A 144,179-nucleotide genomic window follows, 5' to 3' on the forward strand; every position below is an offset into this window, starting at 1 on the left:
AAATAACTAAAATATGATAATGATCTCACATATCTGTGAAACAATACCAGAAACAGGTAAAAGATTAATATTGCCAAATACATTTTCAATGAGGGTTGCTGGATGATTGATTATTCCAGTAAGTTTGGTTATTAGCGGTAGAAAAAATGTGGACATCGTAATAGCAAATGAGAATAGCGATAGTGAGAACGAAGCATATCATCAAGCGTCATGGAATCACTTATTACTTATATGCTGTACCAAATTATGTTTCCAATTGATGTCATGTTATTTGAATATCACGTCATGTATGATTGTGTGTGTGTTTGATAAACTCAGGAATAAAACAAACAAATGATTAAATATGCCTCGAACAGAAGAACTTTCACTTACCTCCTCATTGACAGACTTCTTTATCTTCAATGTGATATAATCGACGATTGAACCATAACCGAACCAGTTCGTGTTGTAGAAATTGCTGTGAAAAGCAGTAATAGATAGAAACATCTCAGTTAAGGCTTTTTTTGACATTGTACGTGCTGTGGTTGTAAGTGACATGTTCACACAGTTCCACCGATTCCCCCAACAAAATTAGTGCGTTCTTCTCGACGCAACTATCTCGGCGACTATTTTGGATTATACAGCTTTTAGGAACTCGATACCATCACTATTGACTATAGCTTGCATCATTAGGAGTCTCTACAGGTGATCCAATCTATATGTTAATATAATAAATTGTCTATCTATTCTACAAAATATGTGATTAGTCAATTGCTATCACAAAAACTATACCCCTTGATTCCGTACTGGGAATCCTTTGTAGGACAAATAGTACGTTATAAATCAACGTTATAAATTCATTTTTTTTTTTAAACGTAATAAGGTGAAATATTCTTTCATGCATTATTCCTGCCCATACCACACTGCGAATGCATACTCCTCGTGGATTCTGTTTCACCCCGGCCTTCGAACTCGGTGAAATAAAGCTGTTCTTCTGCTGGTTATAAAGCTTTTATGTCGTACATAATCCGGTATAGCGCTTTCAAAATTGCCGCATGCATTAACTATCCATGATATTTATAATAGACTGTTATAGTTATTTTGGAATCAGTTACAAGATGGCTATGTATTCAAATTCAAACAAAATAAACCATTTTCGTCTCCACATCTGATGAAAGTGTTGCCAGAAAATATCAAGTATAGGTTTGAATTTTCTGCAAGTTGTCTCCTTCTAACAAATGAAATTTGTAAAATCGCAACTGCTGATCTGTAATTTAACAAACATGTCTGCAAAATAGAAACACGGGACTCGAACCTGCTTTCCGGTCAGCGATAATACCACCAGGATATCGCTGGTTGTCGGCAGTGACACGATGAACTTCGAACAAATACCCAAACTCCAAGATTCCGACACTGTAATGCTAAGTAGTCCAAAGCGGACAAGGTATTAATAAATGCAAGTGAAGGTGTTGTTTACAAACCTTGCCCATCCATGAAGATCGACTTTCATCCTCTCGATGTGAAAGGAACAGGTCGTTGAAGAAATTGTAGGACTGCCATCAGTGTCCACTCCTATATAGATAGTGATATGGGAGAAATTCAGATGGGATTATCTACTTATCCTAATCATTTTCCTGAATGCATTTTCATTTCATTCAGTGTCATCGCTAATAACATCATTTACATCACCATTATCAAACCATGATCATTATCTTTTGTAGCGATCATTATCCTTTGTAGCGATCATTACAGTTCACAACAATAATGATACACAGAAAAAAAAATGATATATTTCTTATCATTAAATTCTGGATGTCACGATATGAAGCCTCAGAAGACAAAGAAATTGTGTGTTTGTGTGTGTATGTATGTGTGTGTGTGAGGAAGAGACGAGGGAACATAGAGTTAGAGGTGCATTAGATCACAGTAGCTGTTAAAGCACAGTGCATGCAAGACATATAAATATTATGTTATTATACATATTTTCAACTTCAATTCAAATACATTCATTCCATTCAGATCAGATCGATCATAAAGATACATTTACATTGAATACAAAAGTTATACAGTGATCTAATGAGGACGTGTCCCAAGAAGTTACACAAAAATGTATAACTTGTGTTGGGATTGATTAATACAAGATTATTATACGTACATACACACGAAAACACAAAAGGAAGGTGCAAGTTAACAGACTCTCCCCCCCCCCCCCCCGGGAGGGAGGGGGGTAGTGTACATGTAACTTTTTAACTACTCTGGATCAACAATTCTGATATATCTTACTTTTTACAGTGCGTTGATAACAGGCATTTCTTAAATCTGCTTTTAAATGCATCAGTTGATGAGACACTGCTAACATGCTTGGGATAGTGATTTCCACAGATTTTTCAAGTAAAACAAATATTACCTTCTGGTATGAAATTGTTCTGTGACTTGCAAGATGTAGACAAACCGATGATCGTGTGCTGTGATTATGAAAATTCTTGTTGAGATGAAAAAAAGGTCTCTAAAATAGCACGGTATGGTTTTGTTTATTGTTTGTACACAAAAACACCTTGTTGAAAAAGCAGTATATAGAGTATTAAGTGTCAGCAGCCTCATTTTATGATCGCATTGTTCGGCATTACTTCTGAGGGATCCACCAACTATTATTTGAACAATATTATTCACACCAGATGTAGTAAGCATGTCAAGTTTATTTCTAAAAACATTATCCAACAGAGTGGCAGAAGAAACTAGTAATCCTGGTTGGTTTTAGAAACAAGAGCACAGTCACTGAGGAAAGAATCAAAAAGATTATGTGCATCCCTTGCTTCATCATATTGCAATCAGGGGCCCGTTTCATAAAACTTGTCATTAGTGACAGCTGCCACATTTCTATTACAAATTTGCTCTCATCCAATCAAATGCAAGGATGTCAGTAGCTTGTCACATCTATGACAACTTGTCACTAATGACAAGTTTTATGAAACGGGCCCCAGATCTACATTAAACACCCCCATATGAAATTAATTAATCTATTTTCAGGCATTAGACCACATAATAGGGAATCAATGACATCCACAAAATCAGAGAAAATCACAGATGGAGGTTCGTAAACAACACCAAAAAAAAATTTCCCTCTTTTTTCAATTTTTAACATCAACAAAAATTGAGTCACGCCCATTTCCATCAAGCTGTAAATCTGGTCTAGAAAAACACTTTGATGTATTTCGTATGAAAATTCTTTAACCACTACCTGGTTCTTCCTGCTCGATGTTCACTTTATAATGAATAGTTGGGTACACTTATATGAATTTGATCATTATCATTATTCTGCACCCAGGTTTTTGAAAGCTCAGTGCATCAAATTCACAGTTTATTGAGGTTCAAAAAGATCGATATAACCTCAATCTTTTTCAGAAACACTCCTAGAATTAAAATGTATACGCAACAAACTAGAACTATCAGCAGAGTCTTTGAATTTACCAGCAAAATCCTCACTTGAATAATAATGAGAATCAGTGTTGTGGTTATTCCAAAAATTGATATCTGGGTCTAACTCTTCATTGTCAGTACTAGCTGCACTGAGAAATATCACAGTAGAGAGCATGAAGCCTCTCCTGGTTACTATCAGTATGTCATCTCAGGCGTAAACTAAGCATTATTATGCATGTCATGCATACAGAAGGAGCTAAACACAAAACCAAATGGATCTGCATGTTGACAGCCTGTGTACGGCACAGGGTTATACATGTAATGGCATGTACATGTATTCCTGGAAGTAAGCAAACATTTGCTAAAGACAACGCATGCTCCAAATGAAAGACAGAGTGTGTAAGTGACATACTGACAGACAATATTTCATAACGTTAATGGCAAGAGAACAGCCACAACTCGTGAAAAAAAAAATACCCGTACGAGGTATGCCCCTATATAAAGAATAACATTTATAACCAACCTGAACAACACAAGTGAAAAACAACATTACGAATTTCAGCGCTCTGCGTGTTGGAGCAGAGTACTGACACACAGTGTACTACGGTTAATGTGTCCTCGATCGCAGTTTTTGCAAGTAGTAATAAGTTTTATAGCAATTGATGTCTACATCAGCACATCTAAAAAGTTTTGATGACATTTTATCCTATGACAAATTTCTGATGAGAATCAATATGAAATTAGAATCTCAGGTACCATGACCGGATGATATTCGCGTCACTTACTGTAGGCCTAGGAACATAATACAAACAAAACTAGAATAACGGCAAGGATTACATGACATACAGTGGTAATGACAAAAATCACATAGATAATTAAGTAAAAGCGAAGCAAGTTTTATAACCATAAATGCCAAATGATGAGTTCTGTTTTCAAATTAGCCATAAATATAAAGGTAAAAATCCACTCCTTAAAGGACAAGTTCACCTTCATATACATGTGGATTGAGTGAAGGCAACATAGTAGAACACATCAGTGAAAGTTTGGGGAAAATCCGACAATCCGTTCAAAAGTTATGAATTTTTAAGATATCTGTACAATCACTGCTGGATGAGAAGACTACTACAGTGTATGATGTCACATGCGTACAACGATATAAGGAGAATAAAAAGAGAATTTCACAAAACTTGACTTTTTGAATAAAGTGCACATTTCCTCGACTTGTTACTGACTTATGTTAGGGGTAATATCATTCCCCCTGACTTCTGAAAGAGAGAAGTCGAGTGTTCTCTTACTATGTGAGAAAAGTGAGAATATCTTGAATTTTCTTTGTACTTTCTTTATGTAGTTGTACTCACATGACATCACAAGCTATAGTATTCTTCTCATCCAGCCGTGACTGAGCAGAAACTTCAAAAATTCATAACTTTTGAACGGATTGTCCGATTTTCCTCAAACTCTCATTGATGTGTTCTACTAATATTGCTGCATTTACTCAACCCACATGTCTATGAAGGTGAACCTGTCCTTTAAAGATGATTTTGATAAAAAGAGAAAACATAAGACATGTTCTATACAGATCTTTATTTTTTGAATGAAGTATATGTGATTGGTGATTTCATAGAAATATCATGTTTTCACTGAAAGGAGACAACTTTCGTGATTGTGAAAACGACATAGATTCTATATAGAGTATCAAAAATATCATTTAAATGAAATCGATATGATTGCATTCAATAAAGCAAGTAAAGTTGATTACAAAGTTTAATTCTGTGTACGAGACGTGAAGTTTCAACAATAAAAGTCCTCTGCACGTGAAAGGTACTGTTTACTATTGGGAGCAGTGATTTAAAAACTGTTCGAGATATCACATTTGATGTATATATCTAATTCAGTTGTATTACAAACATCCTACCACATAAACAATTCGCAATAAAGCCTAAAATATAAGGAGATATCACTATTTTTCTCACTAAACCATAACTGTAGACGGTTTTGTCTACATTTTTATTATAACAATTGTTCACATTTTGTATTCTTACCAATACTTAATATTCAATTCAATTCAAAGGTTTTATTTTCACTTCTTTTAACAGAATGTACAAAAAGTATAAATTCGACATGCGTTTGAACATTGATTATATTGATTAAAATTTTCACACTGGTTGTTTTTATCCCTAACTCACATTTTAGAACTATTTTGAAGCACTAAAGCTGGGTTTTTGTTTCATCAGCAAATGGTGAATAATACCTTTTATTAAGGTGATTGACGCCTTAAAAGAGTGACATGGTAATAACAGGTTTTACGTCCATTATGAACACTAATGCGTTTACAAATCATAAAGCGCTATTTTCGACAAGAATTGGATTATCCTGTATTGAAAGTTCCTCTTTTGTCCTTTATGATACTAAACATGCAAGGCGGTCTGCACAACTTCCATTTCATCTACATGGATAAAATTTTCAGACTCATACATTGGTAACAAAGAGTTCATTCGCCAAAAAGTGATCTAGATTTTGAGTCCAGCCGATATGAAATACATTGCATCAATCCGTTGAATTGCCACAAAGTTTCGAGTCAAAACTATGTGTTTGTTCAATCCATGTCAACTAGGTTTTCTTACATTATAGATTGTAACAATAGTAAGGGAACCGACTGTCCGTAACTCATAAGTTTCATTTGATGTCATTTTATTGGACTATTATCATTCTCCATTTATTCTTATGACTGATTTGCAGCTTATTTTTCTATTACGAATGATTTGCATTTTTAAGTAAGTTACTTCATACTAGAAGATGACACTAGCTTGTTTATTTTTTGTCAGGTAATGATGTGAATTTTTGGTTCAACTTTTAATAATGAACTTTGTTTAGTTAACAATTTTTTAAATCTTCAAACAAATGTATTGTACATGAAGTTGATAAATGTGTAAATAATTGTTAGATTTGTTAAAGGTGTAGTAATTGATGAAAGAATAAACGCGGAAAGAATATGGCGTGTGTGAAAATAAGGAAAATAGTTGGTGTTATGAATAGGCTACAGCGTTTTAACTTTTCAATATAGACATTATCAAATCTTGATCTTTCCACTCCTTGTATACCTACTGCAATATTTACTATTTTTAGGAACAGTGCATTATGTCATTTGAATAGAATTTTAAATCTTCGGATGTGTGCAATAAGATTTATAGCAAACTCGAAACCACATTTACAGTCTAGTTATCTGTTCGGAAAGTATTATTTGTAATATTTGATATAGATAATCCTTTTTGTTTTATGTATTTGTTTGGAAGTAATATGTGGCAATGTTCTTTTAATTTTGATTTTGAAAAAAAAAATGAGGTAAATAAACATTGTACAAGACAAGTGGAAGATTATGAATTACTCAATTTACAGCATGAGTGTTCACGTTCAACAATAAGATATTTCGGCCCTAAGATGTGGAATAGTCTTCCAGATGATGTGTGTTTCAGTGTTTCTCATTCAAGAGAAAACATAAAAAGCGCTTCGTAAAATCATATATATGCAATAGTGCATTCTTGCAATCGACCCCTTATCATTGATGCTATATGATTATAAGGATAATTTTTGTTTTGCTTTGTTCTGTTTTGTATTGTTCTGTCTTAGTATTAAACATAATTGTTACCTTTTACTACGGAGAAGCCTAACTAGTCAATGGCCTTTGCTTCTTCCTCCACACTTTGTATTGCACACGATTGCCATGTTGTTCTATTGTGTTCGTTCTTTTTTTTTAACTAGTTGTGCAAGTTGTGGAGATAAAATGAATTGAAATCAAATCATATTGAATTACTATAATTTTTTTTTGTTTACAATTGGACCTTCATTAGCTTACCAGCCTCATCTCCTGCAGAAATCAATGGAGTTATTATCTGTTAAGAACAGTAATGCAGTGATCACGATAATAATTATAGTATTGACCAATATCAATGGATCCTTTTGAAAACCAGCTGCAAGTACTCACACTATTTCAACAAAATACAAGAAATCAACAACATATTAACTGAACTAAACAAAATAGAAGACACAAAGCAGCACAAAACAGACGAAAGCAATAACTTAAAACTTTATGTGATCATTAAGCAACTATAATATATTCCCTAATTATATGACTTCTTGAGTTTTCTTGCTTGCATTCCACAATCCTGGTGTAGTCTGACAAAATAATAAGCGATTTTAATAGAAGTACATTGTAAACCTTATACATAGAGAATTTCCTTAATCCTTCAAAGCACTTCATTTAGTATAAACCTGTGTCGTGCTTGTGATGATTGGTTTCGCTTACCGAATCTAAGAGAGAGTTTCAAACTGGTGGATGAGACGTGAGCATCAAAGTATCCGGAATCAGAAAAGAGTTTGCTTGAGAGTAAGAAATATATGAAAAGAAAAATATGATACACATAGCAACAGTGATTCAAAAGCTTTACACAAGGACGAAGAGAGAAACAACTCACGTTACATCTGGTTTATGTCTGTGTATTTTGTTCCATCACTGCATAATCATAATACGTTGTAAAGTTCTAATGGTAAGGTAAGGAGACGAGAAAGAAGCTGATGTTGTCTATTCAGTATTTATTGTTCAATCTTCATACACATTTGCCAGTGAGCATAGTACGCACACATTGTGCATTCATCACGATCGAATCTAGTGATAGAAATATACATTACAGTACACAGAAACCAAAATGCTTATATGCTTGAACTGCGCATCGTTTTGATAATCATCACGGTGACATCATCACATGCTCTCCACTAACATGAATTGACATTTTATCATCTTTTCATCATCTTCTTTATCACAAGGGAAAGTTTTTATCATGTTAGGCCTTCAAGTATTAATGTCCTACAAACGGTTGACAAAACTACTAGTAGTTACGAATCACTATATCTATAACGGAGTGTAACTTACAAGTAAAACGAGTACTTATAACGCCAGTCTCCGTATACGGAGAGGGAGATTCCACTGGTCGTTAGGCGGAGCCCTCCGGCTGATGGGTTGGTTGTCAAGGAGGCGGTCGGTATGCTGTATGACGTAATTCGTACACTGAGATGTGCACGGAAAATGAGGGAAGACCATTTCGATTTAGTATGTAATAAAGTCAGTCATATAAATAAAAGAAAAGCGATACTGAAATCATCATGATAATAATTTGACAGTGTGCAAAAGGCCGGCCTCTGACCGGCCTCGGGCCGGCGAAGGTTCTTTGATCAAAATGGGTACCAAAAGCCAAGCTTGATATACCTCAAAACCATCTACAACACGATTCAACAAACATCCTCCCACTTAACAACTTTTCATCGTCATATACATAGTATATGGTACCAAATACTAGACTGTCTATATATCTACAAATTAGCTCATAATGCTAACTTGCATGTTTAAGACACTTACATCATTTCAAACTGGGAAATGTTGCTATCAATAGATTCCCCATCATAAAAAAAAACCCATGAATAGTTGTAGTGTCTATATGTTTTCTGACTTCTTGGTTTAAAATTAGAAATTTATTACATACATGTATTGTACATATGCTAACGATAAGATTATGCTAATTAGGCTAATAAAAAAAAAACCACACACACACACACACACACACACACACACACACACACCTTGTACATAACAAACTCTTCCGGGTCTGAAATAATGTCTACCCGAGTAATAGAAGCGCACAAACGCACGAACGTAGGGACGGGCCCGCCACTATAACAGGGTTCAATAAATTACGCGTATTTACTTTTCATCTGCAATTTCCTTTCCCAGTCCAAAATTATTCTTTTTCAAACTCAACATAAACGATCTTCTCATCCTTCCCCTATTCCTTGTTGTACTAAGGCGACCTTGTAAAGGGCTTTGTAAGGATTTTGTTTAGTTTAGTGGGGGTGCTGTGGCATAGTGAATAAGACTCCCATTTTCAATCTGAGGACTTTGAGTTCGGTTCCCGCTCAAGTGCTTTATACGTCCTTGGACAAGATGCTTCTACCCACCATGTCCCTCTCGACCCAGGTGTATCAATGGGTACCTGGCAACGCTAGGGTAATGATAATGGCAGGGCCTTCCGGTAGAGCAGTGGCAATACTGAAGAGGCAACACTGGGTAAATAAGACCATAAATTATTATTATTATCATTATTATCATTATCATTATTATGGTATAATGATGATGATTATCATTATTATCATTATCATTATTCATATCAAAGTGTATGTTCATACTTCCCCTTTTGATATACGCGTTTGGTTCAAAACACGGTCGCGTCCTTTCTCATTTTGATATAAACGGCGGTTTAAAACGTCGTTTCAAAACGCATAGAAATGTGCGTTTACGATCGGCGTTTCTGACTAATCACGTTTCACGGGGAAGCATAAATAAAACGAAAATCACAAACGCGTTTAGATGACGTCTTATCCCCTTTCCGGTTCACGTGAAAATGCGCGCGCCAGGCCAGCCGACCCCGATTTAATTACTGTATACTGCGCAATGGACAATCTGCAGGTCCTTGTTTGTACATGTTGTATGTACTGCGTACACAGACACGTTAATGCATGAAGATACTAATACTATACCAAAAACTTTCTTTTAAAAAATTTACGCTGAATTTTCATAAATGGTCACAATAAAGTTAAAAAAAAGTTATTTCACTGTATTGACGATACTGCTTTTATCATGATTAATCAACTATCAAATTATTGAATAATTTCTCTGCATGATTTCGCCATCTTCACCAAGCAATGTCTCTTTGGTCGTGACATAAAAAAACTGAATCCATTTAACCTGGTATTCCAGGTTCCCGCGGAGTCAACTGATCATATACGGGAATCTAGTATACCAGGTTCCCAAAATGTAGACAGTAGTGTCTGCATTCATGGGCTACATTCATGTTTATTTGTGTTATGCTGGCCAGAAAAATGGTTTTGATATAAAGATTACAGTTTTTGTATCATTATCTAATCTCATTATGAAAACCATAAATACAGTATCACGGTATCTATTTGCCTTATTTACCCTTTTTTATGGCTCTAAAACTCGAAGATGTACACAGCTATCAAGGCTGATCCCCGTATACTGTATAGCAGTGCATATCAAAAGACTTTACGAGCCCATCAGGACACGCTCTATTCACACCTGGCGCCCGATCTATATTTTCAGTGTTTGATGGCACATTGACCGTTTAAAGGGGATACATGTACCACCTGACTGCTCTAGCACGGGTGGATTGCCAACCTGTCCGTTCTCTGTCGACCTCCAAAAGGAATCTCGTTTGACATTGGGGGGGGGGGGGGGGGGGGGATTGAAGGCTCTCGGAGAATTGCGGGGAGGAACAGGTGGTTAAGTACGTTTGAGTGTTTCCAGAAATATTTCTTAAGCGCTTATTTTCGAGAATTTTCAAAAAGTGGGCATTGAAAGAACTCACAAATTCTTTCACTTCTTGGATTATTGTTTGAGTACCGTCCCATTACCACAAGTAACTTATTATTCCGTATCCTTTTCAAGCATCCCATTATTTTTTTTCGATATAATTCTGTCGAGGATCACTGGATCTGTTTTGCCTTTCTGCCCGTTGTATTGTCTTCCTGTTATGTTAGTCTTGTCTCGTTCTGTCTTGTATTTTAGTACCCCTTTATTAGTTTTGTCGTCCCAGTCTCGTTTAATGTTTATTCGCCTGTGTATGTGTGTCTGTCTGTTACTCTGTGTTCTTAGTGTTAGTGGGCTTCCAGACTTTTTTTCTGACTTTCTTCCCAGCCTTCTTACCCCTTTTTGTATCAGCTCATTTTCTATTGACATTCTGTACCTGAGGGGCCCACATTCTACAAGTATTGTCTTTTTAGTTGGTCCCTCAATTTTTTCGATGTTTTGCGTAATGTTATATCGTCTTTATCACTTCAGTCAGTCAATTTTCAATACAACGTATTTGTCACCCCGAGGTTCCACAATTATATTTTTCTCAATATATATACTTTGTTTTGAAAATGCAACCTTATTCTCTGTTACCAAAGAAAATGAAATGTTTATGTTCTTTTCGAAAAATGAAATAAAGTTTGAATGGATTGAATTGAATAATTCTCAAATTCAACTTCATATTTCAATATTCTATATGACAGTACATCGTGTGTTGGAATACATTTCATCTTGCCATTCTTGTTTCTTTCATCAACATCTCAGTCACAGGTGACTTAAATTTTGACAGTGTCGTTTCCCAGAGTGAAACCCAAGCTATCAAGCAGTCCTTTAATCTTTTGCATCCACGGTATACTATGAGTGTCATTCACAAACAATGTATAGTTAAAAGAATACAATGAGCAGGATAATTCACCCTCCATGGACGAGTCTGAACCAAAATAACAACTTACGATTTACAATGTGATAATCTAATTTACAAACCCCTATAGTTCCTTATAAAACTTACAATTTTGATTACTCTTATAAGTGCCCAATATGTTTCTGCAAAATTTCAAATAAAAAGACTGAAATAGAGATAGTTTTTCGAATCCCTATACCTCACACCCATACAACAAATTCAGTAATATATTTTGGTCAAACAACTTTAGTTGTATCGACAGGAAGGGATAAATGATCAAAATTCATTTTCATAGAATAAAAGTCAAATCTGTTACCTGAAAAAGCGTATTTATCAATGGCCTTTTTAGAAATAATTAAACGTTATTTACAAGTATTGATAATCATGATATACACACACTCAGTTTATCCTCTCCAAAGATGAAAGTTGGACGTTTCCTTACTTTACCCTTTAAAACAAAAAATAACTGCTTTTGTCTTAAAGGTGTTTACGGTAAGATACCATGAATGGCAATAACTACAAACATAATCTAAAGCTGTTGTAGTTTCTATGGGCTTTCATCCGAAACAATGGGAAGCTGATATGATGAGGTTGTAGGTAAACTCAAGACTTCTTCATTTGGAAATGGGCGATATTCAGCATGCGTGTGTGGATGGAAATAAGCTGCTTGGTGGAGGTCTGCGCTCTCCTATAGTGCTTTTCCTACCTAATGATGGATTTGAGGGGCTGGAATTTACAAGCTCTGCATTTAAGATTCCCCTCCATTTTCAACATTTTCAACATTATTTTTTAGTAAAAATTGTTGATATCATATTTCAATATATCATAAATTATGCAGAATACTTATGCAGAATAAAAAATTATTTATTTTTTTTTTTTTTTTTGGGGGGGGGGGGGCATGGTATGTTTTGTACATTATAAAAATGAGAATGAATTAATGAAATGAAAATGAAAGATATGCACACGAACGTTTCGAATCATAATACTCCCTCCCCCTTTCTCTCTTTACACACACGCACACACACACACACACACACACACACACATATATATATATATATATATATATATATATATATGTGTGTGTGTGTGTGTGTGTGTGTGTGTGTTGAGATTTCACGTGTTGACTCCACGAAGAAAGGAACAAACAAACTCCTAATGCATTTTGGGTCAAAAAAGCATGAGTTTAATCGACTACAATTTTCGGCGTCCTATCATACGCCTTCTTCAGATTCCTGAAGAAGACTAACCAAAATAAAAGAACTTGGTGTCATTTTATTTGAAAAAGAATAGCCTTTCCAATAATATGCAAAATAATGATATACTTGAAATATTTCTGAAATTAAAGATCATAGGTGTTCCGTTTTTTTCTGGGTCACCTTATATATACATATATCTATATATACATATATATATATATATATATATATATATATATATATATAAACAGTCACTGACTTACGTACTTTCTGACATCATAGCTGAATTCGTCGAAATACAAGGGGCTGTAACTGCCTTTGAAATCGGGAACGGTCCAGTCTTGGATCTTGTACAGCACTCTCTCCAGTCCCGAATGCTTGACTGCGAACAGGAAAAGACAAGGACAAAGATCAAATACAGTAGTCTACTGGGAATTTGTTTATTTTAGACTAACCAAGTGGTTTGTGAACCATTGCAAAATGAAGGATAGCATAGCTTGTAATAGAAATCACTGTTGTGTTTTCTGCGTGATTCCATGCCTGAATAGCTATTTTTGACCCCCACAAATGAACAGGAAGTGGTGAATGTAATAAAACAATTGAAAATAAAAGTAGTTGTGGTTTTGATAATATTTCGAATAATTTATCAAAAGATGTTGCTTTGCAAATAAACCATCCTTTGGTATATATTTTCAGTTTGTTAATAGATAGTGGTATCGTACCTTCAATGATGATAATAGCCAAGGTTATACCGATTTTTGAAAAGCAGGATCCTTTAATTTTCTCTAAGTATAGGCCAATATCTTTACTCACATCATTTTCTACAATGCTTGAAAAAAATATTTATAAAAAACAGTAGATTTTATTAAAAACGAAATATATTTTTTAAAACGCGATTTGGTTTCGGTGAAAAACACTGAACTTCACATGCAATATCATCTTTCATTAAAAAAAAATGCTTCTGCAAAGGATAATCATTGACATACCGTAGGCGTGCTTCTCGACTTCTCCAAGGCCATCGACACGATTGACTACGAAATTCTTCTCTACAAACAGAATCATTATGGTATACGTATGGGGGGGGGGGCTTTGGGTGGTTCAGAAGTTAACTGTCTGGTAGGCAGCAATATGTTTGTCAAAATAATAATGAGTCTTTAAAAATATTTCATGCGATGTTAATCAAAGATCTTTTTAATCAAGGACCCCTTTTTTCCTTTGTTATATTAATGATATAACATATTCTTTTAAACTTTTGACTTATTTCATTTGCTAATGATTCAACTATTTTGTTTTCTCATAAAGACACCAAAATACTTTTTGAAGCTGTTAATAAAGAATTACTTTTTAAACAATTGTATTCAAGCAAACAAATTATCGTTGAACATACAAAAAACACATTACATGTTATTCAGTAATTCTTCGCAATTTTTTTTTTCTGGACAAATAGCTTTTAATCAAGCACTTCTACGATGTGTAAATTCAACAAAATTCTTTGGGCTTTTTATTGACGATCAATTTTGCATTTGAACACTCATCTTGTTTATTTATATAAACTGATTTCAAGAAATGCAAGGGTTATCTAGAGAATAAAGCAGTTTTTTTCAATTAAGATACTCTTGATGTTATATCTAACTATGATTTTGCTATATTTGAATTATGAAATATTGGAATGGGGAAGCTCGGCTAAGATTATTATTGATAAGTTATTGGTTACTTAAAGGAGAGTTTCAAGGTGTATTTATGCATGCAATTAATATGCAAATACTGATCCACTTTTCTTAAACAGTAAAATTTTGAAAATAGATGGTTTGTATGCAATGAATTAAGGAATTTTGATGTATACTTTGAAGAATTGTGTTTTGGCTGACATTTTGGAATTTTTATTTATGAAAAAAGAAAGAAATACATGGATATCCAACACGACCACAGCGTGATATGTTCCATATACCTAAAACTACATTACGAATACTGTAGAATTCTTTTAGTTACAATGGCCCCACATTTTTGAATTCTGTACATCTCATGAACTACGGAATCCAAGTATCATTTTGTATGTTTTGCATGCATTACTTTATCTAATACCCCCATCTCACTAGACGGCACGGCGGATCGTGGCTTGATGGCTTTAAATCTTCTATCGTATCTTTAGAGGTTCAGAAGCGCGGAGGGTCGCCACCTTCGCCATGGTCGGCAACCTCGCTACAGAAATTTTGAACATGTCCAAAACTTCCGTAGCGAGGTTGCCGTGGTTTTAGAGCGTATCACAATCGCCTCACGAGCGCAATAAAAGCGCCACATTCGTAACTCTGACGGGGTAGCAACGCGTTAGGCGTAACTCAAGCGCATCGAAAGCGGCCCCCATCGCCCATGAAAATTACCGCTTTTACAGTATTACGTAACAGGAACCAACCATGAACGATAGAAGTGATGCACAGACCAGGAAGGTGAACATAGAGAAAACGTATAAAATTCATTTTTCTACGTATACTCAGTACGAATCTACACTGTTTATTAATTTGTTTGTTTGTCATATACCATTCCAAGTCAATGAAAGTGATTAAGTTGTAATCTTTTCAAATATATCTTCATAAAATTGTCTCATTGTAGGATACGATTTTTAGTTTGCTCGGAAGCCGGTTCTTTAATATTATACCCCGATCGCTTAAGATCGTAGCATGAGCTCAGCGTAAACGTATATCACTGTCGCTCCGATCGTATCACTGATGTGGCGAGGTCTTGATAAAGCGCATGATTACCGCAACACAGTCGGTTCGATCGCTGAAATGCCGAAACAACGTGGCAGAGTCGTATTATCATCGTGGCGCTATCGCCTACAGCGCAGGTTGAGAGTGGAGAAACCTTGAATAGTGTAATCGCCTCGGAGGCCAAAAATGGAGACGGACGGCGATCGCGCCACGATTTGTTAAATCGTCTCAGATCGCCATGGTCGCCTTCCTAGTGAGATGGGGGCCTAAGACTTAACCCTAACTAGGCCGGGCTATTTAGGTACTAGTAGTTGATAGAGCCGGGGGGGGGGGGGGGGGGCCTCCCAGGTCCCCCCCTCCAGATCTCGGCCGTCGACCGCGCGATCGCGACAAAAATTGGCACACACATTGCCTATGATGTAATCTAGAATATGTTGAAGTTAATTTTTCAAAAAATTATCATTTATGCTAAATTATGCTAATTTATGCATAATGATGCATGAAATCAGACTATTTGGTATAAATCACAAAATAAAGCTCAAAACAGGCACATTTTTTTGTAAATATTCCTTTTAGTGTTCTTAGCAAATGTAATAAAAAAGAATTGTGATATCAGAAAAAATTCTTAAGTATTTATTGTTTTTTGAATTTCTTATGTATTTCTTTGTTTTTTCGACTTTATGTTTTTCATTGTTTTTTTCGATGAAATTTGTCCGCGACATCGCTCCGAACATGAAAATATGTTATTCATTGATTTTAATCAATAAAACACCAAAATAATCATGCTTTTATAAAATTTGCCTGTAAGCACAGTTTGCATTGAAATCGTACACGAATTCACGTTTTTGATCAATTTTTGGTCTGACATGCATGTACATATTTATGCGTAACTTCGGAACCGCGCGCCCGGGCGTCGCAAATTTGGTGTCCAAAGATGCGCGAGACTCGAAAGAAAAGTCATGAAACGCAGCGGAGATAGCTTTTTGCGATTGCGATACATCGCGCGGAACGTCGAGGGGGGGGGGGGGGGGCCTCGGAGGGCCCCCCCCCCCCCGGCCTAGTTAGGGTTAACTCTCTTAACTGTTTCGGGGACGGCTGAACAGCTGTAAAAGGTTACAAGGAATTTCTTATAAGATTTGCATTTCATTTACTCATGTGCACGTCGCAACTAAATATGAACGTGAGCTATCCTAAAAGGAAAGTTCCCGAAAGAAATATTCAGCGAAAGCAGACAAACCCGTGAAATAATCATTTTTTTCCCCCACCTCCCTGGTGGAAGTCTCAGAAGCATCATGTACGCTTAGAACAACAGCATTCGCTTTGACATGGTGCATGTTTTACATGGGGACGTGGGGGTGGGCACGTCCAATGTAATGTATGCGAGCGCGTGAGCGTTTGAGAAAGTTTTGTATACAAATTCTAAAAGATAAAATACTGTTAAGCTCTGTTTAGCTATGCGGGCGTGCGATAGAACAACATGCAGTATGCCGAAATCAACATCATCACATTTCTTTTACCATTTTTTTTTAAAGGGGGGGGGGGGGGGAGAGGAGGGGGTGTGTTCGTAGGGGGAGGGGGATGCACCTTCCATCCCCCATATCTCGTATAGGCCTATGTGTAATTATAGTATCAAAATTCAACTTTATATTTTCATTTAAATTCTAGCATAATGAGAGAGCACTTTACTTAAATACCTCTTTCAGAAAGCACGGGGAGTGACAACTTCGTCAACGATGATGCTTATTTCAGCTATCGCCATACTCACGAAAATTGATTCCATCTTGAGTTGTGAGAGCTTTGAACTCGGTCACTACTGCAGCGACCCTCAGGAAGCCACTGACCTGGAAGATCGCGAGGGACAACATCAAGACACATCCGACCGGCAACATGTTGAATTATACCAACACTTTTCGATCAACATGAAAATGTAGAAAAGAAAATAATATTTAAGAGGTTCCTTCTCACACACATTGTACGCATACACAGCTAGCAATACGGAATTCCGACTGCGGTATTATATAACGCGGTGTGTGTTGTGTGTGATGATTGTACTGAAATGAGTTTAGAGCACTGCGGGACGTAGGTGTCTCTGGTACGTCTATTCCTGCCATGTTCTTTTTTGTGTTACTCTTCTTTCACGGGAATTCCCAGTTCTCCGTCGTCCGTAATTTCACAATGTAGATAAGATAAACCCCCCCCTTTTTTTTTGGGGGGGGGGGGGGAAGCACATCATTGTCATTGTGCATTCCACGGTTTTTCTTGATCGTTTTCATCATGCAATATCATCACCGTTTTCTCAACCTTTATGATTTACTGTACGCTACTATGTACGTTGTGAGTTTGACATTACAATAATGATAGTTTTTATCATTATTCTCGATCATTTGCATTAAGCGCAGTATATTGAAGAAAAGTTTCAGCTATGTCTGTGGTAGTGTTTGCTTTTCTTTTTTTCTCTACTCTTTTGTCACGGGAATTCCCTATTCTATAAGTCGTTTCTTTTTTCACAATGTAGATAAGATAAAACCATTTTTTTTTTGGGGGGGGGGTGCACTTTATTCTTTTCGGTTCTGTTTGGGCTGCTTGCGATTTAATTGCTTTTATTCTGAATATTCACTCTCTTCAATCTTTTCCAAAACCATCAAAAATCCATTTCACCTAGAAAAAGAGAGAGAAAAAAATTACCGGGTACGGAAATTGATGAGTGATATACTGCTACAATCATGTTCATGCATGGGTCTGTAGGCTTATCCTAGGATGGGACGGAAATGTTAAGAATAAAAATACCGAAGGCAATTTCATGGAAGATGATACATGCATGTGCTCAAACTACAGCTTCTAAAACTGTATCATGGGCTGCGACTCAATTTGTACACATTACCACATTTGTTGCTGTGTAGTTCGAATGTAGGTAAAGCCTCACAGTGTGGCTTGCCATGTGTGACCTTTGAACCTTCAAGTACGATGGCTTTAGGACAAACCAGTCTTTCAAGCAGAAGGGAAACAGGCATCATTGTGGAATCAACTCCAGTTTTTTCTTTCTCTTTCTCTCTCTCTCTCTCTCTCTCTCTTTCCCCGAAGAGCTTAAAGGGACTGTACAGTACTGGTTGAGGTAGGGATTCAGGTTTTGAACATTTCTAAGTGAGATAATGAAAAGCCTCTTATAAAATATGAAAGAGCATGTAATTCTAAGAAGGATTCAACGTTTATTTGATGAAAATTGGTTTTCAAATGGCTGAGATATCCATAAAAGGCGACATGCCACAACTTTATTAGGATCTCTTTGTTTCACTGTAGTGTTTTTGGATATCTCAGCCATTTCAAAACCGATTTTCATCGAATAAACTTTTGATACCCTTTAGAATTGCATGCTCTTTGACATCTCCTGGAGTGGTTTCTGAATATATCAAAACGTTAAAAGCTAAATCTTCACCTCGACCAGAACTGTACACACCCTTTAAAAAAGTGTGTATATGTATTCTATATAAGGACCAAAAGTTGTCTGTGCATGTGGACCACTTATTCTCATCAAAAACTTCTGAGAAGGCCATCATTTATTTTTGTCATGTTTATACGATATCCCATAAAATAGTGACGATTTTGTTTGTCTCTTTCTCCTGAAATTGCACTTTTAGAAATTGCAGATTATTTCAAGCGCAAGGAATGTGTGCATAAAAGCGAACCAGTGTAAGTAAGAACATTATCAATGACCTCGAACTCCGAATTCAGAGATCGCAGTAGAATACCATTGTGGCTTTACAGGTAGGCAAACATCCCATTAAAGTAATCCAGGATATTATTATGTATGATTATAATCGATACTGATCATAACTATGGAGGAACATTATATCTATACAGTCAGGGGCTGAGAGGGACTGAGGTTGTCCCCTATTGAAAAAAAAAAAGTTTTCCTTTTTTAAATCTCAAAATAACGTTTCAGTTGTATTGAAACATGTTGTTAACATACCTGGGCCCCGTTTTATCAAAAGGTAAAGTCGATTATAAATTTCCTTAACACACAGGCTGCATAGACTTAACAGTTGAAATCAACTATATAATCAATTTTAACTCTCATAAAACGGGGCCCAGGATTTATGTCAATGAATAAGACATGCAGACATACGTAACATACAGAGAGAGACATACGCATATATATTGTATATATGTATATATATATATATATATATATATATATATATGTGTGTGTATATGTATATATATATATATGTATATATATATATATACATATACATATATATATATAATATATATATATATATATATAGCGCGAGAGATTGTTCCCTTCCCAAATGTACGCGGTGCCCAATATTGTGGGTAGCATAGTGAAAGGAATTAAGACTTGAGGCGGACGTTGCTCTCGATCTTGTTCTCCCTTTTAATCCCTTAATAATATGTGTTCTGTCGCCGAAAGCTCGATTGAAAGTGAAACAAAATAGTAACGCCAGCCTCAAGTCTAATTTCTTTCACTAATATATATATATATATATATATATATATATATATATATGTAATACATATATATATATATATATATATATATATATATATATAACGACACCTGCGTATTCAACAAAACAATCAAAAGTGTATAGTTATGTTCAAAAAGCATTTTAATCCAGCGATAGACTACAAACGTAAATCAATCTTTACAAGCTACTCGACCGTATAGACTTTGTTGTGAAAGAGTACAGGTGAAGTTGTCACTATTATCATCATTTTCAAAGTTTATATATTATACATTTGCGCAAAGAATGCATTCCATAATTTTCTAGGATTTTGATAAATACGTATACATTAAAGATCAGCTATACGTTTATGATATGATTCCGATCTTACAGATAATTAAATAGCCCTTTGATTCTGATCTTTTGTAGGAAAACATCAAAAATTGAAAACAAGACGGTGTACGGGTAACACCTGCAGTCAGACAAACCAGAGGATGTGAATTCTGTCGAACATCCTACTTCTTATCACTACTCCTTATTTCGTTTTGATGGAATGTCTGAAACGAAACAAGTCGAAGAAGTCGGCATGAACAATTTTGTTTTCAGCCAAGCCCCCAAACACCCTGATTTCTATACCCTGTCAGTTCAGTCTGTCTAAATGCCGTCTGAATTCAGAGGTATATAGGCATACATAATATTATATCAGCATGATGGACCATACAAAAATACAAAAATCTAGCTGCATACTGTAAATTTAGAAAAATACGTGTACATGTGTATTATAACTATCATCAGTGATCTACATAAAGAGTATACACACACCCTCAGCCAAACAGATGCTTTACACGTCTTTATAACGCAGTCAGTCATCATCTCCATCTTATGTTTATACCTTTATATTTGTGAAAGACGGTAAAAAAAGTACAAAACGTCAGCCTAATCTATCTCAAAGGAGCGACATAAACATAATATTATCTACAACGTGAACAGTGCATTTTCCCTTATCAATATATTTTGGTTTAGAAGAGCGCAGAAAGTTATTTTTGTGAGTTGATGATAAAGGCACACTGAGACCAACTTAACTGCATAGAAGACAACAGTAACAGTGGATAACGAGAATTCGCACACACCACCTCAACCTCAACCCTCCAGAGTCATTGACTGAAGTGTCACAAACGGTCTTTTATTCCTAGCACATGGATGCCGTGAATGATCCTACATTTCTGATTGTTTTTAGATCAGTAAGAAACAAACAACAAAACTCTCTCAATTTGGAGAGATTTGCTTTCTTCTTTTTAGCACGAAGTGTGTACCTACGAAAGCTTTGTCGAATGAAACCCTGATCAATAGATTACAATAAAAAAGAAAAGCCTAGTGGTGGAAGCAATGCGGAAAATGATGCAAAGCTTTTTTTTTCGTTGTTGTTCAAGCTGTATAGTTGTGCTCTCTGTGTCATTTATAGTCGTCATCCTCTCTGGGAAGTGGGTCACTCCTTAAAGATCAGATCGGTCCCAATCTTGATGAAATTCTAGAGTAAAGAAAAAAAAGAAGAAGAAGGTATATGATATTATGATGCAAACATAATTATACATGTGATTGTAGAAATATTGGGATGGTTACGTTTTTAAGTATATGGGTCGTTTGTCATTTCTTGTGCGAGAAAATTGCAAGTGTCACACAAAACAATAAATAGCATGAAATGAAATCACAGAATCATAGAAAATGGTGTGTAGGTGTATGTTGTTGTCAAGCCGGCAATATATCATAATGTACAAAATGTACGTGTGTTATACACTCGCAATGTGGTCTTATATCATTTAGGCCTCTCATGTTTCCAGAAAACAGATGCATTAATTCAGTTATTCAAAAAAAAAAAAGTTGTCATTGAAACTCAGACCAACCAATGAAAGTCGAGCCAATCGTGTTATCGCGTGCAATGATTTTAAGAGGTCGCAAACAAACATTCACAGAAGACGCAATCAGATTGAAAAAAAAACCTCAAAGCGAGGCTATCTCATTACTCTGTGAAATACTGGTGATAAAAATGTTAAGATCTACCGTCACGAAGGTTGAGAGACTGATTAGAGAGGTTGAGAAGAGTAAAGCTTATAAACCCAATTCAAATGAATTTGTTGTATTGGATTTTGAAAAGCGAAGAGAAAAAAAAAACAACTTTCTGAATTACATTTCTTCCTGTGTTTGTTGTCGTTGTCGTTGTTGTTGGTGTTGTTACATTTTTTACCCACGCCGATGAAAATCGGCAGGGGGTTATGTAAAGGGTTCCGTATGTTTGTTTGTTTGTTTGTTTGTTTGTTTGTTTGTTTGTTTGTTTGTATGTTTGTTTGTTTGTTTGTTTGTTTGTTTGTTTGTTTGTGTACAAGATAACAAGAGAACGGGTAAACGGATTTGCACGAAATGTTCAGGGAATGTTTGGATAATGACAGGAAAGAATCGATTAGATTTTGGTGATAATCGGTTGACCCTTGCAAATTCTGTGTGACCTTGAAGTTTTGACCCCATGGTATAGTGACCATTCCGAAAATTTCCCGTTTCTCACTTTGCGATTTTCCGCTACCATACCAAAACATAAACTCCCCAACGATCCGACTTCGCTGCTCAAATGTTCGTAAGAATTCCGAAATTTACGTTTAGGCCTATTTGAGGGACTATGTCCTTCTAGATTTATGAAAGTTCGTTCTCCGTCATCACAAACTGGCCCGTATTTTGATGATTTTTCAAATTAACATTGATTGTTTTTTTCGTTGGAGGAGCATTTTGCTCGGTCGCAGTCACACTGCACGATATGCGTGCTCAATGTCAATGCGTGTGCAAGGCCGCTGAAAATGCATCGCGCTCTACACTGTTGGTGCAAAATTGCACCGGGGACGTTGCGGCGCTCGTTGGTGGCCGAATACTGGTGCAGTAGACATTTGCATTCAACCCTTGCATTGAATAATTCCCGTAGACACTAATCATAGGGGTAATTGCCTAGGGGGTACGTAAATTTTGTTTTTCTTTTTTGCTTTTGTGGATACCATCAAAGATCGTACACTCATACGACCTTTGATATTTGATGATTTTTCAAATTAACATTGATTGTTTTTTTCGTTGGAGGAGCATTTTGCTCGGTCGCAGTCACACTGCACGATATGCGTGCTCAATGTCAATGCGTGTGCAAGGCCGCTGAAAATGCATCGCGCTCTACACTGTTGGTGCAAAATTGCACCGGGGACGTTGCGGCGCTCGTTGGTGGCCGAATACTGGTGCAGTAGACATTTGCATTCAACCTAGGGGTAATTGCCTAGGGGGTACGTAAATTTTGTTTTTCTTTTTTGCTTTTGTGGATACCATCAAAGATCGTACACTCATACGACCTTTGATATCATCACACTCTCGGATTGCTATAATCAAAATATCCCGCAAGAAAACGGCGTATTTCTCGATTTTTAGCGCTTTTTCCGCGACCCGTCGCGTAGACAATACTCTTAAAACTGGACTTAATTCGCGCGCGCTTGGAAAAGTTCCGATTCTGCACTTTTGACGGTGGAATTTGGGATTTTCGATGGATTTTTGGAGGAGACTTAAGGACTTTCCTGTACGTGAATGAGTGTTAATACCGTATGTGTAATGATGTGATTTGCGTGTGATGTGACTGTAGAACCAAAGATCGTACACTTCAGTGTACGATCTTTGGTAGAACTCACTGGCTGGTGATAAAGCACACTGGCAATTAAGTGGCCGAATTCTGGTAGATGACCGAATGCACATTATGTTTACCCCGACTTTGTACTTAGGCGTGGGTCTGCCGCCTTTGACGGCCCCTCTCTAGTTCTACATCAAAAGGGTAACCACATGCTATGGTAGAGAAAAAAAGCTGAGGAAAACAACCGCACTGAAGAACACGAATGATTCCTTACCTGACCATGGGTCACAACCGGGTTGCTGAAATCAAGATCATCTATCTGTGGCAACGGCACTCCAACTCCGCCAATTTCTGCACAGAGGAAGGAGTACATACAAGCATACCATGAAGTGTTTAAAAAAAAACATATTTATGTTGATAATTCGGCACCTTCTGAGAAGCCATCGTTTGGTTATTACACCACTACATTAATGAATGATTATGCAATTTCATGATAAAGTATAATCTCTGTTTTGCTATATTTATTTGAATAAGAAGATAATAAAAAATTGTGTACAATCCAATGTGAGACTTGAAAGACGATACATCTCGTTAGTGCAGCTGAGGCACCATGTAATAGAATTTGAGAGTTACAATGTCGCATCTTTCTAAAATTACGTCTTCAACGTTACTGAAAGTTCTGTCATTGTATTTATGTCTATCCTATATTCCTCTATTCATCAAAGTCATGGAGTACCGTTGCACATTACGGCCTATATTAGAGGTAGCCACGTCTTTCAAAAAAGTTTGATAACTTTTAGTAATAATTCGGGGTTTATATATTATACAGTAAAACACGTGTTAAGAAGGGACATGCACTTCAAAAGATACACTGTTACGCAATTCTTATAGAGTCTCACTATTTAGCGTTATTTTTCTTTTAGGTAATACACCTATTTTCTTTTTAGAATGTCTCTCAAAGCAGCGCTAAATGAAAGTGAATGGACAATATTACGCTATACAATAATAGGGATACGCAGAAAAGGCTTCTCTTTTTTGGTTATACGAACGGCGTGGGCGACTTACGGTTCATGAGAGGCAGGAAGTAGCGTGAGATGGCCAAATTGACTGCAACCTCAAGTAGGGTACTCTGTCGCAATCATTAATATATAAATAGACATAAACAAAAGGTTAAAATGATGAATATACAGCTTTACGTGATTACGAATATATAAATAGGCAGTCAGTCGATAACAAACTAAAATATGAATAGACGAATATAGCCTAATTATATGATCAATAAATCTATGGATGAAAAATAATTTTCTTCCACACAAGATTAGCTCCAGTGTTGGTTTGATATGTTTATTTGGTCCCGGAAACCTCGTATACCATCTGTTTATTTGGTCCCGAGTACAACATTCTCAGGTATTATGTTTCATATACAAAATATCAGAATGACTTAAGTCTATGCATGATCCCGATACCAAACGAAGAAAATATGTGCATTAAAGGCAATTACACACATCCAGATGGAAGCAGGGCGTGAGTGATCGCTTGTAATGCTATTTCTTTTGAGGAATCCTCATTTTGCGAGCATTGCTTTCTAGTTGCCGCTCCCTCCCTCCATTTTATTTTCCCGCAGAACACAATTAGTTTGTCATCAGATTTGCAAAACAAATGGCATGAAACTTGATTCATAAATATCATTAAGATTTTAAGTTTTGCGAAAATACTGTTTTCATGAGCGTTGCACTATATCATTTAGATGTCGTGTTTAAAATGAAATTCTTAGTTGAAGTAAATATTTTGTTTCCCTTACAGTTTTTGGCTGCAAGTGAAATGAGTAATCTCGTTCAAACCTTAAGTTTGCGAATAGACACGATAGACAATGCATACAAATTTGATGTATTCACCTTAACATACGTTGTTTCCGTGATAACTGGAAAGCTTGCCTGACATAGCAACTCATGCGTGCAAACTAGATTCTAAGCACAGAAATACATATTGTGCATTGAACGGGTAAAAGTAAATGGGACGGTCGTTACTTGGTTCTTGCAGGTAGAAAAAAAAACCCCAACAAGATCCATAAGCTTGAATACGATGGGGCATAAAGGTTTATTGCAGTATTTTTGATTATGAAGAACGAAATAGCCAACATTTTATTTCGGTACTTATCAAAGCCATATGTTTCAGCTCGATCAACATATATGCCACGTTTGCGTTTTATTAACCGTCATTATCAATTTTATATGCAAAGGGCAAAACGGTTTCATCCCTAAAAGGATTTCATTATTTTCATAAAAATGGGACAATAATATGCATTAGCTGAAGCGGCAACTTTGTATGCCGTGCGAAGAACAGCATAACAAAGATTTAGAGGCTCATCATTCATGGGCTTGAACAATAAGACAACTTGCCGTTAATGTTTTCAATTGTGTCGATCTTGCTTGATTTATCAAGCCCAACAACACTAACCAAAACAGGCTTTTCATTCTTCCTATCATACAAAATGCGTGATACACTTCACTCTATTCAGTCATTCTTCAAAAATTAGTCAATCGGATGTTGTTACAGGAACTCATAAAATCGAGTCAATATTACAATCTGAGCTGTTTTAACTTCAAAAATTCTATAAAAAATCAATACACATCATTGTGAAATGTTCATTCAAAAAAAAATACACAACCAAGTTCACTTTTTAAAGGGACTGTTTATAGTATTGTGTGAGGTGAGAATTTAGCGTTGAACATTTTGCTAGATATTTAGAAACCACTCTATGAAATGTTTAAAGAACATACAATTCTGAGGGGAACTGAAATTTTATCTGATGATTTTTTTTTCTTCAAATGACTGAGATATCCCAAAATAGGGTAAAACAAAGAGATCCTAATAAAAATCGTGGTCTGTCGCATTTTACTATGAATGCTGGTTTGGATATCTCAACCATTTCCACACCAATTTTTATCAAATAAACTGTTATTTTCCTCTTATTGCATGTTCTTTCAAATCTAATAAGAGGTTTCTCACAAACACACACACACAAAACACAGTTGGAAACCTGCATCCCTGTCTGAACCAAAACTATGTTACCAAGCCTTTAACCTAGAGAACAACCCCGAGTACTTCAATATGATAGCTGCATATCACACTTCGAAAGTTTAATTTCCTTCTCAGAATTGCTTAGATATCAAAATTGAGCAAACTGTAATGACTGTTAGCGATGTGAACGGCGAATATTTCGTTTCAGTGTTGTAATTTCTCTTTGTTTAAAGTCCCTTTCCGTAGTCACTCCGCATACTCTGAAAAGCCAGCAAGATGTCACATGTGACAACTGCCTGTAATACACTCTGAGGTGTATCATTTAAATTGTGTGGAGAGATGTGATTCATGCTTTTTAGTCAAAAGTTTTGTCTAGAAGAGCAACAATACTTAACAATGTTTTGATTTCCATACCACAGAATTTTGTGAACACTAATTTTTTGTTTGTTTCCAGAAAGTCATGTAGTATTCACAAAGGGTTATCCCTCTTTGATTATTTGTATTTTGTATATGTGCAGCAGACCTTTTACCAAAATAATTATGTGAGGACTGTTAGGCTACGGTTGTGTAAACAAAGTGTGTCAGGTGATGCCTAATTATGGATACTAGATAAGTCTAGATGGCGCTAGAATTTTCTGGAAGACTACATAGATAGGGCTGGCATTGTGCAGAATCTTCTAGAAATCGTGTTAAGACTAATATCAGCTGAGCTGTCAAGAAAAGTAAGATCTTGGAGGACTTGCTCGTGAAAGGTTTATCATCGCCTGCTATCTGGATGTTATGCTTGGATGCCACCATAGTTTTTATAAATCGGTATTTGGAAGCCTATGTTTACAGCTTTATTCCGGCACTTGGTGGAGATAGAGTACCCTGGAGATACCCAGGAAAAGTGTCGCCATCTGAAACGTGCGATTTTTGTATACATGGACTCAAAGAGGAAATACCTGGAAAAGTGTCGCCATAATGAAGCGCGCCACTTTATGGAGTGAAAGAGGAAACCTGATAAATGAAAATACTCACACTGAACCGGCCTATTTCCGTCTTCACCAGGGAAATATCAGTGCTGCATAGAAATGTACATGAAAAATGATATATTCATCTGTACATAATTCGCTTCTCTAATTATGTTTTCACATAGTGCAGATAAACACTCGAGTGAGAATACAATGCTATGTAGGTATAAAACTCACTCATCTGTACAGAATGATATCTCATGCTAATACTAGTGGTACATGAATTGAAATAATGTCGAGGACAAAATGGGTGAACTGCGAGATTATTTTGATAAAGTAGCAATTTTGATTTTCACGTCGCTGGAGACACATAATCTTTGCATTTTTTTTTGAGGGTTGAAAGAAGTGTGATATCAAAACAAACGTCAATGCAGTGTATGGTTGCAAAACCCAGATCATACTTAATGTTAACATGCAATCACGGGGAGATTTTGATGTGATCTGCAAATGACAGTCTGACTGTGTACTTTTCATTTGCCTGAATCCCAAGATCAAAGATTAGGAGAAATATTTAAAGCTTCAGAAGTTCAATCACACGTTTCACCCAACCGTCGTTGCCATATTATCAATGAAATGCCTAGGACCTACCTGAGTGAAGACAGAGACCACGTGATGTTGTTGTCTTTGAAACTCACATCAACCTCGGCAGCAATCGACTGCACGGCGTTTGAAAACAGAACGATAATAATGTCCAAAATAAGTGGTCATAAGTCACGTGATGAATAAGGCACGTCATGGAAAAAGAAAACAGGGCGGGGTGGCAGGAGACAAGACACGACAGATTACTATGTAACGTCATCTGAACGGATTACCTACGGGACATGAGGAGCTTTAGATTTGCACACGCGAACATTTTAAGACAACGATTGCGTTGGTCCTTTTCCTCTCCTAACATTGTGTTAGGACGCAGCCTACATTCCTCTTACAAAGTAAAATGGCGCCCATAGGATCATTGCAACGAGTTGCTCTCTGCAGTGTGAATTTGAGCGGACGGAAAAATGGCCCATAACTAATTAAAAGCTCCCTGTTATCTTGAATGACGGCAAAGAGATAAGACATGTTGAATGCACAGTTACACTTGGGCGATGAAGGATCAAGAAACAAACCAGAGAGAATGGTCGCTACAAATTTATTACAGAGTTATTGATTATTGCAAGATTAAATGCTCCTTTAAGTCTATGCAGTGAAATTCTCCAGAAAGTAGAAATACATCGTTCATGGCCATTAACGTCAAAAGACTGTTGTGTGTTACCAAGAATACTGTATGTCTTGTTCTTTCTCTATATGTGTCTATCTACAAATTAAATGTTATTCTCTTATTACGTATCATACAGAGATGTTTGTTCCTAATAATCCATTCAAACATAAATTATGATATTGCAAAAGATGAACATTCACAATCAATTTTGTCTCCTTATGATTATGTGTGTATGATTGTGTGTGTGTTTTGCTGCTGTTTTTGCGTTTGTTTGTTAGGTGTTAAAGGGGTACAAAGAAATCAAGATTTTTATTCAAGACATCTGTATTATAACGTGAATATATCGAATATTGTTAAAAAGAGACTGTAAAGTTCTGGTTGAGGTGAGGATTTAGCTTTTAACGTCTTGCAAGATATTCAGAAACCACTCTATGAGATGTCAAAGACCACGCAATTCTAAAGAGTATCAAAAGTTTATTTGATGAATATCGGTTTTGAAATGGCTGAAATATCCAAAAACAAGGTGAAACAAAGTGATCCTAATAAAAGGCGTGGCATGTCGCCTTTTATCATTATCACTTTTTTGGATATCTCAGCCCTTTGAAAATTAATTTTCATCAAATTAACATTGAATCCTTCTTAAAATTACATGCTCCTTCATATTTCATAAGAGGTTTCTCATTATCTCACTTATGAATGTTATAAACCTGAATCCCCAACTCAACCAGTACTGTACAGTTCCTTTAATCTATACCAAGTTATGGAAATAAACTATGATATGTACGAATGTACGATTTGTTGTTGTTGTTGTTTTTCCACCTTGAATGATGTAATTTTTCAAGTGTTGTGTAATTTGTGTATATGGACTCTGACATTCATAAAGTCAAAAACATCATGTGAATCTCGCTGTGTGATGATTATCATTTATGACTTGGATGAAATCTTAATAAACATTAAAAGATTTAAGCAATCTCACATAAGTCACCAATTATAGCTATCTGTCACTTGCCACTTTGAGTGTGAAGAGGTAAGCCAGGGTCTTGTTGGGCAGGATGGCGTACGGGGAGAGCTCCCCGACCAAGTTTGCGGAGATTCCGTTCTCTTTCATCGTTACCACTGGTGGTTTGGTGCTTTTGATGTTGATCTGCATGTCCATATTCCGGTACATGAAGTTTAGCTGAAAGCAAACATCAATGTTAGGATAACCATGCAGTTGATTTTGTTATTCTCACATATAACACAAATGTCATTTCTGAGGGTTAAAGTGAATTATTAAACAACTAGAAACGTAGCTCATGGCGACTGGTATGCCTCCGCAATAATGCATGATTCACCTAATATATGGGCCTTCAGTACGTCTTGACAATGTATTATGACATTTTAACATAATTGGCAAAATATTAAAATGACATTTTTGTCTCAAATGTGTTGAATGTTTCCTTTCCTTGATCTAGATTTAATTGGGTGAATGGCTATATTTTTTTCTTATAAGAGAGCATGTATTTGGAGATTTTAGGATTTTTACTTGACTTTTGACCCTTGTAAAAGTTTTTTTTTAATTCATTGAGTAATTTTCAAAATTTGGAGAAAAAGTGTAATTTCAGTATCAAATACTAAATTGTTAGTATTCTAACTTGGCCTTTGCCCTTGACCTTTGACTCTAAAACTCCCAAGAGAATCACGGTCAAATATAAATATGTACTAAGTTTCATGACGATACTTTGAGCCACTTCCAAGAATGGAAGAAGAAGTGAAATTTAGCACTTTCACTTGACCTTTGACCTTGGTTTTAAAAAAAAACTTCCCAGAGAATCTTTATTGTCTAATACATGCATACACTAAGTTTCAAGAAAAATCCTGCAGAAATTGCATAAATGAGGGAATAAGTGAAATTTTGAGGAGTTAACCTTGACCTTAGACCCATGGCCCCAAAATTTTCTAGATAATCACTGGCAGTCCGTACATGCATAATTTTATGTACTAAGTTCCATGAAGATACCCTGAACAATTTCTGAGATACATTTTCACCTGAACTTTGACCTTTGAACTCTGACCTCATGACCCAAAACTCTGTCTAGAGAATTTTTATTTGGTAGTACATGTATACACTAAGTTTCATGAAAATACCTTCAGGCATTGCATAGATATGGGGAAAATAGTGAAATTTTGAGCATTCGATCTTGACCTTTAACCTTGAGCATGAGCACCCAGAAATTGATAGGCACAACTTCGCCCACTCATACATAGCACATGCCAAGCTTCATTAGGATACTTCAAACGGGTTTTTTTTTTTCTCTCTCTTTTTGTTACGCTGTCCACAAAATTTATTACGGACGGACGGAAGGACGGACAACCCCGAAAACATAACGCCTCAGGCGACACGTGACGGAGGTACAAAAACAACCAAATAACCAAAATATTCAACCTGTTGCTCACCTGTGGAATAGCGAACTTGTATGCAAAATTGCCTGTGTTCAAGTAATCCTTCTCGGCTTCGGGAACCTGGATGAAGAAAAAAAAAGACAATGGATTGTAAAACATTTTGGAGCAGGGAGATCTTGTCAAGAACATTATGTTTGTTTGTTTGTTTGTTTGTTTTTCACACAGCAACATACATACACACACAAACACACAATGTATCGATAACCTGTCAACACTATGGTGAGAGATTCTAAAACATGCTTAACGAACTGCGGGTATTACTGAAACACAGAATGGGACAAGATGGAAATTATTGCATACGGATAGCTGCACAAAAGTACCCAACATTCCCAGAACAATGGGATATAGCCATTCAAACTGTTGATAACTGCAAAGTACGGATAAACCGAAATGATTATTGCCGTATTCTTGTGTCTTCCGCTTTTTTACCCTCATAATTGTACTATGACTCCTGACTTTAGTTATCGATAATGAAATTCAAAACATAAATATGTAGAAATAAAAGCTTTGCAAAATTATTCAAGAACACCATCTGTTAGTACACTCACGTTGTCCTTAGTCACGTTGTACTGCAGGTATCCGACTTCCTGGAGTACATAACCGGCCGAATTGGGCAGGTAGTCGGTTATCCAGAGAAGCACCATACGAGACGTATCGGAGTCAGCCGGGACTCCAGGCACGGGAAGAGGACACTCCGTCTTACTGCCATGGGCATACACCTCCCCCTGATGACGTCATTTTATGTATAACAACAACAACAACAAAAATACATACATATTCAACTACTATCAATTTTTCACAATATGCTCCTTCTACCGGCAGTGATTATGAAAGTCAAAATAATAGTTATCTCAGTAAAATAACGGTAATCGTTAGTATTGCTACAGCTACTGACATTATAATCTTCGACCTCACTTAAGGATGATATACTGATCAAATTCGTGGATATTCACACTAACTCAGATAAATTTATCTTTATAGACACCAGAGGTCATTTTGTGGCATATTTTTTTGATCACAAACTAAAGGTGGGATAATGCAATCCTGGATCACGGCAAACGTTGAAGATATAATACATGTATGTCACGATATACGTCATAAGGTGTTACTGAAAATAAAATTTCATTTAAATTTGAATTTGAATACTGTAATTCTTTTCATTCATCATTGGCAGTACAAGTACGTCTATCTTTTCGAGAACGTATCCCCCGTATCTATACAATGCCTAATGAATACATGTCAACATTTGGATTATATTTTCCATTCATTAGGCGTTGCTAAGTCTGGCAAAGACAAAACTGGTCATGCTTTCTCATGTTTAGGGACAGCATAGAAGTAATGCTGCAAAAATATTCATTAAAATTCGAACAACGTGTTAGTAAACTGTGCTCGGCATATATATAATTTATTTCATAATCTTATATATAAATTGTACAGATTCTTATTTCGTTCAGAAAAAAAAAATCTGAAGTGCATAGAGTGGAAGTTTTTATATGTGATATCGACATCTGTTCATGAATTCCATTATTATCAGGTCTTTGTTTTAGTGTTGTTGTTGTTGTTGTTGTTGCTGTTGTTGTTAACCCGTTCAATACTGAATTTTGAATCCCCCATAGACTTATTACACAGGCCACCAGGTTCCCGCATGGGATGGGTTAAGGCAGATGCAGCAATTTGACGGAGATAATCAGTGCCTGTAGTATATCATTATGTGCAAGCACTTCTTCGGGCTGTTACCTTGTGAGCAGTGTTCACCGACCCATTGAAGACGGGAGGAGCCACCAAGGTGTAGTCTATGTCTGCCACATGCAAGAACCGAGCTTCCACTGTGCGCAACCACAATAGATAGATAAATAAATAAATGAATAAATAAACAAACCACAATACAGTAACAAGCTGATTATGTTTGACATTGTTATCAATATCATAGATGTCGTTATCGAAAGAGCAGATCGAGCTAATCGATGGTACTACACATCGTAAAAATCAAGCAAAATCAAACATGTAACAGGAAAGTTTATCAATTCAGTTAATTTCATAGTTTCGGGTGTTTCTTCGGGGGTGTGTACTGTCATAACTATTCCTACATGACAGCTTGACAATTTGCTTGAGTTTCTCATTCAACTCATCATGAATTAAATCCAACTCATCTATTTTTAACGTGTGTGTAATAAATGAAATGGAAAGGAGATGATCTTTCTCAAATAAGATATTAACAAATAGAAAATCCAATCGTAGATATGTGCTTTTTCTGTAATACAGAGAAAGAGACAGATATAAAAGGCATTGCGAAAAAGAGAGTGAACAAAGACTGAACAAGATGTGTACAAACGACCCTAAATATAGAAATGATTGACTTACTCTTCAGTGTTTTCAATTTGTTCTCCAGCTGGACGTTGACAGCATCCAAAACTTCTGGACAAACCTGGGTGTGAGGGGAGAAATACAAATTTGAATGCCTCTCCTAAAAACGGCAATATATCAAGAAAGAATCACATCTAGTTGAGAACATCTGCTGCTGCTGCTGTTGTTGTTTTGTTATTATTATCTTTTTATTATTATTATCATCATTGTTATTATTATTATCATTATTATTATTACTATCGTTGTTGTTGTTGTTGTTGTTGTTGTTGTTGTAGAGGCAAGGGGAGTGGAGGACAAGAAAGTGGCGATGAAGTCGAATAGCTGTAACAATGACAAGAGCTTGCCAATTAATTGTCAAGAAAATGCCGAATGCCGAAAATTCATATGCCGATGATGTGTTTTGACAAAGTATTTAGTTAGCAGTTCGTAGTATAGGCATGCACGAAATCCAGATATAGTTTTTACCCTCAACTAAAGATATGTGTATAGACTTTTTTCTCAAATGTGGGGTCTGCTTACACTTGTTACGAGTAATATTGTGGTATCTTGAAGAAAATAAGCTAATGTGATACTGACGACTGAAAGGCCAACGCAGACATAATCATTACCCATAAACCAGGGTATACTGGACAGTGTATAAAAGCCTTGAAAACACATCTTTTCAGTAGCAGGGTATAAAAGCCTTGAAAACACATCTTTTCAGTAGCAACTAGTTCGTAGCTGTAACATTTATCCATTATTTTACATACTGTTGTATATGTTTTGAATTGATTGTAAGCGCTTTGGGCCTTGTGGGAAAAGCGCACTATAAATAATAGTAATAGTAGTAATAGTAGTAGTGACAGACATGTTGTCTGTGATGTCTTTAAACTGCACCATACCAGCACAAAGAATGTCTTATCCAAAGGAAATGCGACGCCTTTGTGCTGGATTCACTCCGTAAGGTGAAAGTCCACTCCATATTCCAGTTGATTCTAACAGAGAAAGGGGAAATTAATCAAACAAACAGACGAAAAATCTGCCCCTTTATTCTCATCTTTTGTCCGGTTTTAGTGTAATCTTTCTAATTTTGTTCATGTGATTTTCCTCTATTAACCACAGTCAACTCGAACGTCAAGTGACGTTTGACCACTCGTCTGGCACCAGAGCTCCGGAGATGGACAGCGAATCTATGAAGGTTATCAAACCCGTGGGCAAATTTGCTCCTCACTAGGGTATCACCTTTGGTCATCATGAAATTTCGTCCCAACATGCTGGTATAGAAAATTGACATTTTCTTCAGTGGAATTTAACATAACTATACTTTGGCGCAGTGGCTTGAGTAACCTTGATAATATGAGCACGTTTACCCACTCCGACTGGAAATGTATTACCGAGGGAGCTGTTTAATATGCAACACAGATGAAAGTGTCGGCCGTGTACGCCATCAACAGTTTGACACGTACATGCTCACCCAGTCCCAGAGCGCCCGTGTCAATAAACCTCCTGCCTATATTTTCTTGCCCAATATAAAAGATTTGTGGACGGTTGTTTATCAAGCGTCTTGGAAGCAATAAAACTTGTAACTTGTGGATAGACCAAGTTATGTGTTCAATTTATATCATGTATAATTTGAGAATCATGGCACATATATTATTCTTTCTTACGATTTAAAAACGCAGAAATAAAACAAGCAAAAAATCTAAATATGCATCGAGCAGAACCACTTTCACTTACCTTCTTATTGACAGAATCCTTTAAAGAATCGGCGATTTCATGATCGAACAGGTTGTAGAGCCAACTGTGAAAAACAGCGACAGATAGAGGGCATCTTAATGAAGGCTTCTAACCCTATCCCCATCATTTGCCGCTGTCGGTAACTTGTTCTCACAATTTCACCAATTCTCAAAAAAAAAAAAAAACTGAGTGTGTTCTTCCCAACACGACTATCTCAGCAACCATTCTGAATATTTAGTACACAGCCCCTAGGAATTGTTTAAAAGATGCAGTTTATACTATCACTTGCCTCATGACGAGTCACTATTGTGGATCCTTCATATATATCATATACGAATATAGTGTGTGTTTACAACAAAATTCATGATTGGTCGAATTGCTGCCACTTGGCATTTCTTGATTTCGTTATAGTTAAACAAACAGTTTGTTATAAATTTGTGTTATAAATACATTTTACCTCGTTTATATAGCAAATAGAAAATGCTCTTTTAAATGAACTATTCTAGTCAACACTCCAGTTAATGCTCTTTTAAAATGCTCTTCTACATGCGCTATTCTAGACAACACTCCAGTTAAGGCATGATAAATTCTCGCGCAGTTCTATTTCATCCCGGCATTCGACCTCGGTGAAATAAAACTGTACATGAGGTATATGCTTTAACGTAGTACATAATCTAGCTATATAGTGCATTCAAGATCATATAAATATATATATATATATATATATATATATATATATATATATATATATATATATGTATATATATATATGTATATATATTTACTTGTTTATACATATACACGTATATATATATATATATATATATATATATATATACAGGCCTATAGAATTACACACTTGGTGATTCTATCCTATTATGAAGAGTGCTTGATGTCCTCAATGGAAGAAGTTAAGACAGAAGTAATGAAACAAGTTCACGCGGTTGACTGCAGGTTCATCCTTATTTACGGATACGGTTGAACCTGCAGTCAATCCCGTGAACTTGTTTCATTACTTCTATATATACAATTATATATATATATATATATATATATATATATATATATATATATATATATTTATATATATATATATATATATATATATATATATATATATGTATTTATTTATTCATATATTTATATATAAAATGGACAGTACCAATATTTAGTTGTCAGTCACCAGATGATGATATATCTAAATAAAAAGGAAACGATGGATCAGATTTTCTCATTTCCACAGTCAATAAAAGCTTAATTACACAATGTTACAAACCTTGCCCCTCCATGAAGATCGACCTTCATCCCCGACACATGAAAGGAACAATCTGAGCTCGCGGAAGAAATCGTGGGACGACCAGTAGAGTCCACGCCTATACGATATAATGATATCCCGCATTGTTTGAAAATACGGCAAACAAAGAATTTCAGATAGTCTTATTTTCTAATCGTTTTTCTTACTGTATTTTTATCAGCGTCTTCTGCAATTATATTATCATCACCACCACTATATCATCAACATCATCATCATCATCATCATTATCAATATCATCACAGTTCTCGACAATGCTACTAATGGCCAAATGCATGGTACCCAGAAAAAAAAAAATAGAAGAATCATTTGTTTCTTGTCATGAAAACGGGGGGATAACGACATGCTTGCGGCCTACTGAAGATAAAAAAGTAAAAGAGAGAGCAAGAGAGGGATGGTGGGGAGAGACGGGAGAAGAGAGAACTATATAGCTCCCAGTATAAACCGATCAAACACGGTATACCATATTTGACAAACATCTCATGGATGAGTAAGTGAAAGTGAAGGCAGTTTTATGATAATGAATGCTGTATGAAAAGTTCTGTGTAAAATTAGGCACTTAAAGTGACAACCCATTCCTTCAAGATGACTTTGATGAAAAAAGAGGACGTATACAGAGAAAGGTATAGAAGGTTGATTGACTTTAAACTTTGTGTACATAAGAGTTACATAACTTTAAGTATCTCATTATTTTTATGAAACAGCGACACGGAGGATACGTAAGTACCACTATGATATATGCGAATTCGATATGGCGATGAAGACATCAATTCATTATTTTTCCCGTTTTCTTGTGATTAAAAACAAAAACTGTAAAAGAAAAATGTGAGCTAGGAATTTTAACGCTAAAAACACTAAAATTCCGTTATACTCAAAGATATGAATCTCTATATTCCAAAACAACTTGATTATTAAGTTCAGTTCACTTTATCCTTAAAGGTTTTGTTTACCTTTGGGAGCAGTGATTTAAAAAATGTACAAGATATCACATTTCATGTATATGTGTACGTCTGTTGCATCACAAAACATCCTACCATATATATATATATATATATATATATATATATATATATATATATATTGCAGTAAAGCTTAAAATCTAAGGACATATCAGAAATTTTCTCATTAAACCGTAACTGTAGACGATTTAGTCTGGAAATATTGTTATTATGACTATCGTTCACATTTGTGTATTTAACAATACTTAACATCGATTATACGATTAAAATTTTTTACAGCGGTTATTGCTATCCCTAACTCACATTTCAGAACTATTTTAAAGCACTAATGCTGGGATTTTGATTCTACTGCAAATGATGGATTATGCCTTTAAGCGCTGGAGACGTGAAGTTTAAAAAATAACACTTAAAGGTGATTGACGTCTGAAAAGTGTGGCATGTATTATACCATAATGGTAAGTTTTACTTCTATTATGGACAATAAGGAATTCATAATTGTATCATAAACCACTGCTTTCGATACAAATAAGAATAGCCTGTATGGAAAGTTCCTCTTTTGACAAATTTGATGCTCACACGCAAGGAGGTCAGCAAAACCTTCTTCGTCTGTACTCGTAATCCTTTATTATCAGAGTCATACAGTTCAAAATGGCGACAAAAGGGTTTATTCTCTAGAATTGACGTCGGAAAAGAGTGGCATGCATTGCGCCATAATGGTAGGTTTTACTTCTATTATGGATTACATACGGCATTTATAATCGTATCATAAATCGCTGCTTTCGACAAGGGAGTATAGAATAGCCTGTATGGAAAGTTCCTCTTTTTACTGATTTGATGCTCACACGCAGGCGGTCAGCACAACTTTCGTCTACTTTGGTTTATTGTCAGAGGCATAGTTTATTCCCTAGAAGAAATCAAAGTGGTACACATTGAATTCCAGCTTTTAGCCAAATACTGCATCAATTATTTATACTGTATCAGAGTTTCGAGTCAAAACTTTGTGTTTGTTCAATCTGTCATGTCAACTAGGCTTGCTATAGAACTTTATTTGTCGCAATGGTAAGGGAACTGACCGTCCAGGTCAATAATTGACAAGAGAAAAGTCGTGTTAATAGTCTATCTATCCAGCAATCATTAATAGACCATAAAACCTATTAAAAAAAGATACTAGGCCTATTTGAAAAAAAAAGAGGTAGGATTCTTTGATACTATTACTTAGGTGTCATTGGTCGAAGGCAATTAACTGGGCTATCAACAAAACAGAAACTTTTGTTATCTATTGGCGTTCCGTTATCATTGGGACAGCATATTATTATCGCCCATGTGACTTTTCTGTATACACTGTTCCAGCTTTTTTACAATATGAAATGATATTTTCTTTGCCGGGGTATCGCCTTTATAACCAACGTCATAACTGTCTTAATATGGAAGAAATATCATCCACCAACGTTAATGCAAGCATACCAGAGTAAACAGACCGTCTGCATTTATCGGACTGCAATGAATGACGAAATAGGATAAGTACTATGTCTGGATTTGTTGTTGTCAGCGACAGATATCAATAACTATTGAGTCAATATGTTAATAACCACTTAGTTAATGACATCGTACGATTTCCTGATTACGTTTGACAATCCCAATGTGAGCTGACGAAAGAATCCATGTAAGTAATGATTTATTAGTTCATTCTGAGCTTCCCTCGTCCTGCTTGGAATGAAATTGATTTCGCTTACCGACTCTAATAGACAGCGTCATACTGATGGATGAGGCGCGAGCATCGAAAGATCCGGAGTCAGAAACGTGGATGCTTGAGGGATAGGTATATATTGAAAGAAAATTAGGATACAGACGGCAGATAAGATTCCAAAACTTTACACATCAAGGATGAAAAGAACTATTTAGTTTACATGTTTCTGTCCGCGTATCTTGTTACGTCACTGTCATACACTGACGTTGTGAAGTTCTAATTTTGAAGCCAGCATAGGAAAAAAACAAACTATATAATGAAGCTGATGCTGCCTATATACTACAGTATTGTTAAATCCTCATATCCCTTTGTCAATATTTTTACTATTAGTACAGATGTATATTAGGCCTACTATGCTTTTTACGTCTCGGCTCCTGTAGAACGCGCGCAGAAATGAGCGACCTGAACTCGTATGAACTTCATCGTTATGCTTTGGTCTCTCTGTTTGTTTGTTTGTTTTTTTTTTAACTAAACAGATTTACAGCAGGCATATTTTGTGTAGCTATCATTGTTGAATCAAGTGATAGAGAGATAAATTGCAGAAATTAGTGAACGAAAAATGCTTGTGCGTAAACTCATCTTGATATCCTGGTAAAATCATAGTCATCATTATCATTGACAATTCATCATCTTCATCTTCATCAAGGATCACTATCATTCTTGACAGGCCTTCAAACAGTAAGGTCCATGGAAACGGATGAAAAAATAAGGTACGGTTTACTTTATGTACAATGGAATATAACTTACAAGCCAGTCGACTTGTAGTGCCAGTTCCCGTGTACGGAGAGGGAGATTCCGCTGGTCGATAGACGGAGCCCTCCGGCTGATGGGTTGGTTGTCAAGGAGGCGGTCGGAATGTTGAATGACGTAATTCGTATGCTGGTATGAGCGAGGAAAATAAGGGGGGACCATTTTGATATACGAGTAGTGTTATAATATGACGTAGTTACTCGTAAAGAAAAATTATACTAAAATCATTGTTATATTACGTTAGGCTTTTTCCCGTTTACAACATACTTTCACACTGATGTTGAGAATTAAAACAGACTTGTGTGGTATAACACACACACACACACACATACACACACACGCACACACACACACACATTGTATATAAACAGTTACTGTCTTACGTACTTCTTGACCTCATAGTTGATGTGGCCGACCTTGACACTGGCACGGCCACTGACATCGGGAATGGTCAAGTGCTGAATCTTGTCCCGGAGTGTCTGCAGTCCCAAATCCCGGACTACGGATAGGAAAGAAACGAGGAGTACAAGCACTCTACTAGGAAATTGTTCATTCAGCATCCACGTGGTTTTTGAGCCACAGTAAAATGAAGGATATGCAGGCAGTAAAATGCGTTGAAATCACAATTGCGTCTTACTTATATACCGGTTATCATACCTTCTTTTATACGAGTCCCATACACCATTATTATGACATTTATGTGTTACATTATACTTTTCATACATGTACCCTGCAATGTACAGTATGTTTGTGTGTGGGTGTGTGTGTTTGTGTGTGTGTGTGAGTGTGTGTTGTATTAGACTATCATTCGTATATTGATACAAAATGTCTACTTCCTTGTATAATGGACTAATAGCAGACAAACATTCGCATTATCGACTCCTGCTCACCTAACCATGGCATGATGAATACATTGTTGATGATCAGCAATAATTCATTTATTTGGTCCAGTAGAAGACCTCCAAAAATATGGGCGGCTAATAGCCAATCGGGAAACTACCAGTCACATATACACAAATATATTTATCTATCTATCTATATATATATATATATATATATATATATATATGGTATATATATATATATATATATGGTATATATATATATATATATATATATATATGGTATATATATATATATATATATATATATATATGGTATATATATATATATATATACACATGTGTTTGGCGATTTACACTATTCCTTCCTTTTGCTGCACAATAATGTGCGAATAGATTTGCCACTCATCAACGAATAAACTCAAACACACAAACAAAACACGATTTCTTCCATATTTTTTTATGAATGATTTCTGTAGCATGAGGTTCTTGGTTCACTCCAGAAGTGGAGTCCTCTGTCTTCTGGTATAAGGTAAGCCCACTGACTAAAATGTGGAAGAGTCTGTGAATGAAAACAGCTAACTGTTGTGTTGAAATACGTTTGCCTCAGGCACACCAACGAGCATATCAGAAAAATAATGTCGCGTCAAGAATACTCAATGGAATATATCAATCTATTCTATAGTCTGTCGTTCGCGTCCTTTTGACGATGTACAGACATTCATATACCCGTATAGATGAGGAGGGAATGTAACGGGCGAGCTAACAATGATCTTGACAGTGTTTCAACATGAACGTTCCCGACTCCATGATGAGAACATGTTCTGCTCTTGCGATATGAAACGTTTGACTACATGACCAGCTCCAGCAACAGACAATTAAAACTATAGATATGCACCGGATATTTGCGAATGACGTCACTATTTGTCCAACTTTGTGCAATTTTGATTAGGCCTATACTAAATCTTAAAGGTCCTGTTTACCTTTGGAAGCAGTGATTTAAAAAATGTTCAAGATATCACATGATGTATAGGTCTGTTGTTTCATAAAAACATATACCTATAGATTAGACGGTTTAGTCGGTAAACATTGTTATTATGACTATTGTTCACATTTTGTGTATCTAACAATACTTAACATCGATTATATACGGATACACATTTTTACAGTGATTGTTTCTATACCTAACTCACATTTTAGAAGTATTCTAAATCACCAGTGCTGGGTTTTTATTCCTTCTGCAAATGGTAAACCATGCCTTTAATAGTTCTCCCTTCTATCAGCGTGTATTCGTGCTTTGCCTGCAAAATAATATCAGTACTCCACATCCCATAGCAATCATTGGGGGTGTTTACTTAGCGGGCATGTCACCATCCAAAGTCAATCATGCGGTTTCAAAAAATGAAAAACACAATTACGCCGATTGAACTTACACTATTCATTGATAGATTTCAATGAATCGCTTTGCAGTCATTTTCACTTTTGCTCTCTTTTCAGATTCAGCATAGTTCTCGAACATCAGTTCATACACAAAATACAATGACCAATTTCTTTCTATACTCTCACAGGGCTGATGTAGCCATACATAAATACTATATAAGTTATACCATTGCTTACCGACTATATATATGTTATTTTAGTGCAAGATACTTGCCATACGCCCGTGTTTAGGTCGTGCAAAATTTCCCTCGCGGATTAATTAACTCACAAGAAGCCGTGTTGCTGCGCGATTAACTCCACGGACCATGTCGATTCTTTTCTTCTTTGGTTATCGGACACTTTGTAAATTGGACTGATGTGAATTCGACTCGTTGTGCGGACACCTTTGACAGTACATCTGTGGTTACACACACACACACATACACATACATTTATATTGTATATATATATATATATATATATATATATATATATATGTATATATTTGATCATAGGAATATAGCTAAGAAAAAAAAGTATATATATAAATATATGTATATGTATTTTTTTTTCTGTAAAAGAGCCAAAATGGAAGAGGAAGAATTATTCTGAAAATACATTCCCGATCACACTTTTCTGTAAGATCAACACATGATATCCTGTAATGGGAGACGTGGAAATTTCTCTAAACCCTCCATGAGTACCGTATTTCAAAGATGATACCAACCATTTTGCGTAGTTTATCTTTCACCCAATGGCAAATGATATCATAATAATTAAGTTCGTGTATACTCTTGCATCATCTCTTCGGTCGAAAACACAGATTTAACGGAGCTCTCCCCTTTACATTTTTAATGACCTTTATGAAAAGTTAACTCAAGACAAACAATCCGTAGAAACAGAATGATTTCACGGAGTTTTACCCTACACAATTCTTCATTTCATTGATTACAAAATGACATTTCATCAATGTTTCAAAACTGTCAATCAATCTATTCATAATAGGGCAAGACCGCTGGAAGTAGAATAGTACAGCTGGTAGTAGGTAATCGGGCCAGACGTTGTTACTCCATATCATTATCTACACTTTCTATTTTATTGGCCATATCTTTTCGAAATTCATCGATTTCTTATTCATTTTGTGAATCTTGACTGATGTCGTTTGTAGCATTCATATTTTCCACTTTGCCCTTATGGATCTATTAATTTTGTACCAAAACACAAATGAAAAGGGACATGTAGGACTCGTGCATGTGATGGAGAAATACATGGGTTATTGTAAATGTAAAATTGTATACAACAGTCTGTAACACACACAAAAAAAATCACATTGAATTCAAAAAGTATCTCTGGTATAGCAAATATGGGACATCATAATATCCCTTGATTCTAGTTCATTACTGAGCGATTTGATGCTTCACTGCACTTTTACATGTGCCCAACTTGTTATCCATTTGACTATGTGAATGTCTGTCTGTCTCTCAACTAATTATATACATTAATTCAACTTCCCACTTTCGTTCCTTTTCGTAGCATGTGTGTACATGGCTGTTTATTGTGACGACACCGAAACACCTGGACACTCTCGTTCGATTTTCGTACAATATGTGATAGGCTATATGAAAGATAATTTTGATCATAGTCATAACATGATAGTGTAGATTAGTGTCTGAGTGCAGCGAGGAACCAATTATGTGTGTATGTGTGTGTGTGTGTGTGTGTGTGTGTTTTCCCATCTGCATCCCATAGCTAAGCAACAGTGCGTGCTGAAATAGTCAATGCACAGACAGAAGGTCATAATAATAGTAAAGCGTTACCAGGGCGATAGCAGCGCTGCGCTCTTTTTTACTCCTCTGCATGTGCATTGTATTATTGACTGGTGTACAATCAGACGTGGCAGTACCACTATAAGCAATACATGACTGATTTAAAGAGCAAATGAAGGACACTGTTAACTGTACATTATGCTCACACGCTACTAATTATCCGGTTTTGTTTTGCTGTTTTTTCTCCTTTATCTTTGACCTCTCCCCAGTTCGAACTGTAACCAGTTTACACTTTCGGTTCAGATAATGCGTTGGACGACTAAATTCAAGTTAACAAAATCTATTTTTACATGCAGTACAAATACATAATTAGGGCCTACCACGGAAATAAGGATGAAAGATATATCCAAATGGATACGTATACATGGATACACAGAGATACATACGTACATTCATATAGATTATAGTAACATTGCATGCAAATTGTTACTATGACTTCAGCCCATTTCAGGATTATATACATTCTTCTATATTACTGTATTTTTTATTACTGAATCCAATCATTAATCGCTATAATGATGAATTATGCTAAAAACAACACAAAACAAAAAGTAACATCAGCACATGAAAATTATGTAATAGACAAAGAAAGAGGCCATATGTTTGAAATACCCTTAATTTTGAAATATCCCATATAGAGGACGAACAGTGTTGTATTGCTCTTTCTTAACTTTTCTGAATTTTAAAGTGTCCGATACGCACAGATATTTCTTGAAATTAACGATTGAATGAGCTATCAAATATTCTTGAAGGCCATTGTGGTTTCGCAAATTTTTGATGACAGCTTTGTCGACGATGCTGATTATTAGGCCCTACATTTTCAATTATCTTCATACTCACGGAAATTAAGGCCTTTCTGAGTGATGCGAGCTTTGAAGCCAGGATTCTTGTTCCAGTCCGTACCGGCCAGTCCAGAGGCGACCCTCGGGAAGCCACTGGCCTGGAGAATCGCGAGGGACAGCAGCAAGAAGGCACATCCCACCCGCAACATGCTGAATTCTACCAACGAAGTTTGAGTATCAATGAATCCTATGCACACTGTGTGATCTACACGAGATCTACACTCCTACCGTTTGGCACTCACAAAGCGTGCAATACGTGTGCTGAATGGATACAGCACCTGAGCAACGCAGTGTGTGAAGCAGAGATAAGAGCCGGAGACGTGCCCTCAGAGCCTTTCTTCAGACAAAGTTATTCCCGCCCTCATAAATACAGTATCTGCATTTTCTGCGCACTGAAGTGTTTTTAAATGACAGTGAGACCCTATCTTCCTACGTTTCGAGGAAGTATAGGAATGAGGAAGTGCCTATCGCGAATATAACGAGAACTGAAGGGAACAATCATGTTTACGGGATTATAACTCTTCGATCGCGACGCCTGTTTACTTTGCGCTCGAGTTCTCTCGTAATGGGGGTTCCCCTTTCTACGTCCCTCATTATGCAATACATGTGTGTAGACAACGGGGGTCTTTAGACACTGTAGGCAGGGAGTTATTTGGGTACACTTCCATGTTTCCACCAAGATACGGGCAAGGTTAACTTATTCGAGTTGAGACAAAACTTCCATTTTCGACACTGATGTGACGATCTGACCCCCTCTCCCAGCCAACTATAAGAGTAGCACGCAGTAATACAATTAGACAGCTTGAAATACATGAAATCAGACGAAATGAATGAACTAAAAGCCGATTGACGATTGCGTGAAGATTCGTGTATGGTTTGCTTCAGCGCAATGAAGTATTACCAGTCCTCATCAAAGATGTAGCTCAGGTACAGAGCTGAGATTAAAAGTTTTATTGAGAACATACGACACCTATTAGAACTTTAAACGTAATTTACTTGTATGTCACTGTCTGCATTATCTGCAATTCTTTCTGGAGGAATCACAATCTCAGTATACTCATTACGGTCTCACACTAGCTCATAATCATTCGTACATGCAAATCCCCCTTCCTATCGGTGAATTTCAACGTGCATTCCATGGTTTATTATCTTAATTGTGTTGATCAAATGCATCATCTTCACCATTTTCGCCACCAAACAAATACAGAAGGCCTGCAATGTGTGATTATGATGAAAACGTATCCTGATTTTTTTTTCCTTTAATCATTCTCCTTCAGCAGCCTACCAAACACAAACAGCGGCAGCAATGTGATAAATACACATTCACACACACACAGACACACACACGTACAAACAAATCTCAAATACAAACTAAATTGTATAATATATTCAATAGTACATAGGCCTACTTCTATTACTTTTAACCTTTTAGAGACTACTGTAAGTACCAACTCGGAATGCTATTCACTTTGAGCGCCAAGTTTGCGCTCTTTGAGTGGCCGGCGGCACTGACTGGTTTAATCGTGCAAAATAACACATTCTTAAGTCGAACGCAATACTCGATGTGATTTTAGAGGGAAAAAAAATTGCAATGCAAATGAATATGTAAATACGGGTCATTTATGTAGTTTTTATGATGATTTGTTTTCTACTTTTTTTTCTTCAGAGTGGTCGGGACACCCCCCCCCCATACCTTTCACACGAAAATTCTACTAATCATCCTGCTAAAGTACTTATACGATTAACAAGAAACACTAGAGTGCCCCTTCCTCTAAACAGAGCATGACCCTGCATGTTTCCAAAGTCTTTTGTTAATTACTCAAGTACTTTTACGCAGTGATTGACAGAATGATGCCATCGGCAGAATCTTGGTTTGTTTTCTTTTTTGGTGTGTGTGTGTGTGTGTGTGTGTGTTTCTTTTTTTTTTTTGAGAGCGTATGAAAGCAATTTGAAGAAATAGAGAAGAAATATCATAACATAAATGCCACGTATTTAGAAAATAAATTGGTCACATAGATGATCAGAGAATGAGCATATCAACACAAGTTGACATGCAGTTGCACTGAATATGTCGATTATTTAGTGAGCACATTGTTCCTTAGCCTCCATCCGCCAATATAAGCTCTTCACTGAATTCTTTCCGTTCTCTCCACTCACCCCATGCACTCTCTCTCTTTCTCTGTACCCCTTCACTTTTAAAAACTTTTATCTCGATTCAACTTCACCTATTCTCCACTTCCTGATGTACACCTCAATTTCATCTTCAAGGATCAGGAATAGCGTGGGAGATTCATGCGTGGCCAATTCAACCGCTGCCCACCTACAGGGTAGGCCCTACAATCGAAAACCACGAAAAGCACCGCTCAGCGAACTTCGAAGCATATCATGCATATGCTCGTAAGTAACGGTCGACTCCAGTCGGGATTCTTCGGCTCTGTGTGTGTGTACTGAGATCGGTGATAAATATATACACAATTCGTTAATGTCCCTGTCACACTTTTTTTTTTTTTTTTTTTTTTTGTCCCTGTCACACTTTGCCGGATAGGCCCACTGTAAAGGAAACGGGCGAGATTTTGCCCATACGTTGTTTAAATCGTCACTAGTCCGGTGGACAAAGTGTAAATTTTCCATTTTAGAGGAGCGTACATACACGGTCTAGCGGCCGAACAAAACGCACCTTTGGCGACTGTGTACACAGGACAGTGGAACGCAAGAGAAACGAATAAGAACCGCATGCCCACGGGAGAGAACGCACGAAGAACAAATGGGCGACACATGAGACGTACATCGAACGTCAGAGAGCCATGCGTACGCATTTTATGTGCTGTACATAGCCGTTCCTTCCGTTCCATTTCTTGCAGCAACCGACTTTACAGAAGACCGAAGTGACAGAAACGCGTGGAAAACGACGAAGTACAGTATAGATACAGGAGAAAACGTACACCTGTTGGACAAGGGTCAGATAGCGCTATCCGTTTTTGGCGAGAAAAAAGTTTCCTAGCCGCTCTGACAGAAATCACCGGAAGATAAATATCCGTCCAAAGGATAAAAAGGACACGAAACGCATTTTAACGGATATCAACGGATGCCATAATTTCGACATTCGTTTTTAATGCGTTTGTCATATCCGGGAAAGTGTAACAGAGGCATTACGGGGATTCTCGAATACATGTATATCCGAGCCGGGCAAGCCTTCCCCCCTCCGTGGTATCCCGACGCTACCGGGTCCTCAACTCATCAATTCCTAATTCCATCTCTCATCTAATCTCCTCTCACTAATCTACATCTCAATCTCACCTTCACTCCATTCACAAATCTGTCTACCAGTCCCGATTAGTATTACCTGCTCCTCAAACCACCCCTTAAAGGGATGGTATAGTTTTGGTTGGGATGGGGATTCGGGTTATAACTTTTTGTGAGATAATAATTATTAATGTTCAACATAAAATATTACACATCATACAACGCTAAGAGAAATTAAAAGTTTATTTGATGAAAATCGGTTTCAAAATGGCCGAGATATCCAAAAACAAAGTAAAACAAAGTGGTCCTAATAAAAGTTTTTTTTTTAATATTTCAGTAATTTCAAAACCGATCTTCATCAAATAAACTTTTAATTCGTCTTAAAAGTGTATGCACTTTTAACATTTTATATATATCATATGTGGTTCTCGGAGTAAGTTAAAATCTGAATCCCCATCTCAAGAAAAAGTATACTATCCCTTTAAATTTAATATGCCCTTCATTTGCGAATTGGGAGACATTTTACCTCTCCTGTGTCAAAGGTTTCCACACTCATCATGGCACTGGGTGACATATTCTCACTTCAAGACTCAAGATGGACTAAACGACTACAAACTTTGCTAATATTGGTATAAATTGAATATAATTTCATTCTTTTGGAAACTCTAATCATATTATCTCATTCTAACAGACAAGTCATGGTGCAAATGATCCAAGATCATTTGTTAAAAAAAAAAATGAATGAAATCTTACTGTAAAACTACTGGCAAAAAGACAATCATTATATTCATAAATAGATTCATATCTACATTTAAACATAATTGGTGTTGTTTATATGTCATCTATACCAACTCTGATAGTGTACTGATTATCCAATAAATTCATTGTCTAGAGGTCTAACATCTAGACACATATCCAGAGGCACATGGTTATCCTACAGCTGTTTGATTAAAAATAGTGAACAGTGCACTGCAAGATGAACACAGCTCGATTCCTATTGGACACAAATATTATCATCTAACCGAACACTCAGTGGACTGTACAAGGTATACAAACTGCAGAAAGAATGTATTGTAAGGGTGAAGCATGAAATTTGTATGTGTCAGTAAAACTGGTCTGCTCAGGCTTGACAATTACTCTTTAGTACTGATAGGTGCACAACAACTTGCATATCACATCATTTTGGTATCATCAAAATCCAGATCAATATGACATCTACTATGAACATACACCATACAAAGACTCACATTTACAAATTTCAAATATTAAAATCTGCATTTACATGTTCAGATACGTCACAACTTTGAGGGCTATAGAAGAAACCTTGATATGTATTATTACTACTTATGAATATTTGAAATGATGGGGGGGGGGGGGGACAAGAAAATAAAAAATAACCCCCTATAATAAGCAAAAAAGCAAAAAGAAAACCCCAAAATAACACAAATTAATATCATGAAGACATGTCGTTGATGTCACCTATTCAAAGCTTAATTCAGAACAGCCCAGGTTTCAAACTTGAGAACTTGAATTGATGCTCTGCTCATCTTTAAAAACTCTTTGAGAGCTAAATGTTATACTGTGATGTTGTTAATGATAATGTACAATAGCATCGTCATCAGTGTGATCCAATACTAAAGCTTTGTACCCCCCCCCCCCCCCCCCCCACAAACAACTGAACACAAAATGACGCCCTTAACTAAAAAACAATGAAAATGAAAGCCATAAACAGGGTGATATGAAGTGCTTCAAAGCTCCTTGCTGATTACCATACTTTGGACGAATTGTGAATACATGAAAATGTATGCATCATAACTGTATTGCCAGCTGACATTTGATTTTCATCTACATATCAATGTAATTAAACATGTGAAATATCTTAAATCCTGAGATTCAAACGCCAATATCAGCAGCAACTCTTTCAAACCATATACTGTAAATCATAATATATTCGCGGCACGAAATTTTCGCGAATTGGAGCCGACTGCCTCTTTTGTGGCATGAAATTTTCGCGAATTGCCACAGCGTGCAATACATACAGTCTAGACACGAACTTTCGCATGCCTTTTATTTTCGCGAATCTTGGTGCTCGCAAAATTCGCAAAATTAAAATGCACGCGATCATTCCTCGTTTCACAGTACAATGTATTGTAATGAATCATCCATGTTTTTCCCCTTTTTTTAAAGCTCACGCTGTATATGATTGTAAAACCTTCTAATTCCTGAAAATACACGTACTCTGATAGTTTGCAACATGCTACTTGCATGTAGTATGCATATTTTCTTTTTTCAGTCACTGGATTAAAATGCTAACAAAACAAGCAATGAAAGACTAGGTATCATTGGGCAGTACAATTGGCTGTTCAAAGACTTATATTAAGCAACTATTCTTCACTATCATGCTAGCTTTACACTATGTTTCCATTGGCCATAGCAATTCATATTTAAGGCTACTGTGGATTGAATGGCACGGATGTGAGACAGAGAAGGGGGGGACCGACCCTATGTGCAAATGTGACAAGCTGTAATTACAGTGGATGCTGTCACAGGTTTCCAAACTGTCTCGAAATTTGTCATTGCAGTCACAATGCGGATGAAAACCGTAGTAAGCAGTAGTAAAACAAGACGAATGACACATTACTGCATCAGGACCTATAATATCAAGGAAGAAGATCAAACTGTGAAAAAAGAGGGTCACAACTTTTGGAGTACAGAGAAAAAATGTTTTGAGCAAACCAATCTGCCATGGCCACTGTGAACATGATGTACATGTAAACATACAGTGTAGCATCACAACCGAAGTGAATAATATATCACATGTAGAAATGGCTGATAGAGTACACTGTACAGTTTGTATTGACTGGTGGAAGGAGGGCTTGCCATGAGAAAGATATTCAAACATGTCACAGCAAGCACGGAAAGGTTGCAACATTCGGATTTCCTGCTACAGGTACTGAAACTTCAGTCAAACAAGACTGAAGCACTTACACCAACTTGCAGGTTATAAACAAAAACAACACTGGCACTAATAGTCTGTTAATCATGTGCTGTATATCTTCTATCATATTCTACTAATTACTTTTCATAATCTCAGAATCAGACTTTCTGCAATACCGTATGTCCCCCCCCCCAAAAAAAAAAAAAAAAAAAATTACAATGGTACCATCTGCAATGATAGATTTAAAAATAGTGAATCAATCCAAGTGCAATTTCAGGGTATGAAACTATAACTTATTACCCACATTTATGGAAAACCCCATCTGATTTGGTTCAGTGGTCAAAGATAAATGAAGAGTTTTGTAGAACACGCCAGGAATCCCTCCCCTCCAAGTTCTGTCCATTGTGTTCACACATCAATATGCAGTTCCAAGAGCATCCAAGTGCTAAACTTGGAAGAATCAGACCCATGACATGCTTTACAACATTCCACATTTTTCTGTGACCACTTAACCAAATTGAATGGGGCTTTCTGCAAAAAAAAAGTTAAGATGTTATATTCTAAGACCCTGAAGAAGCATTGTGACATTTTAATCATATTTGGAGTTATCAATGCGACAATTCAATTGCAATTTTTTTGGGACATACTGTACAATATATCAGTCATCACATGACATCTAATCTGCAGCATAACGTACAATGACTGAAAGTTACACTATAATTTTTCATACAAGTACATCTCTTCAAAATGATTGCAAGTCACATTATAATTTATAATACATATACATCTCTTAAAAAGTAGACTCCCACATTTGGGAAGTTACACAGCTTATCATATAAAAAGAGAAATTTGAAACTGCCCCATTGTGCAGTAACCATCAAAAAAGGAAGGAAGAATCAGAGCAGTTTGCATGGAGATTTAGCTACATAGTTTCCTAGTGGCCCTAATTTGCTTGCACCAGCTTGTTACTTGCTTGGTAACAATATGGGTGGACTTCACAATATAGGCTTCCTTGTTGCATCTATTAGTGTATGACTGTGGAAAAACAGTACAGAAGACATAGAAAAAAAATTAAGCTGCTCAGACTGACTTACCACTTAATGAATCTTCAGAACTTAGAATAAGCAGAAAAAACACAACCAACAGGTTTGAATACCAGCTATGCCATTTGGTGATCTCTATGTGAATTGTAAGAATTTGATGTAGCAAATTATTTTACAACACAAAATCTGACACCATGGGTCTCTGTGAGTACTAGCTAGGTAATTATATTCTTTATTCTTTTTGAGGAGTGGCTCCAGCAGGACTTAAAAAATACTCTTCCCTGGTTGCCAATCAAAAGAGACATGTCTTAGCAGGCTGGCTTTTGGTACACAAGTTATGCATTTTTTTCTCACAGTATACATTGATAAAATTGTGATAGTGGTGTAAGGAGCACTATTTACACTAGAGCAGAATGAAGTTCTATTTAGGCTGGCTGCTAGGGAATTGCTCTCATTCTGAAAATTCCCTCTCCTTCATTTCCTGAAACTCATCCCGACTCCCCCCTAACTCCTCCCCCCCCCCCAAAAAAAAAGGGGGGGGGGGTGATAGGTAATATTATTCTGTCACACACTCATGTTCTTCCATGGGTCTACAGTAACATGGAATGGATATATATAAGTGATAAAAATGACATGATTGCAATTAAATGAATGATTAGATGCTATATGTACACAAACTATGGCTTTAGAATCTGTATCTTGGGCTGTGACTTAGTTTGCACACATATCCACATACTTCTTGCTGTGTGGTTTAATGAAGACAAAGCCCAAAGCAACCAGCAGCAACAGAGTGTGGCTTGCCATGGGAGATCTTTGAATTTTCAAGAATGATGGCTTCATAGGAATACTAGGACAAACTAGTCTCTTCAAGCAGAAGAAAAAGAGGAATTAGAGGTAAAATCAACTCTGCTTTTTCTTTCTCTCTCTCTCTGATGAGCTGACAATGATGTCCTGAATATCACTACCATCACAAATTACAAAGCAAAGTACATTGTACTGGCTTTATCACGAGCTGAGCTCAGTGTACATAAGAAAACAAAATTTACAGGTATACTACTAAATGCTGTTGATCAAGAATCATTTTACACAGTCCAATTGCACCTATTGCTATTCTTCCACTATGATGATAATTGAGTGTACAGCTACATATGAAAATATATATGTATACATTTATATTTAGCTGATGTTTTATCAAACACCACACAATCCGAGTGGATGAATCAAATAACTCAACATATTACCTTTTCAATTCACATTCCTAAAATTCACATTCCCAAAATTCACATTTTTCTTTCTATTTGTTTCTCTCTCTCTTTCTCAATGTCACTAATCAAACAAGTTCCTACCTCAAATTTTAAAATTAAAGTCAATCTTATGTAGGACCCACAGGGATCCAGCAGACCAATAAAAATGAGAGGCACATGAAAGCCTGATAAACTTGCCCGATGTCAATACTTTGACTTAGTACACCACCGTCAACTTCAGCTTTGGCATTCACATGATTCGATATATTGCTATTCAGGTTAAGTTACAATTCCACTCATGGGGAAAAACTCCAACTCCCCAACTGGTTCATAGGTTAAAATCTGTTTAAAAACATTTCTTTTGTCAATAATGTTATAACTACAAACAACCCCATTCCCTCTAAAAAGGAAGTCATCACTGTATAATCTGGATAGCTCTAGGATGATGTTTATATAGATTTTGAATACAGAAATTAAGCAAAGTTTATGAGTGCACTTAAATGGGAGGGTCGTGAAACATACTAATACAATCAACTTGACTACTGTGGTTGACTGATTGTGTTTCGCCCTCCATAAAAAGCATTTTGTTAAAACACTGTGGTATTTCTTTCATATGATACAGCTACATTTTAAAACTCCTCTGACATCTAAGATATGACGTCTCATGTTAAAAACTGGTACATGATTCATACACGCAAGATCATTCCAGATGAAAGAATCGATGTGTGTGGAATGCCTCGAAGATTTAAAAAGAACAATCACACATGAATTTGGTCAAACATCTGGTGCTTAACCGTGTTTGTGACCTCAGATGCTCAGCGGGAAGGCATGAAGAGCTTCTCCATGTTGGCAAAAGGGAATTCGATGAAGAGCGCCATCACGACGGCTGCAGCATAAGCCAGGGCGAAGAATCCCACAAAGTATGTCGGCTACACAAAAGGCATAAAGAGAATGTGAAAGAAAAAGTCATCCTCACATGCGTTTCATTACTGAATACATCATTAAGTCAGTACTTTCCATTTTCAGTTATGATGTCACACACACAAATTCATACACTTTCATCATCAAGTTTAGGAATCACAAAATCAGAAGTTGGAACACTTTTTGAGAGGGGAAAAAACATGTGCAAAAGTGCCTGTAACCAATGTGAAGTCCCTTCTGCCTGTAATGGCTCTGGTCGTTCAGGGGTTCTAGATGCTCTGAGCGTCTATAACTCATTTAGATAACTGTGTCAGATGTAATAACACTCCATGAGTATGTTGATTTTTTGTAAATGGTGTCCACAATTTTTCACCTCACAAACAATGAATTTGTCTTTCCAATTTGAAACTGCTAAGAAAGCAAAATGTAGTTGGGGTGTGGGGATAAGATATTTAGATGAGAAAATTCCAGTTTGTTTTTTTTAATTGCTACATTCTTACAGCATTCAGTATCATATCATGATACAGCATTACTGTATAAGCTGATATTTGCATGCACAGGTATTTTCGCAAATGTGTGGCGCTCCGACGAAATGAGTCATAAGTCGCACGGGGAGTTTTCCCGTAATGAGCCGAAAATGAAGGGGAAGCACTGCTCTGGTCGAAATTTTTTTATGACGGATTTTGATTCCTTGATGTTTTATCTGTTTGTACAGAAAATTTCAGCGTGTAAGAATGAGTACAAGTGTCCCAAATCACAGTTTTTCTGAGACAATTTTTTTCGGTTACATTTTTTTTCGAACTCTCGCCTTTGCGTTGCGTTTCGCACCTATTGTTCTTGCCCGATCGAGACTCCGCCTCCGTTGCTAGGGTGTATGCTAATGAGGCATTGCTCTTGACCCCATTGAAGACAAAACAAAGCATGATGCGCGCGGCGGCGTCGGCGGCCAAGCGGCGAGGGCTTTAGAATATTACGCAATAATAGTGAGCTGACCAAGGCTATCGATTGCATGACCAGCGAGTTTCGTTTGACACATGCCCTCCATTTCATGAAGTGGTGATTGATGTGACGCACAAATCGCGCTGAAAAAAATAATTCCATCGAACGATCACGCAAAATTTATGATACTTTATCTATGAGCTAATACAATGATCATATATCGAACTTGAAACCTCTTTATGCGAGTGTGTACTTTTACAATGGTTTTTAATTGGCCTCATTAATGAATTCATTCAAATAATCATAACTTTCTTTCCCTGGTATGTGACTTGCTGTTTAAAGTTCATCTCTGGAGATATAGTAGGGCCTAAGTTGTCAATTAAATGTATTATCGTTTTTATAAAGTCGACAATTCGTGTGATAATTCGCCAAATGTATGTAATGCGTACTATTATTTCCCTGGTTAATAAAACTTATTGCCCTATTTCTTATGATGGTTTGGGCCGTGATGGCATGGAGAGAAATCGGAAGACAAACATTATTAATGCCCAAATATGTCGTGTTCCCTTTTGAGGATATTCTGACTCTTGTCATCTGTGTATTTTTTAGAAGTAGGACCTAATTGAGAAAGGGACAGAAATCTGTGTCGCTACTCAAAAGTGTGTTTTTTCATTTTGTTTTGTTTTTTGATCAGAATGTGTGTAATGATAGCTGTTTGTCGTGTATTGCGTGTAGCTGACATGTGAGAGGTCAAGTCTGCAAAGAATTTGGCTAACAGCTTTGCGAAGTAGCAGCGCTAATTGCCCATTGAATTGCGTATTCTGAGGAATTTCGAATGAAAGAACTCGGACGACACTGTTCACGCCTTGTATCCGAATAAACCCCGCATCAACGAAGCCTTAAACAATGAAAGGTAAACTTCCTGCTATCAAGGGGTGGATAATCACGCAACCAGTATTCTTTCGTCGCCATTGATAGCAGAATCAGTGACGGAATGGAGTAACAGTGTTGGAGGATCGGCATTATGTCTGCTAATTTGCAAAAGAATTTTTCAGTCCCCTTTTGTCTTCAGAACCACAGTCAGGGACGCTAACTTACTCTATCTCCTACAAGCTGTCGTTACTATCTTAAAACGTGAATTTTATGAAAGGTTAAAAGTGATCGCGGAATCAGTTCTTCTGCGTGACACATGCAGGCTTTTATAATAGCATACCAAGCTTAAAATCGTTTACCTGTATAGAAAGGGCAGGGATACACACTTATCGCAATCATCCGGATTTGAGAGTGATACACCGTCTACTACTTTTCTTCATCTTTCCCCCAACAAAGACCATGGTAATTCAAAACAGACAAACAAACAAACTAACTAACTAACAAACCAGCAGTTGCATTATATCAGAACGTATACAAATTTTTGTGTTTCATGTATGTATCATCTCTTGATGTATAGTAGCGTATCCGGGCACTTACCCCCTGGGCAACTACCCTCCTGATAACTACCACCCGGATAATTACCCCCAGGTCTATTCCCCCTTAGGGCAACAACCCCCCGGACAACTACCCTCCTAGGGCAATCACCCTCCAGGGCCATTACCCCCTAGGACAACTACCACCCCCGGTCATCTACCCTCCTAGGGCAACTACCCCCAAGGGCAATTACCCTTAGGTCATCTACCCCCCGGATAACTACCCCCTGGGTAACTACCCCCTGGATGACTACCCCCCGGATAGCTACCCCCCCAGATAACTACCACCCGGATAACTACCACCCGGATAACTACCCCCCCCCCCCCCCCCCCCCCCCCCCCCCCCCCCCCCGGAGAACTACCCCCCGGAGAACTACCACCCGGATTACTACCCCCCCCCCCCATAACCATACCCAGACCCCCCACCCCCGCCCTCTCCTGATACCTACTGGACAACCCTCCCTCCCCGCCCCCCGAAAGAAGTACCACCCTTTGTAATTTTTCCATAAGTTCATAACACCATATCAGAAGATGCACCTTTCTCTTACACTGTCATCATTTACTCTTTTGGCTTGTCATTTTCTACCGTTATAACACATTAGAAGATAAACATAAGAAAAGGAGAGTTGATTTCACTGCAATTCATATTTCCTTAACATTAGCGAGGGACCCTTCGACATAAAGCCATAATTTCTGATAGGATCCGGGCACGGTTTTATGAAGTCAGTCCTGACAAGCTGTCAGTTCCACACAATTACCAATCGTTGTAGGTCGATCAAAGCAGGTCCATGGTAACAAGTCGGTGACTCGAGCTTATCAATCAAGCAGAACCCATGGTTTTATTGAAATTATTAGAGACTAACAAGATGTCATAACTGGCAACTTTTATCAAAACGGTGCCCTAATCTGTCATAAGAGTAAGATTACAGCTTGTTTTACATACAAGTAGAATTGTGATAGTTTTCAAGTTAAATGTTCTCGACACTTCAAGGGGAAATCCAGTTCATATATAAGTTAGTCTGATTAGAAAGAGTAAAATATTACGAGTTTAACGGTATTTCTTTTTTTTTTTTACAAAACACCCCTAGTTGTTAACGAAGTCTTTTGTCCTGCACCCTCTTTTTTAATAGATCTATAGAGAGTTGTAGTTGACAGAATCCTTTTTACATTATATGGCTGCTCTGTTTTATCCCGGCCATTTCAAGAGTATTTTTTTTTTCACAAAAACTTTAATCCTTCTTGGAATAACATGCTCTTTAATATTTCGTAAGGGATTTCTAATTTTCTCACCCAAAAGATATTTAAAACCTGAAGTTAGGTCTCGACCAAAACCAGACGATATGTAGTGAAAAAATGTTTTTTTTTTTCAATTCAAATAGCAAACGTTGTTCGAAAATAACAATAAGAAACGTAATTTTCTGGGGGAGAGTTATTGTAAGAGGGGTGAATGTTTGGAGCCTAATTCTAATAAGGAGTAATTGTCAAGGGAGGTAATGCTCTGCGGTGATCATACCAAGGAGGTGACAATCTCTTCCCACATTCTTGATATACTAGTTGTTAATGCCCAATGATGCAGTAGGGCAATTCTGAAATGAGCGTTAACGGTATAACAGTAAAATAGTTACAAAATTGATGAAACAATGCAAAGAGAGAAAATTAAGACAGAGACGAAGAACACAAATAAAGATACAGTGCACTCCCATTACAACGAACACGGTTATAACGAAATTTCGTTAAAACGAAGCAAAACTTCTGGTCCCCAAATTATCGCCATTAAAGTCTATGGTACACAATTCGCTTATAACGAAGACCGTTATAACAAAATTTTCGTTATCACGAAGTATTTTCTGAGCACCACTGACAAAGAAAAATAAAGGAAATGTGCTCCGTTTTAACGAAATGCGGATCGCATTCGAAAATGCGTAGCGGAACAAGCATTTTTAAAGCGTCTCTGCATGAGCGAACGCATCATTGAATGTTCACTCCGTGTATCACGCACAGTTTCCGAGGGGAACTTGCATTATTGTAATACAATAATCTGAATTCAGATAAGGTTAGTTTCATTGTTCCGAAGTCCTTTAATACAAAACACAGATTCTGATACAACTAAATGTCCGTAATAGTTCGGAAATGAAATATTAAGCACATTTTGGCGTTATTCCATAACAAAGGTTCGTTAATCCGATAATAAAATATGGTCATTATTCTCATTCTTATACGGTTCGTTAGTCCGGACATGATAGGAATTCAAAACGTTCGTTAATCGGAACATTACAAAAATATCGTTAATGCATGGTGAAAAAAGGAGAGTACACCAACAAAACTTAAGAACTGCAATCCTTATAATCGTCTTAACATAAATAAATCTTCGAAATAACTAACTTTTCTCATTTTTTTTTTCATTAACAAAATTTCTTCGGAATAACGAACCTTATTTCATTTTCGGATGAAAAAGCCTTCGGAACAAAGGCCTTTCTGAATAGTGAACCTTTCTCACTTTTGATTTATAAACCTTCAAAATGACGAACCTCATTTCATTTTCAGATCAACGAACCTTCGGAAAATGAACAATATATTATTTTGATCTAAATCATGAACTTTCGGAATAATGATTCTTCAGAAATGCGAACCTTCAGATAAACAAACCATCGGAATCCCGGGAATGGCAAAACTTCGGAATAAGGAGCCTTCGGAGTAGCGTACTTTTATAGTAAGAAAAGAACTTTTGGAATAGCGAACTGTAACCAAATCCTACACCGTCATTTTCTCCACATGTGTGACAACACAAACAACTTTATGCTCTTTTTAAAATGTAATATTTAAACGAAATTAAAAAGGTATTCTCCCATCTCACATAGCTTTCCAGCGTATGATGAGGATTCAACAAACAAAATTTTTTACGTGTGGTTTCCTTCTTTTCCTCATACATTGCATATTATATTTGTTCGGTTATAATGAAATTTCGTTAAAACGAAAAAAAAAAAAAAAAAAAAAAAAAAAACTGCCGGTCCTGAGCATTTCGTTTTAACGGGAGTGCATTGCACATGAACACACACGAGATAAATCCCTTGTAATGAGAGAAAGAGGAAAGGTGAGTAATGAATGACAGGAATAGACTACCTTCACGGTGGACAGAGAAAAGCGAGAGGGAAGAGGAAGATGATGGGTCAAAACCAGGGCACGTGAGGCATGAGATATAAGCTCCTCAAAATAAAGAAGTGTTACATGGAGTTGTTGTAAACCATTGTGGCTAAAAAAATATTGCAAAAAGTATAACTCATTCTGAAGTGTAACATTTCTTCAAAATGTCTTTAATTCAATGGTAAAATCATTCAAACTTAAAGGGACTGTACAGTACTGGTTGAGGTGGGGATTCATGTTTTGAACATTCTTCGGTGGAGATAGTGAGAAACATCTCATGAAATATGAAAGAGCATGTAATTTTTAAAAGGATTCAACGTTTATTTGATGAAAATTGGTGTTCAAATGGCTGATATCCAAAAAAAAGTGATAATAATAAAAGGCGACATGCCCCACCTTATTAGGATCTCTTTGTTTCACCTTGTTTTTGGATATCTCAGCCATTTCAAACCGATTTTCATCAAATAAACTTTTGATACCCCTTAGAATTGCATGATCTTTGACATCTCATAGAGTGCTTTCTGAATATCTCGCAAAACGTTAAAAGCAAAATTCTCACCTCGACCAGAACTGTACATACCCTTTAAAACTTCTTTTATAGCTATACTATCAAGAGAAATCCCAAATTTCGGAACAGTAAAAGAAAATACAGATTTAGCGAAAATAGATTTGGTGAAAGGCATTGACATTTACTGGATTACCGGGTAGGATATGAAGGGACAGCTTCGTGTTTTATGAACATAGAGTCAGATAGCAGAGCAGATAAGCCGAAAAATTGTGCAAAATTTGACTAAAGCATGAAACTTTCACCAGTGTTAGTACATGTTACGAGATTCATTTAAGATCGGGAGGTAAGTCTGAATTGACCTCTGATGACCTCCAAAGGTCAATGACCTCAAAATTTGATAAAATTGATATTTTGCGTCATTGATTAATGTTAAATATGGTAATGATGTACTAAAACTCATTTCGTTACAGTGAAATTGTCTTCATGTTCCATAGAACCCTGACAGGTTTCTACCTTTGACCTCTGATGACCTCCAGAGGTCAATGACCTCAAAATTTGATAGAAAATGACATTTTGCGTCATTGATTAATGTTGAATATGGTAATGATGTACTAAAAACTCATTTATTGTACATTGGAATTGTCTTCATGTTCCATAGATCCTTGACAGGTTTCTACCTTTGGACCTCTAATGACCTCCAGAGGTCAATTATTGACCTCAAATTCTATCAGAATTTTGATATTTGGTGCAATTGGTTGATGATAAACATAACGCTGTCCTAAAAATTAATTTGTGTTACAACTGAATCTTTTCCTATTCCTCAGATCAAGGGAAATCATATACGCGTCTCTGCCTTTCTGAGGACTGTGACAGGTCAATGACCTCAAAATATCAAAATATTGATATTTGATGTATATTCAATGGTTAACTGTTTACCTGGTGTGCAATCATGCATTATGCTATTAGCATATACTCCATTGTATAAGAAGTGTCTTCTCATTCCACAGAACATTGGTCATTACCCTGAGTATATCCAACTTTGACCTCTAAGGACAATGTGAGGTCAGACTTTTAGAAATATCACTAAAAATTTGTGTAGGATTGCAAATATTGATGTTTGGCTTCATTGGTTTAATCCTAAATGTTAATCATGTACAAATCACGCCTTGACGTATATAATCAAAGTATGTATGCACATTCCAATTTAAAGCATTGGTTCATAGTAACAGGTCTGAGGAATGTGAGCGGTCAATTATTTCAGAAATGAAGCTTACGTGTCTTCAGTGATGGCAGTGACCTCAAATATAATATTTGTTTGGGTAAGTTATGCAGACTATAGCTTGCATGAAATTATATGCAACATTATCCAATTTACACTGGACAAAATTTGTACGCTTAAACATGGAAGGTGGGGAGATGGAGTACCATATTTTGGGTTGATGCTTAATAGTTTGTGAACAGGCATATGGCCAAAGTCCCTTGAACTGGATGAAAGGGTGACAGATGCTAACCAGAAAACAACAGGCCCACCTCATCAGCGATGTACGTCACGAGTCAAACAACCCGACTCGTACAGCCCATGAGTTACGCAGCCCACGAGTCATACATCCCGTGACCTAAACACTAGATAAACAAGGTCAATGAGCTCGGCATCAAATATAATAGGCCCACAAGCTGTGCGGTCCGCGAGCTCGACACTCGAGGAAAACAAAGCCCACGAGATTAATATATGTATTACATCAGAAAGCTTAATCTATTCAGGTGTAGGTCTTGTGGACCTCCCCCCCCCCCCCCTCCATGTGTCGGATTCGTATAGGCCCTGGTTTGCCTAAGTGTCAAGCTCATGGGCAATGCTACCTAGTTTCCAGCTGGCGGGCCTGTGTTGGTCAGTGTCAAGCTCGTGGGCTGTATGGTTCCGGTGAATGACTCATGGTCCAGGAGCATACAGTGACGTCATGGACCATTTGAAGGCGACATACTGTGAGGCATAACATGCATTCCACATGAAGCAACCCTGTGTCTTGCAACTTGCTATTGTCATCCAATTAAGTTTGGGTCATTACGTCAGGCAATTTTGGGCATTTTTTCGATGACCTGTTTAGGAACCTCAATTCCAAATAGGAGTGGAACTACATTTACTCTAATTGTCTTCTTTATGCTCGATACTCCTTAACACTTGGGCCTGGCCAAGAGTTGTGCCCCCATGCCCAAATATTGGTTGTTTCCATATGCCGCCATCCGGTTTGCATCATATGTGTGAATCAGGGTACGCTGGCAGCGGGTAATATCACCTGCATGATCCGGTTAAGACTCTCTGCCAGCAAGTGGTGATTCAGTGTAACCTGCTGAAATTGGTCTAGATCTATACCCTCGATCTCTTTTAAGACAGGGCAGCATCTGCGTCTTCAGTGAAGCACGCGATCGGCACACAGATCTCCTCCACGACTAAACTGGATAGACATCCTGTAGTCAGACCAGCGTTCTTATAGGTCCACAGCCACTGTATGCGATCATCAGAGTCTTCCAATGGCAATATCTAAACAGTTTGGGTGAAGGCAAGCTTTTGTCTCTATGATGAGTGCATTGCACATAGAGTACAGGATGCACGAGCTGATAAGAAGCTTCTTTTTGAATCGCGGGATAGGCTACACTCCTTTCTCAGGCAGAGGTTCTGAATTATCAGGTCGTGCTCAGTCTGCACACAGTGAGCTGAACACCATATCAAGTATACGTGTGTAATGATTGTGTGTAATGATATGGGAAAAATGCTTGGAAAAATCAAAATACATGTTTATGTATTTTACGTGAATCAGTTCCTGTCTGTTGTCTTAATTGGAAGAAATGCATCAATCTTGCAATGTTGTTGTTTATTATTTTCCCTCTCCATCACGAGTATAATATATGGAACGTGTTGATCAAAGTTTTTGTGATGTCGGAAAATGCGAGGCTGTATTGCAGGTGGCCTATTGAAGGTGGCCTTCAATTTGTTTTTCAGAGTATATTGGCATGTTTAACAGACTGTAACTCACAAATATGCTCTTGAAATGTTTTGAAAAACTTCTGCTTGCTTTTACATGAGCGGATGATTATCAGTTGTTTTTTCTGCTTTTTCATTTTGTGTGAAACAAAGTATTGTTTCTCTTCAAAAGATAGCGTGCCAATTAATCTGCACTTACTGTTAGTGCTCTATCGGCCCTATAAGACATTCAAACCCACCTTCAGCCTAGACATCCGTAGACGTTGTGGTGTCGAGCGGGATCTGAACATCTCTCATGAAGCGAGACTTCTCTTTTCTTTTCCCCACTAACAATGTGAAACTAAGATATCCGTAGGCATTGTAGTATGTAGTCGTGGTAGAGCGAGACTTCTCTTTTCTTTCTTTTCCCCACTAACAAACAAGTTTTCAATAGCAGGAAACATAATAGAGGTATTCACACATACTGTTTACATTTCCCATCACATGCATTTTAGCGTGCCAATTAATCTGCACTTACTGTTAGTGCTCTATCGGCCCTATAAGACACTCAAACCCACCTTCAGCCTAGACATCCGTAGACGTTGTGGTGTCGAGCGGGATCTGAACATCTCTCATGAAGCGAGACTTGTCCTTGTCTTTTCTTTTCCCCACTAACAATGTGAAACAAAGATATCCGTAGGCATTGTAGTATGTAGTCGTGTAGAGCGAGACTTCTCTTTTCTTTTCTTTTCCCCGCTAACAAACAAGTTTAGCAAGAAACATAATAGAGGTATTCGCACATACTGTTTACATTTCCCATCACATGCATTTTAGCGTGCCAATTAATCTGCACTTACTGTTAGTGCTCTATCGGCCCTATAAGACATTCAAACCCACCTTCAGCCTAGACATCCGTAGACGTTGTGGTGTCGAGCGGGATCTGAACATCTCTCATGAAGCGAGACTTCTCTTGTCTTTTCTTTTCCCCACTAACAATGTGAAACAAAGATATCCGTAGGCATTGTAGTATGTAGTCGTGGTAGAGCGAGACTTCTCTTTTCTTTTCTTTTCCCCACTAACAAACAAGTTTAGCAGGAAACATAATAGAGGTATTCGCACATACAGTTTACATTTCCCATCACATGCATTTTAACATCGGAATTTTCATGTACACATTCTGCCTGGAAAAGAATTACCAAGAACTTTTCAACACAATACATGTTCAAAAGAAGCCATTTGGTTCATATATAATTTACTCGACAGAGTGACTTATAGGGGCCTACTTATCACTGTCCACGTATTCGAACAGTTTTCGCTAAATATACAAGCGGATGTTCACAAGACTGCAAAGAGTAGAATGATTTGCCCCTTAACATGTCAGACTACTACATCTCTTGAAATATCTTCAAACGTAAATTAAAGTCATTCCTCTTAAATGATTACTCTCGGTCGACGAATGAGGTCCTCGTCTGCATGTCATTGTCGATCTCGTCAGTGTGACTGCATGGGCCGTCCGTTGAGCGGTCTGCCGTCACGCTGTCAGTAGGCCTATTCTCTTCGTCACCATCACTCTCCACTTTGTATCAGTCTGACAGGGCGCTTCAACATCTCCGATGACACCAGTTGACTATTTGGAGTTTGTAATTGCACTCCAAATTGGCGTAAACCAAAGTTTTGTGCTATCGTGACTCCCAGTTTTTCCTAATGTCCTGCTGCTCGCCGGTTCAGTCATGACAGTCAGATCCTCATCACATTCACAGCGAAGGTCGATGGTGCATTCGGCGTCGATAAAGATTAGTTGGTTGACTTGGAGGGGGGGGGGGGCATGATGTACCAAGAAAGGGGAACTCCTGACTTTATCTCTGTGGTCTCCAACTATTCTCAAAGTTCCTCAAAATTCCAAAATACTCTGCAGCCTTTGTTTCACTACATAGTGTGAAGCCGCTCCCACTGTGCTTGCCACTCTAACTGATTTCTCGGCTGAGACATGTTTTTTTATAACTAATTTACTAACAAACTTCCTTTCCCTAAAGCATTTCATTGGCTCAATCTTACATTGGGGTGTGGCGTTCACTGGAAATTAATTTCTTACTGGTCAAATGTTCAATTTGCTCCTCCTATTCGTTTCTGTGAAAACTCAATTTTCTATGATTCATCTCAATTTCTGATTAACTCGCCCACTGTCTTTTAGTTTCTTCATTCACTTGTTCTCTGTAACCACTGGTAAAGACTTTATTGTTTCTTGGATATCAAAATGATAAACCAAATGAATATTAGTGTCCTTATGGCAACCAACGTCATCGTTGTTCTGGGTCATTATCCCTGAATTTGTCTTTGGAGTTCCTGTTTGACCCACTCCACTAAACAATAAATGCTAAAATAGAGGGATAAATTCTGGCAGGAGGGCCACCTTCCAGCTCAGAGGGTCATTTATGTTTGGGGATCAGAGGGCAAAAACAAGTCATCACGTCATTCCCCGTAATTTGGCGCGGGGCTGTGGGGATGGAGAGTGCTGACCACTAGCGGGGAAAGTAGCCAACATCAAACTCATAAATTCCTATGACCATAGACTTTTCTTGGAAGAGGTGGTTTTGACACACACACACAAAAGAAAGGAAATAGCTGGAAGGAACATAAACGGTTTCATAAGGGCTTTTTACACTTGTAAATTTTTGCTTAGTCCCGTACCAAAGGTGGGGCTAAGGGGAGGGGGGGGGGCTTAGCCCCACCGCTTGTACGGGACTATCCTTAGCCCACTGTTTACACTCGTTTTTGCCAAAGTGGGCTAGTCCCACCGATAATCCCCCACTATCTGGCCCTGCAAAATAGCAGGGTTAGCACCGCAATTGCGGTGCCAAGCAAGTGAGTGTAAACAGAACGAAAAAATAATCCGGGGCTAAGCAACGGAGACGAAGTCCGACCCCCACTGACCAATCAGAAACGAGGTAATCAAGTGATGCCGGTGCGTGCGTGTACGTGTACAGTGCACAGCGTAATCATGAATATTAATGTGGTTTGGAAAGTCCGGGGCTAAGAAATACGAGTGTAAAAAGGTCAGTTTTCTCCTTAGCCCCGGACAAGAGATAGTACGGGACTGATTGGCCAGTGTAAAAAGCTGAAACAATTGATACGGGACTAACGATAGTCCTGGGTCAGAGAAAGTCCGGGTTAAGAAACACAAGTGTAAAAAGGGCTATAGACTCCAAGAAGGGGAAAAGACTGAGCATATATTGACCTCACAGGGTGTCTAGGAAAAGGACTGCAGTGTTGTTTTCCTTTACTCTCTATCCTATTCTATTCTATTCTATTATATTTTATTCTTTATTATAAACACGTGCTAGTAGCCATCTGGGCTACAATTGTGTTTGTTTTGTACATCCTCTGAAGGTCACCAGAGGTCAGAGGTAGAGCCTTATCTGTGCTTTTTGGAATATGAAGACAATTTCTTGTAAAACAGGTATATGCTTGTTTTGTACATCTTAACCGTGTTTATCATTAACTAATGACACTACAGATCAATATTATGATATTTTGAGGTCATTGACCTCTAAAAGGTCACCAGAGGTCAGAGTTAGAAACCTGTCTTTGCTCTTTGGAATATGAAGACAGTTTCATTGCAAAACAGATATGCTTGTTTTGCACATCTTAACCATGTTTATCATTAACTAATAACATCACAGATCAATATTATGGTATTTTAAGGTCATTGACCTCTAAAGGTCATCAGAGGTCAAAGGTAGAAACCTGTCAATGCCCTGTGGAATCAGAAGATTTGTAGTACAAATGCATATTTAGTGCAGCGTAACCAAGATCTAAGCCTGTCATTCACAAATGCCTCCAAACATCAATATTCTGATATTTAAAGTTCATTGACCTCTGGAGGTCATCAGAGGTCAAATCAGACTTACATCCCGATCTTAAAATGAATCTTATGGTATGTACTAACACTGGTGAAAGTTTCATACTTAAGTCAAATTTTGCACAATTCTTGTGATTTTGAGGGCTTAACCGCTCTACTAGAATACAGAGGGAGAAATTAAGCTTGTACATAAATCGTCCTAAATGCAAACGATACAAATCGTAAATCCTTAAGATGTTGTTTTCATAAGATGATGTCTCAGTATGGCATCTCCGTGATTCCTGGCAAATAATACAAAGAACTTCGTTTTCTGTAGTAATGATATCCTTTTTATTAAAAGTAAGAGTCGGGGGGGGGGGGGGGGTGGGGGCAGTGACCCGGGAGGTAGTTACCCAGGGAGTAATTGACGTGGTGCACTGTCCTGGGGGTAATTTTCCTCTTGATAGTTATAGGTGAGGGGAAGTTGTAGGCCTACTTATCCGGGGTAATCATCCGTGGGGAGTTATCGGAGGGGGTAGTTATCGGGTGGAAGTTATCTGGGGTCTAGTTATCGGAGGAGGGGGTAATTAATCTGGGGATGATTATCCTGGTGGTAATTATCGGGGGGGGGGGGGGGGTAGTTATCCGGAGGGTAATTATCCGGGGGGTAATAATCCGGGGGTAATTATCCGGGGGTAGTTATCCGAGGGGTAGTTATCCGGGGGGAAGTTATCCTGGGGGTAGTTACCCAGGGGGTAGTTCTCCTGGGGGTAGTTATCCAGGGGGTAGTTTTCCAGGGGGTAGCTATCCAGGGGGTAGTTTTCCGGGGGGTAATTATCCAGGGGGTAGATATCCGCGGGGGGTAGTTATCCAGGGGTAGTTATCCGAGGGGTAGTTATCCAGGGGGTAGATTTCCTAAGGGGGAATTGCCCTGGGGGGTGATTGCCCTAGGAGGGTAGTTGTCCGGGGGGTAGTTGTCCCAGGGGGTAATTACCCTGGAGGGTAATTGCCCTTGGAGGGTTGTTGTCCGGGGGGTAGTTGCCCTAGGGGGGAATTGTCCTGGGGGGTAATTATCCGGGTGGTAGTTATCCGGAGGGTGGTTTTTCAGGGGGTACTGTTCCTAGACCCGTATAGTAGGCATTTGTTGTCGTTTTTACAGCGTTTCCTAATAAATGCCTATAGCGAAAACCCAACACAACTTTTATCAAGGAGGGAAGGGAACTTAAATTTAAATATAACATAGTTTACAGAAATCAGACATGTAAATATGGCAATCATATACATCCGCACGGCCGATTGTAATCTCTTACTTTGATTATCAAACGTGATCGCCTGCATTTACGTGCTTTTTTTCTAATTTCTTGAACTTTCCCTCATTCTCTCTTTTTTAAAAACAATTGCTCGAAACATTTGAAAATCGTAACACAGTCTGCTATCCCACAACATAATATTCCATTTGATTCGTCACTTATTGTTGGTCGGGTGACGCCAAATGTTGGAATCTCGAGCGATGATACACGGCATTTTGTTTGTTGGTTTTCGTCTCATCGCTCAAAAGAATTTTGACTACGATTACAGAGGTATCATCTACAAGACATAACTGATGGTTTACAGAAGTGATCATCAATTCAGTAAGGATTAGTCAAGTCATGAATTCACTTTACCCATCATGTCTAATCGAACCACGACATTGTTTGGGTAACCGTGCCTTTTTATTCTCATAGTTCAAACTAATTCTTGACATAATCAAAACAAATAATTCTTTATATAATTTCTCAAAATACTCGAAAGATGGCCTAGGTCAAAACTTTCTACAAAGATTGCGTACGGCAATCTTTACTAGCCTAAACAAGTTTTCTAGAGCTATCAGTTCCCCCTATGACGATGACTTCGATTGCGTTTTGAACTTGCATCGAACTACTTTCAAAACAGCTATTACCTTTATAGTTCAATTAATAAACCAGTCTTTTGAATTCATAACCAACATTCGTAATCGTAACCATACAGTAACATAATACTGCATGTCAATAAAAGTTGGAAAATGTAAATGCTATGTCAGTAGCGCAGAATAAATGAGTAACGATTATCTTCATACATTCTAATTCCTAAGTGATGTCGCTGCGAAAATGGTTTGACGACTGCTTCAAGCAAATAAAATAAAAAGGAATGGGATTTACTTCTAATGATAGTGCCACGCCGTACAATGCATTTCACTGTATTTGGTAACGTTTCGTTACGTTTCTGTGCGCTTTACGTACGGAAAATAAAAGGCAGATTGATGCTATTAATAGTCCAGGCGCAGGGACCCAGAAAAAATGACTTCGTTCAACCCACCCCGCAGAAAAGGTTTGACTGCACAGGGTGGTCGGTTGGACTCTCTGGAACACCCCTAGGTAGTATGTGATTCGAAATTGTGGTATCAATAAAATTTTACAGGCCATTTTAGTTGCGACAAGACCTTATTGTTCGAAAAAGAGTCTGCGCACGCCAAGACTACTACACGCACCACTAGCACTGCTACAGGCGCCAGTGCCAGTGGTGAGTGTAGTAGTCTTAGCGCACGCAGACTTTTTCCTCGGCAAACAAGGGTTTTTGCCAGCAAACTCACTAGCTGAGGTCAGTGTAGTTTAGTTTCTGGCCGTTTTTATTTCGTGTATATTTTTTCCGAGTTGCAGCAAGCCGAGTGAGGTTGTATACCCAGTGATTGTGACCCCAAACCGTTCGGGCGTCGCAATCACCGTCGCAAAACACCGTAAACCATATGTATATATGTTGCTAGAGATGTCAGCAAAACAATGGGATACATTGTAAGTTAAAATATTGTGCATGGTTACCATGGTAACCAGATGTATACAGGTGATTGATAATCCAAAAAATGCCTCCAACTGCTGCAAACTTTGGTATTTTTTGTTCAGTTTTTTTTTTTGTAGATAGGTGAATTAAAAACAAACATTTCTATTGATTATTGTTCAAAAAAGTTTTTTCCTGTTGCCATGGCAACCAGTAATATCCAATCAGGATTCAGCTGTCAATACTTAAGAACTAATGCCCATATTTTCAAAAAGCTCAATAAGCATGTCATTCTGCATAATTGTACCATTTACCGTACTTTTAACACATATTTGACTTCAAATTACAGGCAAATGTTGTTTCCAGCAATGTATGGACACAAAATTCCCTCCAAAATCTATGTTAATACAGAGAGCAAAGCCGACGATATTCTGATATTAGCTTTTTAGAGTATATATTTACAGAGAAATGGTTATTTGAAACAACCTTGGAAAAGAGCAGAAGAAAGCAATTGATTGTTCTTGTTCTTAAAGGAAATTTATTCAAGAATGCAGATAATTCCTTTCTAAAAAAGGAATATACATGTACACTGCATTATCCATCAATGGAATTAAAAGCGTACTTTTCGTTGGTAAGCTATATATATTTGGACAACTTGTGGTGATATTTCATAATCAAGTTCGAATTACCAATTCTTTGTTAAATATGAATTCAATTTTTCATTTCTTGTTAAGCCTGTTACTAGAGCTCACAGTGTGATGGATTGACTTTCAGTACTTCGTTATATATATATATATATACATACATATATATATATATATATACAAGTATTTTAGCTTTATTTTCAACAAGTTTATTTGTGGATCGAGGTATTTGTGAATCAGGGTATTTTAAGGATGTCTCAGGGTCAGACAATTCAGACAACTTTCTGTCTCAAATATACCATCAGCATTTATGTTTGTACCACACCAGCGTGCGATAAAGTGAAAAAAAAAATCTCTAGTGTAAATACTTTGTCGTGCTTTTCGGGGACTGTAAGTGCACGAAATTTGAATCATTCTGTTTGTTATAGGCTATATCTAAAGTGTAGATACATTTTTTGGTGCTTTTCGTGGACTGTAAGTGCACGAAATTTGATTCATTCTGTCGATATAGGGTATCATTATTTGGACAACTGATGGTGATATTTCATAACCAAGTTCGAATCGTCAGTTCTTTGTTAGATATGAATTTCTTGTTATGCCTGTTACTAGAGCTCACAGTGTGAATGACTTCAGTACTTTGTTATACATTACAGTACAAGTTTTGTAACTTTTTTGTTCAACAATTTTATTTGTGGATCAGGGTATTTTAAGGACATTTCGGGCTCAGATAACTTTCTATTTTCCACAGTCATTTATAAGTTTGCCACAACAAAGTAGGATAAAGTGAAAAAAATATCTGGAATCCAGACACGTTTGTTATTTTGCCTTCGTGCTCATGATCACCCATTGTAGGTCGGGTCTTAACCCTATAAAGCCCACGCTATTTTGACCCCTTCCAGGCCAAAGGGGGGGGGGGGGGGGGGGGCGGCACATTGTGCCCCCTACATAACTTCTTTATTATATGATGTATGACCGTCATATTTGGCACATGGGTAGAGCAACTCATGCTCTACATTACCCAACATTTCTCAAGGTTACCCACTGAGGGCAACTATTTCCCAAAATATAAAAATACATAGAGAATATGCTAAAATCATGTTTTTTCTTTCTATTTCTTTATCCCCAGTAAATATGTTGTTATTTTATATTAATCATTTTCATATTTACTACAAAGGAAGAGCAAGTCAACGTTCACTATCTGTTATGGTTGAAATTCTCAAGGTCAACATGTGGGGGCGTAATTCATTACAATATAAAGAAATATATGAAACCTATTACGTATTGCTTGGAATGGGTGCATATATTGGTATCACATTTCACATTTTCAAAATACTGAAATTTTAAGTTTACAGATTGATATTATGATAAACAAATGATATTCCAGGCAAAGCTGGTGTGAAGATAACACAAAATAAAAAGGTAATCTTTGAAAAATGCTGTATTTTCGATTATTTCTATTATATCTATTGTTTGATGCCTACGTTATATAGAAAATAAAGGAAATAATAAGAAGACCATTTCAGGGTAATTCTCAACCATAATTACTTCACATTTCTTTCCTTTAGCAACTATAGTCAAGAAAACCCCAATTTCATCCATAATTATATTGTTAACTGAAATTGAAACAGAAAATCATACAAAATCTGACTAACATGGTTGTCAGTTTACGGTTTGCCATAGCAAACAGGAATATCGGACATACCTAAATTATATATCAAAAGTTTTGTAATAAGATTTTAGGAAAAGCCACCAAATTTGGTTGAAATCGGTTTAGGGTTTAGGAGCGGCAAATGAAGATATGGTAGGGGGCACAATTGTGCCCCCCGGGCTTTATAGGGTTAAACTACCCACCTCAACACTACAAAGTTAACCTGGATAAAATGGATAGGACCCCTAAGATTTTCCCTCATTCTCTCCTTAATAGCATTAATTCATTACTGCACGTTTTAATACAAATTTACATGTCATGACTTTTCATTTTATTTTTTTATTTTTAACCCTAGCTTACCAACGAAAAAGTACGCTTTAATTCCATTGATGGATAATGCAGTGTACGTGTATATTCCTTCTTTAGAAAGGAACTTATCTGCATTCTTGAATAAATTTCCTTTAAGAACAAGAACAATCAATTGCTTTCTTCTGCTCTTTTCCAAGGTTGTTTCGAATAACCATTTCTCTGTAAAATATATACTCTAAAAAGCTAATATCAGAATATCGTCGGCTTTGCTCTCTGTATTAACATAGATTTTGGAGGAATTTTGTGTCCATACATTGCTGGAAACAACATTTGCCTGTAATTTGAAGTCAAATATGTGTTAAAAGTACGGTAAATGGTACAATTATGCAGAATGACATGCTTATTGAGCTTTTGAAATTATGGGCATTAGTTCTTAAGTATTGACAGCTGAATCCTGATTGGATATTACTGGTTGCCATGGCAACAGGAAAAAACTTTTTTGAACAATAATCAGTAGAAATGTTTGTTTTTAATTCACCTATCTACAAAAAAAAAAACTGAACAAAAATACCAAAGTTTGCAGCAGTTGGAGGCATTTTTTGGATTATCAATCACCTGTATACATCTGGTTACCATGGTAACCATGCACAATATTTAACTTACAATGTATCCCATTGTTTTGCTGACATCTCTAGCAATATATATATATATGGTTTTACGGTGTTTCTGAGGAATTATTCATGAAATAACTGCAAAAAAACTGTGATTATGTTGTAATTTTCAGTGCCAGCCGCACCGACCCCAGTCTAGTTTCTAGTCGTTTTTATTTCGTTTTCATCTCTCCGAGTTGCAGCTTGCGCATGTGTAGAAGCCCACTTTATTGTGCTAAGCCGAGCGAAGGCGCATACCAAGTGATTGCGACGCTCCGAACGGTTTGGGGTCACACTCACTGGGTATGCAACCTCACTCGGCTTGCTGCAACTCGGAAAAAACATACACAAAATAAAAACGGCTAGAAACTAAACTACAATGACCTCAGCTAGTGAGTTTGCTGGCAAAAACCCTTGTTTGCCGAGGAAAAAGTCTGCGTGCGCTAAGACTACTACACGCACCACTGGCACTTGCGCCTGTAGCAGTGCTAGTGGTGCGTGTAGTAGTCTTGGCGTTCGCAGACTCTTTTTCGAACAATAAGGTTTTGTCGCAACTAAAATGGCCTGTAAAATTTTATTGATACCACAATTTCGACTCACATACTACCTGGGGGTGTTCCTGGAGGTCCCATCTACCACTCTGTGTGGTCAAACCTTTTCTGCGGGGTGGGTTGAACGAACTCCTTAATTAAGGCTCGTACAGGAATTAGCGCCTTGACTATAACATGCTAACACACAACGCATTCAAAATGTTTTTGTTTTTTTTTAATAAAAATACACAGTGTACAATATAATGCTTTAGTATACGTTTTGAAACTTTGAATTTGCGAGTCCTTTATAAAGTTATAAGCAGGGTTATTACATTATCAAGCAAAAATTAAAGTATTTAGGGATTCGGATTTGCGCAGAAGACTAACAGTGCTATATATGGCGATCGTTCGCAACAGAGACAATCCTCTTCATTAGATATACAATGTAATTCTGTCTTCATGAATTGAAAGAGAAACGAAAAGAAGTCAACTTTTTAACTTCATTTAGCTTTCTCACCAACTGAACTTAATTTGATCTGCCATGCATGACATCGCTGTGTGTTCTATTAATTCTATTGAATTATTTGATCGGCGTGCTTGTTTTTTATGCAGAATATCACAAGTAAGTTTAATTCATTGAAGTTCATAATGTTTGTACATATGGCGTGTTCGTTGTTTTGTATTTTCATTTTCATAATATATCATTTGTCCATTATCTGATTCTGACCACGAAAATATGGCGACTGTTCAAATGCGGAGCATGTACTGGAAAAATGTAATGTCTCCTGCCAGTATAGACAAACTAAATTCTAGTCTATCCCCGCTTTAAATGGAAATGAAAAAAAAAACGAAGTTCGACTTTCAGTAGATTTCAACTGTTTTGTATAGTGCCTGATTCATGTAATGGACACAATTCTTCAGCACATAAGCAATCACACAACTTTCGGGAATAGATGTATGTCTTAATGATTGTATCTCATGGAAGAAAACTCGTCTCCTTGCCTGAATTTTAGCTTCTTCCTGTTCAAGCCTGAAAGAAATAGTTGAACATCAATCGCAATCACTATATAAGAGAGGCACATCCTTAAAAGTAAGCACAGGAGTACTGAGACACACTACGAAATAAAAACGGGCCTTTTATCACTATTGACAACGCATGACATTGAAATGTGTTTTTTTATCCTTGGGGGAGGGGGGGGGGGTTAATACAATGGATTATTCTGAAGGTTCGTTAATCACACAAGGAAACATGGTTCGCTATTAGCTTAGGTTCGTTAACAAGAAAATTAAATGCGGTTCCTTTCCGGTGGTTCCTTTACCCGAAAGTAATCAAGCAATCATTTTTTCTAATAAGGTTTGTGAATATAAAACGAAGTGAAGAAGGCCTAAGTATTAATTCCGAATATTTGTCAGTATCATTATCTATACTCCAAACTCCAACTGCAAAAGTGATGTAAAAAAAAAATCAGCTTAAGCTACAAGTTAATGTTTTTTTTATATATGCTATGGTATTACAGAAGTGACTGAGAATAAGAAGTATATTTATGATACAATCATTGTAAACCCAACGTGAAGCTGTCAAGCCTACATCAACCTTTGCTTCTGATATACGTATAATATGTGCAGCATTGGCAAGCGTGATAAGCGATGACTACTGTGCACGCAACGCCTATAAAGGAAATGTGCCTAATATGGCGGGAATTCAGAATGTTACGGCTGTATACAGCTGCAGCAGAACAGACGCGAAAGCAGTCTTTGATGCTCTGCAACATTACGACCATGTGCGTAATTTGAGGGTTTTTAGTACACGCAAAGAACATGATCTCAAAAGACGACTATCGTTAATTAACGTCATTGACTTTTTCTACCGATGCTGTCTTTTGAACCCCGCCTACAATAGGTTCTCAGGTTCTATTTAGGTATTGGTACTTGCTAAACGCATCCTCTTTAGTTTCCATTGACAACAACATGGGAGGAGAATGGAAGCGATGAACGCCCTCGCTAAAAGACGCTTCTCGTAAGACGCATTGCGTGCCCGCTTACAATAGGTTCTCAGGCTCTATTTAGGTATTGGTAGTTGCTAACCGCATCCTCTTTAGTTTCCATTGACAACAACATGGGAGGAGAATGGAAGCAATCAACGCCCTCGCTAAAAGACGCTTCTCGTAAGACGCATTGCGTGCCTTTTTTTCTTTCTACTGTTTCCTATTGTTTGTGAGTTAAAACCTTACGGCAAACCACAACGCAGCCGACACGCAAAGCGTACCGACTCATTCATGCGGCGGCAGCGGCACGGACACAAACGCGCCGAAGTTTACATTCGGGCTGCCGTATTGGTCAGATTTGTTAATGATAGACCTGTCCTGCGATTGGTTAATTATCTTACATACCCAAGCTATCGCCTTATACGGTAGTACGTGCGATGGAGCGTAAACGCCGTCGCTAAGCGGGACTGTTGTATTGTTTCGTCCCGTGAAAGAAACAGGTTGTGAGCTTGAACATAGCCTGAACTTTGAGAACGATTTTCTCCGTTATTTAGAAAATGGACTGACGTCATGAACATAGTTGATATTCGTTTTAATGATCTATAGGGATGTCGAAATGAGTTGTATTACATATCAGTGTAAAACTTAGAGTCTGTAGAATTCACATATAGGCATAACTACGATTTCATTTTTTGCGACTTTTGACTCATTCCGACGGAGCGCATCACAAATGAGGAGGTCACAGACATTCTTATGAGAAGTTGTTTTCGCAAATTGACACCAAGGCTATTGTAAATGCTCTATTACCCTAGTGCATGGTGACATTTTTGCATCTTGTTGAATTTGCAGTCCAAAAGTGATTTGTGAAATTTGAGAAAAAAAAAATACACCCTCGCAAAAATACCAGTTCATAAAGTTGTATATCAGAATAATGCAGCAATGAACCTTAGCTCCCATGTACCACCCCATGCATCGCCATCATACCCCCCCCCCCACTTCTTTCCCTTCAGATGGCATTATACTCACCATGATCCAGAGAGATGCCATAAAGGAAGTCTTCAGGTTGCCATAGAAGATGTAGATGACGATCGGGTGGAGGAGGTAGGCGGAGTACGTCACTCTGCTAAGAGGTAGCCAGGCACTCCACGAGAGAATGTCATTCACCCAACCTGTCAACAAATGACACATGGAATCCGACTGAAACATTTCCCTTCTGAAACAATTAGGTACAGCGCTCATCCGTCAAGTCAGGAACAGGTTTAGTTTAATACAAGCTCACTGAAACAAAATTCTACTATTCTCACAAATTTTGGACATGCAATTGCATCTCATGGATGATACCCCATTTCCTATAGTCACATTCTGGCAGACAGACTACCACGGTCCCTCATCACTCTGTCAAAGTGATGACTAAATCCAAAAAATTATCATGGAGGTTCAATTCCAGAACTTCTAACCTGATGAAGACAGAATGATTTTCCTATAACACGCATTTGCCTTTCACCCTAACCCAAGAGTACTCAGGTGACGAGTCTTCAAGCTATTTCAGCTATTTCCTAATAATCCCAGACAGGAGGCTGCCGACAGCACATTTTGAACAATTGTTTCTCAACTACACTTTTGGTGTCTAAAGGAGTTAAAGCATGTGTCTTGTTAGCTTTTACCATGGGTGGTTGAGTAGTACTGGAATTGTCCATGGTCTGACATTTCAACTCCCTGTTGACTGTTGTATGGCACGCTTTGCACTGGTAATTGCATGTTACACCTAGATGTGGCAGCCCTGTTTAATCAGAACAAAGTCTGTCTCATGTCCCTGTAAAAGGAATGATGAATGTCACAGTATCCTTTGGGTATTCTATGATTCCATGCCACCATCCTACTGTAGTCAATCTCCACTTATCATGGAAAGTCTCCTGTATTTTTTCATCCCATTTATATGTGTGGAAATCTTATGCAAAGGTAGATTATATTTGTTTATTATCCCTGTAGCATGTTCCTCTTACAAATTAACACAATTTTATTGAATGGATTATTTTCAACTCATTTGTGTCACACATTGTGTTCATATACTTTTATTTTGCTTCTGTTCATGAGGATGCAGCAATAACTGAAGCATTGAATGAAGGAAGACAAATGGCATAATGATACATGCTCTCTTTATGAAATTCTGTCCAAAATCTCCATATAATTCATCCAATTTGAATACATTTCAAGCAACATTTTGCAATATATGAATCATTCTTGTACATGATCCCTGTGCAAATTACAATACATTCCAGAATGTACTGATTACCAATGAGAGAGAGAGAAAAAAATCACATTAACCCATTGAGGATGGACTGATTTTGCTACAACAGGCATTTCCCAAAGACACTTGCCCAAGTATACTCGGAACTCGTCCTCAATGGGTTAAACTGTAAACATCTGAGTTACCATCATAATGGTGATTTAGTTACCTGGCTGTATTTCGCCCACCATTTACTCAAAATCTGCTGCCATATACAACGTTGTATCATGACATCACTTGATGAACATCTCTGGCAAGCACATACCATTCAAATATTTTTATATCTTGGTGGCATAGATGACATAATTTCAAAATATGGTATACCTCCATAGCCTTCTTTGCAGGCAAACACCACCCAGGACAGTGCCACGGCCCAGGCAAAGCGGCTGAGCATCTGATAGAGGACTGATCCAGCAAGCGTGTACTTAGCATGGAACAGACCGTACACACAGCTCATCCCGACAGCAGTAGCTATTGTCCAGCCCAATGCTACCAAGACCTGTAAATACACCAAAATGAGAAAAACAAAATATTGAAAACATACGTATAAATATATATATAAACTACAAAAGCACTCTGAGAGCGCAGACTTCTACCAGGCAGGTTTTTCCATCACTGATTTGTTCCTCCCTTGAGATCATTGATTTCCACTCATACTTGCATGCTGAAAGTAGCCCACTTTCCCAATGTAGAAGCCTTTTGTTATGTCATCAACTTTCACCTGCCAGGCACCTCGCCCTAGCAGAAACTAGAGCATGCACTTTAGTGCGCACATGCAAACCTCAAATACGCACAGCTTGAACTCCCAAGTTCATTGACCCTTCCTGCCAAAATATCAACAATCTTCATAAAATCCATAGAAACTCCCAGATCACTACCAAAATCTACCTAACTGTTACTTGTGTCATTCTCAACCTTTTCTGTAAGTGTCATCCAAATCCGTGCACTACTGTATACGCTATATATTTCGCGTGGGTTTTATTTTCGCAAATTTCGCGAGTCGGGAGCTATTCGCGAAATTAACAACACGCGAAAATATTACCTTCCAAAATGAATCCCTTGCCTTGATGATACGAACATTTCAGTACTAGTATACCGGTACCATGTCACGGCTTACCGAACAGACCATACTGGCTAAGCTTGTTTACGTACATATACAGTAGCACGTCCACGTCTAACTACCTGTAACTGTATACACAGCCCAGTCGCTGTAAGTATCGTTCGCACAGCGTACAGCGTCTGGTCGGGCTAGTCCACGTCTTCTTACGAATGCTGTAGAGCCAATCCATTATCGCAAGGGGGTAGAAAACTTACTAGTACTAGTATTACTCAGTACTCGTAACCGGAGAACATTCAGTATGTGGGTCGTCTAAACATGTCACGATAATTATTTGTACAGATATTGTTCTTCTTATACTAGTATTTCTTTTTCATTAAATTATATTTCATCACATTTTCAAATACTAGTACACAGAATATAATAAGTTTATCCCTTTTGATGAATGGAATACACCCAAGACACGAACTGGTCATGCGAAGCCAGCTTGACTGGCATCAGCCCGCGCGGCCCACCCAGCACGCGCCTCACTAGCACTGCACGTTCCGTACCGAAACTCGTACTAGTGTGTACTTAGACATGCACAATTCTCATCATTTGTGGCGTTGTGTGTACATTGTGCACATTACTAGTGTCGTGTTTGCTGTGTGTGTGTGTGCACTCGAATGTGATCGAAGCTTACGTACAATGTATTACGCTTGTAGTAGTGTACACAGTTTTTTGTTTTCATTCACAAATTTCATCACTCGTATGTGGGGGTGGGGGGGGGATAAAGTTTAGTACCACGTACACAAAATCCAAATTTTGGCCAACTAATTTACTAGTACTTGGGTTTTATGTCTCCCTTATGAGCCTCTGGAAAATAAAATAACTGAATGCAACGTTTTACCACTAAACGCTTTGATGATATGAAATTCCTTTGTAATAAAAAAACCATCATACCCATCTGATAGTGGTGTGTGCCCTGTTCAAATTATTATCGTGGGCCCGGCCCGCCCCCAGGGTCTGTGCGTGGGAAAGTTCTTTGATTTGAGTTGAGAACATTTCATTCATAAATTCGCGTAGTACTACAGTACGAGTAAATTGCATCCCCCTGCATGCAGTTCAATCCTTCCGTGATTTGTTGTGACTTCAGAGTTTGTCAACATGTATCGCTACTTTAAGCCAATTAAGGAGAGTGAAAATCACAATCCTTTGCTTCCAAAACCTACTGCAAACCATGGACTGGAACCGGCCAGTGTGAGGGCTGCCAATGAAGCTGTTGTGTCCGTGGCACTTGAAGATGGAAGCGGAGGATCATCTCACACCAGTGATGGCAGCAAAGCTCAGAAGAAGCAACGTGGAATGTACGGCGCCTACTCGGCTGAACTTTGTGCTAAGATCGGACGATTTGCAGCAGAAAATGGGACCGCCGCTGCTTGCAGGAAGTTCACAAAGGCGTTGGGAAAGCCCATTAATGAGAGCACTGTTCGAGGTATGCGCACTTCTTATCTCAAGGTGTTGAATTCTAAGCCAGGTGCCATTGTTACTGACCTGCCTCGACAGGAGCGTGGACGGCCTCTTTTACTTGGTGAGTATGATAAGGATGTTCAAGCATACATACGCGGCATCTGAGAGGCCGGTGGGGCCGTTTCTGCGAAAGTCGTCCTTGCTGGAACCAAAGGGCTCTTGAAGAACAAGAAGCCACCAGTCCTGGCTGAGTACGGAGGGTCCATCAATCTTGACAGGGCATGGGCGAGGTCTCTCTTGGACAGGATGGGCTATACCAAGCGCAAGGGGACAAAGGGAGTGAAGACGAGGCCCAGTGACTTCGACGAAATTGGTGGAAAGTTTTGGCGGAGGATAGGGAGGAGAGTAAGGCACCATGAGATTCCCGATGATCTAATCATCAATTGGGATCAGACAGGTGTTAACGTCGTACCAGGGGGAGAGTGGACAATGGAGAAAAAGGGGGAGCGGCAGGTGCCACTAAAGGGAATTGACGACAAACGTCAATACACCGTTCTCTTGGCCTGCACGCTGGCGGGTGACTTTTTGCCACCGCAAGTCTTGTACCAGGGGAAGACTGACAAGTGTCATCCAAACGTTCAGTTCCCCCAAGACTGGGACATCTTTCATACGGAGAGCCACTGGTCGAATGCTGAATCAATGATCCGGTACATTGACTGTGTGATTGAGCCCTACGTGAGGAAAACTCAAGAAAGATTGTCGTCATCTGCATCGCCACTCGTCATCTGCGATGTTTTCCGGGCGCACACATGCGAGGAAGTGAGGGAGCGGTTGCGTAAAATGGGTGCCCTTTTCGTCTACGTCCCCGCTGCATGCACGGATCTGCTACAGCCGCTCGACGCCACGGTGAACAACCGTTACAAGAAAGAACTGAATTCTCAGTTCAACGAATGGTACGCGGAAATGGTAGCTGTTGGACTTGAAGACGGTAAAGCGATCGGAGACATTGCGAAAGACATTGACCTCCGCACATCTGTGTTGAAGCCAGTGCACGCCAAGTGGCTCATGGCCGTCCATGACATCCTACGGCATGACAGGGAGATCATCACCAAAGGATGGCAAGTAACCGGAATCACCGATGCCGTCATCCAAGCTAGGAATGCTCCCGTTCCTGCAATGGATGACTCCGATGCTGAGGGAGACTGGGAGAACTAAACCGTTCTCCATCGGGGTCCTGTAAATATGTTTGACTTTCCAAAGTTACCGTTCTACAGTTACAATTATCTTTGAGGTGTTCAACTTCATGAATTCATCGTTTGGATGCGGTGTTAAACTTTAACTCACTGTGACTTTATTTTCATAACTTTTGTGAGGACTAGTAGGTACTGTAGTATCAATTGTGGAAATCCATCATGATTTGGCGCTCCGGGCAGGATCTACCACTACGAGTATTTTGTCATTCTATTCAGGATTTCATCGGCAGCATTTTGTAATCATCATTTCACATTAGTAAGTTCATACAAATTATTTTACTCCGAGTACATCTTTATCTATCTTAGTTAAATATACCAATATCATTTGTGGATGTTGAAAATTTAGTATTTATGACAGTACCTACAACTCTACACTGATCTCTAATCCATGAAGAAAATTTCGAGTAAAACTTTGACATTATGCATTAACGATCAGTGCATGGTATGCATGCTATAATGTTCCAAACAGTAGACGGCGCAATACTATTTCTGTGAGAAAATCCACTTTCTTTGGGGTTTTTTTTTTTTTCATAGCGCCACAACGTTACAAACGCGCGGCGTGTCACCCTTGACACATGCTTGATCACCTGTACTAGTACCAGCGCTTGCGTTTGCATGCCGCTACGTCTTTACACGTACTGTATGTAAACTGTAGTGGCCGGGGCTTCGTATGCTCCAGCTGGTTGCCGCTGAATTTACTCGTACCCCTCGTACCACTCGTCAGAAATCTAGCGCGATGGACTTAGTAGTAACCACTTCAAAGATGTCGAATTCTAACTTACTAGTTCGCAGAGCTTGGTAAGTTTTTTTTCATGCAGTGTATAACTAGTATCATTCTTATTTGCTAGTAAGTTGAAAATTCACACTTTCTTTGCCACTTCATATTTTCTCTGGTTTCCCAATCGCGAATTTAACCACTCGCGAAAATGTGTGACAGCGGCAATTCGCGAAAATTTATGTACGCGAAAATTATAGCGTATACAGTACTTTTTGAGTTATTTTGCACACGGAGAAACAAACAAACAAACAAAGCAACAAACCAATGCTGAAGAAAACTTTCGCAGAGGTAAATGAACAAACCACCCCCGGGTAAGGTGAATTTCGCGTGTTCTTAATTCTTCGGAATCATGACATTATCCACTGGAACATATGGCATGCAAAGATATTCGCGTGCTTTTATTTTCACTCTATGTAGCTTCTGGTTGCGCAAAATGCACGAAAATTTCCACACTGCAAAAATTTCCACTTTTACAGTATTATATGACGAGACTCAGTTGGGTGTTCAGCTTGAGCAGCATGGATCAATGTCTACATGGATCCATTTTGTGATCCTGGAATGTGTGAAAGCCACTTTTAAAACAAATGAACCAACACAGAGCCACTGGTCCTACCTACCGGTTTAAGGCGGATTTTCCTGTCACCTTGGCGATACATCAGGAACCCTAGGAGCATGCCCACCAGGTAGGGAGGTATCCTACAGTACGGCTTGCTGTAGATCACTGATGAGAAGTCCATGGTAGGCTTGTCATAGCCTGGAATTTGTCTGTATGCAACAACATGAGAGGTGTGACAAATGCATTTCAATCTCAAAGAATAAGAGGATTGGAGGGTGGGTGCTTGGGTAGGGGCATGCGATAGAGCTTACCTGAGCTTACCTGAGCTTCAAGATAAATTTGAAATTGGTGCAAGTATGAGGAATGAAAATGAAAGAAAGGATTACAATATGAAATAGATTTCAAACGGGGAATAATAGACTTTAGAATATGCAAGAAGAAAGGAGAAAGAAAAAAATAGTTTCCCCCACTTGTACCTAAAAGGTGATGAGTACTTACGCTCCACTTGGGCCAAACTTGTAAATTCCAGTCAGGGCACCGGTCACGCCAAAGCTTGCGAAGAGAAGGAACCCAATGAGGGACAATCCTAGTGGGGGGAAGCTGGAGGAAAAATGCACAAAATAACATCATGGTAAGATTTTATGCATTAATAGCTCTTCATGCCAAGGCTTGGCAATCTCCATAAAGATTTGGTCGCTATGTACTGATCAGCTTCACATGAAAAGTGTAGTTTACACCATATCCTACCCCACACGCCTTAATTATCTCACGTTCAATATCAGCAAATGTGCAAATTAGATGTAAATATTCGTTGGTGTTGTCTGCTTATTTTATTGGTATCAGGCTGTTTCAAGTTACATTGCCCCATCTTGACCTGGTCCAAGAAGTGTGTGGGTACGTAGGTCGACAGGAAACTCTACCAGTGCACATTATCATATTTTTGTGCATCCTATGGGGTAACATAAAATACATCCCATGAACATTACAAGCTGGATGATCACTCATTTACCTATGACAATGTAAGACTTGAGTAATAGGGTTGATGGTGATGGAGCACAAACAAAAACAAATCACACATATACATACAAACACATTATACTCTTGGACACAAACACTTTAATGTGCATAATATGTATACCCATTCTAACATATGCAGGCATTCGTATGCACATATGTTCACAAGTATACTCTGGCAAAGCCCTTACAAGGGGACATTCCCAGACTGAGATTTCATATGCACACACACACTCTAATGTGCATAAAATACATACCCACTTTAATATACACATACGAAGGCACTCATATGCAAACATGTGTCACAAACACACTTAGGCAAGCTCCCTTTATAAGGAGATATTTGTTGACTGAGATTTCACAAAATAACCGTGGCTACTTACTAGTACAGGGGTAAGATTATCAAGGGACTGATGACAAAGAACTGCATATCGTTTGCCAGATACCACACCCAGCCGATGCACTGTAAAGTAGAAAAAAAAAATCAGAAAAGAGAACATTTGACTCTAGAAACACTCAAGATATCCAGTAAAATATTCTGTAAGAAGTGACGATAATAAATCTACTACTACAACTATTGTTAACACCACTAACTAATACTACCACTACCACCACCACTACTGCTGATAATATTGATTTAAAAAAATCAACAAGAACAAATTTTAGCATGTACGCTAAAATCCAACCACATTAATCTTCAGCTTCCTACAAATTTTGCAGTGCTATACAAATTTGTAGAGCAAAGTGCAGTTGATAAAGCATGTCCCTGAAGGACAAATTAAAGGTTTTTTACATTTGAACAACTATAAATTAGTTATACCAAGGACAAAGTTTCAGAATTTGTGATAATTGGGATGAAGAATAAGAATATTTTCAAAATCTAGAACAAATTGCAATGAACAAGGATGATGACATGGCAGAGTCACCATAAGAATGCATGAGTTGGGGCTCAAGGAAGCAGAACAAAAGAAGAAGGCATGCATAGATTATACACAGGTGAACTCGCAAGCAAGCGGTATTGTAATGGAATTACACTGCTACATTTCTGTATTAAGTGAACCTCCTATGTCATCATCCTTGTTCAGTGTAATTTGTTTCAAGGTTTTTCAAAGTATTGTTTCTCTGCTCAAAAAACCACAATAAATTCCACAAATCTATACATGGAGTTGTCGATTTATGTACTGTGTGATGTGAAATTATGAAAATCGTCTGGAATGTCCCTTTAATAAAACATTACCAGGCTCAAACTCTAGTACTAGTCTCTTCATCAAAAGTGCAGTGTGTAATCCCCTTGGCCATGTATTCACACTGCACACTTTTGCACATGCATTATGTGGGCATGTGGATGTGTCAGTGACTGCACCTTCTGCTACATGAATATCAGCAATCTAAAATTTCTGCTAATCCCCAAAAGATGTACAAATCCTTCCAATGATCAGTGGCCCCCGAGTTTCAGGCATCATGGCTGACAAAAGAAATGTGCCAGTATTGGTTGCTTTTCCGGGAATGTGTCCTCATTTCATGTACTTTTCACGAAGCAATGACAAATATACTAAAATAGAAAACAAAATGAAAAATAAGCAACACTAAAAGAAAAATGGCACATCTTAAATCTAATTAAACGTTTTCTTTCTCCTTTTTAACTCTGAAGCATCTCAAATTGAAATCTGATTCTTCTCCTTTACAGCACAGGCACTCTGCACTCTAAAAATTTCCTGCTAAAGCATGAATGAGTGTTTGAGGTACCCAACAGAACACATTTATTATGACTCTTTGATTTTTACTCTCGTAAACATACCTCATTCATGAACATTCTGGGGTAAAAATTGTTGATGTACAAAATGTTGGTCCACCAGTAGTTGATGCAGGTGTCCACATTCTGGTACATGTTCCACAGTGGTGCATCACCCATTACTGGTTTGATGTACATCCATATAAGTATCGTTGCGAGGACTGCTGGTGTAAGCCTGCATAATCATGCATACACACAAAAAAATGAAAACAAATACAAAAACAAAAATCTCCACGTTTCTTAGCAAAGTCTTGATTTCTCTCACATTTTGATTGATTGAGTGAGTGTGTGTGTGTGTGTGTGTGTGTGTGTGTGTGTGTGTGTGTGTGTGTGTGTGTGTGTGTGTGTGTGTGTGCGTGGGGGGGGGTGGGAGAGGGTGGAGCAAAAGCTAGCCTTATGTACAATCAGATCAACAACAGGATTTCAAACACTGAACAATGAATGATGGCTTTGTACTTTGCGGTCCGTCAGTAGATTTAGGAACTAGTTACACAAATAATATGCCTGCTATCCATTCTCTGGTTTTTAGATCCAGATGGTCCTGCTGCATGGTAACTTCACATTATGATTACCAGGGCCCCATTCCGTAAAAAGTTGATATGATAGCAGCAACTCTTGCTGGAATGGCAACTGTCATAGTAACGACAAGAATCCAGCTTCCTGATTGGCTGTTGCTATGGGGAGTTGCCATTCCAGCAAGAGTTGCAATCCAAATATCTTTTATGAAATGGGACCCTGAAGTGTACAACACCATAAATGTGACCTCACTTGACCTCTGCAAGTTATGCGCAGGTGTATGAGATCACCTCATTCTTTTGCACATAGCTTATGATCAGTGTACAAATTTGACTGCTGGGGACGAAATGTTTACATTTACAAATGTATACGCAATAGGAAGAATTACAAGGGCCAGCGTGCATCGGGTGTGCATAGCTGGTGCAAGTCTCACCTCCAATATCTGTGGAAATAGAAGAATCCCCATGGGATGCGTCCATCTCTCTCACCCATCTTCCTCAGAGTGATGAAGGTTAAGAGGAAGCCACTGCGGGTGCAAATCAGAGGCAAAATTTAACCCATTGAAGACGGGTCCTGAGTATTCTCAGGCAGGTGTCTATGGAAAATGCATGTTATAGTAAAATCAGCTCATTGTTTTGTGCCATTTAGAGATTGGCTATTAAAAACAAGCTGAAATGGTATGATTGTATTCGAGTTTGCAGACCAAGGTACTGCATACAGATGACTACAGGTCAATGAGCACATTTGGACCCACTTACGTGTAGGAATTATCGTAAAAGATTTCTTCTCCTGTAGGAAATTATGACGGCATAGAGTCTTGGCCTTTGCTCTACTGATGTGACTGCCAGTATTCACAATATATAAGCCAGTTTGGAGTTAGCTCACCGGCAAGTTGGTACGAATGACCGTTCTTGGTTTTTGTTTTTTTCTCAGTCACTTAGGGGCACTTTACTTGTTTTCACAGCAACATCATGCATAAGCTTTACCTAACAATTTATGTGGTTTATCAATCCTGTTAAAACTATAAAGAATGAACTTGCGTAGACAAGATTACTGTAATGTTCTGTCAATTGACACTTGGGGAAAGCATCCATTTCATTATTTTGCACTGAATGCATTAACAATCTCTTTCTATTAATGCTGCCAAATACCACTTTTGTTGTCAGGTGGATGTGCTGGCAAGCAGCATTTATAAGGATTACATCAATAATCATTACATCACAGATGCTTAATCCCAGTGAATTAAAAAAAACAAAAAACGAATGACCTTTTTTCTGCTCATGTGCAAAGTGCAACTGAAATGGCTTATTCACTATCTCAAAGTTAATTCCAACTGAATGAAACCCTCACTTCAAAGAGCAAGTTTTCCCAGTGTGTCCTGGTAATTCTAAGGCTGGAGATATGCTGTACTAGATTCCTTCCTTTCTATGCATCAGAGAAACTTGCCCAGAAGCATCCCAACTGTAGCTTGATAAGGGCTGATGTGACAATTGCCTTGAAATAATACATCTGAGGTCAAAGGTAACAGTTTAATTCAACTGAACTCTATTACTCTGGTTTAGGTAGATTGATTTGAAAATATTTCCAGCCCACCTTAAAACAAAAGGAAACTTAAAGGCTGCCTCGCTTAAAGACAACACAAAATAAAAATGTCAGTATACTATTCTGATTCAAGTGTCATCTCCCCTTGCACTGATCAAGTTTGGTGGGAAATCATGACAGAATGTGAACAAGCTGATAATACTCGTTTTTTTTTAGGAATGAACATCTCACCTCAGAAAGAAGAAGCTATCCACGGAGAAGAAAGCATTGCTTATGACCTGAAAGCCGAAGTTTTGAAACCAGCCGTAGGCAATTAAAAGGTTGCCTGTGTAAAGGACACAAAGGGAGAAAATGAAAAAAAAAAATGGGGGAAAACAATGAAAATACATAAAACATAAAAAGCCCTAAAACTGAGATCACACTATCAACTGATATTCCTCCCAACACTGACCTGAGGTTTACAAGTATATCTCACTGTAAGGTTTTCATTTTGTTTCTTTATAATGAAATTACATGGCTGGAGATATACCGTCTATATATACGAAAATATTGACCAAGATTCCGACATAATGCAACATGCACTCATACCTATCTCCATTGATTACTGAAGGCCCTTTAGTACACAATCGCTAATTTCACCACACGCAAAATCATCGCGAAGTTCTGATTTGCAAAAAAATTAGACTGTCTCGCTATATGGCACATATAATAGTATACAGGAACAGATGACTGATTGGTGCATGTAGTAGTAGTTTTATTCTCACACTTTTCTTTTAGTCCATGGACTTCATTTAAACCATGGTCTACTGTACCTTTTTGAGTTTGGGTCATAAAGGCTGAAAGAAAAGGGAAAAATGGAGAGATGCTTATGAATACTGTGCGGCATTGAACTCTGTAATTATGACACGTGTGACAGTTATGTTGATATGAATGACCTTAGTGATCAAAAAATGTTTCAAAAGCATGTGAAAACTATTCTGGAATGATATTACATTCTGTTCCACCTACAGATGGTAGAATGCTCTTGTTTTTTGTTACATTCTGCATTTATATTGACCATTTCCATTTCAGTAGGAGCCATTTTGTTCGTTTCAACTTCCAACTTGTATTTCAAACTGTACCACAAGTTACATTACTTTTAATACAAAAGCAGATTCAATCTTTGTATTAAATTGATATTTACAGTCAAACTCGGATACCTCGACGTCGGATAAGCCGAATATCACTTACCTCGGGGGCAAAATGAAAGTCCCGATTGTTCCTATGGAGTTTCCGTGTATTAAAATTCGCGTAGCTCGAAAAAGTTAACTCGAAGTTCGGTTACCTCGAAGGGAAATCTAATGTCCCGATCTTAATTAACTTATTGTTTTTCCCAGCACGTTGCTCGAATCGAAATTGTAAACATCACTCAGCATCTCCGATTAAGCGCGCGTGGACAGCGAAGACATGTCACAAATGTTTTCACACTCGATTGTAAATATTCTGAAGGGGCCCGTTGCATAAAACTTACCGTTGAATTTCAATGGTAACTACCGTCAAAATTAGGCCTCACAGCCAATCAGCATCAAGGATTCTAAAATTTACCGCTAATTTGAAGACTTACCGCTAGAAAGGAGCGGTAAGTCCAGCGGTAAGGGTTTTATGCAACAGGGCCCAGAACAATCGCGCGCCCAAGAAGAAATACCCGATACACAGCTGACAAGGAAAATCCCCAACACCTACCAACATACGAACATGGTATGCACATAGCACCCGTGCCAATGGAGTGCTTTACGATAGCACTACGCGCTGCCCCATCATTTGCTTTTCTTTAACCACTGTGTTTTGATTTTTGATCGAGACAGTCATACCGTGCGCGTAGATTTCTCAACCGTCGGGGCGCACCTGCTTACGTTGACAGTCATATCTTTGCCATTAATCACGCTCCACTGTCAAAACATCAATCTCCCTCGTAGTGCCTTTTTTTAAACTATTTTTTTTTTTTGCCTTTCATGAAGTTTATTTCCCCGAGAACGCAAGCAGTGAAACTTTTTTTTTTCCAGCAATGCGATTATGAAAATCTGGAAGTATAGGCCGATCACAATGAAGAATAGAATACACAGGGCTCCGCACTAAGTTTTATCGGGCCACCAATATCATTGATTTTTATTTTCTGGTGGTCGAAAGTAAAATCTGGTGACAAAAAAAAAAAAATCAGGAAAAACATTAGAAAAACTAAATCGGTCCTACTAAACATAGACAAATTAATATTAAGCACTATTGAAGTGATACAGATGTCCATGTCTAAAACAAATGAATAGAAAATTCAATCATCTTACTCTGTGTTTAAAGATTTGACAAATAGGCGTAGATATTATTATAAAAGTTGATGCCCATATATTGAGGAGGTCAAAACTTACGTTTGAAATGAGAAAATGGGAGCATTTGCTGACATTTGTTAGCATCCAACATTTGTTTTAGCATTGTAAAAAAGCCGAAAGTTACCGTTATTCATTTTTAAATGTAAAAGCAAACAACCGACATTCATTTTAGAATCTTACGGAGCTGAATACTATATATCCTAATCCATTTCCAAACGTGAAAGCAAACATCCGCTATTTGTTTTAGCATCTAACTGAGCGGATTAATACCATTAATCATTTCCAAATGTTAAAGCAACAATCTGTTATTTATTTTTGCATCGTACGGAGCAGAATATTACCGTTATTCATTTCAAACATCCGACATTTATTTCATTATCGAACGGAGCCGAATGTTACTGCTGTCCACTTCCGAAAGTGAAATGAATCATCTGACAAGTATTTTATCATCGCACGGAGCCGAATGTTACTGTTTTTCATTTTTGAATGTCAAGGCAGACATCAGACATTTTGGACCATGAAACGTATAGCTGAATGTTACTGATATTTATTTTGAAATGTGCCGTAGCAAATATCCAATATTTTTTTTTATCATCGTATGGGGCAGAATGTTACTGCTGTTCACTTCCAAACATGCCAAACGTAAAAGCAATCATTCGACATGTATTTTAGCATCTTCCAGAGCTGAATGCTATTGACATTTACTTTCGAACGTAAAAGCACACATCCGGCATTTATTTTATCAGCGTATACGGAGTTGAATATTATTGTTATTGACTTCAGAACACCAAAGCAAACATTCGACATTTATTTTAGCATCTTCCGGAGCTAAATGTTATTGCAATTTACTTTCGAACATAAAATCAAACATCCAGCATTTATTTCATCATTGTCAGGAGTTGAATATTATTGTTACTCTTTTCCGAACGTCAAAGCAAACATCAAACATTGATTTTACCATTAAACGCAGCTGAATGTTACTGTTATTCATTTCGAAATTTAAAAGCAAACATCAGACAGTTATTTTAGCATCATATGGACATGATGGAGCAGGATATTACTGCTATTTTCTTCCGAACATAAAAACGATCCTCTGACATCTATTTTAGCATCTTCCGGAGCCGAATGCTATTGCTATTTACTTTCGAAAGTATAAGGAAACATCCGACATTTATTTAACCATCGTACGGAGTTGAATGTTATTGTTTTTCATTTCCGAACGTCATAGCAAAAATTCGACATTTATTTCAGCGTCTTCCGGAGCCGAATGTTATCCTTATTCATTTCCGAAGGCAAAATCAAATATCTAACATTAGTTTTAGCACCATACGGAGCTGAGTCTTATCGTTATTCATTTCCAAAAGTATGAGCAAACATCTGACATTTATTTTAGTATCATACCGAGTCGAATATTACCGTCATTCATTTCCACAATTAAACGCAAAACTCTGACATTTATTTTAGCATCTTACGTAGCCGATTGTTACCGCTGTTCATTTTCAAAAGTAAAGGCAAACATCCGACTTTTTTTTTTTTTTTTTTGGTGGCGCGATCGGGCCACCAAAATCTTTATTTCTGAAATTTTTATTTCATTTCCGATTTTCACTCAATTCATTCATATAAAAGTTGATTCAATTCAAATTGACAAGCATGCAAACAATCAGTAGGCACTATAACAGACACCATGTTGAACATCGATAAACGTCGAACATCGATAAACATCGGATAAGTCGAAGAAAATTCGACGTACGCGTACCTCGAAATTCGCGTACGTCGAACCATTTTTTTCAGTCCCGACGAATTCGAGGTATCCGAGTTTGACTGTATGTTGGTCAACATTTTGTTTTATGCCGTGTTGCTTTGGCTTTTACGGGTCCGTGGAGCAAGAGGTTCAGTGGCAAAGATAACAGCCTTCTTGCTGACTGACCTGTGATCCCCATCTCCATAGCGAAGAAAAAGGTGTGGCCAAGGATCACCCAGGCCATGCTGAGCACACGGATTCCGTTCAGACAGGCGATGCTGCGGTCCGACCCTTTGGTGCTCATCAACTTTGCCAGGTTGCGGTTGAAGGCGAACCCGAGGAGGAACTGCTCCCACTTGGCTGCATGGAGGACAATAGTGATGCAGTCATCTGTTAAATCTAACCGTCTTTAAACAACACCTAAAACTAATGTAGCTTTCCTATTGGCTGACTGCCCATCACGTGACATTCAGTTAAAAGTACCATCGCACGCTGTGGCTGTCAGCTACTCAGTTGCCTTTCAAGGAAATGGTTGCCATTTCTGTGCTAAATTCAATGATCAGACCACATCTATTGATGTCAGAGATGCCGTATGAAAAAGGTAGTGAATAATGTTTACTCGTGCAATGGAACAAGATTTTGCACACGGTGAAAGATGAGGTGCACTATTCAACTTGGCATAGCTTCACTGAACAGAGCACTTCAATCTTTCACCTCATGTGAAATCTTGTACCATTGCACTATTGACCATTCACTCTATGTATACTGATACCCTTGCATCATGTATGGAAACTGTAACTATTGCTACACAATTTGTAGTTATTTTGAAATTACTGCTGCAAAAACGAGTCTTAATCAAGCCTAACAACAACTAGAAATATCACTTAAGGTGATTAATACCCCCGCCCCGTGACGACAGTCTTACCCAAGGAATGATCTTTCCTTGATCTTCTGCCATTTAAATGCCGTTACCATGGCAACGCAGCTTCCGACACGTCTGAAAAATATGTCTTGCACATCTTCCCACCAAGACTATTGTGTGTGCCACATTTCATAAGCTTTTGTCAAAAACTGAGGAAGTAGTTCAATCCACAAGATCTTTCCTTGATCTTCCACCATTAATATGCCGTTACCATGGCAACGCAGCTTCCGACATGTCCAAAAAATATGTCTTGCACATCTTCCCACCAAGACCAATGTGTGTGCCACATTTCATGAGCTTCAGTCGAATACAGAGGAAGTAGTTCAATCCGCAAGATCTTTCCTTGATCTTCTGCCATTTATATGCCGTTACCATGGCAACGCAGCTTCCGACACATCCGAAAAATATGTCTTCCACATCTTCCCACCAAGATCAAGGTGTGTGCCACATTTCATAAGCTTTGGTCAAAAAACTGAGGAAGTAGTTAAATCCGCAAGATCTTTCCTTGATCTTCTGCCATTAATATGCCGTTACCATGGCAACGTACTTTCCGGTACTGTCAAAAAATGCGTCTTGCACATCTACAACCAAAGGCACACATCTGTACCAAGTTTCATGGAAATTGGGCAAAAACTGAGGAAGTAGTTTGCAACACAAAATTTTCCATCATTTTGGCTCATAATATGTGAGCTGTTACCATGGCAACATACTTTTTGTCACTGTCAAGAAATGGGTCATGCTGACCTATATCCTAAGACAAACATTCAATATGAATTCCATGAGAATTGGAAGAACACTGATGAAGCATTTTGCTCTATATTTTACCAATAACATGCCGTTACCATGGCAACGCACTTTTTGCCACTGCGGAAATATGTGTCTTGCACATTAACATATTCAGATGAACATCTGTACCTAATTTCATAAAAATTGATCAAAAACTGTGGGAGGAGTTCGCGACGCAAGATTTGTACCCATTTTTGCCCATAATATGCCGTTACCATGGCAACGTACTTTTGGGTACTGTCAAAAAATATGTCTTGCACATCTACAACCCAAGGCATACATCTGTGCCAAGTTTTATGGGAATCGGTTGAAAACTGAGGAAGTAGTTCGCGACGCAAGATTTGCAACGGACCGACCGCCCGACCGCCCGACCGCCCGACCGACCGGCCGAAGGACCGACCGCCCGACCGACCGCCCGACCGTCCGCTGATTCCTATATACCCCCTTCAAACTTCGTTTGGCAGGGGTATAATGATCGCACCCCACTTTGTGTTGAAGGCACCCTTTGCATTTGTTTATGTGGCATTTCTCTTTATTTTGTTGAAAAAGAGAACTTTAAACAAAATCTCTCGTTGTAACATCAAAGGACAAATCATATCATCTCTTTAATCATAAGGCAACCACGCACAAAAATACATCTGCATAACATTTATCATGTGCACTAGTTTTTGAGTGAAAGCCCATTCACACTATCAGCATGAGGGCATTTTAAAAACCATTTGGTGTAAAGACAGTTGCATTGTAATATGTAATTGACCACTCTTTCATCATGTGACAAAGACCATGACCATAATTTGACGGTATGAATGTTTTCTTCTAAAGTAAAGCTGCAGAGTGAAAGAATGCATTCCATAAATCTCTCTAGCTCTGACGATGAGTCAGACATGTGACAGAAGTTTTAGTTTCAGCAGAAATAGTAAGTTGTGGTAGAGGCAGTGGTAATGTTGGTAATGATTCACAGTCAGATTGAACTTGATACCGAGTTCTCCAAAGCTTGGCAGTGTCATGATGACCACATTTAGAATATCAGGTCCCTGTGGCTATCAAGATCTGATGTTATTACGATGTCTCTGCATCATTGGTTTGGTTTGAGCATACAGTGGACTCCCGTTATAAAGAAGTGCTCGAGAACGGCACTTTTCTTTTGCTATATCGAAATTTCATCATAACTGAACAAATTAACAATAGAAAAAACATAGGGCTGATAATGTTAAAGCCTAAATCTTTACTTTGTTTTAACCGGAATTTCATTTTAACCTTGTTCATTAGAGTGGGAGGGCACTGTATCCAGACAAATGTAGAACTTTGCTCCATAGAGATATTCAATTAACTCTTTATGTGCCACGTTCGCACGTCCGACTCAGTCGATGGCTTGCCAACTTCGCATATTCTGCTCAACAAACAAAGCCGCCAAAACCGATCGATAAATCACTTATCACTGCTAATCCCGCGGCACAATGAAAGCGTCTCTCGTGCTTTTGTTCCTCTCATATACGGCTTGCATTCTATGTGGCGATTGACTATCAAGCGGCGTTCCCAACTAGATTTGCTCGTACATTCTAAGTTTTTGTCACGGTTTTATGTGCAAAAGTCATGCCTTTACAGTATTAAATGTAGCAACTTGTCATTCCAAACAAAAAAATTTGAAAATAGATTCGTCATACAGTTTATATCGAAACAAAGCTTGGCATTCCTCTTTAACTTTGCCTACTAGTATGCCCGTCTTAACAGAAATTTGTAGGAGTTATACAAATTGGAAAAACATAATTCTTTCTCAGAGCATGACTACCCTCCTGTCTCAGAATAACGTGGCACACAGGGGGTTTCCACCATGGCACATAAAGAGTTAAAGTGAATGAGATCCTACTCAAGGTGGCACAGTTTCACAATCATGAAAGCACCACTGACTCTCTTCAGTTCCCCCTAGCCTTAATGGACACCAAATATGGATCTTGAAACAAAACTTTTTCGGACAGACATCCAAGGTGAAGATATTGGAGCATTGAAAGTGCAATTCTACAGCACGCCTAGAGTACAAGGCTAAAGTTCGTACAATCAAACAGACAATTTTACATGAATAGGCCACAATCCTACTGGTATAGCAGACACAATGGCATCACATTTTATAGCATGGAACAATGGAAGAGAATAATCTGCATATCACTTCTTCCAAAGAAATAATACCCATGGATCAAGGATAATAACCCCCTTTCAACTGAGAATGCCTCATTACAAGATGACAGTGGAGATTCCTTAGAGGTGGAATCTGCGATTAGCGAATCGTTATATGTAATACAACACTCTGCACTGGTGATTTTCTATGAAGCAGAGACTAAGATTTATGAGCCTATTGCTTAACCTGAATAGAGCTATCCAATTCAGAAGACTAGTATGGCAAGAATAAATTATGTGCACACCAAAGCTAACTTTTGTGGTCATAAAAGATACAGTGTTGACATAAGACATTGTTCATGCATATTGCACATACACCAAGTAAGTGACTTCTTTTTAATAACTTATTTTCATTACTTGTTTTTCTATTTATTCATCTTCTTCTCATTATCATTATCATAATTATCAACACTATTATCTTTATTTAATTTATTTGATCATTTTTATCTATTCATTATTAGTATTATTTTATCATTATTTTTCTTTTTTCTTTTGCAGAGCTACCAAGATTAAAAGGGAACAGTCAGGGAGATTCATGGAATTCTAATCAGAAATCCTTGAGATATTTATCAAATGCACACAGCCAAGTGGAAATAGCATTTACACAATCAGCAAGATTCTTTCAAGTGATGTGCTCTCAAACCAGTTAGTGCTTGATAGTGCATTTACAGAGAGTCTCCGGTCAAATCACAGAGATTTGTCAACCCTGCAGACACATATTGTAGCTCTTTAACATCTGAGAAATGACAGCTGTACAGGAATTGTCATCAATAAAAAGGCTCATCAAAGCCACATTGTCACTGATACCATGAACCTTTATGGCAATGATTTCTAATGCAGTGTAATTCATAGGTAGGATATAGTTTGGGCATGGTCATGTGGTATGTGCACAGCACTTTCAATGAGAAGGTCTAGGGTTCAACCCCTGCTTTGACACTTGCGTGCTGGACCAAGGCAAATATGCCCACATTGCTTCTTTCTAGGTAGGGTGTGAATGATAACCAAGTAAGGAAAAAAACTAGAAATGTCGCTATGGCGACTGGTATGCCTCCGCCATAATTGCATGATTCTCCTAACAGGTCTAGATAGTACATGTGGACAATGTGTGATTACATTTTCACAAAACTGGCAAAATATTGAAATGACAAGTTTGTCAGAAATGTGTTGAATGTTCACCTTCCTTGAACTTGGTTTAATTTGATGAATAGGAGAGCATGTATTTGGGGATTTAAGGACTTTAACTTGACTTTGACCCATTCATACATTTATGCATTGAGTAATTTTCATGGTACCGGTATGGAGAAAAAGTGCAATTTCTGTACTGAACAGTAAATTGTTACCATGTTCATCTGACCTTAGACCCTAAAATTCATAAGATAATCACTTTCAGGTAGAACATTCATAGATATGCAGTAGGTTTCACGATAAATTGAGCCACTTCCGAGATATGGAGGAAAAAGTTAGTTAAGCACTTTCACTTGATCTTTGACCTTTTGACCTTTGAGGCAATAAAAAAAGAAAAAGAAAAAAATACTCTCCAGAGAATTTCTATTAGGTTACACATGCATACACCAAGTGTAAAAAAAAAAATACTAATCCTGCTGGCATTGCATGAACATGAGGGAAATAGTAAAATTTTGAAGTGTTGCACTTGACCTTTGACCCCATGAACCCTACATTCTCTAGATAATCACTGCCAGTCAGTACATGTATATATGTGACAGTGCACCTCAAAACAAACAAAAAGTCGCCAGACATGAATTTTTAGTTAAGACCATATTCTGAAAGAGCAGACTTTAAGCTTTAAAATGATGTATAACTCAAATCAAATGGACTCTCCTAACCTATCTAAATATTGGAAAGAAAGCACAATCTCAGAAAAAGTGTGAGCTGAGAAAAGAGGCTTTGAAGTACAGTGTGTATTCAAGCGCTTAATCTTTACCAAACCGTGCTGGCTGTGAGATGAATGGGACAAAAAACAGGAAGTAAACCACTGGAGTAACAACAATGAAGGGATTATCAGATTAAACTGAAATTAAGCATGCCTCATTAACACATTCTGTCCATAATTAATGTCAACTTTCAAAGCAGTAGCATTATCCTTTCAAAAGTCATTAGAGTTGAAAGTGAAGAGTGTGGACAAGGTTTTTCAGAAATGAAAAAGGGATTCTGAAGACACACCTAATCACACTATTCTATCAAAAATGTTCGAGATAAACTGCTAAAAAACACACATTCCTGCCCGTTTCACGATACCAAATTTTAGCATAATGTAAAAGAAGACCTGCTCTTTCAGAAAATATGAAAAAGTCAAGTTCGGCTAGGTTGACCCATTTCACTTGTTTTCAGTCCTCACGCAAAACCAGTGTGTGCGACTTTATGTTCGTTTTGAGGTGCACGGTCACATATACTATGTTCCATGAAGATACCTTGAACAATTTTCCAATTTACAGAGAAAAAAAAGAAGTTTTAATACTTTTACTCGACCTTTTGACCTTTGACCTTTGACCTCATGACCCAAACTTTCACCAGAGAATCTAAATTGGGTAATACATGTATACACTAAGTTTCAAGAAAATATCTTCAGGCATTGCATAGATATGGTGGAAATAGTGAAATTTTATGTATTTGACCTTGACCTTTTGACCTTTGACCTTGAGCACGTGCACCCAAAAGTTGATAGGCACAACTTCACCCCCTAATACACATACATGCCAAGTTTCATTAGGATACCTCAACAGTTTTTGATAGTTACCTTGTCCACAAAATTCATTACGGATGGACGGAAAGACGGACGGACGGACGGACGGAAGGACGGACGGACGGACGGAAGGACGGACGGACGGACAACCCGAAAACATAATGCCTCCGGCACCACTTCGTGGCGGAGGCATAAAAAGAGAGACATGTTTGTGGTAGGATCAAGTATGTACCAGTCAGTTATTGGCAGTCTGGTTGGAAAGTTTCCATAGGAGTGGAGTGGAGGGATTGCACTCTGGTAGTGACTCCATGATGTCATAGTAGGGAAGGTGCAAACTTAAATCAACACTACCTGGTTTTGGTTGTATGGGAGCTGGTATGAGGTTCACATTATCTGCGCTAGACTCTGGCTCTCTGTCGTCCAGTGGAGCTTCGGCCACCCCATTCCTTTCCCTGTTAATAGACGTCACATTGGTGCTGACCAAAGGCATGGTGCTCTTCTTTTTGTTGTAGCGTACTACCAAGTCGTACAGCGCTCCGAGCAGCATGAGAGCAAAAATGAAGCTAAACAAAAATCTGTATGACGAACAAAAACAAGGACAAATGGGAACAGGGATCATTTCAGGTAGACTTTGTGTGCATTCATGCTATGATCGTTGAGCAACAATTCCGCTAGATTCATAGTCCAGTGTATCATTGTAATGATGATAATTTGCTGAAACTATTACGACAATTTCTTAAAGTTCTGCTGCAATTTTTGACATTCGACAGGTCTATATACACAGAGAAATATAAGACTCTTACATATATTAGAACAATAACCTACTAGCTGGATTGAATTTCATTTGGAAGAACCTCAAACTTTTGTGGCCATAAGGCATTTTACATAGAGAGAGCCACTACTGTAAAACAATATTTTTGTGGCATGAAATTTTCGCAAATTAGAGCCGATGGCCTTTTTCATGGCAGGAAATTTTGCAAGTTGCCTTTAACATACAATGCGTACGAGTATAGTGTAGACAAGAACTTTCATGTTCATTTTAATTTTGAAAATCTTGGCTCTTGCGAAATTTGTGAAATCAAAATGCATGCGAACATTCCTCATTTTACAGTATTCAGTTTCTAGTCGAAGGTGATCACAGCCAACCCTTATCACAGGTACTTACATTGTTCCAATAAAGCCAGCACTGAATGGCTTGTGACTTTTCTCAGTGCAAATGACTGCTGACTCATTGCCCAATGGTTTCACAGGTATGCTAGCGCCGTCTGTATGAACAAGATCAAATAAGACTTGCTCATTCTTTCTATGCATATACTGTATACACAGCTTCATGCCAGAAGAGCTTCCACTTTTTTTTTTAAACGGTTGCATTTAACTTCAATAAGCATTATACTGTGGGCAAGGTGTTAGACCTACATAACATTGGGGGGAAAAGCTAAAAAGAATTGAATTACAAACATCAATAATATCAACATGCCACTTATTGCATTATGTCTTTTTTTTTCTTCTTTCCTTCTGAAAAACAAAAAAACAAACCAAAATTTATTTATTTTTTTTTGGAAAGTGATGTCAAACGGCCGGTTGAAGTGTCTGTAAATCCATGGTCACCTTCAAAGCTCTTCATGTGCATCCACACATATTTTGTGACCTAACAATGTGATAGGCATTGTTGTATTTCACTTTAGATTTAGAGTACTATTAACCCTATTCCAACTGGGGGGTGGGTCAAATTGACCCCCCCCCCTCGACATTTCGCACCACGATTCCGCAACGCGCGAAGATTTTGCCACGTCATTTCATGACTTTTTCAATTGAAGTCTCCCGCATATTTTGAGACCAAATTTGCGACATCCGGGTACACTGTTCTGAAGTTACGTAATGTTTTGCATATGCATGTCAACCCAAAAACGGCTCATATTCATGATATCGTGTGCAAATCCAATGCAAGTTGTATTTTTTTGTTAAATTGATATAAATTACATTATATCAATTTTTAACCATTGAAATTAATCAATTCTAATGTAGATAAGCTTGAAAAAAGTGCCCGCAACAAATTTTGGCAAAAAACCAATAGAAAACAAAAGGTCGAAAAAAACAATAAAATACATAAGAAATTAACAAAACAATAAAAAACAAAAGAAATTGATTTTGATTTTGCGATTTTTTTACAAGAAAATTGTTCGATATGTCTTGAGGAACTCTGACACAAAAATGTAGAGATCCTTCAGTCATTTTAATTTAGTTATAGGTGAAAATATGATTTCATGCGTAAATTTGCATAATTAATTTACCAAAGATAGAAAGCCAATATTTTTCTATTACATGACCATGTAATCTTGTAGTTGACGTCCGGCTCTATCTTCAGGCAAAATTTTGCAGCGATTGCGTGATCGGCGGCCGAGATCTGAAGGGGGGGTCAAATTGACCCCCCCAGTAAAAGCTTGGTCTCAAATAGCCCAGTTTAAATAGGGTTAATCATCCAAATTTGGGAAATTCCTCTCATTCACTTGTACAAAACACTCCATCCACAAATCATCATGGATCATGCCCCATTACACTAAGAAGCCATACATAGCTCTTTTTTTTTCAAAACAAAACATATAATATACAATGGCTGATCACTTCAGAAAACCCACACATTGCTTTCTTCAAATGTATGTCTCATCGAGTGTCAAACTTCAACCGTACTGACATTTTCACTTCCATGACAATGAAATTCTATACGCAAGTAAATTGGAGAGCATGAAGTTCAGAGTGCAAAATGGCTTGCCTACTAGCATACTGCGCAGGACGCAATAAGTCCAGAAGGGCAGATGTGATGATTTTATAATCTACTGTAACATACGTACTCTGGGTTGCTAACCTTTGCAGAAACAAACAAACAAATAAAACAACAACATACTGATGCACAGTGGGAATATATTTTGAGAGCAATGAATTATATTTTGTTTGTTTTTTTAAAGAAGGAAAACTTACTCATGACAAGCTTACTTCATCTAGTCTTGTAAAAGATTTCCTTTTCACTTCACCATGTGATATAAACATATTTCTCATTTTTCATGAGAAAAAAAACAAACAAACACAATAAATACTATAAGAACATAATAATCAGTAGCTTTGCATACTAGATCTTACCTAGTAAAGTTTTCAGGTAGGTCTGGACATCACTTTGTGAACACTGCTCAGGTACACACACTCCCAAGGTCAGAGTTAGATTCACTGGCTGTTGATGAACAGAAAGAAGAGGAGGACTTTACAATTCGTAATCCCTTGAACATGCAAACAATTTTATACAGTCCTGTTTATCTGTGTCCCTTCCCCCCCCCCCACCAACACCACCACAACCACCACCACCCCCATATTAAAGCCATCCTCCCTAAGATTATGTTAATTGAATGTATATTTAGAAGGACAGTAAAATAGTCTCCTCACAGGTATTAAGCCAAAGCATACATGTCAAGCACACTGCTTCACATGCCACTGTCTACTGTATATACCATTTATTTTGTGAAGATTTTATTTCTGCTGATTTTGTGAGTCAGGTGCTATTTGCAAATTCAAAAACACATGAATATATTACCTCTGATCCTGACATGAATGTGAAATGTACGCATACATTTCTCTGCTCAGTACTGTGTCCCAGGATCGCAAATTTAACCACTCGCAAAATTGTCAGGAAGTCCTAACTAGCGAAGAATTACACTCGCTAAATATTTGGCATATTCAGTATGTTTCCAGTTAACTAAATACAGGAGGATAAACCATTCATAAAGAAGTGAACAAACAAAGTAAGGATGTTTAGATGGAAGGAAAATAAAAAACCCAACTACTTTGAATAGTAGACTCAGCTCATTTATAGCGTCTTGAAATAAATGGACCGGTTTCCAAACATGTTCACCATTTTCCATGGATGCCTCTATAACAAATGAGGCTTCTCCTGACAACCGAAAAACTTGCCTGAGGCTTGCCTTACACATACATAGTAACAACTAATGCTGTATACCAGATTCTGAGTATTAAAATACATTGACTTTATCTGTGGATAGAATAAGTTACTGAAATACAATTTTAATTTGTAGGCTCTACCAGAGATTTTTGAAGAATTTGATCAGATATCACAAGAATCACTTCACATTCATCACAGGGTGACCAAGATATGGTAATGATGGGTGACCATAAACTGTAGCTTTGAAGATTAAAAAAAAACAAACAAATTCTTCTTTTGAAGGCAACACACACACACACACACACACAAAATAGAAATTGAAAACAATATCAAGGGTATCTACATACACAAAGAATTCTCTTTAATGCCTGAAAAGGAGGGTTTTTTTTGTGTGTGGTTTTTTTGTTTTTGTTTTTGGCCATGCTGTAACATCTGGTCTACAAGTACACATTTAAGCTACATCCATTCCGTTTTCTTTTGATTTAAATCAATGTGGTTTTATTTGCTCACAATCTGCTGAAAGTATGTCTTGAAGGTCTACAAAATTCATGCACAATTCATGCACAATTTGTGCAGAGGCATGCAAAAGTCACCTCACTTGGCTGAAAGCAAAAAAAATAAACAAGAACAGAAAACAAAAAACAAAACAAGATCAATTAATCACATCAAACATTGCACTTATCAGTTGGGCGAGGTACAACTGATGGGAAGCATCCATGTACAGATGTATGTCATATCAACAGGGTTACTCCTACTTCTCACCGAAGAGAGGGCACTCAGGTCGCCTGTGAAAATGGTGGCACAGTATCTGTAGGAGGGAATACCCTGACACTCGTCATAGTGGCCGAGCCATCGCCAGTTCATTTCTAGGAAACCCGCCTGTGGTTTTCCATAGGAATCAAACACTGTTGAAAGAAGAGAGTGCAGAGCTATCATTGCAAGATTTTCAGCTACACAGGCAGCAGTAGAGAAGAATGGAAATTGCATGGAATTTTACAAGAATACATGGTATCAGACATAATACTGCCTGATAATTGAACAAACCTAATTTAGACAGCAAGTTAATATACAATGCATTTCAAAAGAGGTAATCCAAATTTGGTGGGCTACTGTTTCATAATGGTCAACTATGAAGAGCACAATGTTGGTTGTGAGGAAAGAAGAACTCTTCTTCTTTCCATTGGTACCTAGTAATGTTGACAAAGGTCATTTATGACCTAACTCATGTACTTTCAAGACAACAATGACAAATTGCCCTTTTTCCAAATTTGAGTGTTATCATGAAGGAACATTGAATAAATGAGATCTGTCAATGAAAGTGGCTAAATAAAGAGGCAAACCTTTATGAATACAGGTTTGTGTTTAGGGTTTCGTCTATTAACATTTTATTATCCATAACCTTTCACATGGCCACCTGTCCGATAATTTGGTCGCTCCCACAGAGGCCATTCCAAACAGTCCATTTTTCTCTGTTCATATTCTCAAGACATAGCTCACAGCGACAAACCACGTCTTGAATATGAACAGAGAAAAATGTATAATGAGTATTAAAAGCCTTTGTGGGAGTGACCAAGTTATCAACAATGTCGCCATGTTGAAGGTAATGAACCATAAAAGGTTAGAAGAAACACAAACCCTGCAGCCGTGCAGGCTGGCCTGATAATTTGACCACTTTCACAGATCTCACCCAGTGAGACATTCACCACATCAAGGTATGTAGATCCTTGCCTTTTGAACACTACTACATCTAATCCGTAGTCCTTTGTTTAGTACCTGGTTCTTATTTATATTTTAATGCATAATTTATCTCTTAGCATGACATGCTTCAAAAAGGAAGTATATTATTTAGATTGCAAAGGAATGTCCCATACCATATTCCTTCAGCGTTGCTGGACTGTGGAACAGCAGGTAGTCTACTGCATCACTGCAGGCTTTGGACACATTATTGAGAGACTTGGCTGCAGTCTGAACTTGACCTTGGGCCACAACCTGCCTGATGACGTTCGGAGTGATGGCTTGGCTGCATGGAACCATCATGGCCACCACAAGAAGGATGAGCAGGGACACCCATATCCCATGTTTTACTGGCTGCGCTGAAGTCATCTGTAAGTGTAAGACAAGGGTATGGATGAGCATACAAATGTTGTGTAGGCATACATTTTCACAGGAGGTTCATCCCCATGACTGTCTAATCTCTGCATTCCCAGAACACACACTGATGCAAAGCAATTACAGTCTACACATATGGGCAAGTCCAAGATAAGGTCCCCTCAGAAGGCAAAATTTAAAGGGATCGTACAGTTTTGGTTGAGATCTAATTTCAGGTTTCTGACATTTTTTGATGAAATAATGAGAAACCTCTTATGAAATATGAAAGAGCATGTAATTCCATGAGGAATTCAATGTTTATTTGATGAAAATTGGTTTTGAAATGGCTGAGATATCCAAAACAGAGCGATTCTAATAAGTGTGGGACCCACACTTTATTACGATCGCTTTGTTTTACTTTGTTTTTGGATGTTTCAGTTATTCCAAACTCGATTTTCATCAAATAAACTTTGAATTCCTCTTAAAATGGTATGCTCTGTACTATTTCATAAGTGTTTTCTTGGTATCTTGCAAAAAGTTAAAAGCCCAATTCTCATCTCCACCAATACTATACTATCCCTTTAATCTTTGCTCAATATTGACATGTTTGGTATCATTTTGAAGCTTATGAGTTGAAGTTTTGATTTCCATGGAGGAGAAAATTATATTATGTAAATTTATGCAAATTTCAAGGGCTTCATTTGCATAAATGTAAAATACAGTGTTACATACATGGGACATATTTATTCAAAGGAAAGCAAATGATATTTGATTAATATGTGGACATAAGAAGTTCATCAAATAGTTTAACTTGGTATGAAAATTTAGGGATTATGCAAAAGATTATGCAAATTAGCTCGTGTCTTATCATGAGATGTCCCATACGAAACAAATTGAGGTCATTTTTTTAGGTTTTTTTCGTGAAATTTCTAAGGTTATTTGAATGCCCTTTTGGAAAGTTCTAATTTATTATTTAGAGAAGTTAAATACCATAGAAAGAAGAAAAAATGGTAAAAGAAATATTATTTATTAGGCAATTAAATAATGTTACGTATGGGACAAATGCATTATGTATGGCAGGCATTGGACGAAATTGATAGAAGACCAAATGTGTTTAGCCATAGTGATGTTATATGAACTTGGAAGTAGACCATCTGATATCACACAAAGTGGCAATAAACCCCCTACAGTGTATGAATGCACTAGCTTGCAAGCAGCTACAAGAGATATGCACACACAAAAAATGTCTTCTTTTTTTATATCTTAATGCAAGAGGTAAAACTTTGAAATTCATGTGGCCTTTACACACACACACACTGCACAATGCAAAATTAAATTGCCAAGATTTCTTTAAAAAGACAATCAATACTGAGATGGACTGATTTTCTGATAATTATCAGTGCTGCACACTAACCAATTTTTTCAACTGGTCCAACCTGTGTGTTGGACCAGTAGGTACCCAGTTTTTATGTTTTGGTTTTTGTATGGTCCATTCCTAAAAAAAAAAAAAATAATAATAATAATAAAAAAATTACTGGTCCGACAGTGATTTTTACTGGTCAGGGACTGTCAGACCAGTGCCAGTGTGCAGCCTTGTTTTGATGTCAGTTGTGCACTTACATTGTATTTCCAGGTCTGTGTGGACAGGTCCATAGGTCTATTTTCTACAAAACACAGCCTGGAACCGCCCACTGGCAACCTATTTACATTGACAACCAAAACCTTGATAAGCTCAGTCTGCAACTACAAAATAACTATGCCTTTGCCTTTTTCTTTCTTTCTTTCTCCATCCCTCTCTCTGTTTTTCTTTCAATGGTCATTCTCAACATACAACGCTACACACTGGCACTGGTCTGACAGTCCAGGACCAGTAAAAATCACTGTGGGACCACTAACTATTTCAGGAATGGACCAGTAGAAAAAAAAAATAGGTGCCTACTGGTCTGACAGACAGGTGGGACCAGTAGAAAAAAAAATGGGTTAGTGTGCAGCCCTGCTATATTGTCTTGAAAAGTCGCTTCTTTTCCTCATCACTTTTGGCAACTACAGTCAAACCTGCCTTAGCGGCCACCTCTCTATAGCGGCCACCTGTCTATAGCGGCCATTGAAAAATCCCCCCGAGAGAAAAGCCATGTTAAAGACCCTGTGTATAGCGGCCACCTCTCTAACGCGGCCAGCGGCCACAAATTTTGTTTCCCGCGGTAGATTTTAACCTGTCTATAGCGGCCAAAAACCCGATGGAGCCGTAGCCGAGCCGATAATTCAGCGTGTTTTTCTGCTTTTTAGCCGTGCCAGTCATTCCCGGGCAACGTTCAGTGATTGCCAAAGCTGCATTCATCACTCATTCAGTCACAGTAATGCACTAGTGTTAAGCTTTCTTCACGATTATGCACATGCTACATGTACATGTACTGTGCACCAATTTCATAAACACCGGCATTGTGTTATGCATGATACACACGTGTGCATACGTACACACAATATGATATGTACATTGTATGTAAGTATTTATAGATGTATACAATGATGATACATGCATGTAAGCAATGCACACAAAGTTGGATTACCTGTCTATAGCGGCCACCTGTCTATAACGGCCACTTTTTACGTATCCCTTGGGTGGCCGCTATAGACAGGTTTGACTGTATTTGAATTCATTGATATACAATGTACAAGTCTCATTTTATAATCATTTGGTTGTCAACACAAACCACCAGATCATGCTCAGAATATGCCAGTACAAATAATTTTCCTGTAAATAAAAACTGCTCGAAAGTCTTTCTGAGTAAGTAATTGGCTAATGCATTCTCTTACAATTTTGAGTAGTATTCTACATACTACATTTTACTTTTGAGACATACATTTTTTTTACAGATTTTTGTCTAGCTCCTGTTCTCTGCACACAAACATAATTGCTGCTGAAAATATTAAAAGGGACAATGAACTGCTGCTCACTGAGTTTGTTGTGACTGATGAATGAAGCATCCACAAACTGAAGTGCTCTTTTTGGACATTTGTTTATTAACACCTGCAAAACATTGCATTACAACTTCTCTGCAGCATGGAAATAAAAATGTCGAATTGTGGGATATCTAGATTTGATGTACATTGTACATTGTATTACAAGCAATCATTAATTGTTGTGCTAAGATTTCTAGCACAATAAAATCTTCTTGCATAATGTCTTATAAATTACCTTCACTCATTGCTCTTTGCAACCAGAGTACACTGCTGTACAAAATACAGTTTTTACTTTTTAATTCAACAAAATAGTGAGTTTCTAGTTGGTTTTGTTTGCCTCAGAGTACCAGAGTTTACGATGCTTATCAATGTAAATGTATACTTAGTATACTGCATTTATTACCTCCGCCGAGGGAGGAGGTTATGTTTTCGTTACCATTAGTTTGTTTGTTTGTTCGTTTGTCTGTCCGTGTGCAAAATAACTCAAAAAGTAGTGAACGGATTTGGATGAAACTTACAGGAAAGGTTCAGAATGACACAAGTAACAAATGATTAAATTTTGGTAGTGATCCGAGAATTTGGGGGGAATTTATGAAGGATTTTTGACATTTTGGCAGGTAAGGTCAATGAACTTGGGAGTTCAGGCTGCACGTATTTGAGGTTTGCATGCGCGCACTATAAAGTGCATGCTCTAGTTTCTGCTAGGGCGAGGCGCGCCGTTCAGCTGAGGGTTTATGACATAACAAAGGCTTCTATATTGGGAAATCGGGTGACTTTCAGCACACAATGCTATAAGTATGTATGGGTGGAAATCACTGATATCTCTATGGAAGAACAAGATCAGTGGTGGAAATGAGCTGCATGCTTGGCGGAGGTCTGCGCTCTCAGAGTGCTTTTCTAGTTGTAAAAATGTTTTCCACACACTACACAAAACAAACAGAACAATGAATGATAATGCTGAAGCATCTATATACTGTTACACTGTACCTGTATATTACCAGGTACAGTCATATCTCAATCCCTATGCACGGCAATCTGCATACAAAAGCTACAGAGATTGATGCAAATGATATGCCATATCCTTCTCCTGAAATTACAGAAAGTATATCTATGACATATCCTTAATCACCTCACCTCATTAAAGGGGGCCTCCAGGCTAAGGGAAACTTTTGTTTACCTCGATACACTTGTAGAACTATTTTGTGCTAAGAAATGACGATAGCATACAGCATGACAGTACACTATACAAGTTCAATCTAAATGATTTCCTGCAATCAGCTGTAGTACACATGTAGTTTGGACTGCAAGCCTCTTTCTACCTCCTTTGACTATTTGCCAAACAGTGATACAGTGTATTTACACGGAAGCTGGTTCATCTTTGGATCAATTCAAAGTTTGCCAACTTTCACAACAGTTGAGCCAAAAGAGAGTTCTAACTATTCAGTACAATGTCCATCATTCATATTGTCATAAATCTCATGTCACTCTTTCATTAACTTGACATTTGCAACCACATAATTTCTTCTGGTAAGGGTAATGGACATCCAAATAATAAGAGGTAGTACCTATATAGCTACAGAGTGCAGTTTGTGGCCCCGTGAAAACATTCAAAAATGAGCTGGTAGTAATATCCTACATCCCTGCAAGTACTGTAACTCCTATCAAGCTGTTACACATCAATACAATTTGTATGAATACCATATTAGGATGTATTCTTAGTTTGGCTTGTAATACTTTGACTCCATTCTCGTTACATCAGTGGTTTCATCATCGATGACAAGGTAACCATGTGAAAATACCTAATATCTTATTGAAATAGAGTTTAAGTAACAGACACATAGAGGAAAGAATTTTCTTTGCCTACATTCTTTTATCCTAATTCAAATGTGTGTATTTTGTGGTGGGACAATATAAAATTACACTATTAAAGTGCATGGGTTAAAATGATTTTGATCAAGAAGACTACACACAAATTTCATGACAGACCTACAGAATGTAAAAAATATATATACAATTGGATTTTTTGCATTGATAATTTCCAACTATAACTAATCTGTCTGAATGCTATTTTAGAGTCTAAAACACCATTTAGACTTCCTTTATTTTGTAGAAAACCTGATTCAATTTGGTTAAGCGGTCACAGAGAAATGTGGATCATTGTAAAGCATGTCATGGGTCTGATTTTTCCAAGTTTAGCACTTGGATGCACTTGGAAATGCATATTAATTTGTGAACAGATTGCACGAACTTGGAGGGAAGGGATTCCTGACATTAAACAAAAATCCCTATTTCTCTTTGACTATTGAAGTAAACCAAATAGGGTTTTCTGTAAGATGTGGGTATTAAGTTACAGTTTCATATCCTGAAATTGTATTCGGATTGATATACTAATTTTAAAGTTATCATTGTGGAGGGTCCTTGTAATCTTTTTGGAACATACAGTACTTACATAAATATATATAAAATTACTTCCTTATATTCAAAAGGCACTGAGGGAACACACACTGAATTGGAAGATGCACCATTTGCTGTTTAAAACATGTGTGTGTGTGTGTGTGTGTGTGTGTGTGTGTGTGTGTGTGTGTGGATGTATATGTGCATGGGGGGGGGGGGTGAAGAAGAAAGAGACTGGTGAGACTGGTCTCATGACAGTTAGTCACATAGTCTACAGTGGTTACGTCAAATGCTCCTAGCAGCATCTTGCATCATAATGACCACAGTGCAAACAGCAAGATTTTGTCATCTCCTGCACTCAACAAATACAGGAGTAAATTCACTATGCAAATATAGGTTGTAAAGTGGCATGCTCTTCTGTAGAGTAATATCCTTTGACCTTTGTACTCGGGAGGCGGAAGAGTACAAGTTTTGAGTGACTGCAAGGTGAAAGTCCACTCTTCAGCTGGTAGGAATGATAGACCACAACAATACTTTTACCAGCCTTTTTTTAAAAAGATAATCCACCTTCATACAATTGATAATAGCATATAAATTTTTTTTTATTAATTTTTCGGTCAACATCCTGGCCTGCCCAAGAGCTTTGTGGCCTAAAAGTGGACCAAGCTGACCGGCTGATCTTATGAGAAGCAGATTATGGTGTTATGCCAGTCTTCTGTGGCACAAATGGCATGACACATTGTCAAAACAATGCTCTTGTATTGCACTATGAAACCCACAGATGTATTTTATGGTTGTTTCCATTCTTGATTACCATCTGCATACAAATGTATAGCATACAATATCATAAAACGTCTACTTCATATGACAGAAAGCGCACTGTGACAGTCAGAGTCAGATTGTGATTGATGATGTTGCAGGCTCCTACTGGTTGAAACTTTGGATGGGCAAGCTGTACAAACGTATATTGTACATATTGTGAAGTTCCTATTAGGGTTGTGTACGTCGTATGTGAATATAAAGCACACTGTGAATGGGTGTATCAAATCCATGTTCTATGATATAGGTACTGATCAATCTGCCCCTTGTTTAGTGGTTGGCCCTTCAAAAGAGAGAGTCTATATCTTCCATTCACTCTTCTATGCTGACATACAATTCATGAAGGATGGCAAGTAGGAAATGGGTAAAATTTCCTGTTGTACGTTTCCAAGTTTTTATCTGTTATCGCGATTAAGAAATTGGCATACATGCCTCTATTATACTCAAGGAATAAATAGCAGGCTCACAAATTTCATGATTTATTCCTCTTATGCACCAGTTCATATGTGCTTTATCCGGTAACAAGACCTTCAAGTTCTACTCTCCATAGCCACATTCGAACTACCGGTACTAAACGCATGTGTGTAAGTGGATCATAGTCTGCACAGCAGAGTGAATGGAAGATATTCTGTCTGTTGTGAGGAGCTGGCCGTATTTAAAAAATGACCATGCATTGAACAAGGCCACTGAACAAGACTAGTCAAGAGGCAGATTTATCGGTCTATCTACTGTACATCTATACGCTGAACTTTCTGCGTCGATTTCCACCGATGATCTTGCTCTTCCACAGAGATCAGCGATTTACATGTAATGTAACCAGGGCTTACCTCCTCCCTTGGCGGAGGTAAAAATACTACAAGGTAAAAGTTAGCTAGCTGAGTTTGAGCATTCATCAAATCACCTTTTTTTTTTTCTTTCCATGGACCATAATATCACCAATATAAAATGGCTATGAATTCAAAATGAATCACGATCTACTAGTACTATACATCATACAAAAAACATTCAATTAAACTTTCATACCTTTGGCCTATAACATAGTCATAGAATAAAATTTATAGCCTGCTGCCCAGACTGTTCTATAGTATAGGCCATTTACAGAAACACTATTTATCATTTTTTTAAAAAAATACTGTAAAAGTGGTTTCTTTCGCGTACAGAAACTTTCGCGGTTTCCATCGGTGCCGACTTTTTCGCATGTGTTTAAATTCGTGGTCGGTAATGATCGCGTTGTAACAAGCAACGGGTTCAAAACATTTTCGCGTGATGCTAAATTCGCGGTTCAACCTCAAAGCACGAAAAAAAAAACCACCGCGAAAGAAACCACTTTTACAGTACAGTAGATGTCCTAGTCCTAACGTTAATTGCTTTCATGAGATCCTCACTATCATTCAAGAAGAGTAAAGACAGTTGAAAGGGGCATAGATTGGGGCAGGTCTGCAGGGGCTACTCTGAGCAGGATGCCATGTCGGGCTTTGTGCCTTTGAATCATGATATTAAATTGTAACGTTTAGACAGCATTTTGTGACCAACTGAGGGTATTGCGCAATGCAACTTTGTAATCTGGTTTGTGTTGAAAGACTTCCTCTTGTTCCCCCCCCCCCCCCCCCCATGTCACGATATTTATGGTCATATTTGGTCATGCTATCAGCATACCTACTTGACCGAAAGATCGGTCTGTATCTGTCCGTTGGGGAATGTTCCGCGGAGACTGCGTCTGGCTTCAAGGATCCCCTCCGTATACGGAGGACAGCGTTAATGGCAAAATACAAAAGAGTCTTCCGGACAGACGGATCTTTCTGTCTACATACCTACTAACTGCGACCAGCCCCAACACGCAGTGTTGGGGCTGCGCATTGTACTGTAGCAGACATGATCATGACAGGCGAAGTATAGCGCCTAAAAATCAATATGAAATCGCAAAAATTCCGCAATATGAAGACTTACAGGTGAAGATGTAATGTTGAAGACTGACTGCGTTCAACTTTTGGTTCTGGTAATATTCCCTTTCTGCTCGGTTTGATGAGTTAAATGCGACTCGGTCGAGAGGAACTCGGGAGAACTACATCTTATACAGTAAATGGATTTGAGATTTGTGCGCATGCGCTGGCCATCAAGTCGTGTAGCTTTGTGGCAAGGCCTTATCATACTGTTGGCAAACCCTCTCGCTGTATACAGTATTGCGTTGCTTTCTGGGTGGGTGCGCGCGCGCACGCCTTGTCAGAAGGCTAAACGCATTGCGACTCCGCCAGCACATGAATATTTACGTGCGCAGTGTACTGCATACTGATTTCGAAAATGGTGAATGGGATGGGGAGCTAGGACTACGGACCCGTATATGGCCGTGAAAAAAACGTTTTTTCAAGATCATTGGACCAATGTGAACAAGAACAAGGTGAACGAAGGGTATTAATTAGATAAGAATCTTATGTATACTATAAAAGTACGTTTTTTCCTCGTGATATTCGAAACCTACGGAGGTGCGAAAATCTGTGACAGACTGTGTATGTTTTTCAAGCTTACCGATATGTAGCACTCTATTGACTCAGGACGCTCCCACAGTGTGTAACTGTGTATACGGAGCGTCCCGGGGTTACATACCGACTAGATCTAACATGTTAGTATAGTACGGGAAGCATGACGCTGAAGCAAGAGAGACTTGTCAGTGAAACATACAACTTAACGCTATCTGAGGTATCAGCATGCGGCAGGCATTACATTATAGCTGTAAATTTAAGTGTTATTGTTAGTTAGGCCCTACCGTTCCCCTTTGGCACTGCAGTTGATACTAATGTAATGATAGCAGTGCCAGTGCAGTGATGATACTCGCTTGCTCACTTGCTCCGTCCTCCGACGACGATGCGATACGCCTACCTAGCGAATACAGTAGTTGGCTAGTCAGCAGTGGTCCCAGTTTACACTCGTTTACTGTGGACGTTTCACATAGTAAGCCGGCCAGGTATCAACTGGAAGAAATCATGGCCGAAAACATAATAGATCCGGTGATGTATCAAGTAAAAACACTGTAAACACATACCATCAGCGTACTACTCTTGTATTTTATGACCAGGCAAATGCCGTCAACAGTGCATGAGAGGTTAGAAGCAGTAGCAGTCGGTCAGTCACAGTCTTTCTCAGCGCGCTTTGTAGACGGGGGACAGGGCTATCGGCGGACGATGACGGTACCGCTACCGATTCGAAGCCTTCGCGGTGCGCAGCGAGCTCGGCAAGCTACAAATCGTGTACTGTAAAACCGTGTGATCCGGCATCCGGGATCCCATTCATCAGTGCGTCAGCCGGCGCATAATGACAGTCACATGATGATGTCAACAGTACAACCTGTCGGGGTACAGGGTGCGCGCCACAGAACTCTTATTTTGTGTAAGAGTTGGTGCGCGCACATTATGACAAAGCGATTCTGCCTAACTGTTACAGGTGGAACTTACTGTAGTTAGTGTAGTATGGATTCTGAACCTCTGAGCAATATTGTACTCACAAAACACAGATATTTTTGCCGAGAGATTGTAAAAGATACGTAGAGATTCCACGTCAAAGGGTTCTGTTGAATCCCGATATCTTTTGTAGTGGTCCTCCCCGTAAGTCGACTGATAACCTGTGCTGTAGAACCTGTGATGGTATTGACCGACAAGTCTGTCTAAATTCCGCGAAAAACTTCTCATTTAATGACATTGCTGGGTCAGTTTATTAGCAAATGTGTGATATACTGATCTTATGCAAGTCTGAGGTTGAGACTACTGTATTATTATTTCCGCTCTTGCTCTCACCCTCTCTACTTCCAGCCCTGTTTTCTCTCCTCTCTGATAACAGTAACTCTCTGTTCTTCTGATGTCACACTATCTATCATCTTTCTCTTATCTACTGTAAGACGCCAGTGGTTAGACTTGATGCATTCCTTACTGACCACTGCTGACCACAACCCTTTCCGTTCCCATGGAACTCACTGTATAAAAGATGTACATAGACTGAAATAAAGTCTGTCCGGTAATTGCAGCCACTGAGTCAACGTCTACTCTCTTTTGCGTGCATATAACCTAGCTATATACATCACACATATACTAAGGTTATAATAAAATGTCATATTATATGAGAAGTTTTTCGCGGAATTAGACATACTTGTCGGTCAAGTGATGGAAGTGCTATATCCACCCAGATCTTCGAAAATGAAAGGCTTTATGCTCGCACCAGTAAATATTTCTTCATAGACGGGAGTTTGAAATCATTTAAAAAAGCATGCATTTATTAACTAACACTTACACAAAAGATGTAAGGATTATACATAATATATTTTGTGTTTCACACCTGCACGAAGACCAACTTGAAAACTTTCTGTTTCAGTTTCAGTTTTTATTCACCATCTATTCAGCAGTACAATGAAAATACACACAAAGATACATACAAAGTAAACAAATCAAAGCAAATCAAAACAATACGAACAAATGAACTTGATGGTGGGAATTTGTTTCACTTTAACCTTGAAATAAAAAAAACTATTATCAGCGGATCATTTTTTTTTTCACGTTGCCATCGACCGTTTAAATAATTATCTCGTTTTTGTTTTTTAAGGAAAACCATGCAAAAAGCTTGATAAAAATAGTCTCAAAAGATCTAGGATACTCTCTAAAAAAATCGAGTGAAAATATTCACTCCTTCAAGAGTGAATATTTTCACTCGATTTTTTTTTTAGAGAGTACGTAGATCGAGCGACTATCAAGAACACAACAGTGAAGGTTAGGAGATTAGAAACTTATGCTAAAGTCATGTTTTTATGCCTCCGCCACGAAGAGTTGACGGAGCCATTCCCTTCCGTCCGTTATCACTGTGGACAGCGTAACTATAAACAAAAAAAGTTTGAGGTATCCTAATTAAACTTGTCATGTATAAACATGGTGGACGAAGATGTGCCTATCAACTTTTTGGGTGCACATGCTCAAGGTCAAAGGTGAAAGGTCGAGTTCAAATGCTCTAAATCTAACTCTTTCTCCCATGCAATGGCTTAAAGTATTTTCATGAAACCTATATAGTGTATATACGTATATATACCTGATAAAGATTATCTAGAGAATGTCACTGGGCCATGGTTCGAGGTATCTTCATGTCAGGCAGTACTGAACTGCCTGGCAGTGATTCTCTTTGAAATTTGGGGGTCATGGGACAAAGGTCAAGGGCCACAGGTCAAGGTCAACTCCTCTAAATGTCACTATTTCCCTCATACTTAATAAGTATGACCATAATATGTTTGTATATACTATATTGCCTGGAGGTATTTTCTTGGAACTTAGTGTATACCTAACCAGATATTCTCTGGATAGGAAAGTAATTTTTCCCAAAAAGTCGAGAGTCAACTGAAAATGAAAATGATATTAATAGGGCCTTACTGTAATGATGATAATGATTATACACTTAATTAACATCCTCAAACATTTCTTGGAAACAAAATGACAAGACATTTTCACTCAAAAATATATTCCTCTGACTAATTTTTCTTTACATAATAAAATTGTTGCAGCACAGACAATAATACAATTGATACGGTACACATAACAATAATTATCCAGATGACGTGATTGTAGGCTATACATGGAATAGTCTATAATGCCGATACGCGATCGATGTGAACTGTACCATGAATCTGATGTCACGATCATCTTGCACGTAACGATGTTATATTTAGTCATGACGTTATGTAGACCAATCATCGAACAGGATTTTAGTAATATTAATGGAGGATAATCATCATTTATTATAATTATCATAATCTAATGGCATTTGCGGTTTACTTATAAGAACTATGAAAATGAGACCCTGCATATGCACAAGACCGACAAAGTAAAGTCGTACTGGATGATTTACCTATTGACCTGGGAAAAAAAAAGAAGGTAAATTCAGGTAATAATTTTTTTTTCTGTTTTCCGACAGTGTTTCCTTTTCCCTTTGGAGTTTGAAATCATAAACTTCAATTTATGATCATTTTATATAAAGTAGTTTAACAGTGTATACGAATCCATGTTGGCTTTTCACTCATTTTCACCCATTAGAAATGTGGTGCACCAAACCCTGCAAAAAAAAAACAACTGTCAGCAATACCTTTTATACACACATAGATTGTTATGATTGAGTGTACCAACTTTTAAACCTTTTTTTTTCAACATATGCTTTTGGATTCATAACACTGCAGTTTGATTAGACAAACACTATATTTGGAGCTCAGAATCTCTTCTTTCATCAGTTCATAATTTGAACGCAACAAAAATCGTGGTTGGCGACATGGTGGGTCACAAAACAGTCCTTAAACGCAGAGGATGTTTTGTGCGAAATTCTTTCCAACAGAAATGTACCAATTGAAAACGTTCTGCTAATCATCAGGATCCTAAGAGATAGCAATGATATACTTTGAATTATGAATAAAAATTTATTTCTTTTTGGAAATATTTATAGAGAGTTACTTTCATAAATTAAGGTCTTTCATGTATAGTTTATATGGTTCCTACTGTATGTAATGCATCTTCTTTTCTAGACAGCTTATTTTCAATTTGTGGTTTTAAGGATTACAAGTACGAATTAAGACAGCAAATGACTGCTAGTCAGAAGGGTAATTATCATATTGTGACTAAAGCCACTTACTTGTGCAGGTAATAGATTACTATATGTACCTAGTTGTCTTACCCTCCCCATTCAAGGACATTTTTCGGAAAAAATCACATCCTTCTTGCTACCCCAATGTTTAACTAGCCTATGTAATTGAATAAGCATGGAAATGGAAATTCATTTCAAAAGACAACTTATTTTCAAGCAGTTATAAAAGATACTGAAAGGCAGGCAAAAAAAAAAACAACAACACCCAAAACAATCAACCGGTTCGCAACGATTTTAAGATATTCATGCAATTGAACGGGTCATTAACTGCTCTGGCTTCTTCAGCTAAAATTCGTAACAGACTGGCATTCTGAAATTTATCATTTGCTGAAAAAGCAGTTACTGTTATAATCATTTGCACGTGAGGTAATAAGTAGTCTGCTTTTATACCGAATGAAAATTGGGAAAAGTATATTTGTGATCATTTACGATCAATCAGCCCTAGGGCAAATCACATTACGTGCTCAAACTGATGAGTTTCTTGCAAAAAAAAAAAAGGGAAGAAAGATAAACACAAGACAAAGAAAGAAAACAGTGACAGGCTGAGACAAAAGCAGCCTGCTATGCAGCAAATCTTCGTCATTACAAATTGTGTCTGTCAGCATAATGAACATACGTTTAAAATTGATTTCAAGCCGAACATCGATCGCTCCTCCATTCCAAACCAAATCTTTTCTGACACTGGTTCCCTTCTCGTTGCACATCAAGATTTGAAGGCTTTAACATGAAGCAATTTCGTGAACTTCGGATCCCCTCGAAGAAAAATTGAATCGTATTTTCAGTTTTCTTAGCGGGCGTCCACTTTAAAGGGATCGTAAAGTTTTGGTTGAGACCTAATTTCAGGTTTCTAACATTTTTGGTGAGATAATGAGAAACCTCTTATGAAATAATTATGAAAGAACATGTAATTCTATGAGGAATTCAAGGTTTATTTGATGAAAATTGGTTTTGAAATGACTGAGATATCCAAAAAAAGAGCGATTGTAATAAAGTGCGGGACCCACACTTTATTACGATCGCTTTGTTTTACTTTGTTTTTGGATGTTTCAGTCATTCCAAACCCGATTTTCATAAAATAAACTTTTAATTCCTCTTAAAATGATATGCTCTGTACTATATCATAAGTGTTTTCTTGGTATCTCGCAAAAAGTTAAAAGCCCAATTCTCATCTCCACCAATACTGTACCATCCCTTTAAAGATGAACGCAATTTGAACACCCAAGGAAAACGTATTATAATTACAAGTATAAGTGATACTTGGCACTTTCCTTTACTATTGATACTGTTCATGATACATATTCCTACAGTTTTTCTTTCCTGCCCGCTTCCTTCAATCAAATTTCTCAACAAGTTTTCGCTTATTGATGCGAGATATCCAGGAGTGCCTAGATCTGAAGTTATCCTTCGAGACTGACACATACGAGTAATACTGTCTACGAGTTCGACATTAAAAAAGTCCAAAACTTATACAGGTCACGAGTTATCCAGCACTCGAGTCATACAGCCCATGAGCTCGACACTATAGGCAAGCAAGGTCCAAGAGTTCGACACCGGGAAAATAAGACTCACGAGTTCGACACCACGCACAAAACACACACACACACACACACACACACACACACACACACACACACACGCACACACACACACACACACAGGTTGACGATTCTGACACTATACGTAAAAAAGGGCTCACGAGACTGACACTAGTTAGGCAAATAAGGCCCACGAGTGCGACACTAAGCAAAAAGACCCACGAACTCGACACTCGACATGAACTTATGAACAGCGCCGTCTATAGAAACTACTAGTTTATCTGTACAGATTTTATGCGTTGATAACACTCGATATGATTAAACCGTCTAAAGCTACTTGTCTTCAGGGTCTTAGAATATAAAATCCTAGCTCTATATTGCAGAAAACCCCATTCAATTTGGTTAAGTGGTCACAGAGGAACGTGGATTGTTGTAAAGCATGTCATTAGTCTGATTCTTTCAAGTTTAGCACTTTAGTCCATGGGCAAAGACCCGATAAATGGGTTATTGGTACCACCAAATGAGTAGCTTAGTCATAATAAATTATTTTTTAACCAATTTGGTCTCGTTTTTATATCCCTATACTTCTGAATCGTAACTAACCAATATACAAAGAAGAGCACTGTCTTCTGTATGTCCACAGGTGTTCTGTTGTAAACGCGGTGCGCTAAGTCTTTATTCAAGGCAGCGAAGGGAATATCGAAAGGGTTATGATGTCCACAGCTGTCACGCGGTGCGCTTAGTCTTTATCTAGAACAATGTACCGTTATCATATCTAAAGTTCCTGATATAAAAGGGATTATCTATCCTGTTTTTTTTTACTACCCTCTCAACAAATACATCAGTTTCAAACAAAAATCACTCTGTTCATTTACAATATTATTTATTATAATGTATTGTAGTGTACCGATACATTGTTTTTGCATTATCTTTCATTGTTGGATGGCAATAAAGCGACATTGGCGTGGTACTGGCGTTTTTACCGTAGAGTTTTAACCGGAAAATGATAAATAATTGAAAAATAGAATAAGATTCACCAGGAATTGCTTTTTTTTTAGATAAAGGGGTATGCACTCTGCCATAAGCTTTGGATATTCCCTTCGCCGTCTTGAACAAAGACTAAGCGCTGTGGACATCATAACCTTTGGATATTCCCTTTGCTGCCTTGAATAAAGACTAAGCGCACCGCGTTTACACCAGAACACCTGTGAACATACCAAAGAGATTTTTTTTCCCAGTGAGGAGAAAAATCTCTTTGGAACATACAGAAGACAGTGCTCTTCTTTGTATAGCGGTTAGTCTCGAATCAGAAGTATAGGGATATAACAACGAGACCAATAGGTTAAAAATTCATTTATTATGACTAAGCTACTCATTTGGAAATGCTATCATAGCTTGATAAGCATATCTATGCCCGACAAACAAAATGACACCAAAAAGGTTTTGCCACCTCAGGTGGTACCAATATCTGACCTGGCCCATGGACTACTTGGATGTTCTTGGAACTGCATATTAATGTGTCAAAACAATAGACAGAACTTGGAGGGAGGGGATTCCTGACATGCTCTACAAAAAAAAAGAAAAAAAGATACGTCCATGTAAATATGTATATGTGCGTATATGCGAGGGTTTTTTTCTCTCCCTATGCACATCTGTCCCCCCCCCCCCACATGTCAATACTGATATTTGAATCTCATGTTGGTATCATGTGAATGGTTACAAGGCAGACTGCTATGTTTCTGTTTCCAAAGTCATATCACATTATCTTCCCTCACATCGGCCCTACTCTTTGTTTACAATGATTCTTCTTACTCTTCACCAGACATGCTCGTCTTCTTCTCTCTTTCTCTCTCCTTGCATAGCTATCCCTCCTTTCTCTGGCACGCTCTCTCTCTCTCTTTTTCCCCTAAACACGCTGAAGGTCGTAAATTCTTTTTATTAAGGGGATGGGTTTCCGTTGCCATGGGGCTTGAGGTTTCAAATTTTTTTACGATGATTTTGAGATAATCATGAGATACAGAACATCACCTAGGCCAGCCACAACCTCAGATAGTCCCTCCTCTAATTCAACCTAAAGAAATTAATAGATTATTGACTCGACGTGCTCATCCTCCCCCCCCCCAAAAAAAAAAAATACACAAGATCAGATCATTGCCCCCATCTTCTCAAGAAAAAAAGATCAAGACAAATGTTTTTACCTTTCTCTGAAATACATGAATAAAATAATTGTGTATGATGGCATTGAAGATAAAAAAAGCACGGGATCTTTTTGAATTCTAACATAATATCATATACGTTCAATATGAGATAGTTGGCCGAACTGATAGCATTGCTTGTGTGTTTGATTTCATATTTGCATATTTTTATTTCAAAATGTTATCTCATTGGGTATTGAAATTTTGGGTGGTTTGGCTTGATTTATTGTTTTATTTAACAAAAACCGACATACAAAGGTAACTCCCCTAAAATAATGTCACTTTTTAACAAAAAAAAAAAAAAGAATCTTAAGCAAAATTATTTCCCAGGGGTATTACTACACTTATTTAATGACTTCTATGTGAAAAATAATGACAGTGACCTTTATAGTCATGTGCGAATGACCTTATATCCATGACAATGGTCACTTTTCAAAAGTCACAAAAGTTACTTTGTTGGGTATTCTTAACATTCTGCTTCTGGTGGGTGTTTAAGTGGTGTTGTTATTTTACATTTCATTGTGCCACCCCTCCCTTATTCAACCTCGCGGAATACAAACTATATACGATTTGCGAGTAAAATAAGGGCAAATGTGCAAAATGAGCAGAAGGAAAGTGAAAAAGTCGATCCCGATGAACACGATTAATAAGCACGACTAGATAAGATTTGCTGCGTTTTGATACGATCCAAGGCAATCTGATGTGATGATCACGATCAAAAATTAATCATGTTAATCGTAGCAAATTTTTGAACCGTCTAAAAAATTTCTACGATAAACGCGATTGCCACTATTGACCTCAAGATCTGATACAATCTTGTACGATCTGATAAGATCACAACGATTGCTTCACGATTGAGACCACGATTGAACTTATTTTACTCGCAAATTGAATATTATTTTGTATTCCGCGAGGTTGAATAAGAAAGGGGTGGCACAATGAAATATAAAATAACAACACCACTGAAGCATCCACCAGAAGCAGAATGTTTCACATACCTCACAAAATTACTTTTGTGACTTTGAAAAGTGACCATTCTCGTGGATGCATGAATACAAAGATCACTGTTAATATTTTTCACATAGGAGTACAGCAATCCCCCTGCGAAAAAAAAGAGAGTCTTAAAAGACTTTTTGGTTTGGGTAAAAAGTGACATCATTGGAAAGTTGCCTTTCTGTTGTGGGAGTATGTCAGTTTTGTTACACACTGTTTATAAATAAAACAATAAATCAAGACAAACCAACCAAACTTTCAATACCCCATGAGATAACGACATTTTGAAATAAAAATGCATATGATACATACTATGCGAATATGAAATCAAACGCACAAGCAATGCTATCAGTACGGTCAAATTTCTTATACTAATTGTACATAACACACATTTTGTTGACATTCAAAAAGATCCCATCTTTTTTAGCTTCAATTCATGTTTTCTTCATGTATTTCAAAAGGAGGCGGAAACAATTATTTTGTCTTGATCTTTTTTCTTTCTGCGGAAGATGGGCAATGATCTGATATTGTGTATTCTGGTTTTCTCTTTTTTTAGGGGGAGGGTGAATAATCCATTAATTTCTTTTAAATTAGAGAGAGACTATTCTGAGGTCATCATCCTCAACCTGTTAACCCTTGCCATTATCAATCTTTGTGGATAGTAGGCCAAATCACTCTGCAGAACTCAATTCAATTCAATCCAATTCAATTCAATCATAGTTTATTTCCAATCAACGAAAATCAAAACATAGTACAAAGTATACATGTCATGAAATGATATTGTTCAAACATTTTCAAAAGATTCAGGTAGTATACGAGATAAATTATACAACAACAAACATATATATACAATAATTAGGAGGAACAATTCATACTTCGTGGGCGTGCGGAAAATAAATTCGATTATGCAAAAATAGTGATCTACTAAAAAGTTAAGGAAGAAGTGCAGAAGTTAAGGAAACAATGAAATCCATCGTCAGCCGGACCATAACATCCCCATTCGGGTCCAATCGAGCGTTAAATGGGGGTCACTTTTGATCCTGATCGTAAAAGAAATCGTATCCTATCTCAACAGCCAGGTACTGGTTCGTGATATTCTTATTGAAACGTATAAGAACGTAGCTGCACCCACCAAATCGGGGATAATAATCGTGGTAGATCGGAACCAATTTATGGACTCAATCGGGACAATCTTATCGGATCGTATTTGAACGGGAGACCAAATCGTGACAGATCGTATTGTTTGAAATAGACCAATCGTGAACATATCTCATCCACGCTAACGAACACGTATTGACTCGTATAACCTCGTATCAAAACGTGAAATTTTAGACGTGTTCAACGAAACTTCCACGATCAGTAACGAATGTCCAATCGTGGCGTTCGTACGAGATCATACGATAGTCGATTTATCGTTCCCAAAGTCTTCTGAAATTGGATCTTCGCAGAAAACGAAACAAAACAAAAGAATGAGTCGTGTGTCACATATTTTCAAGGAGCTGTCAGAAGCAGATTTCAAAAATAGTCGTATTATGTGGCCAACCCTACAAAAGTGACTGAAGACAGTCATGATCATGGTCTGCGTGTGGAAACAGGATTTGTAAAGACGTCGGGATTTGTAACAACGCCAGGATTATTCAAATTCACAAATTCTTCCGTTGAGATGCTTTCATTGCAACTGATTGACAAATTGCCCTGCATCGACGTGAATAAGCACTGAATTGATCAGTGTTTTAGTAGTAGCCATGATAAAAAATCATAGACCACTCGAGTATGTACGCCCATGATTTTTTATCATGGCTACTACTAAAACACTGATCAATTCAGTGTTTATTCACGTCGATGCAGGGCAATTTGTCAATCAGTTGCAACGCCAGGAATTGTACAAATATCTCGGCGGGAGGAGGGGGAGGAGGAGGAATGTTCACAATTTGAGCATGTTCTTGAAAAGTCTATGATTCACTATGGTTTTCACTTTCTTTTAGTTATTTACAAGAAAAAAGCTTGTGTGCAGCACACATGCATCAACATAGTTAAGGATCATTGATATTTGGTGAGCAGCATTGTTTTTCACAGCATTCTTGAAAGAATATATGCATAGACTTCTTTTTTTCGAATAACACAAGGAAGAGAGTTCCAAATATCGTGTTCGGTGTGTCTGATATAGATTGAGAGCCATCACCGTCTAAGGATTTTAATAGTTTTGTTTATCAGTGACATATATACTGTAATTGGCTTTGTCGTGCAATTTCAGAAATAAAAATCAAAACAGTTCCATTCCATTCATTCATGTCTTAGTCAATGTTATTTTTCAAAAAGTATATTATATATCCATTTGTGTCTGTATGTCTTAAAATAATCGTCAGCTAACATAATATCATATATCTGTTTGTATTACACTGAATGATATGACTGCTATTCAAATATTCCTTAAAAGAAAAAAAAAGTCCCAGTTATGATCGTCTCGACAAGAAATGTGAAAATGGAAGGAGTTATCAGATAATTTGACTTAAACTATTACATTTTTTTTTTTGCTTATACAGTGTACTCCCTCTGGATATTTAGACGAGTTCACATTTGCTATAGATATGCCATTTTTCACATGGTTTTTGTTTACTATGCACAAACACAGACAACTGAAATATAACCAAGTAAATAACGGAATTCTGTCCAGCATTAAAAAAGACCCTTATTATTCTAATATCTTTTTCTGTTTTATTGACGAATTGCCCCCCCCCCCCCCCCCGTTTGAGTTACGATATTAAATTTTGGAATGGAAACAAGATGCATGCAAACAAGATGCAGGAGAAAAATAGGGAAGAAGCAAAAAATGAAAGAGAGACGATAAAGAGACAGGAGAGATAGAAGAGAAAATGATGACAGAAAGGTCAAAAGTTGGAGGTAGATCATCAGATATGGTCAGTGGTTTGTAAGAGAGAAAAGGATGAAGGCACAAGAAATCGAGAATTATCTATTATAGCAGGAAAGTGCAAAGGGCGATTCCACATGTTCGGAGAACTGAAGTTTTTTGAAAACAAAGAAGAGATACTACATGAATGAACTTGTTTTATTTGATTATGATATGGAAAATACACGGAAAGTCATTATAGATGCGATGAAAAAATCTGACAATACTTCTAAGATTTCAAAAAATTAAATGGGGTTATTTGCTACTGTAAAGCCAACTGATATACACCGTAACTGAAAACTTCAACAAATATGTTTTTCTTCAGTCGGTAAAAATTTACAGAATGTTCAGCCGTCGCCAAAGCATTTCAACGACTTCTCCGTGCGCCTAACCTCAAATTGATTGATATATATATATATATATATATATATATATATATATATACATATACAATATATATAAGTTGCACAAATATGTATGTATATAAAGTATATATATATATATATATAGGATTATATATATATATATATATATATATTCATATATGTTACATATTTATGTATATATATATAAATATATATATATATATATTTAGTGACAGCAATGGAGTAATCCTGAACATGGCTGGGTGGTGCAAAGACAATTGAATATAGATTATTGTCAGCAAAACTTGCACGAGAGACGTGGCTGTGATGTTGAGTAGCAACCCCTTTAATTAAGCTTTCAGGCTAATTGCACTTCTTCAGGATCTACAATGACAGTACTCAACATCACAGCCACGTCTCTCGTGCACGGTTTGCTGACAATATATATATGCATCACATGCAAATTTTAAATGTGCGCTGAGTTGATTATATATAAGCAACTCAGTGCACCCTTTAAAATTTGCATTTGATCTTTATTATAACAAAAGTTCTGGTTTTGATTGTACTGATAACGTTTATGTCCTTGTTATTGTTTTTTCTCTCTGTCCATTCCATCTGACGTCCTAATGTCAAGACTTTCTTTCATACATGGAGCCCTTGACTGATCTTGAGATGCCCTTATCTTCCAGAGTAATTCACAAATACATAAATTTGGCTGTCATCTTTGGAGACCCTTTCCGAAGTGATGCAAAGATACATAATTAGTCAAATGAATGTTTTACATTCAAATTTTCATAGATAACATTCTACTGAATGAAAAAACAAACAAACTTAAAACATTAGGAAATTATTAAATGATTTCAATTTTTCTAGATTTCCTGTAATGGACTTGGATCGTTTTTATATTCAGGTATCTAAATATCGATTGATTGCTTGGTTCATTTACAGAAATATAAAGACAAAATTACTCTGCGTGTATTATGTAATATCTCAATTTGTGTGATTCGACAATTATTTGAATTGAATTGAATTGAATTGAACTGAATTGAATTGAACTGAACTTAATTGAATTGAATTGAATTGAATATGTTAAGATGTTTGACGTTGAAATGTACAGCAAACTTACAAGAATCCAATATCAATCCAACAGCTCCAAGATGGAATAGATGCTAATATTTGTCAATATATTAACATCTTGAAATAACACCTGTACGTCTATAATTCATTTATATATTTTGGAAAAATGTCGTGAATCTTTTTTTTTTTATTACAAAGCTCTTAAAGAAAAAAGGACAATATTCATGCACAAGGTCATTTATACATTTCTGGAAAGCTTAAGTCTCTAGGAATATGAATAATTAACTTTCAAAAGGTAAAAACGTCTCCAGAACGATGGAGAGATGGTGTTTTTAGACCCTTTTTAGACCACCTGAACCCGCTCTGACGTCGAAATTTTGGTGACCAAAATTATGACGTCACGAAATGTGCGCTTTGCTACGCACTCCATCCACACAGTGGGCTCCGTCTATGGAGGGCCGTTGTGGACGTAGTTCGTTTTGGGCATACGTATGGAGAGGCAGTTGCATACGTATGCCCGTTTCCATGTATGCCCCAAACGAGTTGTGTCCGCAGCGGCCTTCCATATCCGTCGCCTCTCCCTCGCTTCTTCTACAACACCGACTTTGCCACTGTCACTGTCATCACTTAATTCACTCTCGATGTCAAATTCAAAGTCGTTCCGTACAATATAATGAAAAAAATGGACGTTTTAATGTCTCAGCCCAGAAAGCAGATGCGACAAATGACAGGCCAGATATTGCATCCGCTCACTTAGAAATACAATGTACGTGCTTTATGAATAGCGGCCTCGATATCCCGCTGTACTCGTTAAGGGTTTTGTTCATTTCGTGACGTCATGTTTTAGGGCTCGAAAAAGACGGCTATTCCGGAGCGAATGTAGGTGAAGCAAATCAATCAGTTTTAACTCGCGATTTCTCAGTGGCGCGAATATCTTTTAATAAGTCACATTAAAAATCTGTTTTAGGAGACATTTCCCTCTGCTTTGAAATCTTCTTTTATATGATTTTCTTGATTTTAATGTCTCGTTCACCATGCTTTAAACAATTTTGTGCTCAATAACTTTGTTTAATTGACTTCGTGCAACATTTATGCACTAAAGCAAATGTAGGTGTGAAATAAGCCAATGATCTATCAATAACATGGTATCTGTTTTCAGAAAGGCTGGCTGATGCACTATCCTTATTCATTATTGTCATCATAAGTGTTCATAAGTATTCTAGCGGTATAGAAGTCGGGCAGGCGTAACATCACAACAAAAAGTGGAGGAACCAACTGGAGTTCCTAAGGGTATCCCTAATGTTCATGGCAGCATTGGAGACGTAATTATTTAACCCTCATATATGTCTCAGCTTAACGCTTCTGGTTCAGGAGAGTAGCCATTCCACTTGGCCGCATTCATATGCGGAATCAATAATAGCGAGTGAAAATTTACAGAAATGCTTCAAAAGATTGTTTACAATAAGGTCAGATTTCACTTTCTTTTGGTAACCAGCCGTAACCGAGTCTTTGACTGAGAGAGAAAGACACAGGGAGGGGGGGGGGGGGGGGCATGGGAGAGAAGGGAAAAGAGATGGGGAGAGGGGGAAAGGGTAAGAAATAGCTGGACAGAGAAGGGGATGGAAAAATTGATACAAATTAGAGGAAATGAAAGTGTGCATTGAAAAAAGGGGCGGGGTTCGTACAAACCAGCAGGTAGAAATGCCGGTTGCCGGTTAAAGTAAGAGATAATAATATGTAGGTAACATCATTTTGACAGAAGGGGAAACATATATAGAGAAAGTACGTATATGAGGTATTCATCAACATAGATATTGTCACCTTTATATTGAGCTCATTTTTTAGACATTATCATTTTGGGTATAGGATAATATTATTTTGATAATTAATATTTTAACAGTTTTTTTTCTTATATGAGCTCCCTCATGGAGGCAAAATGAGCTCCTTTGCGGAGACGTCCATTATGAGCTCCCTCGTGGAGAAATGTTATATTTAATATTCTTGTGTAATATCTTTAACAATTATTATGTTTATCTTATGTTAGTATTGTCTGGAGTAAATTATATTTGTATAGGGCCCCATTTTTTTCTCTCTCTTCCTTTTTTCTTTAAAACAACAACAACATACATATATACATATATATATATATATATATATATATATATATATACATTTTTCAATGCAAACACAATCCTAGGTTTAACTCTATGAAGGAAAAAATATTGAATATCATGCAGATGATAGATATGATTATTCTGTATCGGGTACTCTCAACAAGTTCAGTTTAAAGTGGCAGTCATTCTAACATTTGTTTGTGTAAATATTTACGAGAGAAATATTAAGATTTTTTTATTCATGTTCCATATTCCACATTTCATATAAGTTTTATATTCCATTTGATTAAAAAAAAATGTTTTTAACACAATGGTCAGTTTGAACCAAAATTGCACAAAATGTATAAAGACGTATAATTGACGTGTAATATGAGTGACCCACTAAAAAGCAAAGCTTGTAGGATGTGGGTTCCAAAATATAACTTAAGCTTTTAGTACAGTATATAAATGTCAAAAGTGACGTAACATGCAAAATTACAAGATATCTAGAATACTATAAAGTTTACGGAATGTACAAAGTATAGTGTAATGTTTTTTATTAAACCTATGGTATAAATGCTAAGAAAAGTAGCAAGTTGATTAAACTACTGAAGTCATCCGAGCGAGGCATCATTTGAGTATGCAGAATTCTTCAAATGATTACGGCAAAATAATTAAACATAGGATTTTAGAAAATTAGCTTTGAGATTTTGCTTAAAGGAACTTAAAGAACTTGATTGCAACCGAACCGAATCTAACTCATTCCAGAAAGAAGGGCCGGTCGATGTAATTGTCTTGAGGGCTAAAACTGTACGAACAGGGGAAAAATGATAGGATTCACTGTGTCTTGTAGGGTAAGTATGAATATCACTGTTTTTAACAAACATTGAGGAAAATATACTAGGAAGATCACCAGTATTCAACTTATACATAAAAATTCCAACATGAGACAAATACAAGTCAGAAATTTTTAACAGTTTACTTGAAACAAACAATTCATCAGTGTGATCAAAAAATTGTGCACGATTTATAATCCGCAAGGCCTTTTTCTGAATCAAAAATAACGAATCGATGTTAGTTTTAGAGCAATTCCCCCAGGCTAATATTCCGTAATTCAAGAAAGGTAATAATAAAGTTGTATAAGGAGAATGCAATATTGGCTTTGGGAAGAGATATTTCAGTTTGTGAATAACTCCAACATTCTTGCACAACAATTTGCATAAATAATCAACATGTACCTTCCATGAAAGGTTACTGTCAATATAAATAAAAAAATATTTTGTTGAATCTATTTGGTTTAACTGTAAACCGTTCACTAAAACTAAACCTGGAAGAGATTTTATTGCGTTACTGAAAACCATATAATTGGTCTTATTTATGTTAAGCGACAATTTATTTGCCTGAATCCACTCAAATACCAGCTTAAGTTCATTATTCAAAGAATCGAGCAAAACATAAGGATCTGAGTGAGAATAAAAGAGACTTGTATCATCTGCGAACAGAAGAAAAGACAGCAGAGAGGATGAGTTTCGGAAGTCATTGATATATAAAATGAATAAAAGAGGACCTAAGAGGGAGCCCTGTGGAACACCACAACAAATTTCAGAGTCATGATTATTTACGAAAACAAATTGAGTTCGACCGGTAAGATAACTTCTGAACCACTCCAAGGCCTTTCCACGAATACCGTAATGATTTAGTTTATATCAAATAATTTCGTGATCTATTGTGTCAAAGGCCTTGGAGTAGTCCAGAAACAGACCGACTGTATGCGACTTTGTATCTATAGCTCTTACAACTTTCTCAACTAGTAGTAATATAGCATGGGTGGGTGTATGTTTTTTCCGGAATCAGAATTGATTATCAGCTAAAATATCACATTCGTTTACAAATTTGATTAAACGATTATAAACCACCTTCTCAAGTAATTTAGAAAAGGATGAGAGAAGCGATATCGGTCGATAATTTCCTAACTCATCCTCTCTGCCTTTCTTTTAAATTGCGATAACTTTAGCAATTTTCATTTTAGTGGGCACAATACCTTTTAATAAAGATAAATTCAAAATGTGAGATAATGGTGATAGTATTTCATTTACAATACATTTCATGAGGTGATTAGAAATATTTATGAGAGGAATGTTAGGAGAAAAAAAATGATTATGGTTGAATATTTTGAGTTATATTATGTGACATGGAGATAATAATCAATAGTCCATGGAGGTCTAAAAAGTTTGGAAAAAACAACCAAAAAAAAAAAAGACAATCCCCACATCGTCATTATGACATTTTGAAAGCGATCTCCGTTCCGCAGAAGCAGGCATACATAGAAAAGGGATTAAAATCTTTCTTCAATCCGTGGCATCCTACCCCCCCCCCCCCACACACACACACAAACACATAAACACAAGGTAAATTCCCCTAAAGATATATCACATGAAATTCGTGCCTATAATTTTATCGGATGTTCCATGCTTCCAGCAATTGCCCTGTTGGTTGCCGGGCTTCGTGGAATAGATCGCAATCGATGCAGGATACAGAACAGATTTACTGGTTCAGTGTTACACACTAAACAATGTCTATAGGACAACACGAAAAGGAAGGAGGGCCATGAAATGCATCCGACTGACTGCTATCATCACGCAAGGCAACACTTTCGTTTCGCAAAGTACCATTTCGGATGGTCGTCGCAAGGCACCGGTATGAACTTCACAGTTTTGTCATCCTTTGCTGTACAGGGGAGATTTGTGATACTGCTAAACAAGGAGGTGGATGAAACTGCCTGTGTGAACTTTCTCAGAGAAACAGATTGACCAACTCATTCAATCTTCACGTAGTACAAGCAAACAGAGATAAACAGTTCCATGGAGTGTGCGTGGATAGTACGAATATTGCTGTTCATATCTGCGGTATCGGACCACTTCGGAACTGGTAGGTTGTCTAACGTTTATAGTCAGACTCCTGCAGAGACGTTTTGAGTTTATTTCTTTTCATCTATGTACATACAAGACTGGTATTTGTGTATATTTCACTATCAACAGTGATAATATGTCGGTCACAAGTCTTATATCATATTTGTCTCGTACTCATTTTGGAAGCCAAGGAAAAGCACCATGCTCATGTTGGCTGTTAATACAAAAACCAAAACAAAACAAATATTTCTATGTAGATACTTTTACCAGTAACGTCTGTCTGCAATGGTCAGGGTTGAATTTGTTCGGTTCGGTATGGTCAGATATGGTCAGTGGATGGTAAGAGAGAATTATCTATTATAGCAGGAAAGTACAAAGGGCGACGCCGCGATTGGACATGTTCGAAGAACTGAAGTTCTGTGAAAACAAAAAAGAGATACTACATAAATGAACTTGTTTTATTTAAACATATGAAAAATACACGGAAAGTCAATATAAATACAATGAAAACATCTGACAATACTTCTAAGATCTTATATATCAAATGGGGGTATTTGCTACTGTAAAGCCAATTGATAGCTGAAAATTTCAACAAATGTATTTTTCTTCTGTCGGTAAAAAGATTATAGAATGTTCAGCCGTCGCCAAAGCATTTTAACTTCTCCGTGCGCCTCACCTCAAAATGACATATATCTAATACATACATATATATACATATATAATTATATATAATTATATATATACGTATATTATATATATATATATATATATATTATAGAGAATGTACGTAGTATGTATATAGTGACAGTAATTGACTGTCCAGAACATGGCGGGGTGGTGCAAGGACAGTTGAATATATTGTCAGCAAAACTTGCACGAGAGACATGGCTCTGTTGTTGAGTAGCAACCCCAGCTTTCGGGCTAACTGCCCTTCATTGAGAATCTACAATGACAGTACTCAACATCACAGCCACGTCTCTCGTGCACGATTTGCTGACAATATATATATATATATATATATATATATATATATATATATATAGATATATATCACATACAAATTTAAAAAGTGTGCTTAGTTGATTATATTATAATCAACTCAGCGCACTTTTAAAATTCGCATTACTTGATCTTTATTATATTTAAAGTTCTGGTTTTGATTATACTGATAACTGCTCACTGAAAAAAGTATTATAGTTTATATTGTTAATCCCGTTCTTCATATTTAGTAATTCATCTATTTCTACGTTTAAATGTAATATTATTTAATTGGTTTACTTTTTTCCTGCCAGTTCCGTCCCTGTTGTCGTTCATGTACTTGTCGTAGTTTTTCTCTCTGTCCATTCCATTTGACGCCCTAATGTCAAGACTTTCATACTTGGAGTCCTTGACTGATCTCGAGATGCCCTTATCTTCCAGAGTAATTCACACATTCACATTCTAAATTTGGCTATCATCTTTGGAGACCATGTGAAGTGATGCGTAGATACATACTAGTAATCAGTCAAATGAATGTTTTACATTCAAATTTTTATAGATAACATCCCACTAAATGAAAAAAAAACCAACCTTATAACATTATCAAATTATTTAACGATTTCCATTTTTCAGATTTTCTGTAATGGACTTGGGTCGTTTTCATATTCCGGTATTTAATTGCTTGGTTCATTTATAGAAATACAAAGACAGAACTACTCTGCGTGTATTATGTAATATTGCAATTTGTGTGATTCGAAATTCTTTACGTATGTAAGCGTCATCTTTATTACCTTATTCTACATTATTGAAATACAATTGTTTGCATTGAATTGAATTGAATTGAATGGAATTGAATATGTTAAGATGTATAACGTTTAATGTACAACAAACTTACAAGAATCCGATCTAAGTCCAAACGCTCCACAATGGAATAGATGTTAATATTTATCAATATAGTAACATCTTGAAATAGCACCTGTGTGTCATGTAATTCATGTATATGTATTTAATATATATATATATATATATATATATATATATATCATAGAAAAATGTCGCAAATCTTGGTTGATTGCAAAGCTTTTTAAGCAATTTTGTGCTCAATAACTGTTTAATTGACTTCGTGTAACATTTTTGCATTAAAAGCAAATGCAGAAATGAAATAAACCAATGAATCTATCAATAACATTGTATCTGTTTTCAGAAAGGGTGGCTGAATTCGTCATTGTCATCATAAATGTTCATAAATATTTTAGCGGTATCTGAGTCGGGCATGCGTAATTTCACAACAAAAGAAAATGGAGGAACCAATTGGAGTTCCTAAGGATCGCCCTAATGTTCATGGCAGCAGTGGAAATGTAATTATTTTCCGTCATATTATTATGTCTTATCTTTATCTTACGCTTATGGGTCAGGAGAGTAGCCATTACGATTGGCCGCGCATTCGTTTGCGGAATCAACATAGCAAGTGAAAAATTACACTAATACAATGTACTTCAAAAGGTTGTTTACAATAAGGCCGGATTTCACTTTCTTTTGGTAACCAGCTGTAGCCGAGTCTTGACCGAGAGACAAAGACACAGGGAGAGGGACAGAGATGGGGAAAAGGAGGAAAGGCTAAAGAAATAGCTGGACAGAGAGGGGGATGGAAAAATGATACAATCTAGAGGAAATGCAAACCTGCATTGAAAAAAAAGGAGGGGTTCGTACAAACCAGCAGGTAGAAATGCCGGTTGCCGGTTAAAGTGAAGAGATAAATATATAGGTCATATCATTTTGGCAGAAAGGGAAACAGAGAGAGTGTGTTTTTTATACATCTATGTACATAAACAATAATTTATTTTCAATGCAAAAACAATCTTCCTCTGCATAATGACGTTTCAAAAGCGATCTCCTTTCCGCGAAAACAGGCATACACAGAAAACATTGGAAAAGTGATGAAAATCTATCTGCAATCCATGGCAGCCCCCCCCCCCCCATACGCACATATAAACAAAAGGTAAATTCCCCCAAAATAATATAATATATCACATGACAACGTGCCTATCATTTTACCGGATGTTCCAAGCTACATAGAGATTGCCATGTTGGTTACCGGGCTACGTGGAATAGATCGCAGCCGATGCAGGATATAGAACAGATTTTACTGGTGCAGTGTTACACACTAAATAATGTCTATAGGACAACACGAAAAGGAAGGAGGGCCATGAAATGCATCCGACTGACTGCTATCATCACGCAAGGCAACACTTTCGTTTCGCAAAGTACCATTTCAGAGGGTCGTCGCAATTTACCGGTATGAACTTCACAGTTGTGTGATCCTTACTATACTGGGGAGATCTGTGATACTGCTAACCAAGGAGGCAGACATACCTCCTTGTGAGAACTTTCTCAGAGAAACAGATTGACTAACTCATTCAATCTTCAGATAGTACAAGCAAACAGATAAACAGTTCCATGGAGTGTGCGTGGATAGTACGAATATTGCTGTTCATATCTGCGGCGTCGGACCACTTCGGAAATGGTAGGTCCTCTAACGTTAGTCAGACGTCTGCAGAGACATTTTGGGTGTACTTCTTTTTATCTATGTACATACAAAAGTAGTATCTGTGTATATTTCACAATCAAAAGTGATAATATGTCGGTCACAAGTCTCATATCACATTTTCTTGTACTCATTTTGGAAGCCAAGGAAGAGCACCATGCTCATGTTGGCTGTTAGTACAAAAAACAAATATTTCTATGTAGATGCTTTTACCAATAACGTCTGTCAGCAATGGTCAGGGTCGAATTTGTGTCGGTTCGGTATTCAGAAACACGCAAACTAAAATTATTGTATAATTATATAGGCTGACTATTATCTATAGTTATCGTACGTAATCATATAGATTATGTACCTACAGATGTTTGTTAATCCAAAATGAAATATCCACAGGGTCTGTTAATCCGATCATTTGGTAATGTTGCTCCGAGGGTTTGTTATACCGAAAATAAAAACAAGGTGGGTCCGAACAAACCTTTAGAATAATGAAGAAACTTATTTCATTTTCGTCCTAATGAACCTTAGACAAAACCTTTAGCAAACGTTCGGAATAACGTACTTTCAAATAACGAACCGAATAATGCTTCCTACAATTTCAGGGGCTGAATATTTTGAGAACATCGGTACTGACTGTCTGTTGAAGTTGAAATTTCATACAGACTTTGTACATCGAATAACCGACGGCAGTTTTATTTATCATTCTGTCTGGATCTATCGCTCATCTATAGAGTTAAGCGTATTTTCGAATGCTTACCCCTTTGCAACATTTCAAAAGCGAAACCTGTAATCATCAGCTTTTTCGGAAAGTACCTTATTTGCAGAATTGAATTACTGGCAGGAGTCTGATTGATTGTGACTTCTTTTAGTGTAACATTGTGATAGCATTTATCAGTTTTACTGCTTTCTCACGGAATATTCTTTTTTCATGTTCTATTCAACGTATCAGTTTATTTTGTTTCTTTAAATTATACGTTTGTAAAAGTTAATACGATTTCTTTACAGACTTGTAACTTTCATAAACCTCTTTGTTTTCTCGTACATTCATTCTGTTCAGTCTAATATTATTAGTCAGATTTGAACACATCTAGGTTATCACCTTGGCCCTTTTAAAGACATTTTTCTGTGTGCGTATGTGTGCGTGGGGGCGGGGACAGAAAAAGACAGCACTTTGAAGCAATGATCACTGTTGTATACTAATATATTTCCATGTTTGTATCACGAATGTTTATATCAAGGTACTTTTCGTATCAATTTCGAAGTTATTTGAATGTGTGTATGTGTGCGTTTGTTTCAATATTCTTTCATATGGGGGATGCGATTGTTGTTGAAGGGTTGAGGTCTATTTGAGGGTGAATTTAACTCGTTGGAAAGGGGTAATTTTTCCATGTTTGCTCGCTTTGCTCGAATATTGCCGTTTTATCACATTATCTTTTCACGGCAAAAAGTAATAAAAACAACAAATCATGCTTTGGTCCCTGATCATTCTGATGAAGCCATTGTCGAGAACATCGCTCCCGTACTGTGCATTATCTAAGTTATCAGAAAGCATTATAGTTGTTAACAGGGGAGAGATTTAATATTCTCCTGTCCTTTTCCGTCAGGCTTTAATTTCTATGTGGCATAATCACCGGTGACTCATAGAGTGGTGTACTCTTGAACTATTCTTGTATAAATCTTTACAGGGATTCCAATATGTGTGTAGCTCTTTCCAAATGAGATTATTTGGAGTCATTTTAATGATTATTTTTTATTCAGATAAAAATACTACAGTAAACAAATATGCACTTTAGGTACAAAACGAGTTATTTCCGGTTATTTCTAACAGCCATGATTTACTTCCATACGAGTAGTTCCTATGTTCCCCCTTGCTTCCCGTTGGGAAAGCCGCGAGCGGTTTTTCTAATGTTACCTCTCGGTATTATGTTAACCCGTGGCTTTTGTTTTCCCCTGACTCGGTGGGCCGGATATATGGAATGCATTGTCTGATGATTTTAGACGCAGTCCTTCCCTTCAATGTTTTGGAATCATCTAACCAAAAATTCTCCTCGCACTGTGTGTGAGAGTGTGTCTTGCTCCTTTAAACAAAAAAAAAAAAAAAAAAAAAAAAAGAGAATTACAAGATACCATATCTCCGATGCCGCCATCCAGTCAAGCAAATTGCTTTTATCGATGACGGCATTTTCCACCTGTACGTGAGTACACATATCTGTGCTGATTTCTTTGTGCAAGTGTTGAAATGAAAGAAACGGAAACTGGGGAAAAGGGGCAGTTTTTTCCTAAACTACTTCAGATATGATTATTATTTCATGGGAAATTCACCCCCCCCCACACACACACACTCACATATACCGGGGTTGGCGGGACACTGAGCATGCGTGTTTCCAAAATGTCCAGGAAAGGAGTACTTTACGCTCGACGAAATTCGGCCTGAAAATTGGAAAAGTGGAAAGTCTTTTGACCTTTTTTTTTTACGAAGATATTTCTTTTACAAAGGGCTTGTTATTCTCTCTTTCATTTTTTTTTGAGTCTTACGAATTCTTTTAAGAAAATTTTAGAAAAATGGTCAAATAATAGTGAAATCAATTTAGTCAAGTCGAATTTCGTGCAATTCAATATCACAAAATTTACGTTTGCAGAAACAAAAACAAAACATTATACAAAGACAAACTGCATTATACACAAACATTTTACGAAATAATGTCAATCTTATATTATACAAAGACAAAATGCAGTATACACAAGCATTGTGCAAAATAATATCAATCTTACATTGTGACTCTTTTTTGGAAACCAAAGAATCGAAATAATTTTTTTCTTTTTCTGTTTTTAACACTTATATTCTCGTAAGCTGCCCGCCAAACGGAGACATGATAGTTTGCTCAAAGCAACTGATCATATCCCACTACTTGTTTCTCGGAAGAAAAAAAATCGAGACCATTTGCGAGAACGCACATGCACACAAACACACGCCGACATGCACCCCCATCCCCCACCCCCCACCCCCCAATTACCTGCTTACCCATTTACCTCCAGCCCTCAAGTTTCAGGTTTTATTCACACTTGAATAACTCTGGCATCTACAACCTAATCATAATATGAAAGTGATGTGGAAGTGGTAGAAGCAAAAACGGGAAAAACGACAATGATGTGACAATAACTCGCAAATTCGGCAAAATCGAGACAGCCAAAAAAAAAAAAAAATCACATCTCATCCTCTGCATACATCATGTATTCCCACTGAAACAAATGCATTCCAGCTGTTCCTTTTTCAATTGATATCTTATTTTCTTATTCTTTACACATCCTAAAATGCTTCATAACATCATTAAACTTTGGTATACCTTCCCTTCTGATCTCGCTAGATATAACATATAGATTTAATCATCAATATAATCATATTCCATCTTCTAATTTTTACGAGTTTCCCGATATACCTGTATAAACAACTTCCAAATTCATATTTCCTAATTCTTCTAAATTCGTTTTCTGAATGATAATTTGCCACAATTCCTGCACTTTAATACACTCTCAAAATAAATGCAAATATGTCTCGGTGCTTGTACTGCAGAAAGAGCAGAGATCATCCGAAGCAAACCAAATTTAAACTGAAATATCCTAAGCTGATTTTTTTTTTTTTTTTGGATAATTCTTTATTCGAATTTCGTTCAATTTCATATCATGGAAACAGAAACGTTCACATAAACAAAACAAAACATCATACAAAGACAAACTGCTTTTTACACAAACATTATACACAATAACAGTGGCGGATCCAGGGAGGACCGCAACCGGCGCACGCCCCCCCCCCCCCTTTATTTTTTTTTTTTGTTGAAACAAAAGAAATACAGAGAAAAAATGGGGGAGGGGTGCATAGGCGCCGGAAGTGGGGGGGGGGGGGGGCAGGGGGGGCGGGGCCGCCCCCCCCCCAATCCAAAAAGTGGGGGGCAAAACGCATTTTTGCCCCCCAAAAAAGCCCCCCCCAAAAAAAAAAAATAATAATAATAATTATAAAAATAAATGAATAAACAAAGAAAATAAAATAAATATGTATAATATGAATAGAAGAGAAAAAATATGGCTACAAACGGCAGCTTTTGGACTGTAAAATGTCAAAATTTTCAAGCTCGTTCGCTTCGCTCGCTCGCATCCAGCAGTTGAGCCAGTGCGCCTCCCCCTTAATTTCTAAAGCGAAAAACATAGCTACGACGGCAGTTGTTGGACTCTAGAATGTCAAAATTTTCAAGCTCGCTCGCTTCGCTCGCTCGCATTGAATCGTTATGCCATTCTCCTAATGTTGCTGACAGTAATTGCCAGTAGTTGCGCCCGATGCCCCCACCCCTTAATTTCCAAAGCGAAAGATAAATATAGCTACGAACGGGAGTTTTTGGGACTGTAAAATGTCAAAATTTTCAAGCTCGCTCGCTTCGCTCGCTCGCATTGAATCGTTATGCCACTTTCCTAATGTTGCTGCCAGTAATTGCCAGCAGTTGCGCCCGATGCCCCCCCCTTAATTTCCAAAGCGAAAGGTATATAGTTACAAACGGGAGTTTTTGGACTGTCATATGTCAAAATGTTCAAGCTCGCTCGCTTCGCTCCCTCGCATTGAATCGTTATGCCACTCTCCTAACGTTGCTGCCAGTAATTGCCTGCAGTTGCGCCCGATGCCCCCCCCCTTAATTTCCAAAGCGAAAGATATAGCTACAAACGGGAGTTTTTGGACTGTAACATGTCAAAATTTTCAAGCTCGCTCGCATTGAATCGTTATGCCACTCTCCTAATGTTGCTGCCAGTAATTGCCAGCAGTTGCGCCCGATGCCCCCCCCCCTTAATTTCCAAAGCGAAAGATATAGCTACAAACGGGAGTTTTTGGACTGTAACATGTCAAAATTTTCAAGCTCGCTCGCATCGAATCGTTATGCCACTCTCCTAACGTTGCTGCCAGTAATTGCCAGCAGTTGCGCCCGATGCCCCCCCCCCCCTTAATTTCCAAAGCGAAAGATATAGCTACAAACGGGAGTTTTGGGACTGTAAAATGTCAAAATTCTCAAGCTCGCTCGCTTTGCTCGCTCGCATTGAATCCTCATGCCATTCTCCTAATGTTACTGCCAGTAATTGCCAGCAGTTGCGCCCGATGCACCGCCCCATTAATTTCCAAAGTGAAAGATGTAGCTACAAACCCCAGTTTTGGGACTGTAGAATGTCAAAATTTTCAAGCTTGCTCGCTTCGCTCGCTCGCATTGAATCTTTATGCCATTCTCCTAATATTGCTGGCAATGATTGCCAGCAGTTGCGTCCGATGCGCCCCCATTTATTTCCAAAGCGAAATATATAGCTACAATTAAAACTCCAGTTTTGGAACTGTAGAATATCAAAATTTTCAAGCTCGCTCGCTTCGCTCGCTCGCATTTTATTGTTATGCCATTCACCTTATGTTGCTGACAGCATATGATTTGTCGATCGTTTCACACCGTCATTCCATAATCCATGTAAGGAAAACTTACAATGTTCCTCAATGACTGCGTGGTTGAATGTATCACATTCCGTAATGTATTGTAGTCCCATTATTGCTCACGCACACACGCACAAGCATACAGACCGTCAAAATTACTTTATGGTTCCCCCCATGTTTCGACCCACCGTACGCCACTTTACATATATAGCTGATATATATATATATATAAGAAGATATGCTAGTCTATATAGAAAGAGGTGTTAATTGGTCACACCTCCTAATTAGCGCTAATTAACTAATTAACGTCCTCCTTCCGTTGCTTCCGGAAGTCTAGTGTTTTAAGGATGAACTAATTAATTAGTCATCCTCTTTCGTCACTCCCCTAATTAGCGAACTTCCCTCCATCTTTATGAAGGGATGCGTATATGAATGTTTATGAAATGAACTTATGAATATATGCATCGGTAGTGTGTTGGTGAATATTGCTGCACTGTAGTTGTGCAGTGCAGTTTTGCTGGATGAGGATTGCATGAGTACTATAACGGTCCATGGTCACTTACACATTGTGTCCAGCTGTCACGATAAATGGTAATGCACAGGGTGAGTATCCAAACAGCGATCAAGAGTGTATCCACAGGCACAAAGCTCTCATTCTCGGTGTATATTCCATACAAGGGTATGCAGAATGTGAGTGTACATCATGTACATACAGTAGATCATGGCATAAAGGAGAGAACAAGTTCACACAGCGATAGCCTACATGAGAATGGTGAGGCGATCAGAGTTTCACTTTACCTCGCTGTGCACAATGTATAGGGAGAACAAGCCCGGTTCAAGACAGGAAACCAAGAAACAATACTCCAGTAGCCACGGTGGGAGAAGTTCTTTGTGAGAGTTTAAAACAAAGAGTCCAAGACAGGAAGGTAGGTATAATCAAGACCAGGGGAATACAATGTAGGTATACAGGGCCAAGGGACGCATGATTTAAGCAACTGTAGAGACTGAGGATGCAGGGGGGAGATGGGAAAACAATGGGAGTATGGTAGAACTATATGCTGTACAAAGAGGACGTGGCCAAGTTTACTGGATGAATGGGAGACAAAAGCAGGGTGCATAGATGGGCAGGTTGGCAGGAAGACTGGTTAAAGAGAGGGAGACAATGAAGAAGTGGGTAAAGGGGACAAAGGGTTATGGTCAATTCCAATGACCAGTGGGGAGAGGGGTGTGTGAAAATGAGGATGTTACCTGATTGGTAGGAAGTATCACCAAGAGCTGACCAATGGGAGTGAAGAAAGGTCTACTCCAACATTGTAGTCGTTACAAAATGCCACGATGTGATTGGTCAAGGAAGATGACCTAGTGGTCAGGCCTCTGGGATCTCGGTTAGTTCTGATTAGTGAATGTGAGTAAAATGTAAGGCGGGCAACACAAACTTGTGGAGAAGAGTGCGTAATACACGTGACAAGAGGAAGCTACAAACAGACTGAAACTTCTAGGCGTTCTCAGTAATCAATGAACTCCATTCTTCATTGCGTCAATGTTACATCGATGGAAAGGCATGAAAAGGGTGTCGCCGAGTTACCATGATTCGCTGAGTTACCATGATCACATGATCAATTGTAAATGCCTCGCTGCATGACGCGTTGGCTCTGAGAGATGAACTCTTCGAAGAGTTGGACCCAGAACTCCACTGATTGATACAGTTTTGTTTGACAGGGAATGCAGCATAGCGGTCAGCGGTCACTTACACGATGTTTTCAGCCATGATAAATGGAAATGCACAGCGGGTATGCGATCAGCAATCTTATTAGTGTGCTAGTATATATCCAAGCACACGCTTGCACTGTATGTTCCACACATGGGCAGAATGCAAGTGTGAACCGGAACTCCACTGATTGATCTACACGAGGACAATGTCAAGGAGATACCCCCGCAGAATTTCCGCATTCACCCGAGTACAGGTATGTTACATCATTTCTTTCTTCTTTTTTTTTTTAATATGTTCTGTCGTTTGTTTCAATTTGTATCTGGTACATGTAAAATACGCCGTTGAACGTGATTTCGCATGTAGGACTATACGTTAAAGAGGTTCACAGCGAGAGTACAAGGTTGCAATACGCAAATGGTGTGTATGCTAGATGCGACTTTTCTCTTTATAAGTATTTCTTAGCGTTGATGCTAATACGCTCTTCGATATATTTCATTTCATAGATGACTACAGCTGGAGGAAGAGTCCCCAACCTGGTCCGAGTACGAGTCATATCGCAGGAGCGTGATCAATGGGTGCCGGTTCAACTCATCCAAGCGAGGAGGAACATCCAACTACAATGCCAGCAGCAACGACACGTAGAGCTGAGGGGCCTCAAACATCCAGAGAGAGAGAGGGAGTACGTCAACCACCGCAGATAGGAAGCGGCAAGCAGAGGAACACACTTTCCTCTAACTACAGAGTCAACCGTTCATGTACAATGTAAGAAAATTGGGTAAGGTCAGTCAAAGACATTGTAGCAAACATAATGTCGCCATGACTGATACATCATGTGTTTTGTTTGTTTGTTTGTTTTTTTAATCTGGTCTAGAGAAAGAGACCCATGATTGGCATGCTGCCTCTTGTGATTGGGTTCAACAATAGATGACGTGTTTGAGGGTGCTCGGGACAAAAAATTCGTAACAGTTTTCTTTAATACTTCTAAACTGGAGAAGCCGATCAGTATGCCTTACGTTTTGAAGGACCAGTTGAAGCTCGATTCATTCAGCATCAAATTGCAGTCAATGCTCTAATCACACAAGGAACTGTCACTCGATGAAATTTGGACGTTTAATGTCACACGTTTTGCCCTGCCTGAGGGGAAGAATAAAATCAAAGGGTTCTAAACCTCAACGAAAACCTGCTGAAAATATGTAGCATCATCCAAATCAAATATCGGGTAGTGGATGAGATGTGTTGCGCGAGAGCGATCAGTGAAGGGAATCGTTTGCATTAAAATTATTTTAAAAAAAAAGACCCAGACTGGTACTCCATAAGGGAAAGTTATGAACAAAAAGTGTACTACGCGACAGATTTGTCAGAGTGAAGTAAATGTCCCACATGGGAAATGCAGTCCAGAAGAGATCCAGTCTTATGATAATACTCCAAAAACGCGGAACTGCCAAGAAATTGCCATTTCAAAAGAAACTTTGGAACGCAATAGGGTGTTCAATTCCTGAAGATCGAGAGCTTGCCATATCCGGTATACTTTTATTAGCATAACAAACACTTCGACTTGGTTACGTTCCTCAGCGTATTTTATCGCCGATCTGTGAGAAGTGCCTGATGAGTAGGATGTATAAAGTTTGAGCACAAAAATAATGCTTGCAACCTTTGCCACGGTAA

The 144,179-nt window shown here is 37.7% G+C and overlaps 3 protein-coding genes across 3 annotated transcripts in view; all 3 read right to left on the reverse strand.

Moving 5' to 3' along the window:
- LOC139730872 (bactericidal permeability-increasing protein-like) overlaps window positions 1-17,608 on the reverse strand; it is a gene marked incomplete at its 3' end in the record, with an annotated part of 28,055 nt that extends 10,447 nt beyond the window's left edge. Inside the window, exons 1-6 of the mRNA XM_071641748.1 lie at window positions 17,384-17,608; window positions 13,181-13,295; window positions 8,324-8,458; window positions 7,700-7,773; window positions 1,461-1,551; window positions 373-457 (exon numbers count right to left, since the gene is read on the reverse strand). Of these exons, the coding sequence (XP_071497849.1) occupies window positions 373-457; window positions 1,461-1,551; window positions 7,700-7,773; window positions 8,324-8,458; window positions 13,181-13,295; window positions 17,384-17,507 (624 nt within the window). The remainder of the gene's footprint in view (window positions 1-372; window positions 458-1,460; window positions 1,552-7,699; window positions 7,774-8,323; window positions 8,459-13,180; window positions 13,296-17,383) is intronic.
- A 2,694-nt stretch (window positions 17,609-20,302) lies between these two features.
- Window positions 20,303-45,463, reverse strand: LOC139730859 (bactericidal permeability-increasing protein-like). The gene is made up of 16 exons (XM_071641734.1): window positions 45,177-45,463; window positions 40,637-40,748; window positions 40,247-40,378; window positions 39,486-39,559; window positions 36,758-36,854; window positions 35,482-35,545; window positions 33,763-33,826; window positions 33,139-33,227; window positions 31,950-32,126; window positions 31,396-31,461; window positions 29,969-30,136; window positions 28,350-28,417; window positions 27,769-27,811; window positions 24,793-24,856; window positions 24,002-24,078; window positions 20,303-21,612 (listed from the first exon to the last, which is right to left on the reverse strand). Exons 1-16 carry the CDS (start codon window positions 45,325-45,327, stop codon window positions 21,571-21,573), a joined length of 1,488 nt encoding a protein of 495 aa, XP_071497835.1. The 5' UTR covers window positions 45,328-45,463; the 3' UTR covers window positions 20,303-21,570.
- Window positions 45,464-54,461: 8,998 nt separating this feature from the next.
- On the reverse strand, window positions 54,462-106,584 carry LOC139730860 (nose resistant to fluoxetine protein 6-like). The gene is made up of 14 exons (XM_071641735.1): window positions 106,552-106,584; window positions 104,715-104,946; window positions 103,606-103,748; window positions 102,033-102,120; window positions 92,503-92,676; window positions 88,447-88,540; window positions 87,107-87,199; window positions 86,164-86,332; window positions 84,749-84,828; window positions 83,850-83,951; window positions 83,413-83,560; window positions 78,583-78,757; window positions 76,998-77,140; window positions 54,462-54,575 (listed from the first exon to the last, which is right to left on the reverse strand). The coding sequence occupies exons 1-14, from the start codon at window positions 106,582-106,584 to the stop codon at window positions 54,462-54,464; spliced, it is 1,788 nt and encodes a 595-aa protein (XP_071497836.1).
- Window positions 106,585-144,179: the final 37,595 nt, after the last annotated feature.

Source organism: Diadema antillarum, unplaced genomic scaffold (genome assembly GCF_040938485.1).
Source record: "Diadema antillarum isolate AM-2024a unplaced genomic scaffold, OU_Dant_1.0 seq00000340_RagTag, whole genome shotgun sequence".
Classification (NCBI taxonomy): Eukaryota; Metazoa; Echinodermata; class Echinoidea; order Diadematoida; family Diadematidae; genus Diadema; species Diadema antillarum.

Coding starts and splice junctions, on each gene's coding strand:
- LOC139730860 (XM_071641735.1), bottom strand. CDS start 106,584: ATGGACCTGTCCACACAGACCTGGAAATACAAT. Junction 88,541..92,502: donor TATGGAGATGGGGATCACAG/GTCAGTCAGCAA, acceptor TCCTTTACACAG/GCAACCTTTTAATTGCCTAC. Junction 54,576..76,997: donor TGGCATCTCTCTGGATCATG/GTGAGTATAATG, acceptor CCTTTTGTGTAG/CCGACATACTTTGTGGGATT.
- LOC139730859 (XM_071641734.1), bottom strand. CDS start 45,327: ATGTTGCGGGTGGGATGTGCCTTCTTGCTGCTGTCCCTCGCGATTCTC. Junction 28,418..29,968: donor ACCTCTTCACACTCAAAGTG/GCAAGTGACAGA, acceptor AACGCCGTGCAG/TCGATTGCTGCCGAGGTTGA. Junction 21,613..24,001: donor CGGTTGTGACCCATGGTCAG/GTAAGGAATCAT, acceptor TCTTTACTCTAG/AATTTCATCAAGATTGGGAC.